Below are 127,822 nucleotides of genomic sequence, written 5' to 3' on the forward strand. Positions count from 1 at the left end.
GTCTCACTCATCTGTGGGATATAAGAAAAAAAAGAAAAGAAACAGCTGTGTGTCTTATATGCTCCAATATAGTTTCTGTGTTCAAAGAATACAATTTGCGACGCCACTATCAAACTCAACATTAAGATAAATATGATTGTTTGGTTGGAGAATTGAGAAAAGATAAAATATTACAACTGAAATATACACTGATGACTTAGCAAAATACTTTTGTGAATTCCTCACTGCAGGCAAGTTTTCAAGTTGCCAAGCTAATATCGCGCAATGGCAAACCATTTGTGGAGGGAGAATTTGTTAAAGAATGCCTTATTTCTGTTCCAAAGAGATGTGTCCAGAGAAGGCTGATTTATTTAGTACAGTGAGCCTTTCAGGAGTTACAATGACATGAAAGATTGAAGAAATGGGAGAAAATTTGCTGCACCATTTGCAAAACTCTGCAAAGAAACTTTGCTATTTTTCCTTGGCACTCGATGAAAGCAATGATGTTCGTGATTCTGCCCAATTTCTCATTTATATGCATGGGACAAATGAGTATTTTGAAGTCAAAGAAGAGCTTGCTGCACTGCAAAGTATCAAAGGTACAACCACAGGAGTGGATATATTTGAAAAGGTTTGCCAAACTGTGAATGGTTTGAAGCTGGACTGGGTTAAACTAGTCAGTGTAACAACTGATGGTGCTCCTTGCATGGTGGGGTCTAAGAGTGGAAAATTGCTCACATTACACAAGAGATGGACAAACATAATCATCCTCATCCAATTGCCATACACTGCCTCATCCACCAACAAGCGCTGTGTTGTAAATCACTGAAGTGGGACTCTGTTTATGAAAATTGTGGTATCTTGTGTTAATTACATTAGAACTCATGCACTAAACCACAGACAATTTCAGGAATTTCTATCTGAGGTAAATGTTGCCCATGAAGATTTTCTGTACCAAACAGAAGTCCATTGGCTGAGTAGAGGGAGAGTTTTGAAACGTTTCTATGACTTACTTCTGCAGATTACAGCTTTTCTACTTTCAAAAAACCAAGAAGTACCAGAGCTCAATGATGCAGAATGGAAATGGCACCTTGCCTTTCTGACAGATATAACAGCTATTCATCAGTTTCAATCTGCAACTTCAAGGTAAGGGGAAGCTCATCTGTGATATGGCATCGCATGTGAAAGCATTTGAAGTAAAATTAGGCCTTTTCATCAAACAAGTACAGGAGGAAAACTTCAGTCATCTCCCAACAACTCAAAACCTGTCAGCGGACAAACCATTGGTTGCATTCCCAAAGGAATGTCTGGCTTCACTAGAATTGTTGCAAAAGGAGTTTCAATTTAGATTCAAAGAGCTTCATTTCCATGAAAAGGACATACAGCTTTTTTGTAACCCATTTTCTGTTGAGATTGAAAATGTCCTTACAATTTACCAAATGGAACTGGCTGAACTGCAGAATTGTGACTCTCTGAAAGACACATTTAAGTCAAGTTACCTTTTGAATTTCTATGCATCTCTCCCCTCTGAGACATTTCCAAATATTAGGAACCATGCACTCAAAATGGTAACCATCTTTGGTAGCACTTATGCCTGTGAACACTTTTTCAAGAATGAAACATCTAAAATCTCCAACCAGATCAAGATTAACTGATGCCCACTTGCATCACTTCTTACGGCTGGCAGTGACAAATATGGAACCGGACATTGACCATCTCATTAGCCAAAAGCAGGCCCACAGTTCCCATTGAAATACTGGAGCATGATCTGTTTATTTATAAATGGTTTTCATTTTATTTATATAAGATATGTGCAGTGTGAGTAGGAATTAGTAGCTCATATAGTCCGGCCCTCCAGCTCTCTAAGGGACCGTAATCTGGCCCCCACTTTAAAAAGTTTGAAGACCCCTGTACTAAGCCTTTCTCTTCCATTCTTGTCTTCATAGCTAGAATATTCTTGTTGGCTTTAGCCTGGTTGACCTATCAAGGCTTGATATGGCAGTATTGAAGTCTTCTACTATTATTGTGTTGCTACTGATGCCTTTCTTCAGATCTGTCAGCAAGTTTTAAATATTTTGTTGGTCCCTTTTTGAGTGCATATGTTTATAAGTGACTTCTTCCTGAAGCACATATCCATTGATTATCAAGAAGTGTCTATCTCTGTTGCTTATAACCTTTTAAAATCTAAAATGTGTATCATTTATGTATGGCCACTCCTTCCTGTTTAAGGGGGTTGTTTTCTTTAAAGATTGTTCTCCAACTTTTGAGTTTTCATCTTTTTCATCTGGAAGCAAAATGTTGGATTTAACATTTTAATCCATTTTGCCACTCTTTTTTTGTTTGTATGTTTGTTTGTTTTGAGTCACACCTAGTGGAACTCAGGGGTTACTCCTGGATCTGCACTCAGAAATCGTTCCTGGAAGGCACAGGGGACCATATGGGATGCCAGGATTTGAACCACCATCTGTCTTGGATCAGCTACATGCAAGATAAATGCCCTATTGCTGTGCTATCTCTCTGGCCTCCCATTGTGTCTCTTCTCTGGTGCAATTTAGCCCATAGACAGTGAAAAAATGGTTGTCATGGGATATAGGGACATCTTTTTGTATGAATCTGGTGTTTGTTGGGTCTGCCTTGCCTTAGACATTCCCATTTTTTTCCAGCCACACCCGTTTGATGCTCAGGGGTTAGTCCTGGCTAAGCGCTCAGAAATTGACCCTGGCTTCAGGGGACCATATGGGATGCAGGGGGATCGAACCATGGTCCTTCCTTGGCTAGTGCTTGCAAGGCAGACACCTTACCTCTAGTGCCACCTCGCCGGCCCCACCTTAGACATTTCTTCTTTTAATATTTGTTTTGAGTCTGTAATGTTCCTCAGCTACTGTCTATCTGTGAAACTGAATATCTTTCCTTCAAACTTGATTGTAAGTCTCGCTGGATGAACTATTTTCGGTGAAGCACTCAAGTTTTGTCATTATATCCCAACATTGCCTTCAGGTCTTGAGGGTTGCTTTTGGCAAATCTGTTGAAAAACTTAAGGTTGTTCTTTTATACATAATTTCCTTTACTGACCTTGCTGCATTCAGTAATCTATCCATATCTGTGGGATTCATCATTATGACTAGGATGTGCCTTGGGATGCTTCTCTTTGGATCTCTTTTAGCCTGTACTCTTTGGACATGTAGTATTTGGGTGCACATACTCTTTCGCTCTGGGAGTTTTTTTTGCAACCAGAACTTTGATAGGGAAAGGGACTTTCTCGTACTTCCAGATGCAATCAACTTTACTTCGCACTGTTTGGGACTGGTCAGAGTAATTGCACTGTTCGATTGGGAGAAGGCTGACATAGATACAGAATTTAGGAGCAGTTTTACAAATTTCTTTCAGGGTGCTTTGGGGCCATATGCAGAATTTCTGGGGAAACTGACAGATGCTATCCAGAGGCAGGTTAAAAGCAAGAAAATACATCTCCTGACAAAAACGTTAGCTTTTGTAAATGCGAATGAAAATTGTCAGGCTATTTTATGTCCCATTAGAGAAATTTCATGGAACTTCTGATGCTTGTTGTGTGGCATTCCTCCTCACCTCTCCCTAATGTGGACTATTGTTTCATATAGAACTCAGTTCTAAAAGAATCCCCACTGCAAGAACTCTACCCAAGACCTCTCTGCCACAAATCTTTTCTCAATCTCATGAAGGCCAGGGTGTGTGATGAAAATGAGCCCTGGAGCCCACACCCCACAAGAAAATCTCAAAAGACTATGGGGAAGCCTATACTGCCTTCATAAGTTTAAGACCTATATAATACTACCTCTCAACCTGTTTTTCCCCAAATGTAAGGTAGTCTCCTGCATCACTTTGTTCCTTTTATTACTTTAATTCATTTTAAAAATTCTTTTTTCTTTATATATATATATATGTGAGCATATATATTTTTATTTTTTGTCTTGTTTCGGTTTCCTTCTCTTTCCACCCCCAAATGCACCAGCAATATAAAGTAGCACCATTTCTTCATGCAAAGGCATACTAAAAAAGGGGAAATTGTACGTATAAAAACAAGCTCTTATCTACTAGAGATAAGAACTCATACTTTTTTACAATACAGGGGCACCTCCCACCTTGAACAAATGTCATGTGGACCCAACTTAGACCCCAGGTGATACGACACCGACCGTCCAGCCTTGAACCCTGGATCCCAGACATACAAATGACACAATTCTCCACAACAGCTCCAGGAACCAAATCCCATCCAGGACATCCTTAATACTGCTCTGGCACCAACATGTGCCAGTTCTAATAAGATATCCTGATAACGAGGAAATGGGAACAACCTGATCTAAGAACAGGCTGTCTTACCTCACCATCTAACAATAAGACAAAATCAGAAGACTTGTCTTTGATCTGTGAAAAAGCCAAGATCACTATCTACAGATGACTGGCCGAGACAACCATGACTGGGCAGAACGTTTCCTGGGACAATAAAAAAGCCCTAGTCTAGGTTTTGGTCTACAATCAAGATCTCTAATTCCAGAGGTCTGACTGAGACAGCTGCAACTGAATGGGTCTTCTGGAAACATAACGAAAGACTCTATCCCAGGCTTTATACTAGGATCAGCACAATGGCCAAGACCACCAACTACAGAAGACGGATTAAAACGACAGTGAAGGAACAGAACTACTAAAACCACAAAGAAAGACTTCACCATAAGCTCCATTCCTTAACCTGTGCAGATACAAAGATCTCTAGATACAGAGGTCTGATTTTATCACCCATAATGGAGCTGAAGCCTTCCATACACCACAAAGGCACCGAGGGGAGAGTAAAAGAATATGCAAGGAGTCTATAGTTATTCCCATGGCAGTATACTTCAAAGGTGGAGAAACCCTGTGCCTCTTAGGCTAAGGGAATTCCCTCTCTAATGTCCCCAATATTTACTGTGCCTATGCAGGGAAAAAAGAAAACAGCACAAAATAATCTTTTTATTTATTTATCTATTTTTTGATTTATTTGTTTTGGTTTGAATATTGAAGTTGTTGTCGCCATTTTTTAATTTTTTTTCCTTTTTGTGCACAGTTATGTTTTTATTTCAGGACCATGGTTATTATGTGGTGCTTGTCTTTATTGCTGCAATGCTCACTGGATTTTTTTACTTAATATCTCCTTTTGTATTGTTGTGGTGTTTCACTTCCTTCTTCCCTTTCCTCTCTCAAACTTAGGTTGAGGGCCTCTGGAAGGACTCTGCACATTTTCAGCTTATTTGATTTTTACCCCATTTTATTGCTTTTCTTTTCTTCAAATAAAACCACATAACTTGAACTATCTAGTTCCGCCTCTCAAATAGAGGGGGAAATATTGAAGGGTACCAAGATCAAACAGTTGTATGATCACTAAGTAGTAAGCTAGACACAGAGGGGACCACTTATACTAGCAGCCCGGAGGTGATGGTGGGGGATATGAGATACAATATGGGAACGGGGGTGAAGGGAGGACAACTTTGGTGATGGGAATTCCCCTGATTCATTGTTAATATGTACCTAAATATTACTGTGAAAGATATGTAAGCCACTTTGGTCAAAATAAAAATTATAAAAAATAGATAGCCATTTAAACGAATAGTCCTGGGAAAACTGGGTAACTGAATACAAGATAAAGCAATCTATATCATATACTTCACAAAGAAGTCAATTCAAAGTGTATCAAAGGCCTAGAGATTCAAGCAGAAATGGTAAATTATATTGAGGATTTGGACTGCAAAGGCATCTTCATTGATTTGATTCCAATGGCAAAGGTCACAAAATAAAAAACAAATGAGGGCCGGCGAGATAGCATGGAGGTAAGGCATTTGCCTTCCATGCAGAAGGACAGTGGTTCGAATCCCGGTATCCCATATGGTCCCCCATGCCTACCAGGGACGATTTCTGAGCATAGAGCCAGGAGTAACCCCTGAGCGTGCCGGGTGTGACCCAAAAAAAAACAAAAAACAAAAAAACCAAACAAATGAGATTTTATCAAGCTAAAGAGTATGTTCACAGCAAAAGAAACGTGGGCTAAAACTAAGACAGCTAATTGAATTGAACAAAATTTGCATTCAATAATTTAAATAAAGGTTTGATATCCAGGAAATATAAAGTACTCATAAACACCAACAAAAATATTCAAAAACATCCACAAATAGGGAGAGGAAATGAACAAGGAAATGAAGACATTACTTTTTTTTTGGGGGGGGGGCACACCTGGTGGTGCTAAGGGGTTACTCCTGGCTGTCTGCTCAGTAATAGCTCCTGGCAGGCACGGGGGACCATATGGGACACCGGGATTCGAACCAACCACCTTTGGTCCTGGATCGGCTGCTTGCAAGGCAAACACCACTGTGCTATCTCTCCGGGCCCGACATTACTTTTTTTTTAATGTCTTCATTTAAGCATCTTGATTACAAATATGATTGTGATTAGGTTTCAGTCATGTAAAGAACACCCCCCTTCATCAGTGCAACATTCCCACCAACAATGTCCCAAATCTACCTCCATCCCACCCCAACCCACCTGTACTGTAAATAGGCTTTCCAGTTCCCTCATTCATTCACATGGTTATGGTAGTTCTTAGTATAGTTATTTCTATAACTGCACTCATCACTCTTTGTGGTGAGCTTCATGAAGTGAGCTGGAAGTTCCAGCCCTTCTCTCATTGTCTCAGGATTGTTGCATAAATGACTTTCATTTTTCTTTTAAAACCCATAGATGAGTAAGACTATTCTGCGTCTCTCTCTCTCTCCCTCTGATTTATTTCACTCAGTATGATAGAGTCCATATACATCCATGTATAGGAAAATTTCATGACTTCATCTCTCCTGACGGCTACATACTATTCCATTGTGTCTTTAGCCATTTCTTTAGCCATTCTTCTTTTGAAAGGCATCTTGGTTGTTTCCAGAGCCTGGCTATTGTGAATAGTGCTGCAATAAATATAGGTGTGAGGAAGGGGTTTTTGTATTGCATTCTTGTGTTCCTAGTTCTGTCTTTATTCCATTACCATGCTGTTTTGATAACTATTGCTTTGTAGTACAGTTTAAAGTTGGGGAAAGTAATGCCTCCCATATTCTTTTTCTTAAAGAAAGATATGCAGATTGCCAGTTGACACATGAAAAAGAGCTCAGCATCATTTATCATTAGGGAACTCCAAGTTAAGACAATAAGAAATAATCTCACATCAGTAAGAATGACACATATCAAAATGCCAGAACAATCTGTTGGCAGGGATTTGGAGAAAAAGGAACTCTCATCCACTATTGGTGGGAACATTGCCTGTTTCAAAAACTGTGGAAAACGGTATGGTAAATTTCAGTGAACTGAGATCTAACTGCCATATGACCACATTTTGGTATCTATCCCCAGAACTTAATATATCAGTAACTTTGTAAATCATGGGTCTTTAAAGAAATTTTAAATTTTATAGTAAATCATAGCAAGTAATTTTTCTGGAGAGGTTATATTTAGCTCCTTATTTCATTCTGGATGTCTTACATTTCAATATATTTTTACTTATGAATGGAATGTGTTCCAAAAGAGTGAAATGGATTGGGTATTAGGAGCCAAGGTTTTTACAACTTGGTCTGTAGGAAGCTTACTGACTGCTAGAGCTTCATTTATTTTTTAGATCATGGGAAAATTCTATTAAATGGCCTCTTTACCTTCTACAAATCTATCATGATTTTATGTAACATAAGTGGAAATGAAAATCATCAACAAAATTCTAGGGTCTTCTTGGAGTGGGGGCTGGCAGTCCTTTACCCCAGTCTTATGGATGTACCAACAGCTACACCCACATTTCATAACCACTACCATGTAAATTCATTGTCCCATCTTCACAAAGCTTGGAGTTTCTGGAGCACTCGGTCATGTGACACCTACAACTCCTCAATACTGATGTCCTGGTAGGAGCACACAAAATTATATGGGAACGTTGCACAGAAGCCACCTAACCTCAACAAAAACAATAAAGGTCCCAGTATGTGCCCACAAGTAGGAACAAGGATGAGGAACCTCAAGGAGAGTCAAAGATTTGACTCAGGTCCATAAGAAGAGAGGTAATGTTGGGACCTGAATTCTGAACAAGGAAGGATGCCATTTTGTAAAGGCTACATGCCTGGCTTCTTCTCAGGTTCTAAACAGGGAGAGATGCCATTTTGTAAGGACCACATGGTATAAGCCGCATGTTAGGTATTCAAAAGTCTATTTCCATAGACCCCACCCCAAGCTACCTGACCATACCAGGTAGCCTATTAGGGAAGGAAAAGGGAGCAATACCAAGGTACCCTAGACAAGAGCCAATCACTTTAAGGATCATCAGAAAGCTAGAACCTCCCTATATCTTTTCCCTATAAAATCTTCATCATGACTTGGGTGGGACTCATCTCCTTCGGGGGATGGCCCTGGCTGGCCAGTGTGGGGGTCTTGTTGGCAGACGGATTAAAGTATTAAACTTAAAAAAAAAGAATGCAGCCAATGTAAATAGATTTAACTCTTTTTCAAATACTGATCTGTAACAGAATACCCAATGATAAAGGTACAAGGAAAGAGCATATATTAGCAAAAAACATAGTTATAGGACATAGCCATTAGAAAGATTAAGAGCTAATGGTAGTGTAAAAATATTAACCAGAAGTTAGGAATCATATTATATATTTCCTTTCAAAATAAAATTTAAATTACCTTTCAAAATAGGTATTTTTAAACCAGCGATCTATACAAACTGAGTTCTTTTATAATATACCAAAGGATTCAATAACTATAGGGGAAAAGTAAATTGCTATTCTGTATTTTTCCAAATGCTAAAGACTTTGATTGTTATAAGTGATCCTCAGAAAAGATCTATTCAAAAATTTCCAAATGAGTCCATCTTCTTATCAAGAAATTTCTGTTAAAACCATTAGAGAGGCTTCTGGTGCAGCTTTTAAAAACCACAAATTACATTGGTTTCAATGTAATTTTCAAAAATAGAGCAAATATTTCTTCCCACTATGCTCTCACCTTACTTAAACTGAGGTACAGTCTAAAGCAGGTAGGGCATTTGCCTTACGTGCAACTAGACTGAGTTTGATCCCAACTACCCCATGTGGTTCAGAGGTATAATAGTAGCATGCTATTATACCACAACCACCACTAAAGTACCAATATCACAGTTAATTTACTTCTGAGGTCATGGTTGATATTATCCATTTCCTTGTTTTCTCCTCTATAGCATATGAACAAGATCATTATATATATAAAAAGATATATATATATTTATATGTGTATATAAATATATATTATTTTGATTTTGGGGCCACAACCGGGGACATTCAGGGGTTACTCCTGGCTATGTGCTCAGAATTAGCTCCTGGCTTGGGGGACCATATGGGATGCCAGGGGATCGAACTGTGGTCCATCCTAGGTCAGAGGTATGCAAGGCAAACACCCTAATGCTGCGCCACTGCTCCAGTCCCTCATTCTATATTAATCTTTAAATATTTTACTTCAAAATGGTCTTCTTCAAAATAAAAGAATATAAAAAAGAAACCTGTTATCCCAATCCCTTTTCAGAGCTGTATTACTTCTTGGAGTAGTTTACTCATCCTGATATGTTAAAAACTTTACAAAGGTTGATTAAGAAAAAAACACATTTAGGAGCAGAGGAGATAGTACAGGGGACTAAGGCCTTGCCTTGCCTCCCTGAGACCTGGTTAAATCCCTGGTACTACATATGGCTTTCTGAGCACCACTAGGGGTCTCTCCTAAACACAGTCCCAGGAGTAATCTTGAGTAGTCAGTTGTGCCTCAAACTTGACCCAGGCCCAACATTACCTCAAAAAAAAAAAAAAGAGAAAACATTTAAGACTAGCAATGTCCCTACAATGACTGTTTATAGATAATTTAAGTTTTTATTGGCTGAAAGCACTTATTAATTATCCAATATAATAGTGACCATCTCTAATCATATGAAAAGAAAAACAAATTGTTTTAAGTTTGTTAGTGGGGAAATTAGTCACACTCTAAAACATTTCTATCATTCTTTGATGAAACATTTTCCATATGATGGTGTCAATTCACACACAAATGTTACTTTAATCTTGATGTTTGATTATATAAAAAGGCTAAATCTTTTCTAACAGCATTGTTGGAGATACATGTACAGAAATCAAAAGGAATTTTTTAATTTAGGCTAATTTCTCCTATTTCTAGTAATGCTAATTTACTCAAAGGAAGGGCTCCCTTCAGCCCTCCCCCACAGCCAGTGCTCAAACTAGCACTATGACTTCAGAATAAGTAATGAACCAAAACAGTATTCTGTACTTGATTATAAATTTCATTATTATTATACCTTCAAAAATAATGTTATGTATCACTTATTCTTTGTCCAAGGTTATGGAGTACTGGCTTAAAGCTACTTATTAAAATCTTTTAAAACTGGATATGCTTTATAAATTAATTTTATTAACACAGCCTACTATACCCAAGAGGGAATCTGTGTCTTTTGTAAACCAAGAAAAAGAGTCCCAGAGAACCATGTATATGGCTGTAGAGTTTCTATGTCATCTACACAATTACTTCTAACAAGGATGGAGTCAGATGAAAATCCAAATGTTTCTCCATTTACTGTAGCCAGAGAAATTTCCTTTTCTGATTTATATAAGATACTTAGAAGTTTGAAACATCCCCCCCCCAAAATAACTGGATATGCAACTTAAGCCAACCAATGTTTAAAAAGGTGTTAGTCTCACTCGTACAAAATTATTAAAGCATATTAATTCCAAAAACTAGTAAAATACTTTGACTTTTTGGGTAAGAAATAGAACTTCATTATAGTTAGCTATTCATGAAACACACCAATGTTTCAATTTAAATAATTACTATCACATAAATGAAAGCAAATTAAGGTTGGAAAAGTGATGATCTTTCCAAGTAAATAAGTCCAATGTTTTATTAATTGCTAACAGGTAAAACTTGGGTTATATTTTTAGGCTCTCGGTCAAAAAGGAAGTCATCCAATTAATGACAAAATTTAGGCCTTGTAATAAAATAATTCTAAAATGTCAACACAGATTAGAGTTTGTTAAATGTTGTAAATATTATTCCTCAACTATTTACTTATTTATTTTATTATTTGTTTAATATTTTGTTTGTGGCTTACTTCTGGCTCTGTGCTCAGAGAATACTTCTGGCGTTGCAGTGAGGACCATGTGTGGTGCTGGGGGATTGAACTGGGGTCAGCAGCATGCAAAGCAAGTGCATTAACCTCTGTACCAGTTCTTTTTTCTAAATAAACCATACTTTATTTAAATTATCTACATTAATAAAATTTTTTTAAACCACCAAAATTCAGACACCAAAGAGATTCATCTGACTATAGAAAGGCTACCAGGCTCCAATTATGAAAATGGTTAGTAAAATATTTCAAAGAATATGCTGAGTCCAATGAAGACAGTATAAGAAAACAACCTGGGAATAAATATAAATACCACAATAGACTATGAAAATCGCAAAATTAAAGACCCTTTTCAAATAAATTTAAACAGAAGGAATATGGAAAACAGTTATGTGTAATTTATTTATAATAAAACAATTCTGCTTCAGTGCAAATATATAATCAAAACAATAAAATGTCTCCTGTGACTTAGCAGGAACAGTTTCCGCAGCCTTTCACACTGTTGATAATTTCTTCTTGTAGTTTTTTCCTTTCCTCTTCTTTGGACATCTGGTTTTCCTTTGTATTCCATTTGGTGTTATCATGGTTTTGCACATGGCTGCTCTGTGTATGCCACATTTCTGAGTAGATACCACTAGAGTTAGCTAGTAAATCATGATGGGTACCACGTTCAGCTACCTTACCCTAAAAACAGAAACAAGAAAAATACAGAGAAAGGTCTTATAACTAATGCCTGAAAACACATACAATACTTTATAAGGATTCTAAAGTAAAAAATTCATATAAAAAAATACTTCTTCCAATGTCTACTCCATAGAAAACTGGAATACATAAAGGTAGTAAAACTTTCCTTTTGAGAACTTCTGATGTATTTCTTTTATTTCCAACATTAATATTAAAACATTTTGAGTTCCCTGGTGTATTTCTTTATGTTGTTTTATTAAGCTTGCTAGTATTATGCTCAGAATGAGTCTATGCATTCACTTGAGTTACTGTTTTATAATTTTCCCTTATTTATGATGCCACTATTTGAGTTTTTGAAAGAAGCTTTTTGATTGGTTTCTAACACTGGCTTTATAGAATTTGAAAGTTTCCCAATTTTATGAATCTGAGAATGATAGGTATAATTCTTTGATATTTTGGTACAATTTAATAATGAAATAATTGGGTTTTGAAAATTTTGTTATCCCATGGGAGATTTTAATACTAGTTTAATTTAATCACATGTGATGGGCCTGTTCTTATTTTTAGTTTATTACTGTTTCAATCTTAGAATCTTATTATGTTTCTAAAAATACGATATCTTCTAAATTCTGTAATTTATCATCACCATATAAATGTTCATCAGGATAGGGAGTAAAGGAGCACAAATATTCATCAGTCTTGATTTTTTAAATTTTCATCCATATGTTATAACTTATCTTTCATTTCTGGTGGTCTCTTTGCGTGTGGCTAAAGGTCTGTCTAACTTCAAGAATCTTTTCAAAGAATAAACATTTTGTTTTTTTGATCTAGGGACTGTTTTTTAAAATCTCCATTCTAAAATTTCTGCTTAATTTTTATTGATTCTTTTCAGTACTGATGTTGGTTTTTCTTTTTCTGGTTTGTTTAGGTGTAATCTTAGATTTTTCTGGTAACTTTCCTGAATTAGATCTATGATTCTATTCCTTTCTTCTGCTGACTATTTATCCTGCATCCCATTGGTTTTGTTAGGTCATTAAATTTTGTCACCAATTACTGTTTTGATTTTACTTTATATTTTACTTAGTAATTATCAACATGTTGTTCATCTTCCGTAAATACTGGATTTCCCTTTTCTTTCTCATCTCTAGTATTTTGCAGGGTACAGTATTCTTGGCAAACAGCTTTAATCTTGGTGTATTCTGAATATTACTCTATTTACTCCTTTGTAAGTTTTCTACTTCCCTTCACCTACTACATAACTGGTCTTCATAATTCTTTGCCTTATACCTCAAGTTTCACTTCTATGTGTTTTGGCATGTTTCCTTTTAACTTGGCTAGCCAGGTGATCTGCTAGCTTCATGAACCTGTATGTTTAGTCCCTTCCCCCGGTTTTGGTGGCTTTCTACTTTTAATTCTTTAAATCAAGTTCTCTGCTTCCTTCTCCCACACCCTTCAGGAAATCTTATTTTGCCTTTATAAAGATTCACAGATAGCTCTTGAAGAATTTCTGACTTTTTTCCTATCTCTTCTTCTACTGGAATTATTTGTAAATTAGTCTCCAAGTTTGCTTGGTTTTTTTCTTGGTTTATTCTGTACCAATCTTGTCATATTTGTATCTGTTTTTTCTAAAAGTTTTACTGAATATCATCTTGCTATTGATTTTATTTCTGAGATTAGTTTATTATGGTATTTTATAAGTTTATCTAAGATTCATGGTTATTACTCTGACTTACCTTTCATAATTTTGGTTTTATTATAGCAATTATAAACTATCTGATAGAGATATAATATTCCATTTTTCTAAAGTTGGGTTCTGAAGTTATTTGTTTTCTTCTATGATAATACCATATTCCCCTAAAGTCTCAAGATTATATACATTTTTACTCACCCCCTTATAAATTATCTAAACAACTTAGGTGGATTTCTTTTACTCCATTCAGCAAGTTGTGTTAACTTTGTCACGGATGGCTTCTTTGGGTACTAAAACCTATATCAGAACAGATATGTAGGGAGGACTGTGGAGTGACATAAAGAGTTCCAAGTTTGTTGTTAACATGCTGTAGATGGTAGTGGTGGTTCATGTCTGTGGCACAAAAAATATCCCTATTCTCTGGAGCCAGAGACTCAGCAGTCTGTTTAATGTTGGTGTATACTGCAAAGTCAGTACACTTTCTGCCCTATTTGCAAGGATCTCAGTCTGTAGAGCAATCCTAACAACTCCCATAACTTTTATATGCATTAAAGACATGTACCCCATACCATTTTTACTCTCCCTTCAATAATACTCCTGGTTGGATCAAATGCCAATACCATTTTTGTTTCACATCCCAGACCACAGCAATCGCCTCAATAAAAAAGTTTCTAAAAAGATAAAGATCTGCAGTAGTAGAATAAATTATAAAAATTTTTTTTAAAAAAATCAATAAATTTGTTGTTGGTACAACTATGGGAGTAGGAGATTCAAAAATATTTTGTGTATATAGTAAGAGAAGAATCCAAAGCACAATCTCACTCCAAGCCAGTAAAGAACTCAACTGAATATGAGAATGTTGGTCCATATGAGGTGTAGGCCTTTTTGAAGTGGCTGAGTGAGGCCATTTCAAGCCCTCATAAAAGAGAGGCTGACTATTTTCCTAATGGGCGAGGGAGGAGCAGCTGGGTTCATGAGGCTAAGATGTTTCTACTAAGCCATTTCCAGCCTCTGAGTTTGAACAGGCATTAGTGGCTTTGTTATGTGTCTTTCTCTCACCTAAGGCACTACATCTAGCAGATGGTGATTTCTTCAGCTTAATGATCAACTACAGGCTCTGGGCATGTTGGTTGTCCAATCCCAATGTCTCTCTTTAAGGTCCTAAAAAAGTTCTGCTCAGTTGCGGTTGACAAATTCAGTCTTCTGCAGTTTAAATATCTTGGTTTTTGTACAGTCCCTAAGATAAAGTTTTTCTTTGTGGGCCAGGAAAAGTTCTGCTTAGTTGTGGTTGTTGTAAATAGTCTTTTGTAACTAGAGATGTTGGTTCTTGCACTGATCCTAGGGCAGAGCATCTTCTGATTTCATCTTCAGGTTGGGTGGTAAGGTAGAACAACCTGCCCTTAGATCAAGTTATTGATGTTTCCTCTTCATCAGGGTGTCTTATGAACCTACCGTATTTTCTGGCGTATAAGACGACCCCCTAATTTTGCAGTTAAAACATAGGTTTAGGCCTATATTCACTGTATCAGACAGAACGTTCCTGTGCTGCAACTGTATGTACCACAGTGAGCCAATCACAACAAGCAATGGTTCAAAGGTTATACTGTAATAGACTTCCTCTCTGACTCTGGCCAATTTGAGCAGACTTTTTACAGTGTAGATTCAGGTCCAAAACATTGTCTAATTTGCATGCATAAAAAGACTGCTTGGATTGGCTGAGTTAGAGAGGCGGTCCGAGCAGCCTTGCAGTGATTGGTCCCTTATCGTAGGCACCTTTTCTGGCAATTCCCTGGTGGCTTCAGTTAATCTCCCCCACTACAGGAACCAAACAACACCCCATCCTCGGACCCTAGCACTGAACCATCAACACAGTTAGCTGGGTTTTGCCAGAAGTGACCCCCAGATCTCCTGAGTACTATTTGGGAGCCCCCCAAGAAAGAGATTTGGAAACTCTGCGGCGTTTAACAGCATATTGAAACATTTTTCAGGATATACTCGGTGTATAAGACAACCCCCGATTTTCGGGTTGACTTTTTTTTTTGTTTCAAAAGTCGTCTTATACGCCGGAAAATACAGTACCCTGAAGTAGGCTGGTGCCAGGGCAGCATTTGCGCCTCCCCCAGGGGGTGTTTGAATCCTGGTGCTGGTGCCATAATCTGTGCCAGTACCAATACTGCGATCTGAGGTTTGAGGTTGGATGGTCGATGTCCAATCCATTGAGGCCTAAGTCAAGTCTCCATGACAAATGCCCCGGATTAAAGGCAGCACTACACTAAAAAAATTTAAGTTCCTATCCCTATTAGATAAGAACTTCTTTCTGTATGTAAGATTTACCCATTTCAGTGTGTTTAAAAGTGTGTGCAAAAAGGAACAATACTACATGATACTCCTGGTGCATATGGGGGTAAAATGAACAAGCTAAACGATCTCTATAACATGAAGGTAGCCTGAGTTCATAACCCAACCAAGACTTTTCTACAAGAATTTCCTACTAGGGCCAGAGCGGTGGTGCAGTGGTAGGGCGTTTGCCTTCCAAGTGACTGACCTAGGATGGACTGAGGTTCCAAACCCCCGTGTCCCATATGATCCCCTAAGCCAGGAGCAATTTCTGGGCGCATAGACAAGAGTAACCCCTGAGCATCATAGGGTGTGGCCCAAAAACAAAAAAAAATAAATAAATAAAAGAATTTCCTACAAAGTAGATCCAAAGCAGGGATGGGGGAAGCTCCCTCTACTAATGGAAATAGACACTAAGATTGTAACTATTAAGGAAATGCATCTACAGAAACATACAAAAAATATAGAAATTCCCTTTAAGTCTTTTGAGATAGCTGGGGGTGTCCCATATTCAGTTGAGTTCCTTACTGGCTGGAGTGAGACTCTTCACTTTTACTATATACACAAAATATTCTTGAATTGCTACTCCCATAGTTGTACCAACAAAAAATTTATTAACTTTATTTTTTAAATTATGATTTATTCTGCTGCTGCAGATCTTTTTTCTTTGTCTTTTTTGGGGGGTCCCACCCAGCAGCGCTCAGGGGTTACTCCTGGTTCTATGCTCAGAAATTGCTCCTGGCAGGCTCGGGGGACCATATAGGATGCCAGGATTCGAACCAATGACCTTCTGAATGAAAGGCAAACGCCTTACCTCCATGCTATCTCTCTGGCCCCCTTTTCATTGTCTTTTTTTCTACTCACAACCCCCTTTACCTTGAGGAAGCACTTCCAGAAACAGCTTGAATTACATGGTCAATTCTGAATTAATTTTGGTTCTGTTCAGAAAGCTTTTAGTATTGTCCACCTTTTCACATCAGGTTGACAAAGCTCCTGACATTGGTGGCAAAAGATGTATGATCTTATCCTTCAGTATATTTTGATATTTAGCTTCTCTCTCTTTCTGTTAATGTAGGTTGCTTACATTCAAATCCTCTATGACATAAGGTACTGAATTATTAATTTCTTGAAAAATAAACTTCCACTATCTTGCCAAGAATAAAAAGAGATAATTGCCAGGATGTAGGTGGTGAACAAGGGCCCAGAGGCACTCTTATTTTTTAAGTAAATTTAGTATGAGTTCTAGTTTTACTAAAAAAAAAAAACCCTGTCTCTTAATTTCACAATTAAACAATTAAAGAAACATCAAATTATAAACAAAAATTAGCTAACGGTGCAGCAGTTATTAATAAACTAGCTTTCGGGGCCAGAGATAGAACAGTGGATATGGAGTTTGGCTTGCACGAGGTTGAGCCAGGTTCTATCCCCAGCTTTTTATGAGGTCCCCAAAGTATCACCAAGCCTGATCCCTGAGTGCAGAGCCTGATAGTGGTCCTCAAACTATGGCCCGCGGGCCACATATTGTATTTGTATCTGTTTTGTTTCTTATTGCAAAATAAGATATATGCAGTGTGCATAAGAATTCGTTCATAAGTTTTATTTTTACTATAGTCAGACCCTCCAATGGTCTGAGGGACAGTGAACTGGCCCCCTGTTTAAAAAAGTTTGAGGACCCCTGCGTGTAGGAAGTACTGAGTACTGCCAGGTGTGGCCCCAAAACCAAAATAAATAAGATTTGGTTCTAATTATAATCCAAACCCAGTAACATTGCAAAAAAATTTGTATAGATACGGTGTCCCTCATGAAGTAATATAGTTAAGAAAACACTTATTAACATGTTTTAGCATCTTATTATATAAGGAAAATATTCTATCTAAATAAATTTAAATGGAAAGTTCTCATTTAAGAATCTTCAACATGGGCCCGAAGAGATAGCACAGCGGCGTTTGCCTTGCAAGCAGCTGATCCAGGACCAAAGGTGGTTGGTTCGAATCCCCGTGTCCCATATGGTCCCCCGTGCCTGCCAGGAGCTATTTCTGAGCAGCCAGCCAGGAGTAACCCCTGAGCATCGCCAAGTGTGGCCCAAAAACCAAAAAAAAAAAGAATCTTCAACATGTATGACATAATGTATATTTATAAAATTTCCTATTTAGACATTCCAGTATAATTACAATTTAAAGAAACCTGTTTATTTCCTAATGAATATACAGGCCTTTATTAGCAAATGAGCAAGAAGACAGGCTTTCAAGTATGCATATAACTTATAAAAGATATAATATATGTGTGTTTGTTTCATATATGATATATGATATATGATATGACATATCATATATAAAATATATATAGCAAATATATATGTGTATATATCAAATAGAAGTAAAGACCCTATAAGAAATTTTAGTGAAGTGGAAATTTTCTTTTCAATAACTCTATAAAGAAAACAGATGAAATGCTACTTCTCTCTTAACTCCTATATTTCAAAATGATAAAACTGAAACCCCAGGACTTCAAAATAATAACAGGTTTATTTTAGGGGAAAAATCCTAATAAGATGCCAAATGTGAGGTATAACTGAACAATGTTGAAAATAATAAAGTACTAGTGAGTTGGGAGACCATTTTATTACAAAAAAAGAATACTACAATTTCCAAATCTGCCCATTAATATTATAGTACTATGAACACTTAGTACACTATAATAAGAAATTCCCTCAAAAAAGAAAGCAGCGGAGAGATAGCACAGCGGCTTTTGCCTTGCAAGCAGCTGATCCAGGACCAAAGGTGGTTGGTTCGAATCCCAGTGTCCCATATGGTCCCCCGTGCCTGCCAGGAGCTATTTCTGAGCAGCCAGCCAGGAGTAACGCCTGAGCACTGCCAGGTGTGATCCAAAAACCAAAAACCAAAAAAAAAAAAAAAAAAAAGAGAGAGAGAGAGAAAAGAAAGCAGGTCATACTCTTTCTTTTTTCCCCATAAGGAAAAAGACAAATATGACTGGTAATAACCACTTCAGTTTATGCTAATTTTCTTTTAGGAATCGAGTCTATACAGATTAAGTGAAAATATAACGTGCAGCAAGTATATCACCAAAGATTTTCTACTGAAGAAAAAAGAAAAATAATATTTTAAAACCTACTTTTGTCATATGAGGAGTTAATATTTTCCTGATCCAATATTGTTTCCAGTATTTTAATAAAATGAGCTAACAATGCATTTTAGTCCTTCTTGAAAATGGCACACATTATTTCTTTTCAAAAGTGGGTAAAAAAAAAGTCAGGTTTAGTTTCATTCAAAGAACACAAATTCTTAACATATCTTTAAAATACTTAAAAACTGTGTCTTAACAATTTCAGTGTTATTCAAAATTTTTTTTTGATTCTTGGGCCACACCTAGTGGCACTCAGGGGTTAGTCCTGGAAGGCTTGGAGACCAAATGGGATGTCGGGGATGCCAGGTTCATCCAGGATTGACTGCATGCAAGACAAATGCCCTAACTCTGTGCTACCATTACAGCCCCTCAAATACTAAGTTTTCTGGGTTGCTTAGGAACCCAAAATCTATGGGTGGTGAAAGCCACAGGTGTTTTTTGTTTGTTTTTGGTCCATACCCTGTGACGCTCAGGGGCTGCTCCTGGCTATGCACTCAGAAATTGCTCCTGGCTTGGGGGACCTATGAGATGCGGGGGATCAAACCGGAGTTCGTCCTAGGTTAGCTGAGTGCAAGGCGAATACCAAACCACTGCGCCACAGTTCTGGTCCCTCAAATGTTAAGTTTTAAAGTCAAATCTCTTACCTGGTTCAAGACAATGATTTCATCTGCATCAATAACTGTTGACAATCTGTGTGCAATGAATATAGAAGTTCTGTGTTTGATTGCATCCTTCATGGCACTAAGAATAGTCTGAAAATTTGACAAGATGAAGGGAAAAACTCTAAGGTAAATGTGTATTAAAATTTCATAGATTAACTAAGTGAATTTATAAAATGTTAATTAGTTTTCTATATAATTAACTTTTAACAAGTAACAATAATTTGACCTAATTAATAAACTACTAAAAACAAAAGGAAAACTCAGAGAAGAGTTTGCCATAGAGGCTGCCTAGGAAGTGGGGACGGGAGAAACTAGGGAAATTGGTGGCAGGAAATGGACACTGGTGAAAGGATGAGTGTTGAAACATTTGTATGACTAAAATTCAGCTAACAACAGCTTTTTTAACTCTGCACCTCACAGTGATTTAGTAAATTTTTTTTGGTTCCCTGATACCCCCAGAAACAATGACTAAAAACAGAGCCAGGAATGACCTGTCACTGGATGTGGACTAAAAATAAAAATAAAAGTGGTAGTGGCAGAAAGAATAACAACATTTTCTTTCACCATATTAGGCATTTCCTACAATTTTGAAAGATGTAAGGATAATAAAGAAGCATAAAGTGAACAGACAATCCCCAAAAGAGGGGATTTACAATGTGATAGCTCATTTAATTAAAGCTGAAAGACAATGTGATCTCATTTAATTCAAGCTGAAATTCATACAATAAATATTTGCTACACTGGGGGAAAAAGCCTACATAGTTAGATTTATAGAACCTCCTACAGAAATCCATACAAATTACAAAGCAAAGTAGTCATTACACAAAAACTTCCAAGGAAATAAAATAAGTACAGATGAAAGAACTTTGTATTTTCATCATTATTTACCTCTTCAGTAATTGAATCTAATGACGAAGTGGCTTCATCATAGAGAATAAGCGGTGGATCCTTCAAAATGGCTCTTGCAATTGCTACTCTTTGCTTTTCTCCTCCTAGTAAAGAAAAAATTTAATAAGGGAAGCAAAGTATAAAGATATATTTTATATATTTACTATTCCAATGGATAAAAGTAGAAAGTCATAACATCAACATTTACTCTATGATTAATTTTACTAAGGTGTAAAGATCTCAGTTCACATATGGTATCCTTTGTCAAATTATATTATGTATACTGTATTTTCTGGTCTATAAGACAACTGGGCATATAAGACGACCCCCTACTTTTCCTGTTAAAATATAGGGTGTGGGCTATATTTGCCATATAAGACTATCTCTCTTTTAACACACACCAATGAAAATTAAAAAACATAGGAGAAAAAGAGTAGAACCCTCAAAGGTTAACAGTATATGTTTAATAAAGCTAGACTTTGGAGTACCAACAATCATTTTACATTTGCCACTTGTAGTGAGTGACTGAATTTTTAACTGTGATCTACATTGAGAGCCAGGAGAGGGGGCTCCTCCAAGAGCAGCTGGCTGGGGTGCAGTGATTAATAGGACAGCTAGAGGGAGATAGAGTGCCTCCTCTGTGTCCCATAAAAGCTGAACAGAAAACTGAGCACCAGAAAGCTGCATACCCAGAGTCTGGATGAGTGTTGCACTCAGCTCCTCAGTGTGCCCTGAATGATGAATCAGGACCAGCAGAGGACTGACTGAGTGATGACGCCTGGCAGCTGGATGGAATGCGGCAATGGGGGGGGGGGGGGGCGGGGCGGGCGGATCACTCATCCCTAAAACTGGAGTAAGTTTCAGCATGCCATATACCGGCATATAAGATGACTCCCGGCTTAAAAGATACAAAGAAAAAAAAATGACTGGGTACTGACACAGGTGTCAAGCAAAATCACAGAGTAAATATGTGAGGAACTTTAGAATTAACCAAAAGGATAAACAGTTTAGAAGAATGCTACTTTACTCCTAATAAAAACAGTGATAAAATATAAAGATGTACTGCAATGATGAGAGAAGTTTTTTGGTTTTTTTTTTTGTTTGTTTGTTTCACATTTTTTTGACATTCTATTCTTTTTTTGAGGAGAGTAAGGAAACGCATGGTAATACTTGAGACAAACTCCCAGCTTGGTAACTGGGGTTAAAATCTCTCAGCAGTGTTTGAGAAAACATAAAATACCAGGAAATGAATCCAAGGCCTAACACATACAAGGCAAGTTAAGTGCTCTACTACTGAGCTAAATCCCTGGTCCTAATGCAAGCATTTTATACTACCAAGTGATGAACAAGTAACTGCTATAAATCGACTTGAGAATACATGTGCATAATATTTTTAGAGCTTATGATTACTTTATAATAGATGCCAAATTCCTCAAGAGCAGTTCTGTTTCAGCTGCCTCCCCTCAATCTGTACCCCCTGATAGTGATATATAATCAAATCTATATTTGATAATGTTTGGGTGCTTAACTATGGAGCCCCATCTTTTTTTGGGGGGGGGGCACACTTGGCGGTGCTCAAGGGTTACTCCTGGCTATCTGCTCAGAAATAGCTCCTGGCAGGCACAGGGGACCATATGGGATGCCGGGATTCGAACCAACCACCTTCGGTCCTGGGTCAGCTGCTTGCAAGGCAAACACCGCTGTGCTATCTCTCTGCCCCTCACCCCCGAGCCACATCTCTTAAATTTTACAATGATTTTAGCACAGTAACCTGAAAATATCATGTATATACAAAACCACTGTAAATAAATGAAATGTTTGTAATGAAAATTTAAGGCTTATGAAAACCCAGTGTGCCTTTTTTTACTTTTTGCATTATCAAACCACTGTCTATATAATTCCTCTCCAAATTAAACTAGAATGAAAACTATGGAAAATATAGTGTGCTTGTAGGAATTTCATAATGCTTTCTGTTATTATACAGTTTATTTTGTTGGCTTTGGGGCTATACCTGGCAGTGTTCAGAGATTACTCCTGGTTCTGTACTCAAGGATTACTAATGGAGGGCTCAACGGATAATGAGGTGATGGGATAAAACCTGGGTAAGCCATGTGCAAGGCAACTGCCATACCCTCTATACTATCTCTCTGGCCACTAACATTGTCATTGTAAAAATTCATTTAATTTAAGGCAAACAAACAATTTTATAAAGCTTCAAAAATTGGATCATTCTCAATTATACCTAGATATTATATAACACTTATAGGGGGTGAACTGGATATTTAACCCATGTAAAACATGTAAGGCAAGTGCTCTACTAATGAGCTACATCCCCAGCCTTGGTAATTAAACACGGATAAAAATGTAGAAATATCCAGGCATTCTGCAAAGATGACTGACAAGTAAAGATACAAGACTGTTCTTCCCTGCATTTTCAATTAAATGGTAAAGTGTTGGAAATATAGACCCTGCTGGAAGTGCGTGATGAAACCAGATGGTTAAGAGTGGTGGCTAGGAAACAAATCACTTATTTAAGACTATAAACATAGTCCCACGTTCAGGCAGTTGAAATTCCAGCCTTAGGCAGTGGAGGCAACTGTGGGAGTTACTGGGAACTGAATAGACACCAATCATAAGCAAAGTTCTCTTCTGTAAGTACCTTTTTGTATTATGCAAAAGGCCGCCACTGGAATTATATTTGCCTATATAATGTGTTTCTTCTTCTATTCAGACAGAGTAGGGCAATCTCCTCCACCCCCTTAACTCCTATATGCCTAAGAAATACAACAAGCATGAGAGCTGACAGAAACACCTTGAATTCATTATATAATTGATTGGGGGGGTCACACCTAGCTGAACTCAGGGGATACTCCTGGCTCTGCACTCAGAAATGGCTCCTGGCAGGCTTGAGGGGACTTATGGGATTCACTGCTGGTGGGAATGCTGTCTAGTCCAACCCTTATGGAAAGTGATATAGTGATTCCTCCAAAACCTGGAAATTGAGCTCCTATATGATCCAGCTATACCACTCCTAGGGATATACCCTAGGAACACAAAAATACAATACAAAAATCCTTTCCTCACACCTATATTCATTGTAGTGCTATTTACAATAGCCAGACTCTGGAAACAACCAAGATGCCCTTTAACAGATGAATGGCTAAAGAAACTGTGGCACATATACACAATGGAATATTATGCAGCCATCAGGAAAGATAAAGTCATGAAATTTTCCTATACATGGAATCTGTTATGCTGAGTGAAATAAGTCAGAGGGAGAGAGATAGATACAGAATAGAGTCACTCATCACTTGATTTTAAGAAAAATAAAAGACATTTTTGCAATAATCCTCAAAGATAAAGAGAGGAGGGCTGGAAGGTCCAGCTCACGACATGAAGCTCACCACAAAGAGTGGTGAGTGCAGTTAAGAAATAACTACACTGAGAACTATAACAATGTGAATGAATGAGGGAAATGGAAAGCCTGTCTAGAGTATAGGTGGGGGGGTGGGTTGGGAGAGGGAGATTTGGGACATTGGTGGTGGGAATGTTGCAGCAGTGAGGGGGAGTGTTCTTTACATGAAGGAAACCTAACTACAATCATATTTGTAGTCAAGGTGTTTAAATAAAGATATTAATAAAAAAATTAATAATAAACTTTTAGATCATCATGACAAAAAAGTTTTGGTCACTGCATGTTCAGAATATATATTAAGCCTATTAAGCAGTGGTCAAGAGGCCCACTTCCAGCAACTCTCAGTTAACCATTCAGTGGTTCAGAGTCCAGGGATGTAGCTTCTTGGTTCTTGAGGTGCTGTTGATCACCAGGGCCACCTCTGCTGTATTTCTAGGTCGCCAATCACACCAGACAATGCTTAGGGGTCTCCAGGACTTCAAACAGGAATGCTTGTAAAACCAAGCGGTACTGGCAATTGGATTTAAGTCAGATACTTTTATAAGGCCTGTACAAACTTAGAAACTATTTACTACTACCAAAATTTTGATTACTCCAACATGAAGTCACAATCTATAGTTTAGAAAACTATGGTCTAGAGCCCCACAAGCAAAAGAGAAGCTTCTATACATACAAAAATGTTAAATATAGCACTTGGGAAAGTCTGACTGAGAGACAAAGGGTGGTTGCATATCTAGTACCCCATGTCATGTCAGCAAAGATACTAGCAGTTCCTTAAAAGGTTCAAATTCACAGTACATTCCCTGCTGTCTCACTTTCCACCCTTTAACAGAATTGCATCTCAATTCATGTAAACAGATACAGAAACATCAGTATACAAAACAACAGTGAGGTTATATCTTACAGCCCACTATTCTATTATAAAGACACTCCTAGAATTGTTCAGGGAAACATACATTTTTCAGCAACATGCAAGGCAAATGATATAGCTGCTATGCTATCTCTCCAACTTTTAAAAATTCAAAACAAATGAACATTAAGAATTTGCAACAGGGGCCGGGCGGTGGCGCTGGAGGTAAGGTGCCTGCCTTGCCTGCGCTAGCCTAGGACGGACCGCGGTTCGATCCCCCGGTGTCCCATATGGTCCCCCAAGAAGCCAGGAGCAACTTCTGAGCGCATAGCCAGGAGTAACCCCTGAGCGTCACAGGGTGTGGCCCAAAAATCAAAAACCAAAAAAAAAAAAAAAAAAAAAAGAATTTGCAACAAATAATAGAGTGACAAAAAACAAATTAGGGGAAGTTCAAATGTAATGTAACTAAAAAGATTGCCTAAAGAGTTTAAAACCAAGTATAACAATACTAAATAAAATAAAAATAAACCAAATAAAACGATTACAATAAAGACAAATACTAAAAAGATTCTAATGTTAGACTTAATGTTTTATATATATATATATATATATATATATATATATATATGATAGCTGGCATAAATGATACAACAGAGGGGCTTAACAGTAAACAAAAAAGCTGAATGAGTTAATGATTTAGAAAGATTATCAAGGGATTCCAAATTTCCTGCTTGAGTCTGCAGAGGAAGACCCCAGGGAATTAAATCCCATCAAGGTTCACCAACCAGCAAGTTAGGCTTTCCCCACTCACAAGGGTGGTGCCAGATTCCTTCAATGGGCTTATATAGGGCCTCTGCATTCCTCCATATTGGCTTCCTGATTTCCTGGGTGAGGCTGTAGAGGAAGACCCCAGTGAATTGAATCTCATCAAGGATTACCAGCAAGGTAGACTGACCCTATCACAAAAGACACTCACACCTTCTAAACAATGAAATCCACCATTATGTTTAAAAAAATCAAAATAAAAAAGAAATGGTGAAACTCCATGCATAGAGAATGAATATGGCAGCCCTGATGACTCAAGAAGAGCCAATCATCTAGTTAGCCTCTTAGATAAGGAGTTTAGAGAAGAAATATGGAGGATGTTCATAGCACTCTATAAAAGCATAGAGCTGAAGAGACCACAAAGATAGAGGTCATAAAACCCCAAACTAAAATAACAGAACTGAAAAAACTCAGCAGATAAAATAAAAACCTCAATGGAAAGCCTCTCCAACAGAGTAACAACAACTGAGGACAGAATCAGTGAGCTGGAAGATAAGATGCATAACAACTCCATACAACATAAGAGATTTGAAAAGAGACGTAAAAGCAAATGGTCAGACAACAGGAAAATACTCAAAGAATGTGAACAGATGAAAATAGAAGTCTTTAATAAACTCAACAGAAACAACATGAGAATCATTGAAGTCCCAGAGACACAGTAAGAAAATCACCAGGAAGAATCAATAGTCAAGAATATCACTGCAAAGAAATTCCCAGAACTAAATACTGCATGCAACCATATTCTGCATGCCCGATGAGTACCAGCTGGAAGAGACTCAAAGAAAAGCACCCCAATACACATCCTAGTCAAAATGTCGAATCCCACATAGAGGGACAGAATACTGAAAGCAACAAGATCAAAAAGATAAATTAGATTCAAAGGAGCGTCCATAAGATTCACAGCAGACCTGTAACAAGCAACCCTCAAGGCCAGAAGGTAGTGGTGGGATATAGTGACAAAACTCAACAAAATGAATGCTTCATCTAGAATATTACACCCAGCAACTCACTTTAAGGTTAGAAGGAAGTATACATAGCTTCACAGATAGACAACAGCTCAAAAACTTTAAAGACTCAAAACCAGCCTTAAAAGAAAAACTGAAAGGTCTGCTTTAAGAAAAGACAGAGCAACAAACACACAAAATCCCTATATAAAGATGACACTAACTCCCATGACAGTTATCTCTCTCAACGTCAATGGACTAAATGAAGCAGTTAAGAGACACAGACTGGCAAATGGATCAAAAAGCTGAATCCAGTATTCTGTTGCTTACAAGAAACACATCTAAATAGTGAGAACAAACACAGACTCAAAATCAAAGGTTGGAAGAAAATCAACCAAGCAAACAACTCCTTAAAAAAGCTGGAGTGACCATACTGGTATGTGATGACATAAACTTTAGACCTAGAAAAGCTGTAAGGAAATAAGGTGGATATTTTGTAATAAAGGATAAGTATAACAGGGAGAAATTACACTCCTAAACATATATGCACCCAGTGAGGGGCCAGAAATATTTAATATAATTGTTGACAAATGTGAAAGACATCAATAGCAACACAATAATAGTGGGAGACTTCAACACTGCCCTGTCACTCCTTGATAGGTCAACATGCTGAAACTCAACAAGAATATACGAGCTATGAATAGAAAAATGGAAGAAAGTGGACTAGTAGATATGTATATCCATATATATTAGATATATAGTAGACATATATAGGGCAATGAAAATACATTTTTCTCATGCAAGGGAAACACCCTACTGCTTTGGGTAATATAGTCATTTGACAAGGTCAATCATAACATGGAGTATATGCCCATTTCTATCAGTCAGTTCTCTAATTTTTAACAATTTTATGCATTAATTATTTTAGCAACCATGACTTAGATTTACAAAATTATAAATAGTAGGGTTTCATGCAAACAATCCAACACCAACTAATAAGAGTGACTTACCCATCGTCTATCTTAGGTTTCCCCTCAACCAACTATATCCCCATTCTACTTCCCACATCTGACTCTCTTCCTCAGCTCCAATCTTCAGACTAGATCTTATATTCTGTTGCTTGAGGCCATTTAAGGTTCCCTTAGTATGGGAATTTAAATTCTATATATGAGAGTTTATTTGCTTCTGTCACAATCATTTAGCATGATACACCCAGTTTTATTCAAGTAGCAGAAAATTGCATGTTTTTACTATTCTTATAGTTGAGTACTATTACAATGTAGATATATATCATATTTTCCTTATCTTATATATCTTTGGACATCTGAATTGTTTTCAGACTTTGGTTTCAGGATAAACATAGAGGTACAAATCTCTTTCCTGAACACAGTTTTTGGGTCCATGGAACTAGATTCTAATTAAGTGGGGCTACTGGATTATACAAAAGATCAATTCTTAGTTTTGTTTTGTTTTTTGGGCCAAACCCGGCGATGCTTAGGCGTTACTCCTGGCTGTCTGCTCAGAAATAGCTCCTGGCAGGCACGGGGGACCATATGGGACACCGGGATTCGAACCAACCACCTTTGGTCCTGGATCGGCTGCTTGCAAGGCAAATCTCTCCGGGCCCCAATTCTTAGTTTTTTTTAAATAGTCCTTTTTCCCCCAGGAAGTATAAAGCAGTTAATATTCCCACCAGCAATAAATGAGTTCATTTTGCTCCACATTCACACCAACATTGGATGTTTTTAATATCTACAGTTTATTTAATTGGACCAATAGCCCCCAGCATCCCTCCAAATAGCCAAAGCAATCCTAAAAAGATAAGGGAAGCTTTTCTCTTTACAACCTTAAATTACATTATAAAGCTACAGTAATCAAAATAGTGTGGCACTAGAATTAATATAAACTCTCCAACTATGGAATAGGATTGAGGGCCCAGAGAAATATTATCTTCTATTTATTTTACTAATAACAAAATAATACAAATAAAGTAAAAGAAAAAATCTATATATACTCATTCGATATAGGTGTTAGAAATACATCTTTCACATCCTTGATTAAATTTATTCCAAGGTATGTAATCTTTTAAACACAAAAAAACCTTAACTCTAGGTAATAGTTTGCATACGGAAATGCAACAAATTTTAGTGTCATTTTGTAGACTACTAATTTACTATATTGGTTTACTCTTTCTAATAGTTTATTGGTGGAATCTTTATTATCATGCCATCTGCAAATAGTCATAGATTAAACTCTTTTCAAATTTTAATGCCTATAATTTCATTTTCTTGCTTGACTTGTGGTTGGATTTCCAATACCATAATATTCCATTGGATAATAGTGACATAAGTGAAAATTCTTTCCTATTATCAGATATTAGAAGGATAGCATTCCTTTTTAACTACTAAATATATTGAGAATTCTGGATTTACAGTTTATGACTTTAACTATCCTGAGGTAGTTTCTTCTTCCTATCACTGCTTAATTTGTCTCAGGAAAGGTTACTGAATCTTGCCAAAAGCTTTCTGTTAATAAATTACTTATTGGCTCATCCCTATGTCCCTGGAATAAATCCTACTTGGTTGTGCTGTATGTTTACTCGGACATATTGAAATTTACATTTCAATTTACATAAGGGCTATCAGTCTGTACTTTTTTTATTTCATTAGTATTTTTGCCTGATTTTATATCAGTTTAACAATGGCCCTGTAGACGCTTTAGGAAGAAGTCCTGATGCTTCAATTTTTCTGGGAAGACGTTGAGAACTATAGGTTATTTTGAATACCTGATAGAATTCACAAGTGACCAATGTGGACCTAGACATCTACTTAGGATACATTTCACATGCAGGATAAATTGATATGAGTTAAGTTTGTTTAGGTATTTTGTTGTTGTTGTTGTTTTGGTTTGATTTTTTGACCACACCCAGTGATGCTCAGGAGTTACTCCTGGTGATGCGCTCAGAAATCACTCCTGGCTTGGGGGACCATATGGGATGCCAGGGGATCAAACTGTGGTCCGTCCTAGGCTACCGCTTCACGCCACCGCTCTGGCCCATGTTTAGGTTTTAAACTTCCTTATACTTCAGTCTCAGTAGGGCATATGATTCTCAAAATTCATATTTCTTCCAGGGTCTCCAGCTTAGTGGCAAAACGTTAATAGTAACCTATTATTAGGATTCTTTTTAAATCACTTAAGAATATAGCTAGAATTTTAGCAGTGTGCCATTCTTGGTAATTCTTTTGAAAAAAATTAAAGGCTCCTAGTTTCACTGACCTTTGTATTATTTTTTTGCATTCTCTGCTAAAGATTCTGATATTGTATTATGACCTTATCACAACTTACTGTTTAGTTCATTCCTTAATCTTCTTCTAATTTCTCAAACTGTGAAACTGGTTATTATAAATACAGCAAAATATTAACTGCACTAGTGAACACTGACAACAGAACTAATGATATCTGAGGAGAATAGGTAAGGGGTGAGAGGAAAGAACCGGGGTATTAGAAAACGGAGAGCCTTTCTTTGTGAAAATTAAAAACAGAGCTATGAAGATAGTTCAAATGTTAGAAAAAAAGAAATATACAAGCTCTCAAATTCAAGAACATGAAAATAAAGATGGGCTATAAGGGAAGTACAGAAACTAAATATATCAAGCATTAAGAGGTTTAAAATATTAAAAATATTCAGCAATGACTTAGGAAAATATTATGAACTATACTATTTACTTTTGAAATACATCTTCCTATCCTAATGCTTCCCTAGATGAATACTAATCTTGGATTTCCTTTAATTTAACTGTAGTTAGTTAAATATTACTATTAATTAAGCACTTACTTAATTTCATAGATTTACAGGAAAATTTGTACTGAAAACAGTAACTTTCTGGTTTGTTGGATTATTTACACCATAGGACAGGAAAGTGAGAACATGACTAAATGTCTGGATAAACAGGTTTGTGTTCAAGAATTACATTTACTAGAAAATGATTCTGAGAGAGTTTGAAAGGACTATCAAATCATGAAGCAGATATATAATCTTTGATTACCTGAAAGCTTGAGTCCTCGCTCCCCTACTTGAGTGTTATATCCATGTGGCATTCGAAGAATTGCATCATGGAGTCCAGCTAACTTTGCCACTGCATATACTTCCTCAGCTGAAGCAGAGATATTTCCATACAAGAGGTTGTAGTAAATGGTATTATGGAAAAGGACAGCATCCTAGAATTATGAACATATACAATGGCATTATATATTCAGACACATATGAATAATATGTATGCTCATTATCAAACAAAGACAGAAGCATATAGGTACATAACCCTGTGGTCTCTTTCTTTCCCAAAGCTAATCACTATTTGTTGTGTAACAATAAAATATTTTGAGAGTTATTAATAATATGTGAAAAAGTGGGGTTTGGGCCCAAGCTATAATCTAACAGGTAGGGTGCATGCCTTGCATGCAATTGACCAGGTTTGTTTCTAAACCCATCAGGAATAATTCGTGATTCCAGAATGAGTAAACCGTGAGCACAGATGATAATTTAACATAAAAACATACTGAGACTTTTGTAATAAAAATGGTAAAAAAAGAATCTATTTGAATATGAAAATTTTGATATTTCTATTTCCTGATTAAAACCTTCTTAGAGGCAAGATTACTAAAATACATGACATGAATATTTTAAGGTTCTTGGTTATGTCAATATGATCTCTAGGAAAACTGCACTTGCACCACTCACACAATATACTAGTATTATGTACCTTATGGACATTAATAACTTCAAAATTCATGCTAATCCTGTAAGTGAAAAATGCTATCCCACTTTTGGATTAATTACTAAGATCACTAATGAAGATGAACATTTTTTTTAATTTAGTGAATAAAAATTTTTATTCTCCAAAAGTAATTCAGTTGGTTTAAGAATATGGTTTAGTTTTTCTCATTATTCTCTATTATTGGGGCCAGAGAGGTAGCATGGAGGTAGGGCGTTTGCCTTGCATGCAGGATGACGGTTCAAACCCCAGCATCCCATATCCTGAGCCTGTCAGGTGCGATTTCTGAGCGTAGAGCCAGGAGTAACCCCTGAGCACTGCTGGGTGTGATGTCCCCCCCAAAAAAAAGAAGAGTCTATTATTTTTTCATAATCACCCAGAATATATATTGAAAAAACAGGCATTTTTCTGGAGCAACTATGCCCTAAGTATGTTGAGGATTTGAGATTTCAATATTCTTGTTAGGTGATTTTTTATATATTAACTTCTGACTTTCTCAATAAAACAAAGAACAATGGGGTTGAAGCAATAGTACAGCAGGTAGGGCATCTGCCTTGTAGAAGGCCAACCTGGATTCAATCCCCAGCATCCCATATAGTCCTCCAAGAACTGCCAAAAATTTCCTGAGTGCAGACACCAGGTATAGCCCAAAAATAAAACAAAAAATAAAATGAAGACAGAGGGCTATTGTCAGATCACTTAGAAACCTTTTTGTGAATTATATATCACAGAATTTGTTTATGAGTCTAGTTACATTATAGTATGCATTAAACACAACTAATACGTAGGTTTCTCTATTGGTTTCACTAACAGAAAAACTAATATTCTAGAAAGCTAACTCCTTATTTTCTCCTATCTTATTCTCAATTTATTGTCTCCCTCAAATCAGTCAGCAAATACTTGTTAAATGTTCCCTATGGATTAACGGTCTCTGTTTGCTAAGAGGACAGTAATGAACAGTCAAACTGTAAAACTGATTATAACTTTTACACATTTATTATGTCTAACACTTCAAAATGATAATGATATTTTTCATTTAGTGAAGCTCTTGCCTTAAAACATTATCTCTTAATAGTAACAATGGTATCTTTATATTTAGGATTTTTGCAGGAGGAGATTACACCTGCTGATGGTCAGGGCTTACTCCTTGCTCTGCACTAGGAATCACTCCTATAGGTGCATAGGGGCACATATGGGGGATCAATCCTGGGTTGGCCATGTGCAAAGCAAGAGCCTTACTCAATGTACTATTTTTCCAGCCCCAATAATAAGGTACTATTTAAGAGAAACATTTACATTATTTTAGAGACATTTTTCATAGACATTGTAAATATTAGGGATAGACTGGTTTAGAATACAGTCTGTGCTCTTTCCTCTGTTAAACATCTAAGGCTTAGAAATCTTTTCATTTTGTAGTTTTTCCATTCAAACTTATTTTAACCTATGGCAATAAAATTTGAGACAGGATATAACATTTCCTACTGCATTAGCATACATTCATGCTTATGCTTAAATTATTATAGTAAAGCATCTACAGACCTAATAAACATTCATCACAATAATTTTCTTTTAAAAAAATACCTGAGGTACCACTCCCACTGCTCTCCGAAGGCTTTCAAGGCTCACATCTTGTATATTTTGACCAGCAAGGTAAATGTTGCCCTTATGAGGTTCATAGAAGCGAAATAACAGCCTCACTATTGTGCTTTTTCTGAAAATTGAACATAAAGATTATTACATCTGGTATTATAAAATCCCTGTTAAAATTCAGTAATGATTTATGATAAAGAAAAAGAATTACATCAGGAATATGTAAATCACTATGCAGAAATTTATAAATAAATGAAATACCCACCCTGATCCACTGCCTCCTACAATGGCCACTTTTTTTCCTGCAGGGACCTCAAAAGATACACCATTAAGGACTTTCTGTCCCTCAATGTATTCAAAATGCACATTATCAAAGGCAACTGTAGCTGTCTGTGGTGTGATCTGAAGGGGACATGCCATCATTTTATCCTAGCAGAAAGAGAAAAAATACACATACTATCTTTAGGCAGGATTATAAAATGTCTACACAGATTTAAAATCTATTACAATATCCTCTTAAACACATAATAGTTCCATTTCCAGCCCCCAAATTAATTTACTAAAATGGTCCTATAAATATTTCCCCAAAATAATTCTAATAAAAGATATTAAAATTGATCACTTACTTTAATTTGGGTGTCCACTTTGAGTAGAGTAAACAAAGTATTCATATCTATAAGCGCTTGTCTAGTTTCTCTATAAACAGTTCCCAGAAAATTAAGGGGTAATGAAAGCTGAAAAAGCAGTCCATTCACCATTACCAGATCTCCAACAGTAAGGGTACCTTAATAGGCAGTTGGCAGAAAAAAGTATTTTAAATGTTATGAACTTCTCCAATTTTAGAAATTTACCATTAATTATATTAGAGTTCAAAATATACTTAATTAGAATTCTTAGGCCCACTTAAATGGGTTTAAAGCATTTTAACCCATGATATAAAATATAAAGACCTTGAAAAAACTAAGTGAAATGCGAAAAGCACCATTATACTATATACTAGAAAGAAACGGCTAAATACCATTCATTTCTTTAAGATATTACCCAGCTTCTTTGTAATGTAAAACATAAAATTATGGGACTGGACAGACCCAGGTTCAACGCCACATGGTCTCCACACCTGCCAGGAGTGATTTCTGAGTACAGAACCGGGAGTAACCCCTGAGCATTACTAGGTATGGCCCCAAAACAAAAAACCAAACAAAACACAAAAAATTTTTAAAAAACCATAAAATTACAAATAGCAATGTATTTTTAAAATAGGGCAAAAGATTTTTATGCTTGAGAATGATAAAGCATATACTAAGGACATAAATGAACAAACAAACCTAACTATGTGGGTAAATTACAGAAAAGAAACAAAGATGATTTTTTTCTTAAATGTTTTGTAAATTAGATGGATTATAGGGTTAATAGCAGTTCTAAAATCCTACTAGTATTTAGTCCTTAAGTAATTACAATGTGGGCCCAGAGAGATAGCACAGTGGTGTTTGCCTTGCAAGCAGCCGATCCAGGACCAAAGGTGGTTGGTTCAAATCCCAGTGTCCCATATGGTCCCCCGTGCCTGCCAGGAGCTATTTCTGAGCAGACAGCCAGGAGTAACCCCAGAGCACCGCCGGGTGTGGCCCAAAAAACCAAAAAAAAAAAAAAAAGTAATTACAATGTTTTTCCCGTATACTGGAGATATTAGAAATAAAAGACACTAAAAATGGTTACTGCTTGCAGTAACAGGAGAGAGTACAGCATGTATTGAATTGCATGCAATTGACCTGAATTCAGTCCCTGTCACTACATATTGTCCCCTGAACACAGTCCAGGAATTATCTCGAGAATACAACCAGTAGTACACTCTGATCACAGCTGGGTATATCCCCAAAAACTAAACACTCATAAAAAAAGGTGCACCTGAAGAAACCAAATTGTAGTCCCACAAATTATTTTAATAGTCATCCCAATCAATGAGAGCTAGTATTAAAGGTATAAGTATAAATAAGTAAATAAATACCACCAATCAAAATACTTTAGACAGAATACATGTACTATAAAAAGGAAAGTTCCCCAAAAGTATTAAACATCATTATTTAATATGCTTTACATTAAAAAATAATATACAAAGTTATTTCATTTTTCTTTAGTAATAAGGGTTAAGAAAACATCTAAAAATCTAAAAAGCAAAGATTCATTACCTGCCACAATTCCCTGACTGGCAAGTACCATTATAGCAGTTAAACCAATACTGAAAATGGCGTTTTGACCAAAGTTCAACATGGCCAGAGTAGAGGTACTTTTCAGTGAAGCAGCCTCATATGTCTTCAAAAATCCATCATATCTTTGTGCTTCATAGTTCTCATTATTAAAATACTAAAAAAATATACAAAAATAGTAACTACAAACAAGTAGTTAGAATTTTTCTTAAGCTATGACTAGTATAATTATCAGATTTCAAGTATAGATGAAATTTTGTACTGCATATTTTATTAAAATTGATTTTGATTACTTGGACTATGATATTTCTACAGCTTTCCACAATAAAATGTATCTAAAAATTTTCAGAAATTAATCTTATAGACATTTACTGAATGCCTAGTTAATATAAATCTATATTAAAAAGAAAAGCTGTCAATGTACTTCTTTAGAAAGCCTTCCCCAGATCTTCTAGAGACACAATTGACAGTTCTCACTGGTCCTATGCATTATATCTTCTTGCATAGCTACCTGCATACTAACTTTACCAGTAGATTTTAAAGTTTGGGGAGGGGAAAGATTAAATATCAGCACTATTTTTACTATAATCCTATATAATAATATCTAATAGAGTGCACTGCACATAGAAATGCTTGGCAGTATTTGCAGAATAGAAAAATAACAGAAAAATATTCTTTTAAAAAGGAATAAAAAGTACAACTCTAGTCATTCTGAGGTACAAGAGTCAAGCTATTTTAGTTTATTGTTCATAACCACATTCTTACCATTCTAAATTAATTTACAAAGTAAAATTTTTATGGTGTCAACCAAAAGCTTACATATAAAGGGCAATTTCTCAACCAAAGAAAATTGAAATACTATTATTCCATCACACCTAGAGAATCTAATATGAAACCTAGCATACTCTAAAGTTCTATGTCACAGCACCAATTAATTTAAATGACAGGAAAAAAATCTTAGTTCATTATGAAAAATATAAGAAAGTATAATTAAACATTACCTTCACAGTTTCATAATTCAGCAGTGAGTCTATTGCAGCATTACCTGCATCATTATCTGCTTTGTTCATTTCTATTCTAAATCTAGTTCTGTAAAACAAAGATTTTCACAGGTATGAAATACTTGCCATAAAAGCATAACTAATTTCTTCAAAAGCCTTTGAGAATACCTTACCTCCACCGTGTGACAGCAACTGTGAATGCAGTATATGCACCAAGTGTACCAAGGGTCACCAATGCAAACTGTGCACCACATTTGTAGTACTGGAAAGGCAAATGAAGAAATGAGAAAGCATTAGCTGCCCTTTCCAAATACGCGCAATAAAGGATCTCCGCCAAAAGGTTTTAATAAAAAAAATGGGGTGAAGCTGAAGCAAGAGCAGACCGGATAGGGTGTTTGCCTAGCATGCGGTCGTCTGGGTTCAATCCCCAGCATCCCTTACAGTCCCCCAAGCCTGCCAGGAGTTATTTCTTAATGCAGAACCAGGAGTAACCCCTAAGCATCGCTGAGTGTGACCCAAAAACATACAAACCATCAAACTAAAATGTTGGTAACATATTGTATAAATGAATAGGTGAGATATCAAATACCTTAGAAAATCAGCTTACAACAATAAGGAAAAAACCCATTACATATCATATTGACAGATACTATTACTGTCAACTACAATACAATATTGTGTAAAAGATATGAAACAAATAAAATGTATGTAAATTTTAATTATAAAATATGAAATGCCCTGAAATTAGCTATAAACCTTGATATTCTGAACATACAAGTCAAATGTCATACAAAAAATATTTAAGTTAACAAAACATACATGCACTAGTTAATTACTTAAAACTGAAGCGCTCTCTCCATAAGAAAGTAATAAGATTTTGGAGACATACAACAAAATAATTAAATAAACTACATAGTACAGCACAATAGTTTTAAGTACTAAATAAAACAAACAAAAATGTTAGATAGAATCGTGATTTAAAAGTATTTTACTTACCAAAACACCACTGACAAGAATCACCTCAAACATGATGGGTAGAAGATTAAATACTAAAGCACTAAGGACAAAACTGATACCCCTTGTTCCTCTGTCAATAGCTTTTGATAAAGCTCCTGTTTGTCTGCTCAGGTGGAAAGCCAGATCCAGGTTGTGAAGATGGAGAAACACATTTTTGGCTATTCTTCTAATTGAATTTTGGGCTACCTTGCCAAATACAGCATTTCGAACTTCATTAAAAAAGGAAGCTCCAGCTCTTGATACACCATCTAACAATACATTTTAAAAAATAATATATAAAAAATTAGAATTGTAAGAATATAAACATTGCAGATCAAAAATGTTTTATACAATAAATAAATTATCATAAACTGTACTAAAAAGTATCTAGGAAGCATTAAGCCCAGTGAATACCAATCTTTTCACCACCATAAAGTATTCTCAAGGTTACTTTCTTCCATAAGTTAACAATGTTGAAAGATTTTACAATCAGATACTATAAACAGAAAGTAATGCTGGAAGATCTTTCAACTAAACACTATTTTTAAAGAAAAGCTTTATGGTAAATAATTGTATACTATTCACTGGTCTTTTAAAATCTAAATTTTAAATAGATACTTTTGAATCTAATTTAATTTAATCTAACTTAATTCAATCTTAAACCTAATTCAATTTCCACAAATAACAAATGCTAACTTCGAGATCCTAAGAAAATCAAACGCCTTAAATGAAAGAATTTTCCCAAAGTCTCCAGAGTCCCATAAGAGACATCTCTAATATGGAGATATATAAAACATCATAATAATGTCTTCACAAATTAGATTTGAAAAAAGAAAAAAGTAAAGAAAGAAAGAAATACAGATTTGTGTCAGGCCAATCGAAAATGAACATTAAACATGGATGAAATAAACATTAATTAAATGCTAAGCCATGCTTGTGGTATAAAAGGTCATCTGCTCAAAAGTTCTAATATCCTATAGTCAACACCTGTAGATAGATTAAAGAAGCCACATACAGCCAATCAGAACTGCAGTTGCCATGGTTGCAACTGTATTTGGTGCATCACTCAGATCCAGCATGTTTCCCGACATCTGGTTGAGACTGTCTACAGCATATTTAAACATGAAAGGAACCACAATATTCAGGGCCTAAAAGCAAAACCAGCAATTATCAATGATATAAAAATATTTATAATAAAAGAACAAATATTTAACTTAAATTAACATTTGAGAATGTTCAAATATTATCTATTGAATAATATTAAGATGTACTTCCCAGAATTTAAAATTTTCCTAACTAAAATTATTTGGAAACAAGAAAGCTATCATGATTCTTCACAATGAGTACCTTATTAATAGTCATTATAATATTATATTATAATTCATTATATTATAATTGATTAATATAATTCACTAATGTGATATATAATGTATTAAGATATAATTCACTAATATGATATATAATTCATTAATATAATTCACTTATTAAAATTCATTATATCATTATAATTCATAAGCACTAGTCAAATGTTCCTGCCCCCATGAAATCATCCTTAATCATCCACTCAAAGGTACTCTTTTTACATGATACACAATTCTATAGAGTTCATGGCATTTATGGAAAACTGCCTTACTATTTGCATATATATAATTTTCTAAGTATATGAGGTTTTGTACATATTTTCTGATCTGTCCATCTTGAGTACAATGTGTTGTATATATTAGTTACTCAATAAAATTATGCAAAGTAATTTATAAACCAAATCCATGTGAAGCAGAAATTAACAATAAAAACAATCTCTAAAATAGATAAATGTTTATATGTGGTTGATTAACAACTGGCCAATAAAAAAATGACAGATTTATTTGCACTACCAAAAATTCTTTCTCCAATCTCAAACACAGAAAAACCCACTGAATATCAAATTAAACTTACAAAAGCTAACCTATATAACCAGAATATATAAAAATATGAGAAGTAGGGACCGGAGTGATAGCACAGTGGTAGGGCATTTGTATTGCACATAGCTGACCCAGGACGGACCTCAGTTTGATCCCCGGCATCCCATATGGTCCCCCAAGTCAGGGGCGATTTCTAAGTGCATAGCCAGGAGTAACCCCTGAGCATCACAGGGTGTACCTCCCAAAAAAAACCCCAAAATGAAAAGTAATAATTTACATTTTCAACTACATTAAAATATCAAAAACACTCATCACTGAAAACAGAAAACTGGCTAGACTAATATTTTCTTCGAATAAATCTAACTAACACACATTAAAAAATGTGGAACCAATTCTGTAATACTTAGCATAAAGAATGAACCCCAAAACTTATTCTTTTCCATCACTATTTCATTCTTTGTTAAACATAAAGAATTTACTGGTAACAAATATAGGGTGGACAACCTAGTGTTGCAATTTGGCCCTCAACTTTACGTATTTCCATTTGATTAAGTCTTTATTAGGACCTAAAACATATGACCATTGAGACCACTGAAATAGACAACTGCACCAAGACTTATGATACAATTCCAACTCCCCGAATACAATTTTTGCAAATTACTATTATCCCTTTCCCTTTTTTTCTCCTTTCTCTATTTTTCTTTTTTCTTCTTCCATTCTCATCTTTCTCCTTCTTCACTTCAAACTATGTTACTATGATATCATAAAGCCCATGCTGTCAGTTTCTTTTTAGGGAAGGAACCTCAATGTACAAGACACAGCAGATGACACTACATAGGATAAACACCTCTTATAGTGCTCACTATCATAATGCTTAGTAAACTAGACGTGAAAAGTATGGTTATACTAAAATGCTCCAGCCACATTCAAACCCTGAAAGTTTCATTTAGCAAAGTTCACCCCTGTCAATAATGAAGTGCCTAGAAATTGGAAAACCTTCCTACTCTGAGGCACTGACCCAATTTCTTTTCTTTTTCTTATGTTTTCTTTATTTTTTCTCTCCTGTTTTCTTTTTTTCCTTTTTTGTCTCTTCTTTCCCTCCTAATCGATATTTTAGCTATTTATCTTTTTTTCTTCTTCCTCCCATCTATCTTTTCTTTACACTATTATTTTTAAGTGCCCAGGCAGCCTCTTATGAAAAAGATTTCTAATGTCTGTCTATAAGTGGGCATAAGTTTGTATACAGTAGACTCCTCTTCGTCTGCCCAACCTATACTGTAAACAGTCCATGCCAATATATTATATATTATCTCCCCTTCCCCATTAAGAACTCCTTATATCCTTTCGTCCCCCAATTCTGATCCGTTATCCCTATTTAACCCTCTTTACCCTCAGTTCTTAACTCTTTAGGTACTGAGACCGATAGTAAGCCCCAATAAGCCACCACCCATCTCCCAGAGCTAAAGGACACCCTCTCAGCCCCTGCAAAAAGCTGCAACAACCACTCCTGCAGACTCATTCTCTGTGGCACTTCTTACACACACACCCTAAATGTAGACTGTTGCATGTTACCGAATTCAGCCATGAAAGGAGCCACGGCTCAAGGACACTATGGGATCCCTTATTGCTGCAAACCATTTCTTAAACCCAACAAGACCATGGTGAGGGATGGAAATGGGCCTGATGAGGCAGGTAAGTATTAATGCCTTTATTGGTAAACCACAGGCTCTGTCCTTGACCAATCCCCAGAAATTCTCTCTAAATAATGGGGTGCCAATTATTTCTCCAGTTTTTCTGGGCTTATTCAGCCATTTGGCAAGGTTCAATGTGAAGGTGGAGAGAAAATATATTTTTCTGTAGCTGGCTGGATTAAATGCATTCTTGTGGGCTTAAGGTAACCCATATAAAAGTGTACTTACTGATTGTAATAGACTGGACACACCAATCTGAAAGCTGTACATGCGTTCACTAGTCTGAATAGTGGAAAACAGCTTTATCAGGAAGAACTTAGGCTGAACAGTACAATGGGGAAAGTAAATATGCTGTTACTAAATCTAGTGGGAGTCTTAAGGTCTCCTCTTGAGGCAACACCTATAACACTAGAGAGTATATTCTGAGTAAGATTGGCAGAGTGACCTCACACAGATGCCAAAAATACCCAGGGATGCTTAGGTTTCTGTTGCTTAACTTCTGTATCATTGTCCCAGAGGGAGAGAGGGCGCTTTTTATTTATTTTTTTATTTATTTGTTTGTTTATTTATTTATTTATTTGGATTTTGGGATCACACCCGCCAGCGCTCAGGAGTTACTCCTGGTTCAGTGTTCAGAAATTGCTCCTGGCAGGCTTGAGGGATCATACGGGATGCCAGGAATCAATTCCAGGTCAGCTGCATGCAAGGCAAACACCCTACAGCTGTGCTATCTCTCTGGCCCCAAGGGAGCATCTTCTACTGCTCTGTCCTCCCAAGAAAAGAGGGGACCATTTATTGCTCATGGGCATGATGAGTTGAAGTAATATTCCTCTGTCTTATTGATCTTATCTTTTTCAAATGTCGATAACTGCAGAACCAAACCAATTAATTGCCTGGAACCTCATTAAAAAGCTAAGGTAACATAAGATTTCAACCCTTCTTATAAGTAGAACTTACAGTCCTTGCTGTCAGAACTTACAGCATTTCTGACTGATCCAGAACAGGGAAGGTAACAACCTTCAGTTTTCTCTTTATGCAACTGAAATCCAGGGCCCTATATTATTCTCTCCACCCAACAGCTGTTTAAGTTGCAGGATTAAAGAAGACTCAGAAACCTCCTTGTTCCTCATGGTGGAGAGTCACGGCTCAAATGAGAAGGACCTCTCTGCAGATTTGTCTGATTCAGCTCCCAAGACCAGAACAGAATCCTGATGCTCTTGCTGACAGCAGTGACTGCAGGATGACCGGCAAGACTGAGCACCTGATTTGCTGTGGACTACACTTGGACTCTAACCCAGAGTGTAGATGGAGGGTTTGTGAGTGTAGATGGAGGGTTAACTGTCACCCCAGGATCCCTCCCCTAAACTCTGACTTACATGATTTGTTTGGGGTTTCTGAATATTCTCCACAACATCTCCTGCTACTGAAATGTGTTAAGAAGTGGTTACCACCCCATGGGAATGGATCCCAGGATAGGAAAGTTGCACTAAGAGCATTCTCATTTTATGCATGTCCAGGAGAGAGTACCCCGAATGAGGGGGAGAGGCAGACTTTCACTGCAGTGTACAGCAATGTGTCAGAGAGGCCACTGGCAGTACATACTCAAATTATCAAGGGAGCCAGAAATTGAGGCTAAGGCTGGAGGTCTCAGGTAGTTTTGGGAGGGCTGTTAACCAGAGTTGCCCAGATTATTTCCTATTAGAGAAGCATCAATTAAGGCAAATAATGATCAAAATGACATGGAAGTAGAAATGAGAAAACTCCAAACCAAAATATCAGGGCTAAAAATCTTGGTAGTCAAAATGAAAACAACACTGGAAAAACTCATCAACACAGTAACAGATGCTGAAAACAGAATGAGTGTGCGGACAGAGGAGATGCTTAACAACTCCATACAACAGAAGAGGCATAAAAAGAACCTTAAAACAAATGATCAGGCAATGGAAAAATCTGCAAAGAATGTGAACAGATAAAAATAGAAGTCTGTGATATACTCAATAAAAACATAAGAATAACTGAAGTCCCAGGGGCCCATGAAGAAAATCTCCATAAAAATTCAACAGTAAAGGAAATCATTACAGAAAAACTCAGAGCTAAAGAGTACATGCACCCAAATACTACTCCTCCAAAGAGTACTACTGGTTAAAAGAGATCAAAAGAATAACAGCCTATGGCACATCCTAGTCACAAAGACAAATGTCACAGACAGAGATGGAATATTGAATGCAGCAAAAACAAAAACAAAACTATGTACAAAGGAGCATCCTTAAAGTTAATAGCAGGTTTGTCATGCAACACTCAAGGCCAGAAGGTAGTGGTGGAACGTAGTGACAAAAATAAACGAAATGAATGCTTCACCAAGAATAGATCACCAAGCCAGCCAGATTTACATTCACGTTTGAAGGAAAGACGCACAGCTTGACAGACAGACATAGACAACAGCTGATGAACTTTACAGACTCAAAACTAACCTTAAAAGAAGAACTGAACAGTCTATTTTAAGGCAAGGCAGAACCAACAAACCAAGATGATATGGCATATCTAAACAGAGAAAATCAAAATGGTAATCAAGTCTTCCAAAAAACAAAAGCCCAGGCCTAGATGGATTTACTAGTGAATTCCTTGAAACCTTTCAAGAAGACATACTGCTAATATTTTCAGGCTCAGCCAGGAAACTGAAGAAACAGAAAACTCCCAAATAGGTTATATGACGCTAACATCATCCTGAAACAAAAAGCACAGATATGCCACAAAAAAAGAGAACTACAAACTGATGAGCATAGATAGAAAAGTCCGCAACAAAAAATCTAGCAAACAGGATCTAACATCTCATGAAGGTCATACACCATGACCAAGTAGGATTCATTGCAAAGATTCAAGGATTGTTTAAGATTCGCAAATTTATCAACATAATACACATAACAACAAAAGGAAAAAGAAATATCCTTGGGGGCCGAAGAGATAGCATGGAGGTAAGGCGTTTACCTTTCATGTAGAAGGACGGTGGTTCGAATCCCGGCATCCCATATGGTCCCCCGTGCCTGCCAGGGGCTATTTCTGAGCATAATGACAGGAGTAACCCCTGAGCGCTGCCAGGTGTGACCCCAAGACCAAAAAAAAAAAAAACAGATTAAAAAAAAAAAGAAATATCCTATGATCATATCAATAGATGCAGAAAAAGTATTTGATAAGGTCCAATAATCATTTATGATAAAAACTTTCAGCAAGATGAGCATGGAAGGAACTTTTCTCATCAAGATGAGCATGGAAGGAACTTTTCTCAGTATAGTCAAGGACATTTACCTCAAGCCCATGGCAAATATTATATTCAATGGGAAAAAACTGAAAGACATTCATTTAAAATCTGGAACAAGACAAGACTGCAGTTCACACCAACCCTACTCAACATAGTATTGGAAGTACTTGCCATAGCAGTTAGGCATGAAAAAGATATAGGGGAGGAACTGGGTGGCAGGAAATGTGTATTGATGAAGGATGTTGTACATTGTATGACTGAAACTCAATCATAAACAACTTTTTAACTGTGCATCTCACAGTGATTCAATTAAAGAATTTATTTAAAAAAAAAAACAACCACCACCAACCACTTTGAAAAAATTAACAATTTCTTAATAAATCTCAGTACAATGTACCTTACACCCTGAACATTGATATAATGCCCTGGCACAGGCCTCAGAAGAATGGGCATCCTCCATTCACGCCAGAACCAGGCAAGCTATCTACGAAACATCCAAGGTCTTTTATAGCAACAGCTGGAAGCTGTCCTCTACCAGGAAAGACACTACCAAGGGTCTGACATCGACCTCCTAAAAAGAGACTTCCGTTTACACTGAGAAGAAGAGGAAGCAGTCCTCTACTAGGAAAGCCACTACCAAGGGTCTGACATCGACCTCCTAAAAAGAGACTTCCGTTTACACTGAGAAGAAGAGGAAGCAGTCCTCTACCAGGAAAGACACTACCAAGGGTCTGACATCGACCTCCTAAAAAGAGACTTCCTGTTTACACTGAGAAGAAGAGGAAGCAGTCCTCTACCAGGAAAGACACTACCAAGTGTCTGACATCGACCTCCTAAAAAGAGACTTCCGTTTACACTGAGAAGACTTGACAACAACAATGACCTGCTCTACAGGACATGGTTCTCTCTAGTGCCCCTTAAGTGTGAGGTGAAACGAGAGGATGCTCTGCACCATCCTGACTGCAATATGGGATATGCAGACTCCAGGACCTTTAATACAGAAACATGATACCAACAACAGAGACTATGTGAGGAATGAAGGTGTATTGCCACTACAGACGATGACTTGAATTGGACAAACTAGTTTGCCTGGAGCCTAGAGTAGGGTCTCCTTGTATTTAGACCATAATTTTTCTTTCCATGTCCCTTATATTTTGGTGGGCCTATGCAAACAAATGCCACTCTAACACCATTTTTTACTATTTTCCCTTGACTCCAATCCTTAAGAAAAACAACCCACTAAAACTTTTGAGGTTAACTTAAACTAGTAAGCATGTGCATGGAACTAGATAAATGTACTTTGCCCTCAATGTTTAAGGAGTTACATAAGTCTAATCTCTTTGGATTATATTGTGTGCTGCTAAGAAATAGTATGTAATACAACTGGGAATTTGAGGGACAAATTAATTGTATTGTACATGGGTTCAGTTTTGTTTTTCTTAATTTTCTTTGGTTGAAAGATCAAGGCTGGGATATCATCGTTGGGACTACCGAGAATTCTGCTTATGGGTGATTGGGCTTCCACTGTAACTTTACCATGTCCTCTTTCTTTGCATCTTTGTTGTCATAATTAAAATTAAAAAATTTAAAATAAAAAAAAGAAATTAATAAATAACTTAGATGGCTAATGTGATAGACACCTTTGTAAACCTCCAGCCAGTCCACCTCCCACTTTCCTGCCAAGACACAAGAATGCCTGATTTGGCAATGGATGTGCAAATTCTTTTCTGACTCTTTTTTTTTCTTTTTCTTTTTTTCTTTAATAATCCCTGCTGTGAAAAGCTTTAGGGAGTCCCTAACATTCCTGCCTTTTTTTTTTTTACTAAATCTTTTCTATTTTGAAGCTGCAAAGGCAATAAAAGACCAGAATCAACATTATTTTCTAGCTAGTACAGACATCAATTCAGCTCCAATGCAAAGTTACTTATAAAATGCTTATTGACAGCATACATAATGTGTACAAGAGAGCAGGAAGAAAGCACAAATCATATAAAAGCAAGACTCACTCTTCTCTTCATAAAGAAATATTCAAAAAGTGAAGGCTAGGTGTCTGGGACATAGGCTGCCAACTTATCTTTAAAAGAATTTTTCCACTTGGCTGTGAGAATTACTATGTCATTGATAAAATTGTTTTATGTGAATCTGACTGTATTCAAAGGAAGATCTAATAACAAGCTTGGACAAGAAATAATGTCATAAAAATCACCATAACTGATATTAGGTATAGTGAGATGTATACATATGAAGGCTTAAAGCTGTACTCCCAAAGTGTATGTAGTGTTGCACATCAAATACAAAGCAATACAAGTTCAATTAAAAGACAAGGATATTTTGGACTATCCAGAAGTAGATACAGATAGTAAATGAAAAAAAAATTAACAATTTCTTATAAAGTTAAAATTACTTTTTTGAAGGGCAGGACACAATGAACTCTTGGTGGGGCTCAGGGGCCATAAGGGATGTTAGTGATCAAACCTCAGTCAGTCTTGCCTGAGCACTGTACTATTCCTCTAGCCCCCAAAATTCCTCTTAATATGGCTCATCAATCTCAATCCTAAGTGTTTATCCTACAAAAACAAAAACTCAGGCTCCCACAAAGAACTACGCCTGAACAACTACACTTATTATACACTCTAGTTATAATTGCAAATAGATTTAAAAAAAAGATAGCTAATGTCCATCAAAGAGTGAGTGGACACACTTAAATACATCCAAACTGTAAATACTACTCAACAATAAAAAATAAATTAATTACTCAATGACATGAATGAATAACAAAGGAATTCTTTTAAGTAAAAGCTATTTCAGGCCCTCAAGAGAGGAACCTGCCAAGTCCCAGCCATGCTGAAACCCCAACAGCTGCATCCATACTTCATATATTGACACTAACTTATTATGGGCCCAACCTCACTGATTCATGACTAATCCCTGCAGAAACATCAAATCACTGTAAATTCCAGTTATATATTTTGGGGGGCTGAAAACTGGAGTCTCCTGAGTGGGATCAAGCAACCTCCACAAACCCTCATTCCTCCCAGTACTGTCATAAGTCCCAGAAACCATACACACATCCAAAAAACAGTATCTTACTATAGAATGATCTACATAAACATCGGAGAAATTTTAATAAGCTGAAGATTCACCTTGACATAAGAGCACATCAGTAATAATTTAGACATTAGTAAGAAAAAAAGCAAGTTAAAACTTGATCTTGAGGAAGCCAAAAACAAACAAACAAACAGCCTCTGCCATGTAAACTCACCTAACCTGTACTACAGATCCTGGAGTTTCTTTTTTTTTTTTTTTTTTTTTTTTTTGGTTTTTGGTTTTTGGGCCACACCCGGCGGTGCTCAGGGGTTACTCCTGGCTGTCTGCTCAGAAATAGCTCCTGGCAGGCAGGGGGAACATATGGGACACCAGTATTCGAACCAACCACCTTTGGTCCTGGATTGGTTGCTGTGCTATCTCTCCGGACCCAGATCCTGGAGTTTCTTGAGCCAATAGTCTCCTCTGCATTCTTCAATAGTTACTGTCCAAAATGAGGACATCATATTGGATAGGAAAGTAACATAGAAGCTAACATATCTCAATAAACAAAAACAACTCAGAATGATCAACTAACCAGAGCTTAAAAAACTTTCAACGAGTTAATAACACCACTCTGAAATATAATTTTCATAAACTTTCTTTTAGTGAAGTATATTTTGATAATTCCATTAGAGATTTTATTGTGATAAGCAACATAAAATAAATTGAGTATGCTTGTCAAGGGGACAGGTTTGGCATGGTTGGGAAATTGGGGACAATGGTAGTTGTAATCCCACTGTGTAATCCCACTGGTGGTGGGATTAGTGTTAGAAAAATGAAGGTCAGAAAAGGCTGTATTATGAACAACTTTGTAAATCACAGTGTTTCAATAAAGTAACAAATAATAAAGTCAGTTCAAAAAGTTAGTTACCATGATTCTATTATAAAATATTCTCAAGAGACGTCAGCTATGTGCAAGTCAAGTGTCATTCCTACCTACTGTACTGTCACTCCAATCCTGAAACTAGTTTTTTAACTATATCATTATTATGTGATAAGTTATACTTCATCTGTAATTATAATGTACTCATTAGTTTATGTACAAAAATATTTTTCTCACTACATTTTATTTTCTAGGCCAAATTTTTAAATCACATATACATATATGCTGCTTAGTCCCTGAATTCTCAGATGCTAGCAAAACATTAGAAAATGGAAGTTTAAAAAAAAAAAAGAAAATGGAAGTTTATTATACAAAGAAAAGGACAGTGGTGTTTCCTCCATGAAAATGCCTTTAGTCTCAATGTCATAGAGTATTTTACATTTGTGTTCTTCTATATACCTTATGGTTCTGTGTCTGATATCAAGGTCTTAGATATCACTGCCCAAACAAAGAGAATAAATAAATTACACTAAGAAGCATCTGCACCTCAAAGGAAACAGTGACTAAGATACAAAGGCCACCCACGAAATGGGAGAACTAGTCATCCAATATCCATCAGATAAGGGGTTAACATCTAAGATATACAAAGTATTGACAGAACTTAAAAAGAAAAAAATTTCTAATTTTGTCAAAAAATGGGAAGAAATGAACAGACACAAAATAAAATACAGATAGCTAAAAAAATGTTCCACATCACTAATCATCAGGGAGATGCAAATCAAAACAACAATGAGACAATGTGCCAAAATGTGCCACAGAGACTGGCATACATAAAAAAGAATAAAAACAATCATTGCGGGTCCAGCGAGGTGGTGCTAGAGGTAAGGTGTCTGCCTTGCAAGCGCTAGCCAAGGAAGGACCGGGTTAGATTCCCCAGTCCCATATGATCCCCCCAAGCCAGGGGCAATTTCTGAGCGCTTAGCCAGGAGTAACCCCTGAGCATCAAACGGGTGTAGCCAAAAACAAACAAACAAACAAACAAAAAGAACAATCATTGCTGGACGGGATGTGGGGAGAAACAAACTCTCATTCACTGCTGTTAAGAATGCCATCTAGTCCAGCTTTTTGGAAAATAATATGGAGGTTCCTCAAAAAACTGGAAATTGAGCTCACATATGATCCAACTATATCACTCCTAGGGATATACCCTAGGAACACAAAAACACAATCAAAAATACCCTCTGCATGCCAATGTTCATTGCAGTATTATTTACAAAAGCCAGAATCTGGAGAGAAAAAACCCAGATGCCTGACAACAATGAGTGACTAAAGAAACTGTGGTGCATATTCACAATGGAATACTAAGAAGCTGTCAGGGAAAATGAAGTAATAAAAGGTTCCTATACATGGATGGATATGGAAACTAATAAACTGATTGAATGAGTCAGAGGGAAAGAGATAGACACAGAATAGTCTCATTCATCCGTGGGATTTAAGAAAAATAAAAGACAGTATAATAATAATTCCCAGAGACAATAAAGATGAGTTTTGATAAGGACCAGACCATGATATGAAGCTTACCACAAAGATTGGTGAGTGCATTTAGAGAAATAACTACACCAACAACTATCATGACAATGGTATTGAGTGAGAGAAATAGAATAGGGGGCGGGGGAGGAAGAGATGGAGTACATTGGTGGCTGGAAGGTTGCACTGGTTAAGGGGGGGGTGTACGTTTTATGACTGAAACCCAACTACAAACATGTTTGTAACTAGGTGAAAAATAGAGGTTTTAAAAAACAAAACAAAACAAAAGAATACTTGATTTGGGGGAAATAGTTTACAAAATTAAGAAAAAAGCAAAATTACCATAAGAATTAGATCCACATAAGAACTACATTATTCTTTTTCTTTTCTTTCATTTTTTTTTTGTTTGTTTGTATTTTTGTGTCACACCCCGCAGCACTCAGGGGCTACTCCTAGGTTTGCGCTAAGAAATAGATCCTGACAGGCTCAGGGACCATATGGGATGCTAAGAATCAAATCCAAGTCTGTCTGGGTCAGCTGCATGCAAAGCAAACACCCTACCGCTGTGCCATCTCTCTGGGCCCCAGAACTACATCCTTCTGATGAGAAAATTCTGGTCAATATGATCAGTTGCTAAGAATTTCAAATTCTAGATTTTGACATATCTTTCCCCTTCTTGGTAATTAAAGTATTACCATCTGAGGGAGCAATTATTGAAAATCTTTTTCTTGGTTGTTGTTTTTGTTTTGTTTTTTGTTTCTGGGCCACACCCATTGATGCTCAGGGGTTACTCCTGGCTATATGCTCAGAAATTGCTCCTGGCTTGGGGGGACCATATGGGACACTGGGGATCGAACTGCAGTCTGTCCTAGGTTAGCGCTTGCAAGGCAGATGCCTTACCTGTAGTGCCACCACTCTGGCCTCTATTGAAAAATTTTTAATACCTAAATTCTTCAATGATAAATCTCTGAGCACAACCTGTCATAATTAAGGTTTCTTCTTTTTATAAAAAGTGCCCCCAAGCCAGGATCAATTTCTAAGTGCATAGCCAGGAGTAACACCTGAGTGTTACCGGGTGTAGCCCAAAAACAAAAAAAAACAAAACAAAACTAAACTAAACTAAAGTGCAGTCAAGAAGGGTCTTATATTTTAAGAAGGTAAAAAGAACTTTTTTGTTTAAAACTTTCTAGTTCTGATTATTTTGATTAGAAATAAGGGAGAAAACAAAACACATGAACACCAAAGGAAAATTTAATTAGTAAGAAAAAAGGAGGAGAAAATAAAAATAAACATAAAAGTATCTCTTCCAGAGAAATAAAGGAAAAATTTCCTACTTCATTCTGTTAAGAGCATTATCATAATACTGAAACCAGAATAAGACTTTAAGAAAGCAAAATTACAAACCACTTGCATAGACATAAATATGCTCATGAAATTATCAGCAAATTAAGTCTAAAATATGTTAAAAATTATCAAACAAGAGTATGCAGAGTAAGTATAGTAAATTCAATATTTTAAATTTAATTAATATATTCTATAACATTGCCAGGCTAAAAAATATATAATATCACTAGATCAGAAAAAAATATATGACCATATCATTATTTATTGAAACTATCCTATAATGATGCAAAAAATCAACATCTGTATATGATTAAAAACTCTCAGTAAACTTGAAATAGAGTGAAACTACATCACCTTCAATATTTATCTATGAGGAACTTAGTGCTCAATGCAGTGGTAATGAAAATAAAGCAATTACTGAAATAAAAATTCAATCAGTTTAAAGATGAGCTTATCCAGATTATTAAAGAATCCACATAAATGGAGTAGGAGTTAAAAAAATATAATAGCAATCCAGTCCTAGCAACAGAATTCAATATGTGGAAGGCCATATAAATGGTACTGACACAAAATACTAGCCATCACCAATAAGGAAGTGACAAAAGAGAAGTAAACATATGGAAGAGAATGAAAGATTCATGATAGAAACATGAATAATTCATTAAAGCAATAGGAATAATCTTCAAAACAGAGAAATACCAGAAGGAGAGGAATAATTAAAAGGTGGAAGAACAACTGTTAGAAGACATAGTAACTGAGAACTTTCCTGATCTTTGGAGAGAGTTACCTGCACAGATTCAAGAAGCCCAAAGAATATTTAAAAAAGGCATCAAAGAAAACAATGCCAAAAAACATAATAGTCAAAATGTTAAAATCAAAAGATAAGACAGACTACATAAAGCAATAAGAAAGGAGAAAACAGCAAAATTTCACAATAGAATTTGCATATGATATCTTACAAGCCAGGAAAGAGGAATGGCATACTAAGAGAACTAAAAGAAAAAAAATTCCAGCCTAGACTCCAATACCATGTAAAGCTATCAATTAGACAAGGGAGAAATAAGATCCTTTACAGGCAAACAATACCTGGAACATGTGCAACACCTAAACCAATACTAAAAGAATTACAGAAATGCCAGCTATTTTGAAAAAGTAGACTCTGACAAGAACAAACTGATTCCACATACACATACATAAAAATGGCAACACAGCCACTTATATTGTTAATCTATCCAGTCAATTGACTCAATTCCCCTATAAATATGCAAAATAGCTGGATATATCAGAAAAGAAAATTCATCCATCTGTTGCCTTGATAAATCACACCTAATCTTACAGTATAAATAAAGATTCATAATGAAAGGATAGAAAACATTCATACAAGACTATAAAAGATAAATAAAACTAGGACAGATATAATTTTACCAGACAAAATATTTTTCAATATAGAGACAATGAACACTAAATATTTAAAGGGGAAACAGAATTACAAACTTTCATCAACATTTATGTACCAAATGAAGGCTTAGCAAAGTTCATAAAGCTTCTGTTTAAAAATCTAAAAAAAATACTGAAAACACAACAGTAGTGGAAGATTCAACACTTTACTTTAGCCATGAGATAAATCAAACAGATGGATTATCAGTAAAGAGATGGGAACTCTAAAGAAGGAGGTAAAAGAAAGGCATTGTTGGGCATTTATTCCCCAAAGCAAGATACTATTCATTTCTGGTGCACATATAAAATTCTCCAGGAGAGATAACATATTAAAAGATAATAAACATACAGAAATTTATACATACAGAAATTGCACAAAGTACCTTCTCAAACAATGCTATGAAAACAGAAATTAAGCAGAGAGAGAAGATGGAGATTTCCAACACGTGGAAGCAAAACAAAGCACTATGAAAGAACAAATGAATCAAAGAGGGAAACCAAGAAAGAAATAAAAGATTCTTTGATACTAATGACAATGAAGATATGGTCTCTCAGAATCTATGGGACAGAGCAAAAGTTGTATTATGTGGGAAATTCATAGCAACACAGGCTATGAAGAAAGAAAATGCCCAAATCAGCAACACACATCTCAAAAATATGGAGACAGAACAGCAAATGTAGTACTTATAGTAGAATATATATAGAATAGAATATATATAGAATAGAATAATATACTTCTACTTATAGTAGAAGTAGGAAAATTGTAAAATCAAGAGTAGAAATCAACAATATAGAGATCAATAAAGCAATTCAAAGAATCAATAGAACCAGAAAATGACTCTTTCAAAGAATAAACAAGATAGATAAATATTTAGTTACTCATAAGGGAAAAAAAGAGGAACAAAAGAGGAAAAAAAGGAAATGTTTAAATGAATTGATTCCTATGTGAAAGGGAAGAAATTACAAGGTTTGACTTCAGAAAGTCAAAACATGAGGTTACAATGAACAATTTTATAACCCTATTTTTAGAACCTATTCAGTCATGTAATCTCCCAAAGGTAAATGAGGAGGAAACACAAAGTCTAAATAGGCCAACACAAGAAAATTGTAACGGTAATTAAAATTTTCTGTAACAACAAAAGTCCCGATCTTACCAAACCTTCAGAGGTTTCCTATCATTACTCCTAAAGCTTTTCTAAAACATTAAGAACAAAGGAATCCTGGGGCCAGAGAGATAGCACAGTGTGTAGGGTATATACCTTGCATCATCTGACCTGGGTTCAAGCCCTGGCATCCCATTAGGTCCCCCAAACCCTATCCTGCAAGGAGCAATTACTAGCACAGAGCCAGAAAGTAACCATTGAGAGTTGCTGGTTGTGGCAAAACAAAACAAAACAAGCAAAATAAAAAAATACAAAAAAGAAAACTTTCTTAATACCTTTCATAAAGCTAGCATTACCCTAATATCCAAATCAGAGAAACTTCAAGAAAAGAAAATTTTAGATGGATCTTCCTGATAAACATTGATTAAAGAATTCTTAACAAAATCTTACCTAACCAGACTCAACACATCTAAAAAATTCATACTCCCACATAATCATAATCCATGCTGTAAAAAAAATCAAGTGGGATTCATCCTAGGAATTCAAGGATGGCTCAAAATGTACAAATAAATTAATGTAAGAAAGTCAAGTTATCACTACTTGTAGATGACATAATATACATTAAAGACTTGAAAGAAGGGGACCAGGGGCAAAAAAGAAGACTTGAAAGAATCCACAAATAAAGTTCTTAGAAAGAATAAATGAATGAGGCCGGAGAGATAGCATGGAGGTAAGGCGTTTGCCTTGCATGCAGAAGGTTGGTGGTTCAAATCCCAGCATCCCATATAGTCCCCCTAGCCTGTCCCTAGCAAAATAGCTACAAAGTCAATATAAAAATAATTCCCATTTTTATATACAAAGAATCAATCAGAGGCGAAAGTATCAATGAGTCTACCTCATTCAAAAAAATAACCAAAAATATCAAGGGTCCAGGAACCAACTTAATAAGACAAGGGAGATCTATTCCATGATAACTTTAAATTACTTAAGCGATAAAGACAATAGGAAATGGTCCCCTCGCTGGAACAAAAGTGAATTACTCTCTTCTATGCACATATTATGTATTCCTTAAAAAATTATTATAAAATTACAGTTGTTATTTTGGAATGTCTCTACCCATCAATCTATGTCTATTGCAGAAATCATATTCTCTATGAAATTGTGCCTGATTTCCTTCCATGGGGATACTTTTCTTTGAAATGCTAAAACTTTTAGCTCATATTTAGCTCATAACCTATTTTGTATTTTGTCAATTAATCAAAACTTGCCTTATCCAGTCATAATTGAGAAGAAATGTGCTTTATTTAAATCTGAATACAATGTAGAACCAAGGACATTATTTTGTAAAACAAGTACTCAATAGGGGCCAGAGAGATAGCACAGTGGTGTTTGCCTTGCAAGCAGCCGACCCAGGACCTAAGGTGGTTGGTTCGAATCCCGGTGTCCCATATAGTCCCCCATGCCTGCCAGGAGCTATTTCTGAGCAGACAGCCAGGAGTAACCCCTGAGCACTGCCGGGTGTGACCCAAAAACCAAAAAAAAAAAAAAAAAAAACAAGTACTCAATCTATTTTTAATAGGAATGAATGGAACACAAATAAACCTGACATAAAAAAAAGGGCCGGAGAGATAGCACAGTGGTGTTTGCCTTGCAAGCAGCCGACCCAGGACCTAAGGTGGTTGGTTCGAATCCTGGTGTCCCATATGGTTCCCTGTGCCTGCCAGGAGCTATTTCTGAGCAGATAGCCAGGAGTAACCCCTGAGCACCACCGGGTGTGCCCCCCCCCAAAAAAAAACAATAAGACATGGGTTCCAAGGTAATACATTAACCCAAACAGGTAAGAATGATAATAAAATTATAGCCAAATCTCATTCGCATTTTTAGCATATATTTTAAACTACCTATTGTAATGGAAATTTAAATTTATTTTCATTTTAACAAACATAATTCACTGTCAGGCACTGCTCTAATTTTTTATATGTTGATTTATTTCATCCTTGTAACCACCACATTTTACAAATTGGAAACTGAGGTAGGGATTAAGCAATTTGCCCAGGGTTGCTAGGTTAGTATATTGCAGAATACAGCAAGTTTAACTCCAGAGACTACATATGTACCATGACTATTTTATCTAAAAATATATATTATTTCATTGCCTTTAAGAATTGAAGATAGGGCCCAGAGAGATAGCACAGCGGTGTTTGCCTTGCAAGCAGCCGACCCAGGACCAAAGGTGGTTGGTTCAAATCCCGGTGTCCCATATGGTCCCCCGTGCCTGCCAGGAGCTATTTCTGAGCAGACAAGCCAGGAGTAACCCCTGAACACCGTTGGGTGTGACCCAAAAACAAAAAACAAAAAACAAAACAAACAAACAAACAAACAAAAGAATTGAAGATAGAGGATTCTTGGAAACTCTAAAGTAATTATTACAAATTTGCATTACTAAAATGTGTTCAGGTATACTGACAAGATGAGGCGGCTGCTAAGATGTAGAGAACCCCTATACTAAATGGTTTCTTTTTTTCCTTTGTTAATCTTTTTTTGTTAATCACTTATGATGCTCAATGTGTCTAAAGTGTCTTCATTGTCTTTCCAATTTACTAGAACTGGAACCAAACTTTAAATAAAATCTTTAAATATTAATTAAATAAAAGCCAACATGCTCAATAAAGTTTCTATAACGTTCTTGATGCTTTGTACAACCAGTGATTCTGTATTTTACTCTGATTTCAGGAGTGAATTTCATTAAGTTGAGGCTGTTAGAATGCCATAGCCCCCGACCTATAGGCATGATGGCTCAATACCAGCAGGACTGCTGTGGTGTAAGCCTAGCCTCCCACCTAAAAAGCAGGGTGCGATCCTGGCAGACAATGCTGAGAAATGGCTAACTGTGCCCCAGGGTAGTGCTTTGCAGGATAGCAACAATGAGTTTATTAAATAGTAATGCATAATGAGGACTACTAATGCCGAATACATGAAAAAACTGTGCCTTTGCCCCTTGTATTCAAACAAGGATTGCTGTAACACACCCTACTTACCCTAAGCTGCTGGAAGAATCTATAATAACATTTTTCCCAAGCTGATAGAATCAACAATATTTTTGGCCAGTTACTTACTTAGTAATGTGTAGGCTTCAAGACTGTTGAGTAATTATAACTGCCCTTTATTTATAGTAGTTCCTTGGTAAAGCATTAATAGAAAATGGGCTTGTATTTTGTTGATTAACAGTTGACTAGCAAAAATGATATTCAAGAGGAAAAACTAAGTACTTTCTGATTTCTATTTAGAGTAAATGAAATTGATGACAAAGAATTTATAAAATACATATAATGCTTAGATGAAGTCTAACGATTGTGCCAATATATATTGTTTAACCCTATGGCTAAAAAACATATCACACTTGACCTAAGCAACTTCCTACTACCAATAATTTTTTGCTTAAATATGAAGCAGAACTCCCAATAAATCGGGCTCTGATCCGACTACTCGAGTGTGCCAGTTCTCTGAGTATCCACTCTTGGCCAACTCCTTGCTCCCATCGTCCTGTCATATAACTCTGAAAGCCCTGTCAGTGCTGCCCGACTCAGCTGGCCTGTGACATTAGAAGATACAGAGATAAATCAGGAATTATTATCACATAATTATTGCTTACGGCAAAGAAGTGTTATGATGCAACATTCAGTTATCAAATCTTTTTTTAAACCTTATTTCTTTGTTTGCTTATTTATTTGGGTTTTAGGCCACACCTAGAGGCACTCAGATTTTACTCCTGGTTGTGAGCTCAAAAATTGTTCCTGGCAGGCTTCGGGGACCATATGGGATGCAGGGAATCGAACAAAGGTCTGTCTCTGATTGGCCACATGCAAGGCAAATGCCCTACCACTGTGCAATCGCTTTGGCCCCAATTATCAAATCTTAATGCTACAATCAATAAGTCAAGGTCCAAAGAGTTGGCAATTCCCAATATAGTGGCAGGCTGTGTGTGTGTGTGTGTGTGTGTGTGTGTGTGTGTGTGTGTGTGTGTGTGTGTGTATAATCAACCTACATTTCATTACCTCTGTGTGTGTGTGTGTAATGACATTTTTCAAAAAAGTGTTATAAAAAGTCAAGGTCCAAAGAATTCGCAATTCCCAACATAGTGGCAGACTGTGTGTGTGTGTGTGTGTGTGTGTGTGTGTGTGTGTGTGTGTGTGTGTGTGTGTGTGTGTGTGTGTGTGTATGTAATCAACCTACGTTTCATTACCTCTGTGTGTGTGTATAATCAGTCTAGGTTTCATTACCAGAAAATATAATAGCATTTTTAATTACAGAAACAAATAATTTACAATCCTCTGGTCTTACCTTTGCACTACCCAAAAATCCCAGGGAAATGGCAACTCTAGCTCGCAGATCTGGCCTGTCTTTGGGCCATACATAAGAAAGCATTGCTTTTATGATTTTCCGAGTATCAACATCTTTTAACTATGGAAAAAAAGAGAAAAAAAGCAGTAAGTAAAATGCCATTTTATATTCAAAATGCAGAATCAGAGAAATAGAAAAAATATAATTTTTTCTGAATCTATACTTGGATAAAATCACCTATTTTAATTGCTTTTTAAAAGCTAGTTATTTCACTTAATTTATTACTTTCAGCTACAGCCATCCTTACATTGCCAAAAAGTTATTTGGCAGAATAAGGAAACATACATTACATGTTTACTTCTTATCTATTAGCTATAAAAACATTATAAACATTTCAGAATTAGTTCCATATTTCCATCTTTGTGGTAATAGTATTGACATACTTTTAAATCCTTTATTAAATAACCTAAAGTCTTTAATCAAGCTTTAAAATCTTATTTAAAAGTAGTTTGGAGTTCCAAGTTTACAATAAAAAATTTAGAAAAAATAAAAGTATTAAGTTTTGCTACATAGAACAGCAGTAGGTTCTTTTTTAATCAAATCACCATGAGATAGAGTTTAAAAGTTATTGATAATTGACTTTTGGTTCTACATGTTCCAACACCCATCCCTTCAGCAGGGTTTAGTTCCCACCAATTTCCACAGTTACTCTCCCGACAAATCCCATCCCCAGCCTGCCCCTACAGCAGACATTTTACCTACTTCTCTCTACCACACCCCTCTCCTTTATTATGTTTGGGAGCCTGGGTTAGAAGGGGCAGCATACATATTACTGTATACTTTCCATTCCCAGTTTTTATCCAGAGTGATAATTTTCAAGTATTATTGTCATCTTTCTTAATTGTATTTCCAACCCATGCTTTCTATTTTCTTTGGGTATTATTCTCAAATAGTTTTTTTTAATATCCCATAGTTGGATGGTTGAATTCTTAAAACTTTAAACAAAAATCTAATTTTCCAGTCACGTTTACTCTTTCCTAAATCAATATTACATTTTTCTCCATGTTCCCAAGACAACATTCCCATTAAGCTGCTGTTTTAGTTTCAGTGACAAAATATTAAGAATGAAATGGAACTTTCTTAGTAGTCTATATATATAATATATATATATATTATATAAAATATATAATATAGGGGCTGAAGTGATAGTATATAGCAGGTAGGAAATTCGTGTTGCAAATAGCCAACATGGGTTTGATCCATGACATTATATGGTCCCATAAGTACTGTCAGGATAATTTAGAGTACAGAGCCAGGAGTACTGGGTGTGGTCCAAACACACACACAAAATACATATATGTATATATGTATAAACATATATATATACAATAATTGCTAAAATAACTTTAAATCCTAAATATTTACTTAACTTCTGGAAAAAGTTAGGAAAAAAGTGTTCATTATTAGTAAAGTAGTATAAAAATGGGTGCTACAAACACTGTTCATGGTAGAGTACATGAAAACATTGATATAATCTTTCTAAAAAGCAAATTATTATCTACTGTAAGCTTTAAACATCTATTTTGTGGATGTCAGAGATAAACTACAGAGGTTAAGGTAAATGCCTTGCATGCAGCTGAGCCTGGTAAACAAAGTAACTAAGTAGGGTAAGCAAGGTAAATCCCAGCACCACAGAGACTTCACAGTAGAGTGCCCTCAGTCATTAGCAATAAATTGCCAGTCTAGTTGGCCAAGATTTCCAGGAAGTGGTCTCTGATGTCCTTGAACACTGTTTGGGAGACCAAATTATACGTAAAATAATGATAATAGTAATAATGTTATAATAATAATAAAAACAAAATAAAATATATAACCTGGATCAAGAATTTCACTTTTGGCAGATTTAAGAATTTGTTATCAATGTCTTCATTTGGCAACTCCAAAGATATATTTTCTTTTTTATTGAAAAATAAACAAAATCTTTACAGTCCATGCAAGTCCATATATGTTATGCCCTTCCCAAATCTTGATTTTAATGTTTTAATTAAAGCTATTCATAGTTGGATTAATACAAAGCTATTCATAGTTGGATTTTAGACATAAAATGTTTTAGCACCTATCCCACCACCAGTATCAACTTCTCTACACCATCATTATTGTCCTCCACCCTCTTGCTCTGGTATTTCCCCAGTAATGAATGAAACACAACAATGTACAATGTAGTAGTCACAGTGCTTACATTTAAAAAAATTTAAATAAATGAAATGAAGAAGTCAAGCTCTGTTTGCAGATGACATATTTAGAAAATCCTAAAGACTCTACAAAACCTTTTAGAAACAATGATTTGTATATTAAAGTGGATGGCTAGAAAATAAATATCCCAAAATCCACAGCTTTGCTATATACATATAATGCAAGAGAAAAAAGTATATTATAAAAACAATCACATTCACAATTGTGCCTCAGACAATCAAGTACCTCAGAGTCAACTTAACTGAACAGGTAAAAGATTTATAAAAAAAAAATTACAAAACTGTTTCAGGAAATAAAAGAGAATACCAGAATATGGAGGCATATACCTTTCTCCTGAATTGGGAGGATTAACATAATTACAATGCCAATACTTACCAAAATATTGTACATATTTAATACAATCCCTATATGAAAAGCATGACAATTTTCAAAAAAGAGGATCAAAAACTACTGAAATTTATTATAAACAATCAATGTCCATAAACAGTTAAAGCAATCCTTGGAAAAAAGAGATAGGAGGCATACATTTCCCAACTTTAAACTGCACTCAAACACATGGTACTAGAATAAAGATAGACCCTATTCAATGGAATAACCTGAATGCTCTGAGACTTCGCCAGATATACAATCTTTTATAATCTTTGAAAAAGGGACAAGAAACACACTGGAGCAAGGAAAGTCTCCTTCTGATCAACTACATGCAAAAAAAAACCCTCAGAACTCTCTTTAACACTATATACAAAGGTCAAATCAAAATGGAATAAAGACGGGCCCGGAGAGATAGCACAGCGGCTTTTGCCTTGCAAGCAGCTGATTCAGGACCAAAGGTGGTTGGTTCGAATCCTGATGTCCCATATGGTCCCCCGTGCCTGCCAGGAGCTATTTCTGAGCAGACAGCCAGGAGTAACCCCTGAGCACCGCCGGGTGTGACCCAAAAAAATAAAAGGAATAAAGACATTGATATCACACTGAAACCATAAGCATGAAAACCTTTCCTATAAGAGGAAAACATAGATAGAACACTCCAGGACACTGAAACTGAAAGGCACCTTCAAGGATGAAACACCACTGTCTGGGACTGAATCTATGCTGGCCTCGTACAAGGCAAAGTGCCTTACCACTGTACTATGGCTCTGACACCAAAGCTTATAGTCTTTTAACTACAATTTCATAAAACGTGAAACATGTAACTGACATTTGAAGCTTTTTTATGACTTAAAACTTACACTATACTACTATGATTTATAGAAAATGCTTCATTCTTTCAATTACATGCAAAGAGAGTTAGCTAACAATAATGAAAGGAAAACGATTATTAAAATAAAAACAACAAAAGGAATTAAGATTGAATAAGTAGCAAAAATGTGTCTCCACACTACTCCCTAAAATTAGTTTGGCAGAAAGGGTTTAGAAATATTAGAGAACTGTCAAGGAAGATATTAATGAAAACAAGGTGAACAAAAGAAAAAAGCAGATGCCTAAGAGAAGCTTGATACCAGAAACAAAGTTCAACTAATAATATTTTTTAAAATACAAAGATGGGCTGGCGCAGTGGCGCTAGAAATAAGGTGTCTGCATTGCCAGCTGCATTCCCCAGCATCCAATATGGTCCCCCAAGCCAGGAGCGACTTCTGAGCGCATAGCCAGGAGTAACCCCTGAGTGTCACCGGGTGTGGCCCAAAAACAAACAAAAAAACCCACAAAGACAAACTGTTATTAATAGCAAGCACTTAATACTTTTTATCAGCTTTATAAGAAAGAGCAGGTGAAAAAACAACTAGTGAGAGGAATATCTACCTGCACTCTGGAATCTGAAACAGCATAATTAAAGCTATTTGAGTCAAAAACAAACAAAACTGGAATAAAGTGACTCATCATCAAAACTAAAAAGCCACATCCTGTAATGCTTATATGCAGCTGTGTTCAATTCAACACTGTAATGTTAGAGAATCAGTCCCTCACTACCGTAAATAGCTGTAATTCAAAACCTGTAAGTGATAATTATGTAGATAAGGCACAAGTAAATCTTTAAATTATATGGAGAGTCGGTCACCTGTTAGAATTAAGTCCATTAATAAATTGAATTCATGGCTGGTAACTTCATACCTATCAAGCAAATAGGTTGTCAATGAAGAGAAATTTGTCCCAAAACACAATTCCTTTCAAGGGAAGCAAGCCCATTGGATTTTGATACTAACGTGTAAGAACCTGAGTGTAAAAAAGAAAAAAAATAGTATTCCGATAAATGTAAAAAACACCTTTTTTTCTTTTGGGGTGGGCAAGGGGATTGAGGTCAAATCTGACTGTACTCAGGATTTACTGCTTGATCTGTACTGAGGGATCATTTGTGGTGGTACTCTAAGGATCATATATTGTATTGCCAGGGGATCAAACCAAGGTCAGCCAAATGCAAGGCAATTGACTTAATCCCTGAAAATCTACCTCTCTGACCCCCAAATCACCTCTGTTACTTGAGGATAAATTCACAGAAGACTTCTTTTTTTACAGACATTTTAAATGCTGATAGGAAGAAATGTTCTAAATATTTCCCTATTTGTAAGATTTGTGAATTTATGATGATTGATCTTTGTTGATACTTTATATCCTGGATATTAAGAGCATACCTAAAATGTTAAATGTGAATATTTTCCCCATTCAGTTAGATGTCTTTTAGATTTAGCCCATTTCTGATGTCATGTACAAACTCTTTAATTTGATGCAGTCCTATTTAGTTTTTTATTTTGTTTTTGCCAGTAGTATCAGATCACTGAAGATGCCTTTGTGATCCAAATCTTGGAGCATTCTGCCTATATTTTATTCATATAGTTTAGTTTCTGATAGAATCTCTAGGAATTGATCCATGTTGCACTGATTTTTGTGTAAGGTATGAAAAGTAGAGTGAGTTTGGATTTTCTTAAAGTAATCTAGTTTTCCTGGGGCCGGAGAGATAGCATGCCTTTCATGCAGAAGGTCATTGGTTCGAATCCTGACGTCCCATATGGTCCCCTGTGCCGGCCAGGAGCAATTTCTGAGCATGGAGCCAGGAGTAACCCCTGAGCACTGCTGGGTGTGACCCAAAAACAACATACACACACACACACACACACACACACACACACACACACACGTAATCTAGTTTTCCCAGCACCATTTATTGAAGAGGCTATCTTTACTCCAGTTCATGCTCTCGAATCCTTTATAAAAATTTAACTCTCAAATATATCTGAGGGTTTTTTTGGGTTTTTGTTGTTGTTGTTTTGTTGTGGTGGGTTTTTTTTGTTTGTTTGTTTTTTGCTTTTTGGACCACACCTGGTGACACTCAGGAGTTACTCCTGGCTATGTGCTCAGAAATCACTCCTGGCTTGGGGAACCATATGGGATGTTGAGGGATTGAACCATGGTCTGTCCTAGGTTAGCGTGTGCAAGGCAAACATCCTAGCGCTTGCACTACCACTCTGGCCCCATATCTGAGGTTTTGTATTAGATATTCAATTCTAACCCATTGGTCAAACCACCTTTATACCAGTAACTTTTGATCACTATAGTCTTATAATAAAGTTACAAATTAGGTAATAAGATACCTCCATATTTCTCATTTTTAGTATGGCTTCGGCTATTCCGTTCTCTAACTCCATACTTTATTAATGACTTTTCTAGGTCCATAAAGAATGTGAGTGAATGAATGAATGAATGAATTTGGATGGGGAATGCATCAAATATATACAATCCCCTAAGTAGGACAGTCGTTTTAACAATACTGATTCTTCTAATCCATGAGCATGAAATACTTTTCCATTTCTTAAGGCCTTTATCTCTTAAGCAATATAAATTTATCATGGTAAATACCTTCCAGATCTTTTGTTCAGTCCCAAATACTTAACATTTATGGAAATTTCTTTAAATTAAATAGACTCCTGGATCTCTTTATCATCTGATTCACTTTTTACATATAATTATGCAATCATCATTCATTGACTTTGAAGCCAGTTATTTTGCTGAATTGATTTATTGTCTCTCAGAGGAATTTTGTGGACTCTTTGGAGATTTCAATACTATAAGGTCATCTGTAAATAGTGATCATTAAATTGGTTCTTTTCCAATTTGGAGCCTTTTTATTTGTTTTTCTCCCTATTGCTGTAGCCAAAACCTCATTGTTATGGTCTAGTGCATGTTGAATTCTGTTGTTACGGCTGACTATTATATTTTAACTCCCTCAATTTCATTTATATAAACTCTTCAATTATTTGAATCACTTAATCTTTCAGTTGGTTGAACTGTTCATCTAATGAGTGCTTCATTTCTAAGGTATGCATGGAGTATTGCATTATGTTCCTCACTGATGCTTTGCTCCAAGTTCAATCTCAAACCCAGCCTAAGGCTAATAATATTCCAAATACTATGGGTCACAGTCTAGAGAGACCTACATCTCCCAAACATAACTCTAACTCCAGTCTGAAAATTATTTCCCGCTTTAGTAGATTAAGGTCAGAACCAAGAAAATCTAGGCCTTGTGAGCTTCCATCATATCAAAGGCTGAAAATAAATTCACTTGGCCATTTTTAAAAAGCTTGTGCTTCTTATGGACCCACTTCTACTTATTCAATTAATATTTAACTGCTTGGTATAAAAGTGCTTTTTGGACCCCAAAATTTTCAAACAGTGGCTAGAGTATGCCTAAGCCCATCCCAGTACTTGCAGTGTAGAATGTAATATAGTGATGAGCCCAAGGCCAAACTACACACCTAGGTCTATCTAGCAGGAGACTGAGGTCTGAATGACATATGACACGCTGATACCAATGGCCACGTGGGAGAGGATGACAGCTACACAAAAATCTGCCAGAGATTACAGAGCCTTATGCCCAATTTATAGAAAAATCAACAGATGTAGTAAGAAGGCAACTTAGAGGAAAAGAGAACCAGCAGCATCTGATAAGGCAGTTGCCTTTGAAAATGCCAAAGACTGCCAATCAATGTTTCCCCCAATTAGGAAGAGAGAAAATGTTATGGTCTACTTGAAAAGGGGCCATAATGTAAGTTCTATCTTATATTAAGCACATATAAATGCCCTTGAAGCTTACATAGTGCAGCGGCAGGCTAGAGGACCAGGCTACCCATGAAGAGAATATAGAACCTAATTCAACCATGTATGTTTGAGACTACCACCTAGAACTTGTCCTAAATGTGGCAGAAGAAACCACTGGACAAGAGATTGTCAGTCCACTGTGGAGAAACTGAAGAAGAGACATTGCCAGATCTCACACATCAGGGACAGATGATGTATTTGTGGAAAGTTCAGCTACTATTGAAGGGTTTGGATCTTCCTTGGCACTACCCTCTGGAGACTGACACCTAGACCTTGCCCACAATGTGGTGGAGATCACTGGGCAAAAGACTGCCAAGAAGCAACAGGTATCAGGATGCTGGGTGGTTTGCCTACCTCAAGTGCCACAAAATTAGAGGCCACTACTCATACAGGCCTTCAGCCAATAAGTATTTTGCAACCCGCCACAGCAGAAAGTGTTTCTTCCTCAGTCAGACAAAGTGCTAGACAGTTGAAAAGAATTGGCCCTGAAGGGAATATGGCAAGATGTCAGCCTAATGTGGCTCCCTTGCACCTGAATATATGGGGTTGATTTCTATAATAACAATAGCACACTAAGTTAACAATTCCTCTTCCAGTCACTTCTATAACATTAATTTAGAGAACCAGCATTTTTTTAATTAGATTCATTGCAGTACAGTACCCTGACAACTCCACCATACGTAGAAATATAACGATCCTGTATAGACACCACAGTGGCCCCTTAACAAAATAAAGCTAAGGGCAGTTATAGGTTTAGAAGAGGAGCAACATAAATTGAGGCACTTAGAAACATCATTTTGGGAATGGATTTGCCTTTATATTATCCGAAAAAAATTGGGTGAATGGCCACTATTGGACTTGTGAAATGTAAATGCTACCAGGATTCAAATGGGAATCCTCCAAACTGGCCTTCCCTCTCCTGCACAGATTCCTAAAGATTGATTGTTGGCTGAAATACATATTAAAGCATACTTTTATAATATTACTTCTCATCCAGATGACCAATTAAACTTTGCATTGTCCATTACTTTTTTTAAATCATAGGGCAGCTATGTGTAGGTTTCAGTGGACTATTTTATCCCAGGTGTGAGCAACTTACCTACTGTATGTCATTATTTTATTGATATAGCTCTACTTCTTTTTTGTGCAAAATTTCCTCATGTATACATCATCTGCTTCATAGACAGAATTCTGAGAGTGTTTTCTAATGAGAGGGAGCTTCAAATATTATATGAATATATAATGATGTGCTTACTGGCAGCTGGATTACAAGTTGCAACAGAAAAAATTTAGATGCTGCCCCCATATTTATATCTGGGCTATGTTCTCGAGCATAATAGTGCCTCAGAAAATCTCCATCTACAAGAAAGACTTCAAAAAACTCAAATGATTTTCAGAAATTACCGAGAGACATTAATTGAGTCTTCCCCTATCTTGGTATGACTAACTCAGAGCTTAGCAACTTGTTCCTCACTCTAGGAGATTTTTGCCCTAGGTAATCCAAGACAATTAACTCCAGAAGCTCAGAAGGAATTGAAGTATCTCTTCCATCACTCATTCCTCTCCTATTCTCTATGTGCCAGTATTTTATATTGATGGCTCATCTTCAGGGAAAGGTGGGATTATTGTCCCAACCCTGACCACAATACTATGTACAACCTATAATTCAGCCCAACAAGTGGAATTTGATTTATTTTCTCTTTCACTTGTCAGGCCCATGTATATTCTAAGCAACTAAGCCTATGTAGTTCGCCTTTTTTCTTGGATATGTCACTACTTCCACAAACACTCATAACCCTCTGGTTCAAATTTGCTTAAACAACTGCAAGCTATTTTACAAAAAGAGCACCAAGCCTATTTTCATCACTCATATAGTATCTCATTCTAATCTCCCTAGTGCATTAGCTACACTAGTAAAACTTTTCAATCATTTTGCAAATCAGGCACATCACCTGGTATCCACTATAAGCCTCAAGAAAAAGCCATTGTTGAACATGTTCACAGGACTCTAAAAACTAAATTATTAAAAAAAAAAACAGAAAAGGGGGTATGCTTCCACTTGATTTTCTACCCTTAATATTAATTGCTTTAAATTTACCTCAAGGAGAACCAGTACAGCTGCTGAAAGACATGTTCAAGAAGATGTACAGGCTCAGAAAACAATTAGTTCACCTATCTAGGTGAAAACAGTTAAAGAGTGGATAGCAGGCATCTTAACCATTCAAGGGAAATGTTATGCTTATATTTCTACAGAGGACAGTCCTCCAAAGAAGCAGTTCCTCTCTGCATACGATTATATCTCATCAGATGTTGATATCTCTGAGATTCAGAAAGGCTCTTAGCTTTTTCATCACTTTAAGAAACCATGTAAAGGGGTCTCAAACTCAATTTACCAGGGGCTGCAGGAGGCAAAGTCAAGGTGATCCTTGCGTGCAAAATCAGTAGTAAGCCTTGAACATTGGGGGGTGTGACCCCAAACAAAACAAAACAAAAAAAGATTCCTCTAGGGTAGGGCCACAAAATGTTGTACGGAGGGCCGCAAACGGTCCGCGGGCCACGAGTTTGAGACCCCTGATGTAAAGGATCCTTTTGTTTTCAAGCAATTCAGCTGCATTAATATTTCTGTATAGGTATCAGAATGTAGGTATTTATCTTTTGGACCCAATAAAAATATTTTGTTGTTCTCCCTATTTTAGATAGATATCAAAAAGTGAGATTCTAGCAACCCCACAATTCCCATCGCAACAGGAAGTAATCAACCTCATCACCCCAATTTCTAAAAAATTGGAGTTTTCACTTTTTGAAGGAAGATAATTATAACTTTTGGTGGACACTTTTATAGATTTTAACACTCCCCCTGCACTTGGATGACCTTTAAAATAAGTTTTTGTTCTAAGTAGTCCCTTGATATTTCAAATTTTCTTTTAGACTACTTTCTGATCCTATTTGCTTTGGTTGCTTCTATAGATACTAAATACTTTTTATTTGTGTTCTACATCTCTTACAACATGTTGTTATATTTACTGTTCCTTTAAAAAGTCTCCTTTTCTTTCCTGGTTTCATGGAATGGAGCATTAATCTCCCTGTTAAGAGCAAAAGAGCTGTTGCTTGCAACCAGTCTACACCCTATTTTTATTTACCTTTTTGTTTTGTTTTGGTTTGGTTTGGTTTGGTTTTTGGTTTTTGGGTCACATCCTGTAGCGCTCAGGGGTTACTCCTGGCTTTACGCTCAGAAATCACTCCTGGCAGGCACAGGGGACCATATGGGATGCCAGGATTCGAATCACCGTCCTTCTGCATGAAAGGCAAGTGCCTTACTTCCATGCTATCTCTCCGGCCCCTTTATTGGCTTTTTCAACTTGGATTCTGGCTCAAGGACCTGGCTCTTTTTTTTTTTTCGGTTTTTGGTTTTTGGGTCACACCGGCAGCGCTCAGGGGTTACTCCTGGCTCTATACTCAGAAATCGGTCCTGGCAGGCTCAGGGGACCCTATGGGATGCTGGGATTCGAACCACCATCCTTCTGAAAGCAAGGCAAACGCCCTACCTCCATGCTATCTCTCTGGCCCCAGACCTGCTCTTTTGACCTACAGAGTACCATTGACTTCCTGATTGCCCTGCATCGATAGATTACATCATCAATGGAAATCTTTCAGATATGACCTACCTGAAACTTTATTGGCAGTGTAGAATAATACATGGATACTGTTATTTATTCCTGCTGCTCCCAAATTTTTTCCCTATGGAAAAGGGAGGGGATATAAGGAGACAGAGACTCTTATGTCCCCTGGTCAGAGAGAAGCAGGCTGCTGTACCTTTAAGGGTGAAGATGTCAGTTACCAGTAGCCTGTCCCTTGTAACTGCCCCTGGAAGGCAGCTGGCCAGTTGGGATATAAAAAGCTGGGGCTGAAGTACTAGAGAATGAAGCCGCCCCCTTTCAGATAGCTCATGTTGAATGTTCACTGCCAAATTGCTGTAGAAACTGCCAGATTCCCTGCCCTGTTGCCTTCTGCTGCATCTGCTGTTTCCCTTTGTCTTGTATTTTCCCTGGCTGACTCCTTGCCTTGTTCCCAATGTTGGCCCTCTCTCTTCCTCTCTTGGCCTAGGGGACTGGCTATAAAGTCCCTGGTCTGCCTGCTCTGAATTTCTCTTAATTAGACCCTGCTCTTAACCCTCTTAATATTTAGATAACTGCATGAGGGAATGCCATGGCCAAAATGAGGGTTGTCTAGAATACTTTTAGCCCCCAAGAAAAATAAGGAAAAAGAGAGTGGAGGATATAGATGTAAAGTAACAGGAAATAGTAGTCAATGGGATTCAGGTACATTGGTGGTGTTAGGGAAGAACGAAACTAAATATTCAAACCATGGAGTCAACAACAATAAAATCACTAGACCCCAACTTTAACATCCAAATTTTAAAAGGTACCTGAGGGTGTAGGAAGGAAGGGGGTGATGGGGATGAGATGGACCCTGGAAACATTGGTAGAGAGAGGCTGACACTGGTGGTGGTATAGATGCTGAAACATCATGTGGCTATAACTCAACTATGAATAACTGTAAATCACAATGTTAAATAAAAAAATTTAGAAGAAATAAATAAAACAAAATAATATTTAAAAGAAAAAGAAATTCATGGTAGTACTCCAAGGACATTTTCTTAACTTTGAAAAAGTAAGTACAAATATGTCTTGTGATTTCAGTGGCCCTAATGTTTTGTTTATCTATATAACAATGATATAAGTAGAAAAAATATATTAAATGGATGACTTACCTTAAAGCTTGAACAAAAGATATGCATACACACAAATTACTTTTAAGTATTAAATCTCATTTACATATTTAATTGTATAGCAAAGTTATATATAAATACCATATATAAAAACCTTAACCAATGTTACTTTATATGAAAAAAACAAATATTTTAAGTTGATAACTTTTTTCTAGTAAACATGAAAATTTTTATTGTGAAAATTTCATCTATTATATCATAACCATGTCATATGGTCTTGTATTACAATACATGCAGATAAAAATGTCAGTCAAAATATTTTGAAATATAATTATCTTGACTATTCATTTCTGCTTATATCTATATACCAATATACTTCATATGTAAGCAAAAACAAGAAAAGCTTCCAGTTACATGTTATTGTCTCTTACCCCTTCTTTTGGATCTGTGTGGAGTCCACCTCCTGCATGACCATGCCAACATTGCCTCTTTTTGATCAGTGGCCATGCCTGAAGAACCTAATTGAAAATAAAGCCAAGTAATACTTTAGATGTATCAGATGTATCAGAATTTCAGAACTTTAAAAAAGATTTAGTTCGATCCAATGAATGGCCCCAAACCAATTCAGAATCATAGTATTTTTAGCCCTGAAGAGTAAGAAAAGTAAAACACCTTCACTACAAGTTCTGAATTGTTGTCAATACAAGTACTAAGAACTTTTACTGACAACCCCCATGAACAAACACTCATCTAAAGTTACCTTCTACAAAACAGTATTTGAAAACAAGATTTGACTTTTATTTTTATGGCTCTTAGTAACTTTCTCCATGTATGCTACTACAGAGCTGTTAATAGTCATTTAATATTGGCAATCAAGATAGAATATATTATGTCCTACTTTCTATACATGTGTCTTTATTTTTGCTTTACAATTAAATATAATTTTACTATATTCTGTAAGCCTTTTTATTATTCCAGTCTATATATATATATATATAAACTTAGAAACAAAGGTGTTTTTAGTATGTCACAATCTATCTTATGCTATAATTTAAATATACTTTGTATTTTCTATTACATACTAACTTTCTAAATATTAAGATCACTTTTATTCATAATTCTTCCATGATACAAACCTCAGAGTCTCGAACATGGCCATATAAATTATAACGCTTGATAAATTAGTTCATAAAACCAGATCTATCCTCAAATCTTCTAAACAATCCTTAAAGTATACATTTTGCCATTATAATCCTTGTGAAGATATTAAGACTAGAGATCATATAATAAAAGTATTCTCATACTTATCTTGAAAAATTAAACTACTTAATAAAACATAATAAGAGAGCAGAGGTTGTAACAATAGTAAAACATGAGCATTTGCTTTGCATAGGGCCCACGCATATTTGATCCCCAGCATTCCAAAGCACTGCCAAGAATAATTCCTGAGTGTGGAGTCAGGGATAACTGAATAACTGAATAAATAACTGAGTATAACCAAATTTGGTTCAAAAATCAAAACAACAACAATAATAACACATACACACACCAGAAAGATAGCAAAAATTAGGCTTAAAAGTAGGATTGAAGAGAGTGAAATCAGCATCATGAAAATGTAAGGTATTTTTTTATTCCTCCTCTTATCCAACTAATTTAGTTTATTTATATTTTGGGTTTGGTGTCATTAGTGATGATACTCAGGGCTTACTCTGGCTCTGCGCTCAAAACATTGTTCATCATTCCAGGACACTGCAGGCATCAACACGTCTTTTCATCTCAAGTTGGGTAAATCAGGGCTGGGGTGGAGAGGTACAGAATGATCAAGCTGGGCCAGGAGAGATAGCACAGCGGTGTTTGCCTTGCAAGCAGCCGATCCAGGACCAAAGGTGGTTGGTTCGAATCCCGGTGTCCCATATGGTCCCCCGTGCCTGCCAGGAGCTATTTCTGAGCAGACAGCCAGGAGTAGCCCCTGAGCACCGCCGGCTGTGGCCCAAAAACAAAAAAAAAAAAAGAATGATCAAGCTAACAGCTAATCCAAGGCTCCTGAGTTGGAAGACTAGGACAGAAACAACAGAGGTCAGACCCTCAGCCTACGTGAATCCTGAGGTCAGAAACCTGGCATGAAGATGGTATAAAAACTGCAGATTCGTCCTCCTTCCATCCTGTCCCCACTAACACCAATGCTTTAGGGAATTCTAATAATCAAATCATAGGTCAAGGACCTTAACATTAAGGCAGAAAGCAGAGGGAGGAGAAGTGAAACAACTCCCCCCAAAATCAAAGTTCATAAATAAGAAACTTTTACATATCCTCCACAACCTCTGTTAAACTACTGACTATGCTCAAATCAGAAACACTACTCATTAATCTAGTGACTATTTTAGCGACTATATTCAACAACAAACACAAACACGTTTAAAGGCAATCCATTGTGTGTGTGTGTGTGTTTGTCTGTCTATGTGTCTGTATAGAGGGGTTTGGGGGGCACTAGAGCAGTACACTAAGCTACTGAATAAAAATTAAAGCAACGGTTGACAAAATAAGAGCAAAAAGCACCTACTCCAAATATAAAGAGCCATATTCCTTCAAACAATATGAAGTCTTAAGAAATGGAAAAAGTAAGAATTTTCCAGAAATCAAACTTAAGATGGAGAAAAGTGGGATTATAAAAGAATTTCAAATAATTACCATGAAAAGATATGAGAAAATTGAAAAATCCAATTAAATGAGATCAGAAATATATTGGAAGTAATACTTCATCAAGGTATGTTATTGACACTATAAATAAGAAACTAGCAGAGATCTAGTGTGGGCAATTGCCATGTTCGCACTGGGCTAATTCCATAGATTCACCCTTTCCTCGAACAAGATTTAAACCATGCTGTGAAAAACCATGAATATACTACCCATGCAGCAGAAAGCTGGCAATCTCAGGAGGAGAGGGCAGGTGAATCCTCCACCATGCCAAAACCACACCTGCAGCATCTATCACAAGAATCAGCATTTAGCAGATTACCCTGACTCACCACCTCTCTCAATTCTCTTCTTAGACACCAAACTAAACAAACTTCAGGTGTGCCATTATTAGGACTGATATTACCAGGGCTATTTAGAACCCTCCCCCATAATAGCTGCAGTATCAGTAACAGTGCTTGAATTGCTGGTCAACTTCATTTGTTTGATACTGTCATCCCTATAGGAGCAAAACAATTTAACAGAATGGACACCTAACAACAAGAAATCACTAAAGCATCTGTCACTGTATTAATGAATTCATTGGAGAAACAATTAATTTTCACATATTGTTGGCCTCTATACGTCATGATCAACCCTGCAAAATGGGTCAGGAGTAGGATAACAACAAAAAATTAATAATCCAAGCCAGATATAGAGATGAAAAAATAAGCCCACCAAAACAACCAGTTATTCCCATTCAATTCAATCCCAGGCTGGGGGAGTGTTCAGTAACAAAGTACCTATATGAGCTCTAAATTCCAAAGCCTTGGGTGAAGGGCCAAGAGAGCCAGGAAAAAGTCTTTGTATTGGAATCAAATAAGGTGTTACGTTGCAAGTCAGCCCCTGAAGAGGTTGACTGATGGAGGGATGGAGGATGAGGTCTTTCCCCTTCAGCTCGAAGCACGAGTCTGCCACCCTGTCTAGCCGATGGTTCTGAGGTGAAAAGGCGAGTAAACAGCTCGCAGACAGTCAGGCTTGTGGAAATATTAGCTTTATTCGGTGGACAAGTGTGAAGTCCAAAGCCTCAGCATCAGTTCCTGCCAAAAGCCTCTCGCCTTCCACAGACCCTTGTTTTTATCCCCCAGAATCAGGTACCACCCAATGGTGGAAGCAGAATCAGGTACTACCCTAGGGTGGGGGCAGAATGCCAGGTCACACCCTAGGGAAGGGCACAATCACCGATCAGGGTAGGGTCAATAACATAATAATCCCCTAAAATATTTACATACACAACACCTATTCTCTCTATTCTGTTCACTGAGCACAAAAAATATGATAGGCCAAATTGTTTTACTCTTATGAAAAACCGTAAGAGACGGGAACCCCCAAATCAGAGCTTATAGCAAAGTGGCAAAAGTGGCTGTTATTTTGCATAAGTGCCTTAAAAGCTGGGAAAAAAGAAATAAAACACTTTTAACCTAGAGCAAGGTGGGCTTTCCTAGGAAAAATGTGGTCACACATTTCAACTGCAGGTTTCAGACCAGTCTTACTTTCCTAACCCCAGAGGTTCCTTCTTCTATGTCCCAGAGAAAGTAAAAGGCTCCCTTTCCTTCATCATCTTCTTAGTGGCTATTTTTAGATATCACACTTGAGCACTTGGGCTCTCTCAAGTCCTATGTTATTGCCAGGGCAACATGAAGCTTGCCCCTGGTTCATTCTATCTTTGCCATGGAGGTTCAAAGCCTGCCCCTAGTTCCATCAGTGGGACCCAATATATAGGGATATACAGCTAATCTCAGAACAAATGATGCTTAAATTAAGCCAATGTGACAAATGTTAGCGTTTAGGACCCACTAACAACATTTAAGTTTGAAGTTCTTAGCCCTAATATATGGAAATTCCTTTCAGTCAATTAGATACCCTATTTTACTGTATCTATGCAAAAAGGAAAAAAGGATATAGCCACATAGTACAGAGGACCACAGGGAACTATGACTAGGTTGTAGTATCTATCCCTCTGTTTATGCCATTCTCTAATATTCCTTTTTTATTTTTTGGAGAAAAGTATTATATTTCATGTTTCAATGGAATTAAAACCACTTTTAATTCTAACTATATATTAGCAATTTACATTGGTAAAAAGCATTCATTATCATTTGGAAGCTTCAAGGTTAGAGATTTAAGTTGGGTCTAAATTACCAGTATAAGTTATGCACAAATCATCACATTTGAGAGAGCAGGCAAATTTGGTACATTAATCCCTTTCTTTTCTGCTGAAGTGAAAAATAAAAGATCTGAGGCATGAAGTAAAGCTGTGAAGTCAGCCAAGACTTGCTTGAAATCTTAGTCCTTGCCTTTTCGCCTCATGAGCTCCATGAAATTCTTTTCTTCAGGTTTTCATTACCCTGCTGCTTTCTACCTTTCTCCCTAATTTATTTATTTTTAATAATATCTTTTTTCCAGCTAACATCATGTACGAAGGTAAAATCCAAATAGATTAAAGACCTCGATATCAGACCCCAAACCATAAGATATATAGAACAACACATAGGCAAAACTCTCCAGGACATTGAGACTACAGGCATCTTCAAGGAGGAAACTGCACTCTCCAAGCAAGTGAAAGCAGAGATTAACAGATGGGAATATATTAAGTTGAGAAGCTTCTGCACCTCAAAGGAAATTTTTTAAATAATTTTTTAAATAAAAAATTATAAATAAAATAAATAAATTATAATTAAAATAAATTAAATAAAATTATAAATAAAATAAATTTTTTAAATAAAAAAATAAAAAAATAATCTTTTTTAAGCACTTTGATTACAAACATGATTGTAGTTGGGTTTCAGTCATAAAAAGAACACCTCTCTTTACCAGTGTAATATTCCCATACTATTCCTGATACACAGGTATAATAATATTGCTCCCCAAGAAATACATATAAAGAAATACATGTTTTGCCCTTTGTTGAACAATTCCATGGAAACAACATTGCTCTCCAAGGAATACAAATAAAGAAATACACACTTACACACACACACCCAGTCTGTTGTGATCAGGTTCAAGGTAAGTAAAATCTGGATGACTACTTCAGCTATTGAGGTGATTTGTCAGTTGAGAGTCAGGGAGGAAATGAAAGTGTCCTCCAACTGCTGTGGAGTCACAGGCCAAGATCAGTCCCTGAGCTAGGGCCCACTCAAAAAGAAACTGGAGCAGGACTTGAGAAAGGAAAGGTCAATTCCCAGGGTAAAATTAATCCTCTTGGCCAATAAATCGGAACTTTGTCCCTCGTTTCATAAGCCACTCACAGAATGGGAGAAAGTATTCACCCATACCCATCAGATAAGGGGCTAATATCTAAGATATATGAGGTACTGATAGAACTTAACAAGAAAAAAACATCTAACCCCATCAAAAAATGGGGAGAAGAAATGAACAGAAACTTTCTCAAAAAAGAAATACAGGGACCGGCGAGGTGGCACTAGAGGTAAGGTGTCTGCCTTGCAAGTGCTAGCCAAGGAAGGACCGTGGCATCCCATATGGTCCCCCTGAGCCAGGGGCAATTTCTGAGCACTTAGCCAGGAGTAACCCCTGAGCATCAAACGGGTGTGGCCTGAAAAACCACAAAAAAAAAGAAAGAAAAAGAAATACAAATGGCCAAAATACACATGAAAAAATGCTCCACATCACTAATCATCAGGGAGATGCAAATCGAAACAATGAGGTACCATCTCATGCCACAGGGACTGGAACACGTCACAAAGAATCAGAACAATCAGTGCTGGCAGGGATGTGAGGAGAAAGGAACTCTCATTCACTACTGTTGGGAATGCCTTCTAATCCAGCCTTTCTGGAAAATAATATGGAGCTTCCTCAAAAAAACTGAAAATTTTTTTCAGTTAAGCAACATACTGCTTAACAACAGCTGGATCAAAGAACAACTCAAGGAGGAAATAAAAAGATTCCTTGAGACGAATGACAATGAAGAGACAACATGTCAGAATTTATGGGATACAGCAAAAGCAGTACTTAGGGGGAAACTCATAGCATTACAGGCCTATGTTAAGAAACAGGAAAATAACAAAACCAACAGTTTAAAAGATCACCTCAAAGAATTGGAACAACAGCAACAGAGAAATCCAACCACAACCAGAAGGCAAGAAATCATAAAAACCAGAGCAGAAATAAACAACATAGAGACTAAGAAAACAATACAAAAAATCAATGAGACCAGGAGTTGGTTTTTCGAAAAAATAAATAAGATAGACAAACCATTGGCAAAACTTACCAAAAAAAAGAGGGAAAACACCCAAATCACTAGGATCACGAATGAAAGGGGAGAGATTACAACAGAACCCCAAGAAATACAACATATCATGAGATCATATTATGAACAAATATATTCAACTAGGCTAGAGAACCCACCAGAAATCGACAGATTCTTGGACAAACACCCTCTTCCAAGACTGGAAAAGGAAGACCTAGAAACTCTAAACAGTCCAATCACTTCAGAGGAAATTGAAGACGTAATTAAAAGACTCCCTAAGAACAAATGCCCAGGCCCAGATGGATTTACAGGTGAATTCTATCAAACATTTCAAGAAGACTTATTACCACTGTTCCATAGGCTTTTCAAAACCATAGAAAAAACAGGAATCCTCCCCAACTCCTTTTATGAGGCTAATATCACACTCATTCCTAAAGAAGGCAAAGATACCACCAAAAAAGAAAACTATAGACCAATCTCATTAATGAACATTGATGCAAAGATACTTAACAAAATCTTAGCAAACCGAATCCAACACCTCATTAAAAAGATCATACATCATGATCAAGTGGGATTCATCCCAGGAATGCAAGGTTGGTTCAACATACGCAAATCAATCAACATTATACACCACATCAACAACATGAAGGACAAAAACCACATGATCATATCAATCGATGCAGAGAAGGCGTTTGACAAAATCCAACATCCGTTCATGTTAAAGACACTCAGCAAAATAGGGTTAGAAGGCACCTTCCTTAAGATAGTTACAGCTATTTATGAAAAGCCTACAGCCAACATTATACTTAATGGCGAGAAACTAGAAGCATTCCCACTAAGGTCAGGAACTAGGCAAGGCTGTCCACTCTCTCCACTCTTATTCAATATAACCTTAGAAGTCCTAGCAATAGCAATCCGACAAGAGAAGGGAATCAAAGGAATTCAAGTAGGGAAAGAGGAGCACAAGCTAGCTCTATTTGCTGATGATATGATGATATACATCAAAAACCCTAAAGAATCCACAGAAAAACTACTAGAAACAATCAACCAATACAGTAAAGTGGCTGGATACAAAGTCAATACACAAAAGACAGTAGCGTTTTTATATACAAACAATGAAGTTGAGGAGAGAGAGATTAAAAATACAATTCCATTTAAGATAGTATCAAAAAATATCAAATACCTAGGAATCAACCTTACAAGAGAAGTGAAAGATCTATACCAGGGAAACTTCAAAACACTTCAGAAAGAAATTGAAGATGATCTAAAGAAATGGAAGAACATCCCATCCTCATGGATAGGTAGAATTAACATAGTCAAAATGACTATTTTACCCAAATTGCTATATAGATTTAATGCAATCCCTATCCAAATCCAGACACAATTCTTTAAAGAAATAGAACAATCAATTATAAAATTCATTTGGAACCATAGAAGACCCAGGATAGCTAAACACATTCTGAAAAATGAGAAGTTGGGAGGTATCTCCTTACCTAACTTGAAACTATACTATAAAGCCATAGTAATAAAAACAGCATGGTACTGGAACAGAGACAGGACCTCAGACCAGTGGATTAGAACAGAATTCCCAGACATAAACCCCCAGATATATAGCCAACTAATATTTGATAAAAGAGGCAAGAATATGAAATGGAACAAAGAAAGCCTATTCAACAAATGGTGTTGGTACAACTGGAAACTCATATGCACGAAAGTGAAAATCGACCCATATCTCACTCCTTATACAAAAGTCAACTCAAAATGGATCAAAGATCTGGAAATCAGACCTGAATCTATAAAGTTTATCGAGAATAAAATAGGCAGAACACTCGAAGACCTTTATATTAAAAGGGTCTTTGAGAATGGAGCACCAATGGCAAAAACGTTAGCATCAACTATAAACAAATGGGACTATATCAAACTAAAAAGCTTCTGCATGGCAAAAGAAACCCTACTTAATGCAAGAAGACAGCTAACAGAATGGGAAAAAATCTTTTCACTTGATATATCAGATAAAGGGCTGATATCTAGAACATACAAAGCGCTCAGAAACCTGAGTCCTTCAAAACCAAACGAAGCCATAAAAAAATGGGGAGACGAAATGAATAGACATTTCTCTGAGGAAGAGAGAAGGATGGCCAACAAACACATGAAAACATGCTCACCTTCACTCATCATCAGGGAGATCCAAATCAAGACAACAATGAGATACCACCTCACACCAGTGAGGTTGGCTCACATCAAAAATAATGGGAACAACCTATGTTGGAGAGGATGTGGTATGAAAGGAACTCTCATTCATTGCTGGTGGGAATGCCCCTTGGTCCAACATCTATGGAGAAAAGTCTGGAGAGTGCTCAAAGAACTCAGAATTGAGCTGCCATTTGACCCAGCAATTGCTCTCCTAGGCATATATCCCCAAGATGGAAGGACATTCATTCCAAAATATATATGCACCCCACTATTTATTGCAGCACTCAGTATAATAGCCAAATCTTGGAACCAACCTCGATGTCCAACAACAGATGAATGGATCATTAAGATGTGGTACATATATACAATGGAATATTACATGGCAGTTAGAAATGATACAATACAGACTTTGCAGCAACGTGGATGGACCTAGATCATGTTATGTTAAACGAAGTAAGTCAGAAGACAAAAGAAAAACACAGAATGGTAGCACTATTCTGAAACACCTAGAATACATAAAAAACAAAAAAAGGACATTGAAGAAGCATAACTGCTAGAACCACAAAGAAAGACTCCATAAACTCCATTCCCTGATCTGCACAGCCACCAAGATCTCTAGAAACAGGTCTGATTTTACCATCCAAGATAAAGTAGAAGTCTTCCACATACCACGAAAGCAGCAAGAGGAGAATAAATGATCTATTTTTTTGACGTCTTTATTTTGGTGTGGAGATTACGGTTGATGTCTCCAATATTATTTTATTTTATTTTGTTTTGTCTTTCTCTTTCTTTTTTGCACTTGAGTATGATTTGATTTCAGAACCGAGATTATTGTGTGGTGCCTGCTTTATTGTTGTGGTGCTTATCGGTTATTTAATTCGATATTTTTTTTGTGTGTGTGTATTGTTGTGGTATTTTAATTACTTTTTTCACATCCTCTCTCAAACTGAGGTTGGAAGCCTCTAGACAGGACTCTGCCTATTTTCAGTATATTTGATTTTTGATTGAGAAGAGGACATATTAGGTGATGGGTATTCCCCTGATTTAATGTGAATATGTACCCAAAATACTACAGTGAAAGATATGTAAGCCATTATGGAAAAAAAATTGTGTTTTTAATCAGAAACTTTCTTTGACTTACATGTATTATTATATTAATTATATTATATGTTATGTTATGTCACTATATTATGTTATATTAGTTTACCTTATTAGGTTAATCAATTTTGTCTTTTAAATGAATTCTTACTTAAAAAAAAAAACAACTTTAGTTTGCCCTGAAGAAAAAAAAAATAAATAAAAGATAAAATAAGGCCTCCCAATTCTTACCACAGGCTGTGTTCTTTACACTGGCTGTATAGAAAGAGGAGGTACAGTAAAGGCACCCCATATACACCTCAACACAGGCCCCTTGCCGGGTATGTATTGTGAATTGGGGGACAAAAAAAAAAAAAATAAAAAAATAAAAAAAAAATAAAAAAAAAAAAAACTGAAAATTGAACTCCCATATGATCTAGCCATCCCATTCCTAGTCATAGACCCTAGGAACACGAATTCTATCACATAGTGCTGGAAATTCTTGCCATTGCAATTAGCAAGATAAAGGTATCAAGAGCATCCAGATAGGCAAGAGAGAAGTCAAGTTTGCAGATGAAATAATACTATATATAGAAAACCTTAAGACTACCAAAAAGCTTCTAGAAACAACAGATTCATATAGCAAAGTGGTAAGCTACAAAATTAATACGCAAATATCGATGGCCTTCTTATACACCAATAATGATAGAGAATAAATGAACATTAAAAATAATCTGATTCACATTAGTGTCACATAAACTGAAATACCTTGGAGTCAACTAAAGTGAAGAACCTATACAAAGAAAACTAGAAAGCCTGCTTCAAGAAAAGAGGACATGGGGCCGGAGAGCTAGCACAGCAGTAAGGCATTTGCCTTATATGCAGGACGGTGGTTCGAATCCCAGCATCCCATATGGTCCCCCGAAACTGCTGGGGGCGAGTTCTGAGCGTAGAGCCAGGAGTAACCCTTGAGCGTTGCTGGGTGTGACACAAAAACCAAAAAAAAATGATGCTCCACATCATTAATCATCAGGAAAATGTCAATTAGAACAACAATGAGATATCACTTCAGACCACTGAGCCTGACACACACCAAAAAGAACAAGAACAAACAGTGTTGTCATGGATGCCAAGAGAAAAAGAAGCTGATTCACTGAACATGGAAATATCGATTGGTCCTGCCTTTTTGTGAAAATACAGATATTCCATGAAAAATGAAAAACTAGGAATTGAGCACCCATGTGAGTTAACAATACTACTCCTACTAGGAATTTACCCTCTGAGACCAAAAATACAATACAGAAAAGCCCTCTGCATTCCTCTTTTCATTGAGGCACTATTCACAAGAGTCAGACTCTGAAAACAACCCAAGTGACCAAGAACAGATACGTGGGAAAAGAAATTGTGATATTATACCACAATATAAAACTACGCAGCTATTAGGAAAAATGAAGTAATGAAATTTGCTTATATGTGTATGGATGTGGAGATTATTATGTTGAGCAAAGTGAGTCAGAAGGAAAAGTATATAGACATAAAATTATCACACTCATTTGAGGGATATAAAATATATGAGATAGTTTGAAGTAATATCCAGAGACAATAGAGACATGAGCCAGGAGGAACAGACCATTTTAGGAAGCCTTCCACAAATAGTAGGGGAGTGCAGTTGTAGAGAAGGGACAACTATAACGATGTTAGCTGGAACTGATCACTCTGGACAAGAACTGGGTGCTGAAAGATTAAAATGATATGCATGATACTGCTTCAATAATAATTTATAAACCATATTGTATAAAAAGAAAAGGGGAATAGAGAGAAAAGAAAAGTATCTGCTAGAGAGAGAGGCAGGGTACAGAGCAGAGGGAATTGTGGGAAGAAATTAGGGAAGATTTTGGTGATGGAAAATAAGCACTGGAGAAGACTGTACTTCGTATGAATGAAACTGAATCATGAACAACTTTGTAACTATGTATCTCAAAGTGTTTCAATTAAATAATTTACTCATAAAAATAAGAAGTTATGAGCCTGGAGAGATAGCACAGCGGCGTTTGCCTTGCAAGCAGCCGAGCCAGGACCAAAGGTAGTTGGTTCGAATCCCGGTGTCCCATATGGTCCCCCGTGCCTGCCAGGAGCTATTTCTGAGCAGACAGCCAGGAGTAACCCCTGAGCACCGCCGGGTGTGGCCCAAAAACAAAAAACAAAAAAAAAGAAGTTATACTGTTGCTCTTTGCCCAAGGTGTAATATGTACATAGAAAGTCATAAATAAAATGGAATTCAGTGAAATTAGTATATAAAAATGCATTGACTACATATAAACTTTATTAATCGTTAAGAAAGCTCTCTCTTTTACAATGGAATCATAAAGAATAACTGTCCACTAAAATGATATTGAAAGAAATACAGAGAAATATAAAGTTATCAAAGATATAAACTATAAGGGCCGGAGAGATAGCACAGTGGTGTTTGCCCTGCAAGCAGCAGATCCAGGACCCAAGGTGGTTGGTTCGAATCCCGGCATCCCATATGGTCCCCTGTGCCTGCCAGGACCTATTTCTGAGCAGATAATCCAGGAGTAACCCCTGAGCACTGCCAGGTGTGGCCCAAAAACCAAAAAAAAAAAAAAAAGATATAAACTATAGGAAATCAGACCCCTAACCAAAAAAAAATACAAGTTTTAGATATGCTACTAGGTACAATAGTTTAGATATTAAAATGCAAAGTATTTCCAAAAGTATATACAAGAAATAATTGAATAGATGACAAATAGCTGCCTGCTGCAAGTGTGTGTCAGGCAAGCATAAAATAAGACTGTTTAGAGTCATTTAGATGTAGGGGCAGCATGTGCAAAAATAGAATAGAAATCTGTTGGATTACGTTCTTTATTTTAAGGGTGTCTTGTCATAGATCTGTAAATTATCACTGCCTCTGCTAGCCATGTAACTATTGAATGTTGAAGTCCTAACTAACTCCCCTAAATGTCTTTTTCAATCAAAAAAAAAAAAAGACTCCATTTAAAATAGTATCCAGGTTTGTCTTTTGAACCCATTTTCTCCCTTGAGCAAGTATCTTGATAGCTTGTCTCTATGTATCTTAGCTTGATTTTTTTTACTCTGGACTAGAACATGTTCTATCTTGAATTTGTGTTTTTTCTTTCTCTCTCACATTTTTCTAAGTTTTGTTCAATAAAACTATATTGCTTCACTTTAAAAAAAAAAGTAAAATAGGGACCAGAACTTAGCACAGCAGTAGGGTGTTTGCCTTGCAGTGTTGAACCCTGGACGGATCCCAGTTCAATACCCAGCATCCCATACAGTCCCCAAGCCTGCCAGGAGCAATTTCTGAATGCAGATCCAGAAGAATCTCCTGGAATTCTGAGTGCAGATCCAGGAGTAACTGCAGAGTAACTCAACCCCCACTCCCCATAAAAGTAAAATAAAACAAAATAATATCCAAAACATCAATTGACAGATTAAAAAAAAGGTCATAAATAAAAAGAATTAGAAGAACAAAATGAAATGGAGTAACATTCAATTTCATGAATTAGAAGAATTAACAGTGTTAAAAGACCACCCTATTCAAAGCATTATTCAATGTAATCCATATCAAAATTTCAATACCATTATTTAAGAACCGAAAACAAATGGAATCATAAAACTCCCTGAATAGCCAAAGCAATTCAGAGAAAAAAGATGGGAGGCACTGAAGATCCTGACTTTATACTTTCAAGCTACAGAAATCAAGAATGTGGTACTAAAAAAAGCAGATTATAACACCAATGGAATGAAACTGAGACCCTTTCAAGGTAAAACACTGTTAATACATGTCAAAGATATTGGTGCATGAAAAAAATAAAATTCTCTTTAACAAATGATGTTAGGAAAACTAGACACCCACATAAAAAATGAAACTGATGGCTGGAGAGATAGAATGGAGGTAGGGTGTTTGGCTTGCATGCAGAAGGATGGTGGTTCGAATCCCGGCATACTATATGGTCCCCCAAGCCTGCCACGAGCGATTTCTGAGCGTAGAGCCAGGAGTAACCCCTAAGCGCTGCCGGGTGTGACCCACAAACCAAAAAAAAAAAAAAACCATGAAATTGAACACCTATCTCACACCATACACAAAAATTATCCAAAGAGGATTAAACAGTTTTGTGTTAGATACTAATTCAGGAAATAAAAATACATTGAGGAAAACAAAAACTCTTTAGACTACCTCAGAGGTAGATAATTAAACACCATTAGCAAGAAAAAGAAAGCATAATAAATTCATAAAATTATATCAAATTAAAAATATTTTGCTATGCAAAAGAAACTGACTAAAATGAAGACACACTACTAAATGGGAGAAAATATTTGAATGCCTTATATCTGATAAAGAGCCCAGACACAGAAAACAAACACAAAGTTCAACAAAAACATCCCATTAGAAGAGTGGTCTGAAAGACAGTACAGCATGTATAATGCTTACCTGGTATGTGGCAGTCCTAGCAATCCATATGGTACCCTGAGCACTGCTAGGAGTGATTCCTGAGTTCAGAGCCAGGAGAAACCTACGTTTCTTAAGACTCTAAGATATTTACTAGAGGTTGGTTCCAGGGAGGACTTTAAAGGAGACCCCAGGCCTTAACTCCTACCCACCCAACAAAAGCAAGGCTGTCTCTGGCAATTTTCCAGTAACCTTCCTCCCCATAAGTCTTCATTCTCAAAAATTATAGGAAGTTTAGGGGCCAGAGAGAGAGCACAGCGATAGGGCATTGGCCTTGCACGCAGCTGATTCAGGAAAGATGATGGTTCGAATCTCGGTATCCCATATGGTTCCTGTGCTTGCCAGCGACAATTTCTGAGCGCAGAGCCAGGAGTAACCCGAGTGTCGCTGGGTGTGACCCCCCCAAAAAAACAAAAAAAATTATAGGTAGTTTAACAGAATATCATAGTGCTCATAATCTTAGATTATGTATATATACATATATTTTTTTCTTTTTCTTTTCTTTTATCTTATTTACTATTTTCAAGCATTCTGTCTCATTGCACCTGGGTCAGTTTTTCAGTTTTTCAACTGTAACCAATGAATCTATCCTCAGTGTCTATTGATATGCACGCATAAGTACATGTATTCACCATACCAATGTCTGTACAATGTCCGTCTGTAACAAATATCTATTTCATGGTATAGACTCGACATACAGAGCTCATTACCATATCACTTAGCTTTCTAGACTTGAAAATTATGTTTTTTTTCTAGGAATGTTATATATACAATCTAATCCATGAAGCCTCTCTTCAGTAAAGTTTACCCTCACCAATAATGACTGGCCTAGAAAATGGAAAACTTTTATATCAGACTTGACAGCTTTATCTTATTTTTATTTTTTCTGTACCATTTTACCTGGATCAGCTTTTTTATTGTAACCCATGGTTAATCCTCAGTGTCTGTTGATGTATGCATATAAGTGTATAGGTTCACCATACCAGTGTCTGTCTAATGTCCATCTGAAATATATAGAATGTTTATGTTGTATATGTTGCATATTGTCCTTCCCCCTTTGCTTACCACCTTACATACCCTTTACTAGCCCTTCACTCTCTCACCTCCATCTGTTATTATCTCACATTTAACCCTTTTTACCTCTGTTCTTGGCTCCTCATGAACCCTGGATACCATCTAAGGAAACAACCACGGTTGTCTATACCATCACTAGGAAGCAAACCTCCATCAGGAAGACCCTACTGCTGCCATGGCATCGACTTACTCCAAAGAGGTTCTTTTGACACCCAGATGACATAGCAACAGCAACAACCTGCTTTCAGGGCAAGGTTATCCGAATGGCCCCCTACTGGTGAAATGAGACCAGAAGACGTTCCACATCATCCAGGCTTCAATGTAGGATCTATACAGAAAATAGGATCTCTAACTAAGGAACCTGACAGCAACAACCATGAATGTGTGAAATGCTTTTATTGGGACCACAGAGAATGACTCAGGGGTTGGATAACCTAGTATGCCTGGAACCCAGAGTTGGTCTTATGCCAGAATACTTCAGGGGTAAGTTTTCCCTGTATTTAGGCCAAAGGCTTTTCCTCACTATTTCTCCCATATTTTGCTGAACCTATGCAAACAACTGCCACACACACATCTTTCGTACTGTATTTTTATTTCTTATCATTAAAAAAGGAGCCTACTAAACCTTCTACTACTGTTTTAATGAGTTCATTGGAGATATAATAATTTTCACAAATATACTTGCTACTAAACTTTTCCTTCTTTCATTTTTTCCATATTTTTAGTTCCTCTATTTTTTTAAAAAAAACTTTGCTTTCTGTCATCTTAAAACAAATGTATTGTAATCAGTCATGTTAATTATGTGATGCATTTTCTTTAAATAAAATTTAAAAAAAAGATGGCTCAGCTTAATACTATTCATCAGAGGGATAGGAACAGACAAAATGATCATACTCATTTGTGGAATATATTAAAAAGATAGTATAATAATAATATAAAAGACAATAAAAATTATGGCAAGGAGAACCAGTCCATGGTAGGACACTAAACACAAATAATGTGGGAGTTCAGTTGGGGAAGAAGAGAAAACTATTACAATGACAGTTGAAAATGATCACTCTTGGACAAGAACAGGGTGTTGAAAGGAGATGAATGGATATGCATTATACTTCTTCAGTAAAAAAAATGCAGGCGAATATCTAAATAAAAAAAAGGAAGAGAGAGAGAGAAGAAGAATGTCTACCAAAGAAGTAGGCATGGAGGAGGATATGGGGGTGCCTTTGGGGACATTAGTGATGGGAAATGTGCACTGGTAAAGAGTGTACATTTTATGCCTGAAACTTAATCTTGTACAACTTTGTAACTGTGTATCTCATGGTGATTCAATTAAAGAAGTTATTTATAAATTTTTTAATAAAGATTGAATTCTTCCATTTGTCCATGTCCAATATGGACAAATCCAGAGAATATTAAACCATGTAAATAAAAGCAACATGTGGGGAGCAAAGAGATAATACACTGGTAGGGCGTTTGCCTTGCACACAGCCAAACCACAACGAACAGCAGTTCGAATCCCGGAATCCCATATAGTCCCCCGAGCCTGCCAGAAGTGACTTCTGAGCATAGAGCCAGGAGTAAGCCCTGAATGCTGTCAGGTGTGACCTAAAAAAAAAAAACCCAGCAACATAGGGAACAACAAGCACACTAAGATTTTATGTAGACGATGAACAGAAAAAGCTGAAACTCAGCATTAGAGCATTGACATGTGAGAGAGTGGGTTTGATCCCCAATACCACAAAATAATAAACAGTACCATAACTCTTAAGGCTCTAAGAATAAAACAACAGTTACTAGAAAAAAGATTGCAGGAGGCGGTCAATCAGGTAAAAAGGGTCAAAAGTATGGTGAACAATGGAAACTACATTATTGTTGGCAAATACTTTATGTTTTGATACTGATTTACAATGTTGTACAGCTAAACTAATATATTACTTTAACAAAAATCAGAATGAAGTAAATACTATATATACTCGAGTATAAACCTGAGTCTAAGCCAATCCCCTAATTTTACCCTAGAAAAATGGGAAAACTGGGGCCGGTGAGGTGGTGCTAGAGGTAAGGTGTCTGCCTTGTAAGCGCTAGCCAAGGAAGGACTGCGGTTTGATCCCCCAGCATCCCATATGGTCCCCCCAAGCCAGGGGTGATTTCTGAGCGCTTAGCCAGGAGTAACCCCTGAGCATCAAACAAGTGTGGCCCAAAAAACCAAAAAAAAAAAAAGAGGGGCCGGAGAGATAACACAGTGGCGTTTGCCTTGCAAGCAGCCAACCCAGAACATAAGGTGGTTGGTTCGAATCCCAGTGTTCCATATGGTCCCCCGTGCCTGCCAGGAGCTATTTCTGAGCAGACAGCCAGGAGTAACCCCTGAGCACCGCCGAGTGTGGCCCAAAAAAAAAAGGGGGGGGGGAAAACTTAGTGACTCAAGTATAAGCTGAGGTGGAAAATGCAGCAGCCAGTGATAAATTTCAAAAATAAAAATATATACCCAAAACAATTACAATAATAAAGGAATCAGTAGGTCAAATGTTTCTTAATATTTATTGCTAAAGAAAAACTGTAAACTAACAACAATAACTTTAAAATTTTAAATATAGTGCAGAAAACAGTAGCTTAACAGGTAATCAAATTAAACCACAAAGGTTAAAATCCTTCCTCATCACCTGTGTGTCCAAACAGAGCTTCAGCTGTATCTGATGTGAGGGTATCAACATAAACATTGTCATCATCACTGAGTTCGTAGAGATCATCATCACTGCTGTCAGACTCATACAAAGCACAGAATATTGTGGGTTAAATAGTTCAGCGGCCTACCTCTTCAGCTCAGCCGTGACTTGTGGACTGAGCTGAAGCACCACCCCCTCCAGCAGACAGCAGAAATCGACTAGAGACTACGTGCATTTAATTCAGTGTGTGCGCACCTAATCAAATAACCTGTATGACCCGAGTATAAGCCAAGTTCGGGTTTTTTGGCACAAATTTTGTGCTGGGAAACTCGGCTTATACTCAAGTATATATGGTAGAGGTAACAATGCTTTTTCATTAACACAATAATAAACAAGTCATAATGCCAAATAAACACAAATATATATCAATAGTGGATCATAATAGTTATCAGTTATATGCGAAGCTATGAAAAAGGAATTGCAAAAAGCAAAAGTATCCTTTTAAACACAAAATGTTTAAAATGTTACAAAATGTGGGCCTGGAGAGATAGCACAACGGTGTTTGCCTTGCAAGCAGCCAATCCAGGACCAAAGGTGGTTGGTTTGAATCCCAGTGTCCCATATGGTCCCCTGTGCTTGCCAGGAGCTATTTCTGAGCAGACAGCCAGGAGGAACCCCTGAGCACTGCCGGGTGTGGCCCAAAAACCAAAAAAAAAAAAAAGTTACAAAATGTAACGCCATTAATTAATATATATAATTAATATATTATTAATTTTGAATCAATCAGATCACTTTTTAGGAAAAGATCAAAAGAAACTGTATTATAATGCCTTTATAATAGTTTCCCTTATAAAAGACTGAGTAAAATTATCATATCAACAGTTCTGTAATAGAATATAAGATACAATACTCAAAAAGCAATATATTAACACACAAATATAATGACATCAAGAAATATGAGAAAACATTAAGACATCTTCCATTTTAGCTTAAAACTTTAACATAATAATGAAAAATCTAATTTCTACAAATTATGCAAACTTAAAACAATGTCTGATACTTCAATGGCAGATAATATTTAATTAAAAAAGAAAAGTAAAGGAAATAGCCAGGAATTGAGCAGTCTTCTAACTCTCCAGTCTTTTTTATATTTTGTCTCTTATTAAGGCAATCAGAATTTCACTTGCACTAGCAAAAATAATGTTTATCAAGAGGTAAACAGCCTCACTTATTCTACAGACTCTAATCATCTTTACAGTATCTAGAAATTTTGCCAAATTAACTTCTACGGTAAAGAAACTTTGCTCACAGCATTCAATATATCAGTTACAAATTAGCTGAGCATATTTAAGTGTCAACAATCTGTCATTTATATTGTCAACAAGCTATTACAAATTTATAAACTTGTCTGAAAAGGTTACTCTAGTGACACTGAATTTAATAGATTAAGAAAAATTCTCAGGGGCCTGAGAGATAGCATGGAGGTAATGTTTGCCTTTCATGCAGAAGGACGGTGGTTCGAATCCCGGCATCCCATATGGTCCCCTGTTCCTGCCAGGGGCGATTTCTGAGCGTGGAGCCAGGAGTAACCCTGAGCACTGCCAGGTGTGACCCCAAAACAAAGCAAAAAAAAAAAAAAGAAAGAAAAATTCTCAAAAAAAAAAGAAAGAAGAATTTCTCCACAGGTAAAATATGTCAAGATTTCTTACCTTTTTTGGATTTGGGGGGATTTTATTGGGGGGACTTCACAAAGTCGTACTTAGGAATCACTCCTGGCAAGCTCAGGGGACCACATAGGCTGCCAGAGATTGAACCTGGTCAGTCCTGTACAAGGCAAGTGCTTTCTCTACCCACTGTGCTGTCACTCAGGCCACTATAAAGATTTATTTATCCAAGACATCAAGTACACCCAATAGGTAAGGAGGAAGTTAAGTTTTCTTTGTTTGCAGAAGTCAAGATATCTAGAAAATCCTAAAGACACCACAAAAAAGATTCTAGAAACAATAGACTTTTATACTAAAGTGGCAGGCTAAAAGTTAATATGCAAAAGTCTATTGATTTACTATACAAAAAGGAAAGAAAAAGTATTTTTCTAAATTTTCAATCAGGAGGCTGGAGAGATAGCACAGTAGTAGTGCATTTGCCTTGTATGCGGCTAACCTGGGAGGGACCCAATTTGATTTCCAGCATCCATATGGGTCCCCAGCCTAACAGGTGATTTCTGAGTGCAGACCCAAGAGTAACCCCTGAGCACCGCCAGGTGTGGGCCCCCCAAAAAATAATAGTTTAAAAAAATAAAAATTAAATAAAATTTTTTTCAATCAGAATTGTGTCTTAAAAAAAATCAAGTATCTTGCAATCAACTTAACTAAAGAGGTAAAGAGCTATATAAAGAAAACTACAAATCTCTGCTAAAAAGAAATGAAAGAGCATATAAGTGAAAATATATATGCTGCTTATGGACTGGGAAGATTAACATCATAAAAATGTCACTACTTCCTAAACCATTGTAGCGATGTAATACAATCCCTATAAAAATCCCATGACTGGGGCCAGAGAGATGGCACAGTGGTAGGGCGTTTGCCTTGCACAAGGCTGACCCAAGACGAACCGTGGTTCCATCCCCCAGCATCCCATGAGGTCCCACAAGCCAGGAGCAATTTCTGAACGTATAGCTAGGAGTATCCCCTGAGAATCACCGGGTGTGGCCCAAAATGAAAAAAAATCCCATGACATCTTTTAAAGAAGTGGAACAGATGATCCTAAAATTATATTGAGAAATAAATATCCAGAATAGCTAATGCAATCCTTAGAAAAGAAAAAGATGAGAGAAATCACCGTCCTCAACTTTAAACTATATTATAAAGCAGTAGCTTTAAAACCACATGGTATTGGAATAAAGATAGACCTCAGAACAAGGGAACAGATGTAAATATCCAGAGATGGATCCACTGGTTTACAATTAATTTTCGATAAAGGAGCAAGACATACAAGAGACAATATGGTAATAATACCCAGAAGCAATAGAGACAAAGTTAAGAGGTCCAGCCAAGGATAGAAAGCTCACCACAAAGAGCAATGAAGTAGCTAGAGACTTTACTAGGACAATGATAGTTGGAATTGATTGCACAGGACAAGAACTAGGCACTAAAAGTGGAGAAACAAGCAGGCAAGACACCTCTTCAACAACAGTACAAACCACAGTGTCAAAAATGAAAAGAGAGAGAAGCAAATTCCCTATTCTCCAGCAAAGCAGGGGTACAGGGACGGGGTAGGGCTTAATTGGTACTGGAAGGGTGTACTGGTAAAGGATGTACATTGTATGACTGAAACCCAATAAACAATTTTGTAAACACAGTGCTTAAATAAAGCAGTTAAAAAAAGATTATTTTCCATTTCTAGTAGCAGGAACATTTCTTAGTCATCGTACAAGTTTTGAGAAAATATGGGAGGAAATCAGATGCATGGTGAGATCCCCAGTACACAGAGGCTGCTAAGATGGGGCACCAGACCGTAATCCCTAAAGGGAAAGAGTAGGAGGGCTGATCAGTGGCAAAGTGAGCTCCACCCTATCCCTGCTCCAAGGCCACACACATATCCTCTAGTTAACTAACTCCAGCGTAACACTTAGAAAACATCACACTGTAAAGGGCAGAATGGGGAAACAACACAGAACACCACCATGCTTAGAGAGTGATGATGTAGCTCTGCAGACCTAGCAAGTACCATCCACATTCATATCCTCTCCAATAAAGACTTTAGAGAGGAAATATGGAGAATGCTCAAGAAACTCAAAGAAATCATGGAACAAACAGAACAAAACACAAATAAGTATCAAGAGAGAGGTTTCAGGCTGCCATGTCATTCCTTCACAAGTCAACCAGGCTAAAACCCAACAAGAATATACTGGCTTTGAAGGGAGAAATAGAAAAGAGTAGCATAATAGATATATAGAGAGCTTTCCAACCTGAGAAAACTGAATGCACATTATTCTTCAATGCATATGGGTCATTCTACAAGACAGACCATATAATGGCCCATAAAATGTTATCTCCATAAAATCAAGAGGATAGAAATTGTATAAACTACCTTCTCAGTTCATGATGCATTGAAATTAGAAGAAAATAACAAACAGATACAGAGAAAAAACTTTAATACCTGGAAATTAAACAGCTCACTGATGAACAATCAGTAGGAGAAAAAAAATCAAAGAGGTAACAAACAAAAATGAAGACACAGGGGCCGGAGAGATAGCATGGAGGTAAGGCATTTGCCTTCCGTGCAGAAGGTCGGTGGTTCGAATCCCTGCATCCCATATGGTCCCCCGAGCCCGCCAGGAGCAATTTCTGAGCGTAGAGCCAGGAGTAACTCCTGAGCGCTGCTGGGTGTGACCCAAAACAAAAAACAAAAAAAAAAGAATGAAGACACAAATAGTCATAATTGTGACACACAGCAAAAGCAGAATTAAGAACAAAATGTATACCTTTTCAAGCACTCATAAAGAAGGAAGAGGGGGGCCTACATAAATAATTTAATGGTACAAGTTATAAAATTGGAAAGTGATCAACAAAATCAACCAAAAGGAAGTAGACAGAAGGAAATAATAAAATTTAGAGCAGAAATTAATGAATTAGAGATAAAAAATCCAAAAGATCAAAAAGCAAGAGATGGTTCCTTGAAAAAAAATAAACAAGAACCACAAACCATTAGGAAAACTCACAAAGAATGGGAGAAAAATTTAATACACTGAACTAGAAATGAAAACGGGGAGGTTACTACTGACACCACAGAATTTAAAGGTTAATCAGAGATTACTTTGAGAAACTCTATGCCACAAAACAAGATAACTTAGAAGAAGTGGATAAATTCTTGGACTCCTCTAACTTCCCAAGCTGAATCAAGATGATATAACATATTTGACAAGATCTATCACTTTTGAGGAAATTAAAATAATAATCAAATGCCTTCCCAAAAAGGAAGGCCCAGCTTGATAAATTAGTGAATTCTTTCAGACCTTTCAAGAGGACTTACTGCCAATCCTGCTAAGGTTCTTAAGGGAAAATGGAAGAAACAGAAAAAGCTCCAAATAATTTTTACAAAGCTAACATCACCCTGATACAAAAACCAAACAATGCCACGAAAAAGAATACTATAGACCAATACCCTTGATGAACAAAGATGCAAAAATCCTCAACAAAATTCTTGGAAATAGTAGCCAATGTCTTATCATGAAAGTCATGCACCTTGTCCAAGAAGAATCCACCCGAAATACAAGGATGGTTTAACATATACAAGTTAATCCAAGTAATAACCATGTGAACAAAAGGAAAAATAAGATCACATTATCAAATCAACAGATGCAGAGAAAGCTTTGGATAAAGTCCAACACCTGTTCATGAGAAAAACTCTGAACAAGATGAGAGTGGAAGGAACTTTTCTCAATATAGTCAAGGCCATTTACCATAGACCATGGAAATATTATACTCAATGTACAAAAAATGAAAGCCTTTCCTCTAAAATTTGGCACAAGACTAGGCTGCCACCTTATGCCACTACTTTTCAACATATGCTTGCCATAGCAATTAGGCAAGAAAAAGATATCAATGCCATCCAGATAGGAAAGGAAGAAATCAAGCTCTCAGTTTTCTGATGACCTGATATTATATTTAAAAATTCCTAAACTACCAAAAGCTTCAAAAACAATAGATTTGTATAGCAAAGTGGCAAGCTACAAAAATAACACTCAAAAAATAATGGCTTTCTTATCTACAAGTAATGATAAAGAAAAAAGACATTAACAAAATCCCATTCATAATAATACCTCAAATACCTTGGAGTCACCGTAAGTAAAGAGGTGAAGGACCTATAAAAAGAAAACTACAAAACACTGTTTCAAAAAAAAGAGGGATCAGAGTTTTAACACAGCAGTAGGGTATTTGCCTTGCATACTGCTTACCCAGGACGAACTTGGGTTTGATCCCTGGCATACCAAATGGTCCTCCAGGCCTGTCAAGAGTGAATTCTGAGTGCAGAGCCAGGAGTAACACCTGATCAAGGCCAGGTGTGGCCTAACTCTCCCAAAATAAGACACAAAGAAATGGAGACATATATGCTGTCTATAGATAGGGAGGATTAATATAATTTAAAAAGCAATATTCCTGTACAGATTTAATACAATTCCTCTAAGGATATCCATGACATACTTCAAAGAAGTGGATCAAACACTCCTGAAATTTATCTGGAACATTAAACACCCAAGAACAGCTAAAGCAATTCTTAAGGAAAGAAGATGGGAGGCATCATTTTTCCCGACTTTAAACTGTACTACAGAGGCCGTAGAGATGACACAGCAATAGGGCATTTGCCTTGTGCCAACCCAGAAAGGACCTGGGTTCGATTCTCAGCATCCCATATGGTCCCCCAAAGCTGCCAGGAGCAATTTCTGAGCACAGAGCCAGGAATAACCCAAGAGCACCACCAGCTATGGCCCAAATATCAAAATAAATAAATAAACAAATTGTACTACAAAGCAATAGTCATTAGAGACAAGGAACACAAGTAGAATAAAAAAAGCCTCTTCAACAATTGGTGTTGGGAAAACTGGTCAGACCCATGCAAAAAAGTGAACTATCTCTAAAACCATGCACAAAGGTCAACTCATAATGGACTAAAGACCTTGATATCAAACCTGAAACTATAAAATATTTAGAAGAATACATAGCAAAACACTCCATGACATTGAGACTAGAGGCATCTGTTCAAACAAGTGGAAGTAGTGATAAAGAAATGGGACTATATTAAACTGAGAAGCTTCTGCACTTCAAAGGAAACAGTTACTAGAATAAAAAGGCCACCCAGGGAATGAAAGAAACTATTTTTCCAATACCCATCTGATAAGGGGCTAATATCTAAAACATACATAATACTGACAGAACTTAAACAAAAAATACATCTAACCACATCAAAAAATGAGGACAAGAACTGAGCAGACATTTCCTCAAATAAAGTAATCGTTTCTTTGTATTTCCTCAAAGCAGAAATACAGATGTCCAAAAGGCACATGAAGAAATGCTCCATATTACTATTATCAGGGAGAAGAAAATTTAAAAAAATGAGGTATCATCTCATACCAAAGAACATACACATCACACAGCACACAAATCACATAGCACACAAATCACACAGCACACACTGTGTGTGGATGCTGGCATGAATGCAAAGAGAAAGGAACTCCCATTCACTGCTGATGGGAATACCATCTAGCCCAATCTTTCTGAAAAACAACATGGATATTCCTCAAAAAACTGGAAATTGATATTCATTATGATCCAGCAATATCATTCCAAGGAATATATCCTACAAACACAAAAACACAAAACAAAATTGCTCTCTGTACTCCTGTGTTTATCATAGCACTATTTCCAATAAGTAGAATCCGGAAACAACCCAGCAGCCTGATAACAGATGAGTGGCTAAAGAAACTGCGGTACACATGTACACAATGGACTACTATATAGCTGTTAGGAAAAATGAAGTCATGAGATTTGCCTATACATAGATGGACATGGAGACTATTATACTGAGTGAAATGAGTCAGAGGTAGGATAGACATAGGATAGTCTCACTCACCTGTGGGATATAAGAAAAATAAAAGACAGTATAATAATAATATCCAGGGGCCAGAGTGGTAGCACGAGCAGTAAGGCAGTAAGCCTTGCCCATGCTAGCCTAAGCTGAACTGTGGTTCGATCCCCCGGCATCCCATATGGTCCCCCAAGCCAGGAACGATTTCTGAGCAAATAGCCAGGAGTAAACCCTGAGCATCACTGCATGTAGTCAAAAACAATAATAATTAAAATAATAATAATAATTCCAGATACAATAGAGATGAGGGCAAGAAAGAACAGCCATGATATGAAGCTTACCCAAAAGAGTGGTGAGTGTAATTGGATCACTATCTGCACTGACAACTACCATGACAATAATAAGGAAAAAGAGCAGCATAATGCCCGTCCTGAAAACAGGCATGCAGTAGAAAATGGAGGACATTTGTGTCACGAAATTTACACTGGTGAAGGGTGGTGTACATTCTATAACTGAAACTAAACTACGAACATAAGGAAGCTTAAATATTTAACCACAGTGCTTAAATAAAAAATTATTTCTAAAAAATGAAAGAAAAGAAAAAGAAATTTTTGGAAAATAAAAAATACATAGTACAATTGAAAACTCTCCTATGAATTGCATACTTTTCCCAGATGAATACAAAGAAATGCTCCCATAATCTTACCCTTGCAGCATCTAATAGCTGTCTTGAATCGCCATTCCCTATTCTCTGCCATGTGGCACATCTTAATGTCTCTGGAAGCTGATGGAAGAAAAAGAGAGATCACAGAAATTTAAGATCACACAATACTCAAAGATAACCTTTATTATTCTTATTTGGGGCAGATTTGGGGAAGGGGGCAGACTGGCTGGCACTCAGGGATACTCCTGGCTCTGTGCTCAGAAATCACTCCTGGCAGGATCAGGGGACCATATGGGATGCCGGGGATCAAATCATGGTCTGTCCCAGGTCGGCTGCATGCAAGGCAAAAGCCCCACTGCTGTGCTATCACTCCAGCCCCATTTTATTCTTAACTATACATAAAAAACATAAACAATGATAGAGATGGTAAACCTTTTAATACATGTCTAACATGATAAAGATAACTAATGTTTTTCAAAAATAAAGTATACTAATAATTAAAATATCAAATTATAAATTTTATTTTCCTGTCCTTTCCCTGCACGTTTCTTTGTCCTTGTTTCTTTCTAAACAACTGCTTTAATATATTGAAGCATTTAATATATTTATGTCTCCTTTTATTGTTTTATAATGTGCTATGATAGGTACCCAAGATCCATTCCTACAATACTTTTCATCTAAATGTTAAATTTAGATATTAGTAACAGTATTAGTTTTGCTAAACCCTCCTATATAATACCTGATGAATTCCTATAAAAGATTATTTGAATCAATTTTTTGCCTTAATGCTACAAATGTAGAAATAAAAGAAAATGGAACCAAAGTATAGCTTATGTGGTAGAACATGTGCTTAGAGTGTGTGAGGCCCAGAGTTTTACCCCGGGTACCTCAAGACTCAACCCCCAGCATCACTGGGTGCTACCGGGTGCCAACTTCCCAGCACTATAGGGAGTGTAACCAAGGATCCTGAAGTATCACCACATGTAATCCTAAAAAGAACTCCCCATGGTAATGCCAGAATACCAGGTACACATTAAGAGATTGATATACATGCTTTAAAGTGCATTTTTTCCTAAGAAAAACTTAATTTTAAGTTTTTCAAATTTCCTGGCTTTCCTAATGGAAGGTAACCCAAAGTTTTGAGTTGTACAAATAGACTACTGTGTGCTATATATAAAAGTGAATTGTGTACACTACAAAGAACAACAATCAACAAAATAAAACTGTATACAGAGGGCCCGGATAGAAAGCACAGCGGCATTTGCCTTGCAAAAAGCTGATCCAGAACCAAAGGTGGTTGGTTCGAATCCCGGTGTCCCATATGGTCCCCCGTGCCTGCCTGGAGCTATTTCTGAGCAGACAGCCAGGAGTAATCCCTGAGCACCGCCGGGTGTGGCCCAAAAACCAAAAAAAAAAAAAAACTGTATACAGAATATAGCTAGAAATTAATAAGAAAACCAACAGTGTTTTACTAAAATATAAAAGTAGTTGATTTAATACCCCAGTGAGATCACAGCAAGTAGGACGCATAAGGCCAAATTGGGTTTGATTCCAGATATTTCATATAGTTCCCGGAACCCTCACAAGTGTAATTCCTGAGAGCAGTCAGGAGTAACCCCTGAGCACTGCCAGGTATGACCCCAAAACAAAAAAAAAAGTAGTAGTTAATTTCTGCTCATATTACTTTATAAGTGTATAAGTGATTCCCTGAATTAAAAAAAAATTTCAAAAGTAACAGCTGGGTAATACAGGGTTTAAGGTGTTTTCTTTGCACCTGGTCAATCCCCATAATAACCCCGGCACTGCATATGGTCCCCTGAGCACAGAAGTGACTCCCGAGTAATACCTGATGTGATTTTAAAAAAATCAAAATACTAATATCTAAAAATACTTTCTGCTGAACTCAAGTTCTTATACCACTCCATGTACCTTCAAAACGCTATGATTCATTCACACTTAGCTCAACTATGTTTCACACTATTTTTGTCCTATCTATGCCTCATATAATGCTCATTTCCATGGTCTCTATAAGCACCTTTTAGAGGTAAATTACACACCAGGCAAGGTGCTGCAAAGTTTATGAACACACGTGCAATGTGATCTTTCCTTTCAAAATCTACCCTGCTGTGTTAATCAGTCATCACCTTCTTTCCGTCTCAAAACTATACCTATACACAGCAAGTAGATAATATATGAATATTGATAACATATTGTAATTAAGAGCAAAATCACACATTCTCAGATACTATAAAATTTAAGCAATTTTCTATATTATAACTAAGTCCTTAAAATATTCACAGAACCACTTCTGATTGTACAGTTACTTTGTTGTCCTCTAATAAAATCATTTCCTAAAATGTATCAAGATTAAAGATAATTATTATATTCATATCGACTAAGTATAAAAGTAGAATTGTTCAAATTATTAACTATTTCAGGCATACAAGTTGACAAACAAATATAACGATTAGCTCTTGGACTCAGGGGGTACTTTTTAATCCAGGTCAGTTCCTGTGCCCCAGAAGCAGTGACGAAATGGTGGGCTCCTCTCGGACACAAGGGGGGAGTGGTACCTTATTTTTTATTTTACTTTCAGGCCACACCTGGCTCACTCAGGTTACTCCAAGCTTTGTGTTCAGGAATTATTACTGGTGGTGCTTGAGGGACCATATGGAATGCCAGAAATAGAATGTGAGTTGGCTGCATACAAAGAAAACTAACTCACTGCTGTGCTATCTCTCTGGCCATTTAGAAGGGACCTTTCGAAAGCCAGTCAGTCCCTGCGCCCCCAGAAAAGCATGGATGTGATGCAAAAAGACAACACCCACTGAAGTGGACTCAGGGGAGCTCTACTTTTGGGGGTTAGGCTACACTTGGTGGTGCTCAGGGGTTACTACTGGCTCTGCACTTCCATAAACACAACCCTGTAGTTCACTATTTGCTTCAACTGCAAGCTATGATAAAGCATTCCAAGCCTATTATCATCACTCATATCAGACCTCATTCAGGTCTCCCTGGTCCAATAGCTTTAGAAAATGAATCAGCTGATCACTTAGCAATGTCAATATTTACATCACCTGTATAATAATAATAATGCTATAGACACAAATGCCCATTGCCTTCATGTACAATATTGCATCCCACTAAGACAAGCCAGATTGTTTGTACTTGTTCTGTTTGTGTTTCCTCTAAATTATGAATCACAAGTGGCAGGAGCTAACCTCTAGGTCTGAATACAAATAAATTATGAAACTGGATGTTATTCATATTAATTTATTCCCAAACAAACCATATCTACATGTAGTTATTGATACCTATTATCATTTTATAGGGGCTAGCCCTATGAATTCAGAAAGAGTAATGCCATTTGTTCCTTTTCCTTACATTGCTTTGTTATTATGAAAGTTCAAAAGGATAATGGACTAGCCTATACCAGCAAAAAAATTGCCCATCATTTTGTAATGAATGGTAAATCACGCATATTGCAGTCATACCTTAAGATCCTGAAGGACAAGCCATGGTTGAACATGCTCATAAACACTCAATTACTGAAAAACAATAAAGGGAGTATGCCTCCACTTGATTTCTTATCTTTATCATTGTTTTCTTAAAGATTTCTAAATCTGCCACAAGGAGAACCTCATACAGCTGCTAAAAACACTTCCAGAAAATCTACAAGCTCAAAAAAACAATTAATCCACCTATCTGCGTGAAAACTGAGAAAGATTGGATAGCAGGAAACCTAATCATCAGATGGAAAAGCTATGCATATATTTCTACAGAGGACAGTCCTAAAAGGAACTATGGATTAGACTATGTCTTATCAGAATTTGTCATCTGTACGACTCAAAAAGGCTTTTAGCTTTTAATTACCTTAAAAATCTATGTGAAAGACTTTTTTTCCAATAAGTTCAGCTGCAGTTATATTTTATACAGGAATCAAATTATAGTCATTTATCTTTTCAAACAAATAAGAATCAAATGCATCATGGTTCCCTATCCTCTATTAGGCAGTATCAAGAAGTGACACTCTGACAACCTCACAAGGCCCATGTCAGCAGGAACTAGCTAGAAGACTTCACTGTCCCAATTCCTAAACATCAGAACTTTTATTATAAGGGTTTATTATAATGGGTTTGATTTTTTGTTTTTTGTTTGTTTTTGTAATAAATAACCCCGGCACTCTGTTCTAAGTAGTTTCTTAATGTTTCAAGTTTTCTCTCTCTCTTTTTTTTTTTTTGGTTTTTAGGCCACACCCGGCATTGCTCAGGGGTTACTCCTGGCTGTCTGCTCAGAAATAGCTCCTGGCAGGCACGGGGGACCATATGGGACACCAGGATTCGAACCAACCACCTTTGGTCCTGGATCGGCTGCTTGCAAGGCAAACACCGCTGTGCTACCTCTCCGGGCCCAAGTTTTCTCTCTTTTAGACTATTTTTTTTTTGGTTTTGGGCCACACCCATTTGACACTCAGGGGTTACTCCTGGCTATGTGCTCAGAAATCGCCCCTGGCTTGGGGGGGACCATATGGGACGCCGGGGATCGAACCGTGGTCCGTCCTACGCTAGCACTTGCAAGGCAGGCACCTTACCTCTAGCGCCACCTTCCCGGCCCCTAGACTATTTTTATGCCACATTCAACATACAGGGAAAATGAATCTAGTTCTGGTAAGTTCAATACATTGCTATGGTTACATTTCCTAAACAAAATTTCTTTTTCTTTTCTGTTTCCCTGGCAACGGAGAGTCAAACATGCTCTAAGGTAAATGAACTACTGCTTACATACAACCTATTTGAACCAACTTGAGTCAGCTTCTAGGACTGGGAGCCTAGACCTATAAAGGAACCAAGGATTTCTTGACTACTCTGTGAAGATCAGATGACATCATCAGCTGTCGCCCTTTGGCTACAGAAAACCAATGATTTCCTGATTGCTCTGTACACACTGATGATGTCATTAGCTGAAGCTATTTGGATATGACCTACCTGAAACCTGATAGGCAGTGTGGAACAATATATGGATACTATTCCTACTTTTAAAAAATATTTTCAGTTTTGGGGCCGGCGAGGTGGCGCTAGAGGTAAGGTGTCTGCCTTGAAAGCGCTAGCCAAGGAAGGACTGTGGTTCCATCCCACGGCGTCCCATATGGTCCCCCCAAGCCAGGGGCGATTTCTGAGCACTTAGCCAGGAGTAACCCCTGAGCATCAAACGGGTGAGGCTCGAAAAAAAAATTTTTTTTTTCAGTTTAGGGAGAAAGGGGAAGATCTTAGGTTATACAGATTTCCATGGTCTCTGGTCAGCCACAAAAGGAGTGTCTCCCTTTAAAGGTTGAGAAATCAATTAGCAGGGATCCCTTGTAACTGTCATTTAGGGGCAGCTGCCCTCTGGGAATATAAGCCCTTCCCCCCCTCAAGTGCTGGAATAGCTGCTTTTCTCCAACTGCTTCACTGGATGGTTGCTGCCAGACTACTGGAAAATCTTTTGCTTGAACTCACTATTTCTGTTGCCCTGTTGCTTCTCCTACCTTTCTCTTGTGTCTGGTCCTCTCTGACCCATTGCCTTGGTCCCAACCTTAGCATTCTCTCTTTACCTCTCTAGGTTCGATGTCTGGCATCCCAGATGGTCTCCCAAGCCAAGAGCAATTTCTGAGCGCATAGCCAGGAGTAAACCCTTAAGCATCTGGGTGTAGTCCAAAGGTCAAAGAAAAACAAAAATTGACCAATGTAAATACTATATGAATGACAAAAGGAAAAAATGCACGTAAATATATCAACTTATGAAGAAAATATTGACAAGCCAGAACTTTTCATGACAATAACTGAAAAAAATCTAGGAAAAGATGAAGTTCAATCGGGCCCGGGGAGATAGCACAGCGGCGTTTGCCTTGCAAGCAGCTGACCCAGGACCTAAGGTGGTTGGTTCGAATCCCGGTGTCCCCTTGCCTGCCGGGAGCTATTTCTGAGCAGACAGCCAGGAGTAACCCCTGAGCACTGCTGGGTGTGGCCCCCCCCCCCAAAAAAAAAGATGAAGTTCAATCAAATAAAATTCTTTTTTTTTTTGGTTTTTGGGTCACATCCAGCAGCGCTCAGGGGTTACTCCTGGCTCTACGCTCAGAAATCACTCCTGGGCCCGGAGAGATAGCACAGCAGCATTTGCCTTGCAAGCAGCCGATCCAGGACCAAAGGTGGTTGGTTCGAATCCCAGTGTCCCATATGGTCCCCAGTGCCTGCCAGGAGCTATTTCTGAGCAGACAACCAGGAGTAACCCCTGAGCAATGCCGGGTGTGGCCCAAAAACCAAAAAAAAAAAAAAAAGAAATCACTCCTGGCAGGCTCAGGGGACCATATGGGATGCCAGGATTCGAACCACCAACCTTCTGCATGCAAGGCAAGCACCTTACCTCCATGCTATCTCTCTGGTCCCAAAATGAAATTCTTATATTCACAGCTAATAGAATAGATCATACAGAAAATGAGTGATTTTTCTCTATGATCAATAACAAAACAAGAATTATAGTTTCACCATTTCTTTTCAATATGCTTCCTGTCATAATTCGGGAGAAAAGGAATTAAAAGGTATTCATAGTAGACAGGAAAAAGTAAAGGAATCTGTTTATATATAACATAGTTTTTAGTGAAAAAAACCATAAAAATTTTTAAATAAGCTTTTTGAAATAAGTACATTCAGTAAGTTACAGAATATAAAACCAACATACAATAATTATTTGTATAGGCTAAAAACAAACGTGTATAATCACATGTACAACAATATTAAAAATAATGAAGTAGGGGCTAGAGAGAGATAGCATGGAGGTAAGGCGTTTGCCTTTCATGCAGGAGGTCATCAGTTCGAATCCCGGCATCCCATATGGTCCCCCATGCCTGCCAGGAGCAATTTCTGAGCATGGAGCCAGGAAAAACCTCTGAGCACTGCCGGGTGTGACCCAAAAAAAACACAAAAAAAATGAAGTAATTAGGAATACTTAAACCAAGAAGGAGGGCCCGGAGAGATAGCACAGCGGCGTTTGCCTCGCAAGCAGCCGATCCAGGACCAAAGGTGGTTGGTTCGAATCCCAGTGTCCCATATGGTCCCCCGTACCTGCCAGGAGGTATTTCTGAGCAGACAGACAGGAGTAACCCCTGAGCACCGCTGGTATGGCCCAAAAACCAAAAAAAGAAAAAAGAAAAAAAAAGAAGGTAAAATATATCTACTAAGAAAACTACAAAGTAGGGGCCGAAGAGATAGCATGGAGGTAAGGCATTTGCCTCTCATCCAGAAGGTTGGTGGCTCAAATTCTGGCATACCATATGGTCCCCTGAGCCTGCCAGGAGTGATTTCTGAGCATAGAGCCAGGAGTAACCCCTGAGCACTGCCGGGTGTGATCCAAAGAAGAAAAAAGAAAAAGAAAACTACAAAGTAAAAAATAAATGAAATAATATTTCATATTCATAGATTACAAGACTTACTGCACTATTCATACTGTAAGATGCCCCCAAAAGATGGGGGAAAATGTCTGTGTGTATTATAATGTGAATGCCGCCTGGAGCTGAAGCCTGAGTGCAGGGGAGGAGAGCATTTTAACCACTTGACATCAGCAGTGTTACACCCCCTTTATTGCGCAGACATACAACATAATCAGGTTAATGCACTTTCACCATCACATATAAAGCTTTGTTTAAGACTATTCGATTGATGCTGTGACTTTTCTTTTTTATAATAATAAAAAAGTATTTAAAATGTTTTTGGGGGGCCAGAGAGATAGCATGGAGGTAGGATGTTTGCCTTACATGCAGAAGGACAGTGGTTTGAATCATGGCATCCCATATGGTACCCCAAGCCTGCCAGGAGTGATTTCTGACCATAGAGCCAGGAGTAACCCCTGAGCGCTGCCTGATGTGACCAAAAAATAAAAATAAAATAGTTTTTTTTATTTTCTGATATAAAAGTAGTTAGGTAAAAGTGTTTAATTTGCTATGGACCACCATATTGTAAATATACTTCGGTCTTGCAGGCAGGTTGTTCCCACCTGCCATCTCCTGACGGTGTCTAGCATTGCGTTTATTAAATATTTTAGTACACCATTTGCTTTAGAATATTTTTTGTTTTCCTCATCTAAAAACTATGTGCATCTTATGGTGAGGTGCGTCTTTCAGAGCAAAAAATGCAGTAATATTATCGGAATCCATACTCTCCATAGCAATATAAGGATTCAGTGCAGTCCCAATTAAAATTACTATGTCAATTTTGCAGAAACAGAAAAAAAATACTAAAACTCACATGGACCTCCAAAAGAAGCACAACAATCATGGAAAAACAGTTGAAAGCCTTACATTTTTCACACTTTGTAACTTATCTTAAAACAACAGTAATTAAAATAGTATGGAACTCTTTTTTCCTATTGCAAACACTCCTATGTACAGAATACATAGCTTTGCTTGTGTCCTCTATAAGATACTTACTAAGCCACGGAAAAATCTGGGTTATTAAAAAAAATCTGTAAGTAAAGAAAAATTAAGTGAAAAATACTACGGGACTGGTATAATACTATATGTATGTGTGTGTATATATATATATATATATACACTACATATATACATGACAATGGAAGAGAGTAAAGAATCTGTTAATACAAACTATACCATATAAAATGATCTTTAAACAGTCCCAAGATCTGGAATAAAACAGTTCCTCAAAACTTGGTATCTACATGCCAACAAATGAGGCTTGACAATTGCTTTACACCATACATAAGAAAACAACTCAAAATGAGTTAAATATCTAACTTGAAATACAAAATTTTAAAACTTATAGATGACAAAGAAAAAAGATCATGATATTTAACTTGATAAACAAATTGTTCTTGAAATACAATGTCAAAAGCTCAAATAAGTAAAACAAATATAAGTATATGTAAAACTTTATATCAAAGAAAACATCCAATAACTTATTTTACTAAAGAAAAAATTGCGGGGCCGGAGAGATAGCATGGAGTTAAGGCGTTTGCCTCGCGTGCAGAAGGTCGGTGGTTGGAATACTGGCATCCCATAAGGTCCCCCGAGCCTGCCAAGGAGCAATTTCTGAGCATAGAGCCAGGAGTGACCCCTGAGCGCTGCCGGGTGTGATCCAAAACAAAACAAAAAAGAAAAAAAAGAAGTTAAAGAAAAAAGAAAAAATTGCTTGGAATCAAAATGATAGTATAGCAGGTAGGGTACTTGCTAGCAAGCTGCCAACCAACCAACCCAATCCCCTTAGCACAGAGCCAAGAATAAGCACCGTGCACTGCTGGGTATGGCCCAAAAAACAAAAATTATAATAAAGAAACTGCATGAAATAATATACATATATTTTTGTGCCAAAATGCAAGATATCTGCCGCAACATCACAAAGGGTATGGATAGGACACAGCTATATTTAAAGAGTCAAGGGCTGGGGCTGAGAGATCATACAAGTTTGTCACTTGTCTTCCATGTGGCTGATCTCAGTTACATCCCTGACATATAACTTGAGAAATGCTCAAGGAGTGATCCCAGAGCAGTCACTAAGCACTACCAGTGTGGTCCAAATTAAACTTACGTAAATGGTGCTATGGATTTTAGCAGGGGCCCTTCAGAGACAGGTTTGAACACCATTGAGATTACCACTATAGCAGGGCAGACCCTCACACCTGCCAAATGAAGTCCCTGAAAGGCGGCCCCCTGTTGGCCAAGGCAGCCTGCCCCCAGCTGGGAGAGAGGGAAATGAGCACCTGTTAGAGCAAACATTTAGCATATAATGGAGCTCACCTCCTCTGCTCTCTACCCCACCCCCATCACATAGGTCACATTTCCCTTAGTCATATAAGTCATGACCTCCTAGTCACATAGGTCACATTCTCAGACATGATACACTGCAAGAACACCTGACCAGTAAGAACCTTTGTTCAATCTTCCAGGGCAGGTAAATCCTGTTGGCTGTGAAACTGTTTTAAATACTCCTTCTCCCTTGGTCATAGTCATCTCACCACAGTCTCTCCGGAAGGTTTTATTCCATCCACTCCCTGTTCTCTGCTTTCCATCCATCCTAAACTCACCAAGGAATAGACATTGCCAGAATCTTCTAGAATGGATAATCTATATTATACCACAGTTTCTGTTTAAATATTAAATAACACAAAATTATATCATACAAAATTCTTAAGTCCTTTTAAATAATAACCATCATGATACACAGGTAACTGCATAAGACATCAATATTTAAAACTTGGCTTACTAAATCTTTCATTTTAGAATAATTTTAAAGTCTTTTCTCCTGTTAATTGTCTCAAATAATTAGATAACTATCATTATAACTCAACAAACATGTATTATATTGTTAATGACCGCTATATTTTTATTTAGTACTATATATACCTGACTCACAGAGAGTAATATATAAGAAATAGTTCATGGAGCTAAAGACATACTATAAGAGGCCAAGGCCCAGAACCTCATGGTTCCTCTGAGTACTGCTGGGAGCAATCCCCCAGGTAAAGCTGAGAGAAGCATTTGAGCATCTCCAGGTATGACCTCAAAACAAAATTAAAAAATAAGTCAATGAATGACCTTAAATGCTAAATTTTACAATGGGAGTCATTTTCCTCATCTGAAAATCAGAAAAGCTAAATATATTCTCTAAAGCAGTGCTTCTCAATTATTTTCTGTCATGCCCCCCTAGGAAGAGAACATTTTCTGTACCCCCACGTGACTGTAAATGGTATCTTTAGTTAAAAAATCTTTAACCTGCAAAACAAAAATATATAAAATAATTTGAGCTGAATTTTTAATCAAAGGTGATGTCTGGATTAATGGCTACAATGAGCACGTTTTGCAATGCATAGCTTTCAAAGCAAGTTTTGAAGCAGGACACAGCAACTCTCAGCTCCAGAGACATACAGAGACATAAACACGAGGATTAGTTTGTTATGACAGTGTTTGCTGAGGTCAAACACGCCCGCCTTTACTGAGCCTCGCGCCCCCCTGGGGGAGCACCCCACTATTTGAGAAGCACTGCTCTAAAGCAATATTGTTCAACAGAATTCCTTCAATAGTAGAAATGTTAAAATTATTTTAATTATTCAGCCCTTAAAATATGACAAATCATAAGAGGAAAAGAATTTTAACTTAGGGGGCAGAGAGATAGCACAGCGGTAGGGCGTTTGCCTTGCAAGCGGCCAACCCAGGACCAGTGTTGGTTCGAATCCTGGCACATGGTCCCCCGTGCCTGCCAGGAGTGATTTCCGAGCAGAGAGCCAGGAGTAACCCCTGAGCATCGCCGGGTGTAGCCAAAAAATAATAATAATAATTTTAACTTAAAGTTAAACAGCTAGTGGCTACAACATGGAACCACAAAGCATAAATAAAAGTCCATTTTACACTGCTAGGAGTAAGCAGCTGAGCATAACCAGATGTGGCCCAACTCACCACCACCTGAAAAACAGATTCTAAAACTACACACATGGGATTCTGTGTTAATGTTATCTATATATAATACATATACCAAAATATATATGATACCTCCTTATAAAGAACTAATATTTGCTTGCCTAGACTATTAAGGTTCAAGTAAAAAAAAGTGATCTAAGTCACTAACAAGATTTCATAAGACATTAAGGTTCTTTCAGCTCTAAAATTGCATGCTATATGAATGTCCTAAATGTATGCATTCAATATTCATTCAGTAATCTAAATTAGAACTCACTAACTGATTTAAAGTCTTCTTTGTTTTATCAGTTTCTATTTGGGGGGGGGCATACCAGGGAGGAGGCGTAGGAATTACACCTAGCTCTGCACTCAGAAATTACTCCTGGCAGACACCGCTGTGCTATCTCTCCGGACCCTATATTCATATTTTTAATAGTACACACTACCATCCATATTTGCCCCAACCTTAGAGGGAAGCATTCTCTAGCAGGCTGTTTATGGGACCACAAGGTACACAAAGGGGCTGGGGAAACATGTTAAACCACGGATGGAACTCAGGGCCTCGTGTGCTCTACCATTTGAGCAATTTCCCTGGGTCCTTAACTTCATTTTTAATAATGTAGTAAAAGTTTCATATCTTTAAGAGGTAGAAAACCAAGGTAACACCTTTCCCTTTTTTGGTCACATTTTAAAAATGGTTACCAAAAGAAATTGTAGTAAGATGAATAGGTGAGGGAGGACATCCTAAGGATAGTATTCAGGAAAGGCAAAGCCAGAATTTTATTGCCATTCATTCGTCTCTTCTGATATACTAGTGACTTCTCGCATATTCTCTTGGTCTTACTGTCTGACAAATTCTATTTTACCTTCATCTAGTTTATTTTACGTGATTACAAAGCAAAAATGGTTCCCACAAGATCATGTGTTTCATCTGTCTTATAAAAGGGTTTTATAAGCATTAATAAAATGGGATGCTTATCTAGCCCATGTTCTATATTGAACAGCTTAGCAATTTACATACACATAATTCTACAAAAGGCCCATCTGCTCTCTTACCTATATTTTACTCGCTATTTACCCTAAATAACTAACTTGTACATTTCCAAATCTTGATTTGGTTATCAGTTACTGTGGTAACTTTGCTCACCTTAAGCTTATATCTCTTAAGCATATTTTTCTAGTATTTTGGTAACTTTTCCATCATTGCACTACTGTATTATGCTTGTCTATATTCCTATTTCTTCCCCCTACTAAAATGCAAGCTCACAAATGAAAGGGTCTATTGGGGTTTTTTTTTTTACTGCTCTAAATGTGTTCAATAATTACTGAATGAAGAAATTCATTTTAGGGCCCAGAGAGATAGCACAGCAATGTTTGCCTTGCAAGCAGCCGATCCAGGACCAAAGGTGGTTGGTTCGAATCCCGATGTCCCATATGGTCCCCCTTGCCTGCCAGGAGCTATTTCTGAGCAGACAGCCAGGAGTGACCCCTGAGCACTACCGGGTGTGGCCCAAAAACAAAAACAAAAACAAAATTTATTTTATTCCTTTAGTATTACATATGCCTCCTGTAATTCCCTAGGGACATCATCAACTCCTAGGAATGTTTTCAAAGTTCTGTCACCAGAATGAGACCCTCTCTATTATCCTTATTTGCTCTGCACAGTCCATAATGCCATACTTTGTTATATATCCAACTTCCCTTTTAGTTCTTTGCTTTTGTTACCTTTGTAATACACAAACCCAATCTCATAACTAAAGTGCCTAATCCTTGAAGGCATAGTTTGATTCTCCTGCTACCCCATTATCCTGCATAGTGGTATATGTATAAAATAGACAAATGTCTGTTAAGAATTAAAATTTAGAAGGTCTATCCTACAGAGCTGACAGTACTTTAATGACTGATGAACAAGTGGTGGTAAAAATTAAGTTTTGTTGTCAGTAATATAAGGATATACTGAAGTACAGCAAATACAAGTAAATTTTTAACTGTTCTTGGGATTATGAATGAGACAAGGCTTTATTCTCTAAAACCAATGTTTTCTCAGGAAATAGTATCTCTTTTTTTGTTCATCTTAAAAAGCCTTAGTTCTTTCTTGAAATATCCTATCTCTCCCATCACGTTTCCTAATTAAATTTTGTTCGATAAAACTAAAATGTTTGCTTCATTACTAATATACATATATATATATAAAAAGAGGCACTGTAACCACAGCTATATTCATTAAAGGTAACTAACTGATTAAAAAGAAACCACTGTAATCCGAACACTGTATTCTAATTAAAGAACAATTGTATTTATAAACAAATTTAGAGTGGCCAATGTTACTGGGAGAAGGAGAATTACGATCGGAGCCTAGCAAAAAAAAAAAAAAAAAAACTGTCAGCAAAGAACCTGACTGGCGCCAACTCAATTTATCGCTCGATTTTAGGTACCATGCCCCTCTAAATTGCTGCTGCAATTGAATAAAAACTGAACCGTTGGCCAAATGGTCCCAAATTCCATTACGAATTTGGGACGACAGCCTTCTCCGCATTTAGAAAGATAATGTCTCCCCATCTCTTAATTCTGAGGATCAACTGAATTCGAAACGTCCTCTACCCTGGACCAACGATACTGCTCTCCTTATCACAGTCCCCAAACTCCCTCCGTGGCTGCTTTCCATAATTAATCCTCCTTTCCTGCAGCTAGCGCGTCTCCGACTTAGCGTCCACACTTTCGCCTCGGCGCTCGCCCGGCCCGAGGTCACAAAGGCAACCTCTCGCCCCCGAAGGCTGCCGGTCCCCGGCGGACCTTCCAGAATGAAGGACTTCTAACCTGGGCCACTCGAGCCGCTCCCGACCTTCGCAGCTGACGCGACATCCATCGTGTCCCCGAACCCCAGACAGAAACGAAAGGCCTCCTCAGAATTGCTGTGTGCCGTTGGTTTTCCAAAGCAACAGCTGCGGCTGCCCAGCGCCAGGAAGGTAACCTGAGCAGCGCCATCTTGGGCGAGGGAAGAGGCGCTTGGAGCGGAGGATTGTGGGAAATCGGCGGGCCGAACCTGAGCGCTTCCCCCCCCCCCCCGCCCACGTCTGCCTAACCTGAGACCGGAAGTAACCTCTTCGGGAGGATTGGATGGATTGGCTTGGAGGGTGTTTTTGGTTCCCAGAGTAGGTATTTAATACTATTTTGTTTTTTGGGTCACACCCCGCAGCGCTCAGGGGTCACTCCTGGCTCTATGCTCAGAAATCGCTCCTGGCAGGCTCGGAGGACCATATGGGATGCCGGGATTCCAACCACCATCCTTCTGCATGCAAGGCAAATGCCTTACCTCCATGCTGTCTCTTCAGCCCCAAGTTTTTGTTTTTGATTTGTTTTGACCCAGAGCTTATTTTCTGACAGGAACTCATCATGTCTATAGTATTGGACCTCCCTTCTTTTGTGTCAATTTTTTTTTATTTTGCAGTAATGCTGTCTGGTGTGCACCATGTTGGTTGGGATTATCTTCACTGATCAATAGTTCTGCTCTGATTTGGCTCTAAGATCATGCTCTTCAAATAAATAGATATATGTGTTTCTCAAAAAAAAACTATAAAATGAATAAGTGAGAATTTGCAGTGATATATAACTGGTTTTTCTTTGTAATTTAGTGAGAACTTTCATTTATGTGTTCATTATGACATTTTATTGGAAGTTCTTTTTTATCTCATTTACTTGCTTAATTGTGAGAACTTGGGTTTCTAATATTATATTGAATGATAGTGCCAGAAGGCAAAACAGAGATCACCCCACTCTGTGGCCTTACCCCTCCCATCAGACCATTACTGGGCCTTGGGACCATTGAATCCTAGGCTTTGAGGAGGCACTGTTGGATTTCCCAACATTCTGTGAAGGTCAGAAGTCCTGATGTCTATTTCTTTCTTTACTGGTGGCTTGCCTCTCCTCTGAGACATTTAAAAGGCAGGATTCCTTGTAAGAGGGTTGAGGCTAGACATTCCCATCAGATCAGAAGTCCAGATCTCTACTTCCTCCTGTACTGAAAGTGTATACTTTCAGTCCTGTCCCAGCTTTCCCTAGACTGTTGGTTCTGGGTAATAGTGCCCCAGAGGGTAACCACTTACTGAACAATGCCTCATTCATATAAACTATCCTCACAGATTTTGATATTTTGAAAGTTGAAATTAATTACAATCAAAAATGGAAAAAAGTGAACACTTGAAAATTGAAACAACTTACTACAGGACAACCATTGGGTTAAAAAGGAAACAATAAATCAAAAGATTCTTGGAGACAAATGAGAATTAAAAAAATCAACCTAAACTAATGGAACACAGCAAAAGTGGTGTTGAAGGGAGTTATTACCAATATAAATTTTCATTAGAAACAACAAATGGCCAACATAAGTAACCTAAAAAAAAACTTAAGCACTGGAAAAAGACAAATAGAGGGAAATCAAGACAAACATAAGGAAAGAATTAAACTTATAGCAAAAATCAATAAAATGAAAACTATAAAACAGTGCATGTAATCAATAAAATCAATCATTTGCTAAAAGAATAAGCACTGTTAACACACCATTAAATAGACTCATAATAAAAGAGAGAAGACTAATAAAATGAATCCGAAACTAAATGGGTGACATCTCAAGAGATAACAAAGAAATCCAAAGGCAAATCTAGCATTACTATGAAAATCATTATGCCATAATATACTATATAAAAGTAAAAATAAAAATCATATGATCATATAAGTAGATGCAGAGAAATCATTTGACAAGGGCCAAAACCCATACATGATAAAAACTGTCAACAAGATGAGAATTGAAGGAACTTTCCTCAATATAGTTGAGGCTGGTTACAACAAGCCCATGGTAAATATGCTCAGTGGGGAAAAATTAAAACCCTTTGCTCTAATATTTGGCATAAGACAAGGCTTCCCCCTCTCAACGCTCCTATTAAATACTTATTAAAGTACTATAAGTATTTGCCATAGCAAGAGATAGCACAGTGGGAGGACATTTGCCTTGCATGCAGCCGACAGGTAGGGACCTGGTTTGACTTCCAGCATCCCGTATGGTCCGCCAGCCGGCCAGGGGTGATTTCTGAATGCAGAGCCAGGAGTAACCCCTGGGTGCCAGTGTGTGCCCCAGAAACCAATCAATAAATAAATAAAGTTGAAAAAAATTTTATAACATGATCCCATTCGGGGTGGGGGCTAGCAAAAAAATTATCCCATTCACAATTGTGCCTTAAAAAATCAAGTACCTCAGAGTCAACATTACTAGAGAGGTGAAAAATAAATTTAAAAGAAAAACTACAAAACACTTCTTCAATAAATAAAAGAGAAAACAAGGAACTGGAAACATGGATTGGAATGATTAACATAATTAAAATGGCAATAGTTTTCAAAGCATTATACAGATTTAATGCAACAACTAAAATGATACCCCTGACATTTTTTCAAAGAAGTGGATCAAACACTCTTGAAATTCATTTGAAACAATAAACACCCATGAATAGCTAAAGCAATTCATTGGTAAAAGAAGGTAGGAAGCATCACATTCTTAAACAATACTATAAAGCAGTTTTCATTAAAACAACATGGTACTGGAATAAAAACAGACACTCAAATCAATGGAATAGACTTGAGTATTCTGAGACTGATGTCCACATATACAATCAATTAATTTTGGGGGGGCTATACCCAGTGATGCTCAGGGATTACTTCTGGATATGCGCTCAGAAATAGCTCCTGGTTCAGGGGGGCACATGGGACACTGGGAATGGAGCCCAGGTCTGTCCTGAGGCAGCCGCATGCAAGGCAAACGCCCTACCACTGTGCTTATTAGCTCAGGCCCCTCAATTAATTTTTAGAAGGGGGAAATAAATGTGAAGTGGAGCAAGGAAAGCCTCTTCAAAAACTGGTGTTGGGATAACTGGTCAGCTACATGCAAAAAAAATGAACCCAGACCTTTAACACCATGCACAAAGATCAAGTCAAAATGGATTAAAACCTTGATCATACCTGAAACCACAAGATACATAGAGGAAAACATAGGTGAAACACTCCAGGATATTAATAATAAAGTCATATTCAAAGATGAAACATCACTGTCCAAGCTAGTGGTAGCAAAGATAAATAATGGAACTACAGTAAAGTGAGAAGATTCTGTACTTCAGAGGAAATTGTGACTATGATACAAAGACTACCTACAGAATGGAGGAAACTATTCACCTAATACCCATCTAATATGGGATTAATATCTTGAAAATACAAGGTATTGATAGAACTTAACAAGAAAAAAATCTATCCTCATCAGAAAATGGAGAGAAGAAATTAATAGAAATTATCTCAAAGAAGATATACAGATGGCCAAAAGTGCACATGAAAAAGTGCTCACACAGTGGTAGGGCATTTGCCTTGCACATGGCTGACCCAGGACAGACCTGGGTTCTATCCCTGACATCCCATATGGTCCTCGAGCCAGGAGTGATTTCAGAGCACATAGCCAGAATTAACCCCTCAATGTCACTGGATATGGCCCAAAAACCAAAATAAGTGCTCATGTCACTATTCATCAGGAATGTGCAAATCAAAACAACGATGGGTATCATCTCACACCACAGAGAGTACAAACAGCAAGAACTACAAGTCTGGCATAGATGCAGAAAGGGTCTCTTTACGGCTGATTGGATGCCAAATTTCCCACCCTTTTTGGAAAAAAAAATGGAAATTGTGCTCCTATATGATTCATCAGTACCACTCCTAGGGTTATACCCTAGAACACGCAAACACAATGCAAAAGTGCCCTCTGTACTTATATATTAATCGCACTTAGAATCTTGAAGCAACTTAGGTGCCCAACAACAGATGAGTGGCTAAAGATACTGTGGTATCTACACAATGGAATACTATACAACCAATAGGAAAAATGAAGTCATGAAATTCACTTCTACATGTACGAATATGGATATTATTATACTGAGTGAAATGAGTCATAGGGAGAGGGATAGACATAGAATAATCATACTCATTTGTCGAATATAAGAAAAAAAGCAGCATGGTAAAATACCCAGAGAAAATAAAGATATGGAACAGAAGGAGCATACCATGGTAGGAAGCTTGCCACAAAGAGTGCTGAATATAGTTAGAGCAGAGAAAGATCCACTGTGACAATGAGGACAAGAACTGGGTGTTGTACAGGGATAAAGTGACATGCATGTTACCCTTTAATTAACGATGGTGCAAATCTCAGTGTCAAAAAGTAAAAAGAGAGAAATACAAAGAGAGTTAGAAGCAAAATGCCTGCTCAGAAAACAGGCATTGGTGTTGGGTGGAGGGGAGAGGAACCAGGATACTGATCACAAGAATGGTGGTAAAAGTGCACTGGTGAAAGGTGATGTATATTCTATGACTGAACCACAAGTATGAACAATTTTATAATCATGGTGCTTAAATAAATAAATTATATTTTTAAAAAAGTACTATGCCATGAGTTAGACAACTTAAAAGAAAAAGCTAAGTTTTTGTCACAGAACTTTCCAAGGCTGAACCAAGAAAAAGCAGAGCACCCAAATAGATCATTTACTTTCAATGAAATTTGAAATAGTAGCCAAAAGTCTTCACACAGAGAAAGCCCAGGTGCACATGGGCTTAATATTAAATTCTTCCAGCCCTTTAAAAGAAAATCTATTCCCAATTCTTCTCTAGCTTTTCAGAATATAAAAGGAACTAGTCTCTCCCAAACAGTTTCTATGAAACATTATTTTCCCAATACTAAAAGCAGAAAGACAACACAAAACAGAAAGCTACAGACCTATATACCTAAAGAATATAGAAATAATTCCTAAACAAAATATTAGTAAAACTAATACAAAATATCAAAAAGATCATATTCATGATTAAGCAGAACTAATCCCAGGGATGCAAGAGTGATTTGATATTCGTAAGTCAATCAATAAAAGGAAAAATAGAAAAACATAATGTCAATAGACAAAGAGACATTTTCATATGACAAAATCTAACACCCATTCATTAAAAAATACTCTCATTAGGGACCAAAGAGTGGTTAGGACACTTGTCTTGCACTCAGCCTACCTGGATTCAATACCTGGACCCAAGAAGCCTACCTGGATTCAATACTTGACCCCAGAAGTGATCCCTGATCCCTGAGAGCAAAATCAGGAACCTGCCTTGAGCATCATCATGTGTGGCCCAAAAGCAAACCCCCAACTCTCAAAAGGAAATAACTGGCTAGAGACATTAGAATCTGAAAACTAGTCTATAGAGCTGAGTTTACTATGGCAGTGAGATGATATATGACCGATTTGCATGTGGAATATGGAGAAAATATTGGAAGTTGACACTTTGGTGAAGGATGGAATACTGTATGTATGAAATGTTATCATTATATATGTTATATGTTGTCATTATCCTTATTATGAAGCACAGTGATAGAAATGTAGGTTTAAAAAAGAAACCAGATACGTCAGTGACTATAAGTAGAAACCAACTGCAAATGTGGTAAAACAGGGGCCGGTGAAATGCCGCTAGAGGTAAGGTGTCTGCCTTGCAAGCTCTAGCCAAGGAAAGACTCGGTTCGATCCCCCGGCATCCCATATGGTTCCCCCAAGCCAGGGGCAATTTCTGAGAGCTTAGCCAGGAGTAACCTCTGAACATCAAACGGGTGTGGCCCGAAAAAAAAAAAAAAGAAAGCACCTTAAAACTAAACAGACTTAATAGAACAAGAGGAATTTGGTACAATGTGTATCTAGTAAATTAGATAAAGCAGAAAGCAGAAAAACAATCTTAGGTGGCTGTCACAGACCAACTGGTCTTGACACTAGGGAATCTGGGATTCCATTGAAAGGTCTGTATTCGGGTTCAGTGATAGGAAACAGAGGCCAAGGAGTAAAGTTGGATTCAAGTTCTGTTCCTTTTATTCAAAGTAAAAGATATTTATACTGCTTTTTGCTGTCAGAAGTTTCTCAAGGTCAGTTCAGAATTGTTTTGGTTTTATGTGTACTGAACTGGGGTCTGAAATGTTAACCCTTAACATGACAGCATGTACGCTAAGAGCAAAACTAGATTTGCAAGTGAGTAATTATTCTGTAAGACTAAATAAAAATACTAGAATCTATGCATATGTTCCTCATAATGTGTTTATATATCTGAGTAATCTTAAAGAGAGGTTCTAAGAAAAGTGAGTAATAATTATTAGATAAAGAATATTTGAATCCATGTAAGTATTAAATCTGAGTAATCTTTACAATGTCAACTGAAGTTATGTCTTAGATAATATTTATGCTACATCCCCTTTTTCCTGAATGCCTCATGGACAGGCAGCCAAAGTTTTTTCAGGGCCCTAATGCCTGTCAGTACAGGTTATTTTTCAAACATCCTTTCTCACAGGTGTCATTTTTTAATGCTGCCCTCTCTCATGGTACAGTCCACTTTGAAAAAGTTACTGTAATAGCAAGAGCTTTTTAAAAACTGATTCTGTTGTAGTTGTTTTTGGGTTTGGTATTTAGGTCTGATCATTTTTTATTTCCACTTAATGTTCATGCAACTCTTTGCTCCTAGTACCATCCACATTTTTCCCTCAATGTATGAGGCAAAAACAAGATGATTCAGGTTCTGTGGTTCTCTTGAGAAAAAGAAAAAAGGAAAGAAAGCTGGGAGGAGTCCATCTAGGAGCTATTAATAACAATTTAAAAGTAGGGAAAAAACAAGCAACAACAAAAAACAACAGCAACAATAAAGAACAACTAAAACAACAATGAGAAAGAGAAAAAATGAGGGAGGAAGGAGGGCTGATGGGCAATGTTTTATGTGGGTGTTTTGTTTTGTTTAGTTTTTGTTTTTGCATAGGCACAGTAAGTATTGGGGAAATTAGAAAGGGAATTCTCTTGGCTTAAGAGATATAGGGTTTCTCCACCCTTGAAGCATACTCTCATGAGAACAACTGCAGGCTTCAGACATGATCATTATTGAACCCCAAGATCTTTTTATGGTGCCAGGAAACATTCTACTCAGTTGTGGTTGACTCAATTAGCCCTCAGTAGAGATCTTGATTTGCTCAGGTCATAGGATGAGGTATAGGATCGAGTCTTTATGGTTCTAGAAGTTATGCTCTATCATGGTTGTTGTAGTCAGTCTTCTGTAATTGGCACACACCATTTTTATTGTATTTTTTATCTCGTATCTTTAAAAAAAAAGAGCTTACTAAACATGCTATTGTATTAGTGACTTCATTGGAGATACAATAATTTTCACAAATATACTTGCTACTGAACTTTTTCTTCTTTTTTTCCTTCTCTTCCATTTTATGATTTTTAGTTCTTCTTTTTATTTTCTTTCTTTTTTTGTTTTTGGTTTTGGTTTACACCTGATGGTGCTCAGGGGTTACTCCTGGCTCATTGCTCAGAAATTCACTCCTGGCAAGCTTAGGGGAGAATAGGGGATGCTGGGAATCGAACCACCATCTCCTGGGGTAGCTGCATGCAAGGCAAATGACCTACCGCTGTGCTATCTCTCCAGCCCCTTTAAATAATTCAATAATTTTGCTTTCTGTCATCCTGAAACAAATATACTATGATCAGTTATGTCAACTATTTGATTTTAAATAAACAAAAATTTTAAAAATAGATTGCAGGAGTAACTAAAATAGATAAAGCTAAATGCTATTTTGACCTCTCAAGGTCTTTACAGGCTTTTTATTCTTTTTTTTTTATTTAAACAACTTTATTACATACATGATTGTGTTTGGGTTTCAGTCATGTAAAGAACAACACCCATCACCAGTGCAACATTCCCATCACCAATGTCCCAAATCTTCCTCCTCCCCACTCAACCCTCGCCTGTACTCTAAACAGGCTTTCTATTTTCCTCATACATTCTCATTATTAGGGTAGTTCAAAACGTAGTTATTTCTCTAACTAAACTCATCCCTGTTTGTGGTGAGCTTCATGAGGTGAGCTGTTACTTCCAACTCTTTTTCTTTTGTATCTGAAAATTGTTATTGCGAGAATGTCTTTCATTTTTCTTAAAACTCATAGATGAGTGAGACCATTCTGCGTCTTTCTCTCTCTCGCTCTCTGACATATTTCATTCAGCATAATAGATTCCATGTACATCCATGTATAGGAAAATTCCATGACTTCATCTCTCCTGAAAGCTGCATAATATTCCATGTTGTATATGTACCACAGTTTCTTTAGCCATTCATCTGTTGAAGGGTATCTTGGCTGTTTCCAGAGTCTTGCTATGGTAAATAGTGCTGCAATGAATATAGGTGTAAGGAAGAGATTTTTGTATTGCATTTTTATGTACCTAGGGTATATTCCTAGGACTGGTATAGCTGGGTCGTATGGGAGCTCGATTTCCAGTTTTTGGAGGAATCTCCATATTGCTTTTCATAAAGGTTGACCTAGACGGCATTCCCACCAGCAGTGGATAAGAGTTCCTTTCTCTCCACATCCCGCCAACATTCCTTGTTCTCATTCTTTGTGGTGTGTGCCAATCTCTGGGGTGTGAAGTGGTACCTCATAGTTGTTTTGATTTGATCTCCCTGATGATTAGTGATGTGGAGCATTTTTTCATGTGTCTTTTGGCCATTTGTATTTCTTCTTTGTCAAAGTGTCCATTTCTTCTCCCCATTTTATGATGGGATTAGATGTTTTATTCTTGTAAATTTCTGTCAGTGCCTTGTATATTTTGGAGATAAGCCCCTTATCTGCTGGGTATTGGGTGAATAGTTTCTCCCACTCAGTGGGTGGCTCTTGTATCCTGGGCGCTATTTCTTTTGAAGTGCAAAAGCTTCTCAGTTTAATATATTCCCATCTGTTAATCTCAGCTTTCACTTGCTTAGAGAGTCCAGTTTCCTCCTTGAATACGCCTGTAGTCTCAATGTCCTGGAATGTTTTGCCTACGTGTTGTTCTATATATCTTATGGTTTCGGGTCTGATATGAGGTCTTTAATCCATTTGGATTTTACCTTAGTACATGATGTTAGCTGGGGGTCTAAGTTCAGTTTTTTGCAGTGGCTAGCCTGTGTGACAACACCACTTCTTGAAGAGGCTTTCTTTGCTCCACATAGGTTTTCTTGCTCCTTTATCAAAAATTAGGTGATTGTATGTCTGGGGAACATTCTCTGAGTATTCAAGCCTATTTCACTGATCTGAGGGCCTGTCCTTATTCCAATACCATGCTGTTTTGATAACTATTGCTTTGTAGTACAGTAGTACAGTTTAAAGTTGGGGAAAGTAATTCCTCCCATATTCTTTTTCCCAATGATTGCTTTAGCTATTCTAGGGTGTTTATTGTTCCATATGAATTTCAAAAATGCCTGACCCATTTCTTTGAAGAATGTCATGGGTATCTTTAGAGGGATCGCATTAAATCTGTACAATGCTTTGGGGAGTATTGCCATTTTAATGATGTTAATACTGCCAAACCATGAGCAGGGTATGTGCTTCCATTTCTGCGCATCCTCTCTTATTTCCTGGAACAGAGTTTTATAGTTTTCTTTGTATAGGTCCTTCACATTTTAGTCAAGTTGATTCCAAGATATTTGAGTTTGTGTGGCACTATTGTGAATGGGGTAGTTTTCTTAATGTCCATTTCTTCCTTATTACTATTGGTGTATAGAAAGGCCATTGATTTTTGTGTGTTAATTTTGTAGCCTGCCACCTTGCTATATGAGTCTGTTGTTTCTAGAAGCTTTTTCGTAGAGACTTTTTCTAGGTAAAGTATCATCTGCAAACATCTTCCTTTCCTATCTGCATTCCCTTGATATCTTTTTCTTGCCTAATCACTATAGCAAGTACTTCCAGTGCTATGTTGAATAGGAGTGGTGAGAGAGGACAGCCTTGCCTTGTGCCAGAATTTAGAGGAAAGGCTTTCAGTTTTTCTCCATTGAGGACAATGTTTGCCTCTGGCTTGTGGTAGATGGCCTTAACTATATTGAGAAAGGTTCCTTCCATTCCCATCGTGCTGAGAGTTTTGATCAAGAATAGGTGTTGGACCTTATCAAATGCTTTCTCTGCGTCTATTGGTATGATCATGTGATTTCTATTTTTTTGGTGTTGATGTTGTGTATGATGTTGATAGATTTATGGATGTTAAACCAGCCTTGCATTCCTGGGATGAAACCTACTTGTTCGTAGTGGATGATTATCTTAATGAGGCATTGAATCCTATTTGCCAGGATTTTGTTGAGGATCTTTGCATCTGCATTCATCAGAGATATTGGTCTGTAATTTTCTTTTTTGGTAGCATCTCTGTCTGCTTTAGCTATCAAGGTGATGTTGGCTTCATAAAAGCTATTTGGAAGTGTTCCTATTTTTTCGATTTCATGAGTTTTGCCAGGACTGATAGAAGTTCCTATTGAAAAGTTTGAAAAAATTCATTAGTAAATCCATCTGGGCATGGACTTTTGTTTTTGGGCAGACATTTGATTACTGTCTTAATTTCCTCAATAGTGATGGGTGTGTTTAGATATGCTACATCCTATTCATTCAACCGTGGAAGATTATTAAGAGTCCAATAATTTATCCATTTCTTCCAGGTTTTCATTTTTAGTGGCATAGATTTTCTCAAAGTAGTTTCTGATTACCCTTTGGATCTCTACCATATCAGTAGTGATCTCTCCTTTTTCATTCCTTTTTTTTTTTTTTTGGTTTTTGGTTTTTGGGCCATACCCAGCGTTGCTCAGGGTTTACTCCTGGCTATCTGCTCAGAAATAGCTCCTGGCAGGCATGGGGGACCATATGGGACACCGGGATTCGAACCAACCACCTTTGGTCCTGGATCGGCTGCTTGCAAGGCAAACGCCACTGTGCTATCTCTCCGGGTCCTCCTTTTCCATTCCTAATATGAGTTATCAAGTTTCTCTCTCTCTCTTTCTTTGTTAGTTTTGTCAGTGGTCTATCAATTTGTTTATTTTTTCAAAGAACCAACTTCTGCTTTCGTTGATCTTTTGGATTGTTTTTCGGGTTTCCACTTCATTGATTTCTGCTCTCAGCTTTGTTATTTCCTTCTGTCTCCTTAATTTTGGGTCCTTTTGTTGAGTACTTTCTAATTCTATGAGCTGCATCATTACGCTATTCAGGTATGCCCCTTCTTCTTTTCTGATGTGTGCTTGCAAAGCTATAAATTTTCCTCTTGGTACCGCTTTTGCTGTGTCCCTTAGGTTCTGATAGTTTGTGTCTCCATTGTCATTTATTTCTAGGTTTGATTTCCTCTTTGATTTTATCTTGGACCCACTGGTTATTCAGTATTAGGCTGTTTAACTTCCAGGTATTAAAGTTTTTTGTATCCCTTTGTAGTTCACATATAATTTCAGGGCCTTGTGGTCAGCAAAGATAGCCTGCAAAATTTCTATCCTCTTTATATTATGGAGGTATGTTTTATGTGCTAGCATGTAGTCTATCCTGGAGAATGTCCCATGTATATTAAAGAAGAATGTGTATCCAGGCTTCAGGGGGTGGAGTGTCCTGTATATATCTACTAGGCCTCTTTCTTCCATTTCTCTTTTCAGGTCTAGTATATTCTTGTTGGTTTTCAGTCTGGTTGACCTGTCAAGTGTTGACAATGCCGTGTTGAGGTCTCCCACAATTATTGTGTTGTTATTGATATTATTTTTCAGATTTGTCAACAGCTGTATTAAATATTTTGCTGGCCCCTCATTGGGTGCATATATGTTTAGGAGAGTGATTTCTTCCTGCTGTACCTATCCCTTGATTAATACAAAATGCCCATCTTTGTCCCTTACAACTTTCCTAAGTATAAAGTTTGCATTATCTGATATTAGTATGGCCACTCCAGCTTTTTATGGGTGTTGTTTGCTTGGATGATTTCCCTCCAGCCTTTTATTTTGAGTTTATATTTGTTCTGACTATTCAGGTGCGTTTCTTGTAAGCAGCAGAAGCTTGGATTGAGTTTTTTGATCCATTTAGCCACTCTGTGTCTCTTAACTGGTGCATTTAGTCCATTGACATTGAGAGAAAGAATTGTCCTGGGAGGTCGTGCCATCTTTATATCGAAGTTTGATGTGTCTGTTGGTCAGTCTTGTCTTAAAGTAGGCTGTTCAGTTTTTCTTTTAAGAATGGTTTTGAGTCTGTAAAGTTTCTGAGCTGTTGTTTGTCTGTGAAACCATGTATTGTTCCTTCAAACCTGAAAGTGAGTTTTGCTGGGTGCAGTATTCTAGGCGAAGCATTTATTTCATTGAGTTTTGTCACTATGTCCCACCACTGCCTTCTAGCCTTTAGTGTTTCTGGTGACAGGTCTGCAGTAAATCTCAAGGATGTTCCCTTGAATGTAATTTCTCTTTTTGATCTTGCTGCTTTCAGAATTCTGTCTCTATCTGTGGGATTCATCATTGTGACTAGGATGTGTCTTGGGGTGTTTTTTCTGGGGTCTCTTTTAGTTGGTACTCTTCGGGCATGCAGGATTTGATCGCATGTATTTATTAGCTCTGGTAGTTTCCTTTAATGATGTTCTTGACCATTGATTCTTCCTGGAGATTTTCTTCCTGGGTCTCTGGGACTCCAGTGATTCTTAAGTTGCTTCTGTTGAGCTTATCATAGACTTCTATTTTCATCTGTTTCCATTCTTCGAATAATTTTTCCATTGTTTGGTCATTTGCTTTAAGGCTTTTTTACAATTTCTTCTGCTGTATGGAATTGTTATTTATCTCATCTTCCAGTGTACTAATTCTATCTTCAGCTGCTTTTAACCCGTGGGAAAGCTCAACCATGTTTTCTTCAATTCATCTACTGAATTTTTCAGACCTGTTATTTGACCTGAAATTTCAGTTTGGAGTTTTCTGATTTCTATTTTCATATTCTCTTGATTCTTATTAGTGTTCTCTTCTATACTTTCTTTGAGTTCTTTGAACATCTTCCATATTTCAACTCTAAACTCCTTATCTGAGAGACTGACTAGTTGGTTGGTCATGTTCAAATCATCAGAGTTGCCATTGTCATTCTCTATGTCTGGCGCTGGCCTGTGTTGTTTCCCCATTGTCACACTTGTATTGTGGGGTTTTCTATGTTTTATGGTTGTATTCATTGGCTAAATGATGTGCACGGCCGTGAAGCAAAGCTGAGTGGCCATGCTCCTCTGGTTACACCCTTTTTTAGGCTCGTAAACTCACCTCCAGGGAAGGCTCCAGGGGAAGCCGAGCTGTCCTCAGATGAGCCACACACTGGATGAAATCAGGCCAAAAATGGAGCAAAGCACAGAAGACAGGCAAATAGAGGTGCTGGCATTTGAGTTCCAGCAGAGTTCAGCCTCCAGCACAGTTCTTAGTGTGATTTTTTTTCTTCTTGTTTCAATGGCGTTCTTTCCTTAGAAAGGCTCTGCTGGAGCCTCTTTTTGGCCCACTCCCAAGAGGTTCAAGTTACAGGACAGTAGACAGACACACACAGACAGCACTCACAATTTCTCATGGTCGGGCCCCAGTGGGCAGGCGTAGTTTCATAGATTTTGCCAGCCTGATGTCAGGGGACCTAACTTCTGCAAAGTACTGCTTATAGCCGGTTTTCACATTGTGAAGCAGTTCCTTGGTGTGCCCGCCCTTGAATGAGCCTCTGGGAGAGCGAGTTTTCTGGAGCCTCTTTTGGGCTCACTCTCAAGAGCTTCAAGCGACAGGACAGGAAACAGACACACACAGGCAGCTCTCACAATTTCTCATGGTGGGGCCCCACTGGGCAGGCATCACAGGCTTTTTATTCTAAGAATAAGAATATTATCTTCCCTTCCACTTTTTTTTGTCTTTTTTTTTGGGTCACACCTGGCAGCGCTCAGGGGTTACTCTTGGCTCAATGCTCAGAAATCGCTGCTGGCAGGCTCAGGGGATTATATGGGATGCTGAGATTCAAAGCTCCGACCTTCTGCATGAAAGGCAAATGCCTTACCTCCATGCTATCTCTCCCCCCCTTTTTTGGCTTTCCTTCCATTTAAATGCTATCCTACATCTACTTTCATATCCAGTTTTATTTTCTTCAGCTGTCTTTTTTTTTGTTTTTGTTTTTGGGTCACACCCTGCAGCATTCAGGGGTTACTCCTGGCTATACACTCAGAAATCTCTCCTGGCAAGCTCAGGGGACCATATGGGATGCCAGGGTTCGAACCACCGACCTTCTGCATGCAAGGCAAATGCCTTACTTCCATCCTATCTCTCCGGCTACTTCTTCAGCTTCCTTAATTTTCTTAGATGCATTTTGATTTCTATCTCTACTTTCTTGGGGAAATCAATAGCTTGTTACAAGAAAGAAAGAAAGAAAGAAAGGAAGGAAGGAAGGAAGGAAGGAAGGAAGGAAGGAAGGAAGGAAGGAAGGAAGGAAGGAAGGAAGGAAGGAAGGAAGGAAGGAAGGAAGGAAGGAAGGAAGGAAGAAAGAAAGAAAGAAAGAAAGAAAGAAAGAAAGAAAGAAAGAAAGAAAGAAAGAAAGAAAGAAAGAAAGAAAGAAAGAAAGAAAGAAAGAAAGAAAGAAAATGAACAGATTCTATAGAGAAGTAATTGAGAAGCGAAGGCTCATTTATAAAATAACTTCATCAAGACACACATCAAACTTTCCAAAATATATACATGGGGGAATAAAATACAATAATAAATTTAGATGAAAGTATGTCTAAATAAGAATTATTTAGCCTACAAGAATATTACTCAGATTTGAGGGATGATACATTTTCGGAAAAAAGATAGCTATGGGGCATTCATGCCTCTAAAACAGCTCTACGAAGTAGTTATTTTGAAAAGAGATAAAGAACTTCATTCATAATCAGTAAGATTCACAAAAGTCATAAAGTGGGGTATTATGTTAATATATTTGATATGTATAAACATGAATGCAATAGCAGAAGGATAATTTAACAATGATTCACTTTATTGGACAAACCAGACAAGGGAAGAAATAGGAGCTCTAAAGGAGGAATTTGAAGAATTTGTATTAGTAGGGGTACACAGAACCATCTGCCCTCAGAAGTGATTTACCATTGCATGTGGAACATACTCCATAATATAGCACATCTAGGGCACAAATTGAGTGTCCATAAAATCATGAACACAGAAGCTATATCAGGTATCTTTTCAGACCATAATGACATTCAGGAAGACTCTTAACATTCCAAAATAGACCAATATACTATTTAAAAACCTTTGGGATTAAAAGGAAGTCAAAGAAGAAATAAAAACATGGGGAAACAGCAAAGCAGCACTAAGAAAGAAGTTCATATCAGTACAAAAGAAAACAAAAAAATTACAACCTAATCTCACAGCTGGAGAAAGCAGCAAAGAAAATTCGAGAGTAAGTGGAAGAAAATAATAAATGTGGAGCAGAAAAAATATATAAGAATGCAGAAAATAATACAAAGGGGTTCAGGAAGCTGGGTATAAGAACAGAAATAAATAATATAAAATACAGAAAATAGTACTAAGAGTACAGGAAGAAACCAGGAAGCTGGACTTTTTAAAGAATAAACAGGATTGTGAAGCCCTTTGATAGGATCATAAATAAAATGAGAGAAAAATCTCCTTAAAAATCTGGGTCAGAGGGCTTTTCTGCGTTGTATTTTTGGACCCCTAGGGTATATTCCTAGGAGTGTCATTGGTGGGTCATATAAGCGCTCAATTTTTTTTTGAGGAACAACCATATTGTTTTCTCAAAAGGCCTGGCCAGTCAGCATTCCTACCAGCAGTGAATGAGAGTCCCTTTCTCCCCAGCATCAGCACTGTCATACATATTTAAAATCACTTTACTTTTTCCTTTCACTGCCAAAAAAATATAACTATATAAAAATGTCCCTGATGAACACAGATGCAAGGATCCTCAACAAAATTATGGCAAATAGAATCCAATGCCTCATCAAGGTCATTCACCATGACCAAGTAGGTTTCATCCCAGGAATGCAAGGATGGTTTAACATACGTAAATCAATCAACATAAGACACCAAATCAACAAAAAAAATTTAAAACCGTGTGATCATATCAAGAGATGCAGAGCAAGTATTTAATAAGGTCCAACATCTATACCTGATAAAAAAAAATTTCATCAAGATGGGAATGGAAGGAACTTTTCTTAATATAGTCAAGACTATCTACCACAAGCCAATGGCAAATATTATTCTCAATGGAGATAAACTAATAGCCTTTCCTCTAAAATCTGGTACAAAACAAGGCTGCCCTCTTTCACCAATCCTATTCAACATAGTGCTGAGAGTTCTTGCCATAGCGATCAGGCAAGAAAAAATATTAAAGGCATCCAGATAGGAAAGGAAGAAATAAAGCTCTAACTGCTTGCAGAGGACATGATACTATATTTAAAAAACCCTAAATACTCAACCAAAAAGTTTCTAGAAACAATGGCTTCATATAGCAAAGTGGCAAGCTACAAAATTAACATGCAAAAAATCAATGGCCTTCTTGTACACAATATTGATACAGAAGAAATGGATATTTAAAATCCCATTCACATTAGTGTCACACAAACTCAAATATCTTGGAGTCAGCTTGACTAAAGATGTGAAGGACCTATACAAAGAAAACTACAAAACACTGCTTCAAGAAATAAAAGAGGACACATGAAAATGGAGACACATAACCTGCTCATGGATTGGCAGGATTAATATCAATAAAATGGCAATACTCCCCAAAGCATTGCACAGATTTAATGCAATCCCCTAAAGATACTCATGACATTCTACAAAGAAGTGGATCGAACACTCCTGAAATTCGATTGTAACAATAAACACCCATGAATAGCTAGAACAACCCTTGGTAAAAGGAATATGGGAAGCATCACTTTCCCCAACTTTAAATTGTATCATTAAAACAGCATGGTACTGGAATAAAGACAGACCCTCAGATCAGTGGAATAGACTTGAATATTTAGAGAATATGCCCCAGTTATACAATCAATTAATCTTTGATAAAGGGGAAAGAAATGTAAAATGGAGCAAAGAAAGTCTCTTTAACAAGTGG

At 37.1% G+C, this 127,822-nt stretch overlaps 1 protein-coding gene and 1 non-coding gene across 2 annotated transcripts; one reads left to right on the forward strand and one right to left on the reverse strand.

Annotated features, from left to right (window-relative positions):
- Nucleotides 1-11,537: 11,537 nt before the first annotated feature.
- Nucleotides 11,538-110,848, reverse strand: ABCB7 (ATP binding cassette subfamily B member 7). Its single transcript, XM_049767221.1, has 16 exons — nucleotides 110,676-110,848; nucleotides 96,464-96,541; nucleotides 70,169-70,255; nucleotides 57,671-57,790; nucleotides 38,176-38,308; nucleotides 37,161-37,429; nucleotides 36,338-36,426; nucleotides 36,165-36,252; nucleotides 35,146-35,320; nucleotides 33,589-33,746; nucleotides 33,228-33,391; nucleotides 32,954-33,083; nucleotides 30,647-30,818; nucleotides 20,567-20,670; nucleotides 19,661-19,768; nucleotides 11,538-11,845 (listed from the first exon to the last, which is right to left on the reverse strand). Exons 1-16 carry the CDS (start codon nucleotides 110,841-110,843, stop codon nucleotides 11,630-11,632), a joined length of 2,259 nt encoding a protein of 752 aa, XP_049623178.1. The 5' UTR covers nucleotides 110,844-110,848; the 3' UTR covers nucleotides 11,538-11,629.
- Nucleotides 80,183-80,315, forward strand: LOC125999783 (small nucleolar RNA SNORA51). Its single transcript, XR_007492253.1, has one exon. It is a non-coding gene; the product is annotated as a small nucleolar RNA SNORA51 (small nucleolar RNA).
- Nucleotides 110,849-127,822: the final 16,974 nt, after the last annotated feature.

This window comes from Suncus etruscus, chromosome X (genome assembly GCF_024139225.1).
Source record: "Suncus etruscus isolate mSunEtr1 chromosome X, mSunEtr1.pri.cur, whole genome shotgun sequence".
In the NCBI taxonomy this organism is placed as follows: domain Eukaryota; kingdom Metazoa; phylum Chordata; class Mammalia; order Eulipotyphla; family Soricidae; genus Suncus; species Suncus etruscus.

Coding starts and splice junctions, on each gene's coding strand:
- ABCB7 (XM_049767221.1), bottom strand. CDS start 110,843: ATGGCGCTGCTCAGGTTACCTTCCTGGCGCTGGGCAGCCGCAGCTGTT. Junction 35,321..36,164: donor TGAATTATGAAACTGTGAAG/GTAATGTTTAAT, acceptor ATATTTTTTTAG/TATTTTAATAATGAGAACTA. Junction 19,769..20,566: donor TAGATTCAATTACTGAAGAG/GTAAATAATGAT, acceptor TCAAATTTTCAG/ACTATTCTTAGTGCCATGAA.